This window comes from Tachypleus tridentatus, chromosome 3, assembly GCF_004210375.1.
Source record: "Tachypleus tridentatus isolate NWPU-2018 chromosome 3, ASM421037v1, whole genome shotgun sequence".
Lineage (NCBI taxonomy): Eukaryota > Metazoa > Arthropoda > Merostomata > Xiphosura > Limulidae > Tachypleus > Tachypleus tridentatus.
Genome location: NC_134827.1, coordinates 85,713,318 through 85,857,496, shown reverse-complemented (window position 1 = coordinate 85,857,496; position 144,179 = coordinate 85,713,318). Strand labels below are relative to the sequence as shown.

The 144,179-nt window shown below is 34.9% G+C and overlaps 1 protein-coding gene and 1 long non-coding RNA gene across 5 annotated transcripts; one reads left to right on the top strand and one right to left on the bottom strand.

The window, feature by feature from the left end:
* The first annotated feature begins 5,704 nt into the window (after positions 1 to 5,704).
* Positions 5,705 to 7,758, top strand: LOC143246127 (uncharacterized). Its single transcript, XR_013025807.1, has 2 exons — positions 5,705 to 5,945; positions 7,199 to 7,758. It is a non-coding gene; the product is annotated as an uncharacterized LOC143246127 (long non-coding RNA).
* A 65,904-nt stretch (positions 7,759 to 73,662) lies between these two features.
* LOC143247395 (uncharacterized) lies at positions 73,663 to 119,813 on the bottom strand. Of its 4 annotated transcripts, none has more exons than XM_076495397.1 (8): positions 119,566 to 119,813; positions 97,511 to 97,673; positions 85,252 to 85,429; positions 80,532 to 80,616; positions 79,116 to 79,209; positions 78,508 to 78,640; positions 77,090 to 77,205; positions 73,663 to 75,083 (listed from the first exon to the last, which is right to left on the bottom strand). In XM_076495397.1, the coding sequence occupies exons 2-8, from the start codon at positions 97,574 to 97,576 to the stop codon at positions 74,943 to 74,945; spliced, it is 813 nt and encodes a 270-aa protein (XP_076351512.1). In that variant the 5' UTR covers positions 97,577 to 97,673; positions 119,566 to 119,813; the 3' UTR covers positions 73,663 to 74,942. The 4 variants fall into 4 exon arrangements, with proteins under 4 accessions (XP_076351512.1, XP_076351513.1, XP_076351511.1 ...); XM_076495398.1 differs by lacking the exon at positions 119,566 to 119,813 and adding an exon at positions 98,085 to 98,189; XM_076495396.1 differs by lacking the exon at positions 119,566 to 119,813 and adding an exon at positions 97,882 to 97,920.
* Positions 119,814 to 144,179: the final 24,366 nt, after the last annotated feature.

Below are 144,179 nucleotides of genomic sequence, written 5' to 3'. Positions count from 1 at the left end.
ATTTATTTTGCAGAGTGATACACAAACTGTTCTCTACTTTGAAACGTTTTTCTTTCATTTGGTCCTCTTACCCATAAAATAAAACCCACAACAATTGGATAATATTTTTTGTTTTAGATTTTCGCGTAAAGCTACACAAGGGCTAACTTATTTGTGTTAGCCATCCCTAATTTAACAGTGTGAGACTAGAGAGAAGGCAGCTAGTCAATACCACAGAACGCCAACTGTTGGGCTACTCTTTTACTAATGAATAGTAGGATTGACTGTAACATTATAACGGCCTCATGGCTGGAAGGGCGAGCATGTTCGGCGTGATAGGGATTCGAACTTGCGACCCTCAGATGACAAGTGGAGTGTCCTAACCACCTGGCCATGCCTGTCAGGGTAATATTGAATCGTCATATAAACATATTTGTCATACCGATATTCTTAAGCATATTCCCATATTATGTATTATTCAGTGTTAAGAAATCTACTTTACTTGTTAAATTCACCATCTTTTTTTTATCACTGCTTTTATTTAAATTTTGAAAATGAATTATTTGAACTTGAAAATAATAATGTTTGTGATGGCTTTCAATTTTGCTATATCGTGATGTAGTATTTTTACTATTTACTATTTTACACCTTGACAGTGACGTAAAAAGAGTCCACCAGTGGCATAGCGGCATGTCTGCGAACTCACACCGCTAGAATCTGGGTTTTGATGTCCGTGGTGGGCAGAACACAGACACCCGATTGTGTAGCTTTGTACTTAATTACAAACAAACAAAAATGTGAAATTAAGTGAATCAAAAATGGATGTGTATGTTGACGTATATTTTTATCCGTGATTATTTGTAGCATCACATGCTGAAATCTGGTAAAACATCTGTACAGATACATATGGTCCGGCATGGCCAGGTGGATTAAGGCTTTCGACTCGTAATCCGAGCGTCGCGGGTTCAAATCCCTGTCGCACCAAACATGCTCGTCCTTTCAGCCGTGGGGGAGTTATAAAGTACACTCAATCCCACTATTCGTTTGCAAAAGAGTAGCCCAAGAGTTGGCGGTGGGTGGTGATGACTAGCTAACTTCTCTCTAGTCTTACACTGCAAAATTAGGGACGGCTAGCGCAGATTACCTTTGCATAGCTTTACGCAAAATTCAGAAACAAAACAGACAATACATACGTATCGTATCGGGCCAGTAGAATATACAAGAAAAAGCTGTACAGTGAAAATATGTTTTTACTGATAAAACAACCTTATCTATTTAATTTATATTTATCTTATTTATAAACAGTTATTATTCTCAATTATTTGGAAAGCTTTAAAAAAATTTTCACTTCATTTGTTTTTGAATTTCGCGCAAAATTACCCGTACGCAATTGATAGCCTTCCTTAATTTTGAAGTCAAAAACTAATGGTAAGACAGCTAGTCAACAACAGTATTGACTGTAAAATATAACGCACTCATGACGAAAAAGGCAAGAATATACGGTGATAGAATTCAACCCACCAACCTGTGGATTGCGAGATGAGTGTGCTAACCACCATGTAGCACTTTATCAGACTATATTGTTACTGAAAATATAATTTTATTTTCACAAACAAGGGCTTCTGTTTTGAAAAATAAATTTCCTATGTAAAAGTGTGCTTAGTCATTAAGGTTTAATCAGAATTTTCAAGTAGTTTCAAATTATTTTATTTTTTTCTATTATTGTGTAGTTTTACTACGTTAATAATTTTGTTTCATTTTTAGCTCTACAAAAATTTATTTTCATTTAAATTTTTCGCTGATATTTCTGCTTATTAAAGTTGTCCTATAAATAACTGTTTGTCTCAGTTAGTTTCTAGATATTGTAATTCATATATTTGAACAACATTATAGAATTAGTATATAAAAAATAAAATTAGTAAATTCAAACACCATTGGCGTAGCGCCATATGTTTGACAACTACACTTAAAACAAAATATTAGTTAAATTAAATGAAAATTATTTGTTTAATTTCATTTTCATCACAAAACGAGAAAATATTGGACGGAAAATATCGTGTCGTCTGGTTTCTTTGAATACTTGCTTTTAACCTTAAACGTTAATAGCCAAATGTGTGAGTTCTTTGTGTTTATATTATAGATAACAACACTTTTTTTTTTACATTTTACTAATTTTATATGGCTAAAAACTGTTGCCTCTGTAATATTTATTTTAGCTCAAAAGTTAATTGTACACAATCTAACGATATAAACTTTTAAGTGTTGTATTATTGTTAAGTTAATTTAGTAAAACTTAAGCCTAACTAACATTATAAGGTTATCGATTTTAGATCACGCAAGTCAAATGGAAGCAATTCCATATATGTGTAATGCTTAAGATTTGGGGAAATAAGTAGTTTGTACAATAACTTAGCTTCAATATTTGGTTATAATTATTCTTATCTTGATGATAAATGAATTAAATAAATTGACCTCCCTTTGCCGTACGTGATCTAACATCAACCGGTGGAGTTGTACCGTGAGTTCACTGATGACAGAAATATTAAACCTAAGTTATCGCTAACAAGAAGATAAGTAAGGTTAACTTTAGCTTAATCACGAAATTAACCTTGGCAAAAGGAGAAAAAAAAACTTTTATTTATTTACATAAATATATGTTTATATATAAACAGAGCATTACTATTTTGAGATCTTGGAAGTAACTGGAGAGTTTGGCTTGTTTTTTAACTGTATGAGTAATACTGTTAATAGGCCTCATTGGACTTCCTGTTATTGATAGTTTATCAATATTCACGTTAGATACGCAAATAGTATTTATGGAAAGGTAGCTTAGTGATAAAATAAAAACAAACTGACAGTTTTAAAATGTCCTTATATGTTTATAGTAGGTTAAATTAATTTAATATTGCAATAATTGCACATATTTATTAAGTATCTGTCTACTAGTACAATTTTTAAACATAGGCCTAATCATGAACATACATACATACAGATTAGTTATGCCAAAAATGATTACTACTTTGTTTTTGGGTTAGATTTCAAGAAATTAATGACACAATTTTAATTAAATAAATATATAAGATTTACTATATTTTATTTTACGTCCTTTATTTTTTTGCCTAATGTATGTTGTAGTTTGTGAAGACCAAGGTTTACTATTAGGCCAACTTATTGTAAAATATTACAAGCCTTATATGAGGTCCTCCGCTGGTACAGCGGTAACTCTACGGATTTAGAACGCACAATAACTTGACTTATACTGCATAATAATAGTTGATAAATTGTATTCAGCTCTTGAAAATAGTTGTATCAAAGATTGTCTGTGTAGTATAGGCATGAATTGTCACACACAAAGGTTTATTAAATACATTTTGTTCATTTAACTGTTTATCATTTTACACTTGTAAAACAACACTTTGCAAACCTATTCATTCGTAATAACGTTGATAATATTATCTTTTATTTGCATCATACAAATAATAATTTTATGTGTTTAAGAAACTTAATAGTTAACAATTGCAGAAATAATGTTTTATATGTTTTCTTTCTATGGGTTTTCTTCTTTTTCTATAAAACCTAACTAAATAAGCAATATGTTGACGAGTGTTATCAAATATATAAACATAAATTATAAGTGTTTCGACTCACACTTTGTGTGCTGTGTTTCCACCCGATCTTATGACATGAGAGCTGATATTCGGACTAAGTTCATTTGTTGTGAATGAGAACATAAGACGTTTTATAGGGCCAGTAAATAAATTGTATTAGTGTTATTATAGTGAACTATTACAAAAACTAACGATCAATGTTGTTTAGGTTTATGCATATATTCATGTGGAAACTAGCAAGTCACATGATAACAATAGCCAGTATAAAGTCGAGATGGAATGGCATGCATCAGAATTACATTTTTACATAGGTGTGTGATGCCTAAAACATTTACCGTAAAATATTCATACATTCATATCTTAAAGATTTGTTCTCATTAGGAATTTATAATTTACAATAAGAAAATATATCTTGTACTTAATAACGTTTTAGAACAAAAGTATATAAATCAACTTGAGGTACCAGGGCCGTCCTGAAAGAGACCTACAAAAAGTTGCACCCCAGCCACGGTAAGGGAAGTGCAACATATTGTAACAGTTAATGCTTCAGAACACAAAGGTTAGTGGCGATAGTCTTTCAAGTGCCCTCACACAAAATAATCATAAATGATCTCAGTCTGGAAAAGTGACACAAATCACGCACAGAAAAGTTGCTTCCACGACCGTCGTTCAATCACGCATATTTTAAGAAGCTTGATAATGAAACACGTATGCATGCTATAGCATAAGAAAACATACCGGTCAAATCGCTAGATTACTGAGCTCTGTACTGCTAAAATGGGCGCAGAGAAGCTGTCTCTTTCTTCTTTGTACACTAGGTGGCGAATGGAAAGCTTGCAGGGAGTAGTGCTGTATATTTGCTGTGGAATCTTTTGCAACGGAAACAATGCTGCATGGCTGCGGTCCATAAGATAGAGCATGACCATGTTTGGTACATGATCCATAATAACGTATCATCTTTTTAATATAACTTTACTAACCTTTGTATCATAACAGTATCTATAATAATTTTAAAGGATGTATATGATTTTCTGTATTTCTAATATTATTGGCGTGTTTTTGTCTAACATTTTATGCACACTTTCGTATTTTGTCAGATTGGTGAGTTTTTATTTCTCATACACTTAAAATCGATAAGAATGTGAATCTAAGTAGGAACTTGTTTGTTTTAAGTTAACCACAAAGTTACACAATGAACTATCCATACTCTGCCCACCATGTGTATCAAAACCCGGTTTCTAGCGTTATAAGTGTACAGTTATACTGCTGTGCCAGTGGGGCACTTGTAAGAGAATTTTAATTTATATATTCCTACTTCGCTTCATTGCCGCTTCTCTATTTGTGAATACCACTTCTTTAAAGCCTAACCCTATAATTACCGAACTAATCAGCTTTTTATCACATTTTTCTAAAGAATATACGCACCAAATTGTTTGCGAGTTCACGCCTTTGTCAGTTACTGAGTTATAATAATACTCGAGTTACATGGAAAGAATTAAACAAAACTATTACCATTAATGCACTCAAGCCCACTTGTAACAGCTAGACAATCCTATGTATTTTACATATAAAATAAACACTATTAGCCGTGACATAACAGCTCATAGAATGGTTCTGAGTTTTTCAAGTACAAACCTTTAGCTCTTAGCTCTATCATCTCTTTATCGATTTGGACTCAGAAGGTCAAACCCTTTCAACTGATATATTTGACCACACCATAGGTCTCATAGATTAATTAACCCCAATCGTGCCTAAAATAATTTAAATTTGAGGGTAGGGTGGTAAAGATCCTGATGAGTAATAAAAGCGGGTATTGCTGGTGTACAAAAATAGAGCTAATAAAAAAAATGTCGTAGATTAATTTACTCTAATCCTGCATAAACGAATTTCAAGTGCTGAGGCTATTGAGGATTCTCATTTGTTTTTGTTTAGAAGGTTCTCTGTACTCGTTGTATTTGATAGTTAAATAATTTTAATAAAATATTGACTAATAATACATCACCACGATTTAACCAACCTAGCTTATCGCACTTACGTTTGTGGTTAATAAAATAGCAGCTTAAACGTGTAACCTCCACTCGTCGTTACAAAATACGTTGTTAATGCTCGTCACGAAACTGAAATTTAGTTATACACGACGTAAAATAATGTGTACCAGACCTGTACGTTAAGAAATAATAGAAGTTGGTCGAATTACTCCCAAAGTTCTTTGTTATAGATAAAAAAATTCAAATATTATTTTTACTATTTATTTGTAGAATATTTTAATGTATTGAAGAATTAATTATGAACTGGGTTGGAGGAGCCAGACAACGTATAAGAATGCAAAGAAAAAATAATGACCGCAAACAACAAGAAGTAAGTTTTTTATAACTTTAAACTAACATATAATTACCACCTGGTTACAAACAAAGAAAACAAACTTTTGTGGTTATTTGAAAGAATGCTTCATTTCTAATTTCAGAAACAGTGAAATAAGTTTTCGTTTAAATGACGTAGCTAAGTATCTTTCACTGTTCATCGGTAGGCTTGTTATGAAGACGTTTCCCCAATTAAGTTAACTTTTCATTATATGTGTACTCATCTAATGAAACGATGCATACTGATATTCATAAAGTAAGGACGTAATAATAGCATATTTGACTAACTATACTAATTACTTATTTTAGTATAATTACATTTTCTAAAACGTGGACTTCTAAGCCCGAGGGAAAAGCGTTCAAATAACACGATACGTTGTGCAAAACAATTTGATTAGAACTTCATGTTTAGGTATTTTAGTTCCAGTAAGTTGGTCGTAGTACGTAAAAACAGACAAAAGACTGACAGGTATTTCGGTGTGAATATCTCTCTCCCTATAGCTTGGAAACAGTGTTAACCGGGGGTGCTCAGAAAATTACTTTCTCTTCACCCTTGTGCGAACAATCTGAGACAGCCTTATTTCATATAGAACAATACGTTGTCTTGGTTCAGTAGTTCTTAATGATAGGACAAACATGCATTATTTAAGTAGTGTAGTTATAACATGACGGTTAGTCTTAATTAGTTGACAATGTAAATTACTTTCGGACATGATTTGATTTGAAAGATTTTGTAAGTTTTAAAATATTCATTCTTAAGGAAAAAAACTTGTTTCTTACATTGTTATAAATGTAATAATAGTATGGTAAAAGAGAAACTGTGTTCAAATGAACAATATTCTTAAATCAAGAAACACAATTTGTATGAGTTGTAATGTAGTAAAAAATGAAAAGATTTTACTCTTAATACTAAAGAATTAATTTATGAAAACATTTTTCTTTCTACGGATGTTTTAAAAGATGAAAAGTATAATTTAGATCACAATAGATTACGTCTAATCATATAGTTAATTTTGTTTCTGCTCAAAACTGTATTGTGTCAATGAGGGGCTCGTACCTCGAATTATAGCTTTATAAGTCTTGAAACTTAGTGCTGAGCCACCTGTGGACACTTGTTATATGAAGTAAGAATTACACTCGTTTTATTGCCAATACTTGTAAAGATGATCAAAAAAAGGAGAATTGATATATTTATGTGTGTGTGTGTATATATATTTTTCAGTTGTTGTTGTTTTTTCATCTTATTTTCAGGAATTTTTTGAAAAGAAACGATTTGCAAATGTAATAGCCAAGCTGAAAACACATAAACCGCTTCCATCAAACAATGGAATAAGTCAAGATCTACTGTTTTTGCAGACAGCTGACAGATGCTCAAGAACTAACACTTCTCTAGGTAAAAGTGGAAATCGTATTCACAGTAACATATCAACTTCAACATACTTCACACATTAGTCTGCACAAGTTAAGTGGATTGACTTCTCTTTTTTGAGCTTGTTAACTGACGAACGTTCATTTTAACTTTTTGTTTTACGTTAACGAAAAGCCAAGCTACCTTGTTACAGAGGTGTGGGAGTATTATTGGAAAAAGATATGAATCCTATGATTCCTTTGTTTCTGTGCATTTCATTTCCCGAATGAAACAGAAAATAATTTGAAAGCTTTCCTTGTTTCTGTGAAGTTTTAAGTACAAAGCAACATAATGGGCTATCTGTGCTCTGCACATCACTTGCATCGAAATCGAGATTCTAGCGTTGTAAGTCCACAGATAGAGAGAGACTTGAAAACGTTTATCAATTTAGTGTATGACAAGCTTTTGGAAATACGCTGCAAATTATTGAAGAATAATGTATGTAATATCCGAGATCATTGATTTTGAAAGGAATTAAATAAACTAGCCATATATAATTCACGAGTAGCTTTAGTTCGGCATCAGGTACAATACTCATACTATCCGGACATGCACGCATACAAATCCAAAAATATTCATTCCTGCCATCTGGCGGTATGAATAGATAATATTTTGGTTAATAGCTTGAGGTGAAATTTGGGTATCTATAGAAACGGAGGACGGGGAAGATTGGTTTGGTTTGAATTTCGCGCAAAACTACACGAGGGCTATCAGCGCTAGCCGTCCCTAATTTTGCAGTGTAAGACTAGAGGGAAGGCATCTAGTTATCACCACCCACCGCCAACTCTTGGGCTACTGTTATACCAACGAAGGTAATATAAATATTTATTTTTTTTTATTATACTAGACCACCCCTGGGTTATTAAACGTAAATATCTTGCACGATCGGATTGGATTATTATATGTATGTGGTTATCATCGATTTGATCTGGTAATACAAATTTCAAATAAATATTTGAAAGTAGATAATGGTTATTATTGTATCTTAGCATGGCTGGTGTGGGTATTAACACTTTTACTAACAAAGCAAAGTACTCTGTTTTATTAGTAAAAGTGTGAATATCCATACCAGTCGTCCTGAGATACATTTTCACTTCAGGTGAGTTTCTTGTTATCACGAATGGCTATTATTTCCTATTGAATAACGCCCTTTTTTATGTCTAGAGGAACAATGGAAAGAAAATATTTAACAGTTGAAATCTCATATAACTTAATGTTGTTTTGTTAAGAAGCCCATCTCATTGGTTCATTTGTTTGAGGCTGTTCAGTCAAATTATCTTCATACCAGGGAATCACTGTATTATGCGTCAACTTTTCTTTCTGTTAATGTTGGCCCCGTTAAGGTATTCGACTTGTAATTCGAGGGTCACGGGTTTGAATTCCCGTCGCACCAAACATCCTTGCTCTTTCAACCGTGTAGGCGTTATAATGTGACGGTCAATCTTACTATTCGTTGGTAAAAGAGTAGCCCAAGAGTTGGCGATTGGTGGTGATGACTAGCCGCCTTCCTTTTAGTCTTACACTGCTAAATTAGGGGTTGCTAGCGCAGACAGCCCTCGTGTAGCTTTGCGCGAAATTCAAAAAACAATCGAACCATCTTATCAGCTCGGAAATCCAAAGGGCCAACTCTCTCTCGTTTTAATATATATTTATGTCCACTGAATTTTTTCTAAACTTTATACTGACATTTCTTTTAACAGTTAAATTTGTTATAAACCAGATACAGTCTCAAGACTGAAGAAAGTAGATTTCGGAAATCGTTTGAATGGACTACAACAAGTGGGCTTGGAACTTCCGATGTCACCTATTACTGTACCTTCATTCCTTACACTTTCCGAAGGATATAACAAAGTGTATGGTTTTTTTTCCATGTTATTTAGTTTTAGGTTATTAATATGAAATATCAAATCAAATTGAAAGTTATTTCAATAGTTGATGTTAACGGAAAAAAAAATCGCGTGATACAGGAAAGTCTAGTTTTTTTGTGTTTGTTTGTTGTTGGGCACGAGAATATACATTGGACTATCTATGTTCTGCTCGCTACGGGTATCGAAACACAATATTTACGGTTATAAACTCTAAATCTTACAACTGAGTCATGGAGGGTCATATCTACGGAGTTCTCATTCGAATGAAACTAAAGTTTATGAAATATACCGTATTTTCCGGTTAATAAGCCGAATCGCCGAATAAGCCGAGGCCAATTTTCAGCTCTGAAAATGAGGGTTTTTGCTTATTACCGCCCAATAAGCCGAAGCCATTTTTAAGAAGTGACAAGTTTCTTCAAAATGATTTCTTAGTCTCGTTTCAGCGTCAGCATGGATGTTGTGTGTGATCATTGGCGTTCTGTAGTAAAGCAGAACGTGTCGTATTGAGAATAGAGATGGAATCAATATGTCATTCGTTATTGGCTCCACTCACTGTACATACTCACTGTACACTCACTACACTCACATTTCACAATGAAATTCCAGAAACAACGTTTCACTGTAGTCTTAACGTGCTTTGCTGATGGCACAAAATTACCGCCTATGGTAATTTTCAAAAGAAAAACATTTCCTAAGAAGAAATTTCCGAAAGGAGTGATCGGCCAATAAGCCGACCCCCAAAAATCAGGTCCAAAATTTAGGGCCAGAAATTCGGCTTATTAGGCGGAAAATACAGTAACTGTTTTATGTATTTAATAGCTTTTTGGTAAGTGTTTTGTAAATCATTGTTGTCTCAAGTAATAGCTTTTTAAATTCTCAAGGAAGAATTTGACTATGAAATGAATTCGCGAATATTTTAATTGTTAAAAGAAACTGGATAATTTGTTCTCTCATTGTTTTTGCTTGATAAATTGGGATTTTTAAATAAAAAAATTGCCCAAAACAGATTATTCAAACGAACTTACCTCTTTAGTTATCTAGTAGCTGGAGTACCCGTCCTCATGAAAAGTTTCTTCCCTTATGTTTAATTGCAAAAAACGCAAAAATACCCATAAAACCTGCAAAACATAAAATATGAAACCGCAAGTTTTCTTGCAAATTCGCATGAACCAAACAAATCTGCTTACCAAATTTGGTCAAGAACCATCTAAAGAAGACGAAGTAGTGGTAAAAAATGCCCAGAAAAACCGTAAAACTCAAAGTAAAAAACTGAAACTTTGTGCGTATCTCCCCGCGGACCCATTTAAACTTCATACCACATTTGGTGAAGGTCCATCTAGAGCGGTAAGTCTAAGGATTTACAACGCTGAAAGAAGGGGTTCGATTCTCGTAGGCTGATTCAGCAAATAGTCCGATGTGGTTTTGCTATAAGGAAAACACTAACACTATCTAGACGGGGGTGAAATAGTGATAGAAAAACGCTCATAAATTATCAAAACGAAAACTAAAAGCTGAAAATGTACATATGTCCTTAAGACAAAGACAAACTTTTCGTTCATTTAACTTTTCCTGCTACCAGTTTTATAGAATTATGATATAATTAAACGGTAAGTGCTTTTCAATCAGGTTATTTTACGATAATGAAAATCAAAATGGAATAAGTATACAATTTGACTTATAACTTGTTTGGTAGCACCATTTCAGTGCATACGTAATACACACTCCATTTTTTCTAACTCTAAAAAACAAACCAATTTTTCTAATGTTATTCAGTATACGATAAAACTCTTGGCAGCAACATTTACAAATTTTAATTAATTGCGAATTAGAAATTTAAAAAATATCGTAATTGTTTTAAAATAACATTACTTTTATTCAGAATATACCTATTTCATTATTGTCAACGTTTTCGTTTTCTCTCATCGCTAAAAAACGGTGGTTCGATTCCCTAAGGTGGACGTAGAAGATAGCCCAATGTACTCTAAAAATAAACCTCTGACTGGTGAATTTTGTTTGTAATATTCGCATGTATTGTGACAAATCTGGGTCAAAGGTTAGAAACGTTGTTATTGGCAGTTGATGTAATGTTCGACTTCTAAGACGTTATATTTATTTTTAAGTTTCAGTTTTAAGGTTTACTGTATGCAGTTCTATTAAGAACACAATGATGAAAATTAATAAACGTCCATACCGGGCCAGGTGGGTTAAGGCGTTCGACTCGTAATCTGAGGGTCTCGAGTTTGAATCCCCGTCGCACCAAACATGCTCGTCCTTTCAGCCGTGGAGGCGTTATAAGGTCACGGTCAATCCCACTATTCGTTTGTAAAAGGGTAGCCCAAGAGTTGACGGTGGGTGGTTATCACTAGTTGCCATCCCTCTATTCTTACACTACTAAATTAGGGACGGCTAGTGCAGATAGCCCTCGTGTAGCTTTGCGCAAAATTCAAAACAAACAAACCAAGCCTTTACCAAGTTTCTAATATGTTTGAAAACAGGTCTTTTACGTATAGCTTAACATACATATGCTTGTAGTTAGAAGATACCAAATATTCATTATTCACGCATGAAAACATTAGAAAATGAAATGTGTAGTAGAAAGTCAAAAACACGTAATCTGTAATCTGCGGTACAATAAATTTTAAATAATTCGATCAATGAAATAGAAATAACATAAGTAATGTGTATCAAATCCTTACTTCATTAGTTAACGTGCGGCCCCATATGGCCAGGTGGTTAAAGTACATGACTCGTATTCTGAGGGTCGCGGGTTCGAAACCCACTCACACCAAACATCCTCAATCTTTCGGCTGCGAGTGCGTGATAACATGACGGTCAATCCTACTATTCGTTTTTAAAAACGTTGGCGGAGGATAGTAATGAATAGCTGCCTTCCCTCCGTCTTACACTGCTAAATTAGGGACGGCTATGGCAGATAGTCCTCGAGTAGCTTTGTGCAAAATTCATAACAAACAAACAAACCTTTAACTTCACCAGAGATTGGGTTCGTTCCATAAAATAATAACACACATTTATCTTCTTATGATATTACTACAGTAAAATTTAACATAGTTATATTATATACACACATATTTTAAATTAATGCGAGATGTATGTTTATTTACCGTATCTATTTTCGAAATCGATGTGTTTAATAGAAAATGATAGAGCTATAAATATAAATGTTTAATTACTAATTCCTTGCACAACCTCGACAACAAATTATTAGGCACTTCTGTGTGGGAATTATGGCGTCATCGTTTATCATCTGCTTGTATAGATAATCGTAGACTCGACAACTTTATTATTATTACTTTGATTACTACTTATTATATTCAGGTAATATATGCCAATCCGCCCTCTACCTTGTGGATTTGGATTCTCATTTTCACATCCTATACATTTACGCTTTCAAAAGATAATAATTAATTGTAAGGTCTTAAACTACAGCGCATTGCAAAATTATTTTTATTTAATTGAATTATTTGACACAATTAATATAACATTACTGAAACTTATTTTTACTGGCTTGAAGAACGATCGATGCATCTAGTTTGGTACAAAACAAAACATTCACAACACACGTAGGGTACAACAAAAATATCTTAAAACGGCTTCTTTTATACAAGTTATCTTTGATTGGAGTATCATAACTACGTTTTTTGTTGGGTTTTTTTTACAAGGTAAAGAGGGTGTCCAAAAATCGAATATATAATTGTTATGTTTGCAATGTTTAAGGATAGATGACTCTCTAAACCATTTTTACGTTTGAGTGATTTGCATTGTTCTGAATAAATATGGGTTGATTTGTACAATTTAGGCAAAGATCACAAATCAGTCTAACAAATTCACGTATTCCTACGGAAAACAGGAAATGTTTCCAATATCATGATAGATCCTGGAAAGTAAGTTATTTTGTTTAATTGTGTAACTTTTATAAAGAATAATTTTTACCTATGAGTCATTTTATTTATTTGTGTTGTTATAAGGAAGAAAAACGAAAAATTATGGAATGTTTCTATAAACAAAAAATGTTTATAGCTGAGTTCGAATCCCCGTCTAACCAAACATGTTCGTCTTTTCAGCCGTGGGGGCGTTATAAATCACGGTCAGACAGTAGCCCAAGAATTGGCGGTGAGTGTTTATGACTAGCTGAATTCTCTCTAGTCTTACACTGCTAAATTAGAAACTGCTAGCGCAGATAGCCATCATGTAGGTTCACGTGAAATTCAAAAAACAAACAAATGTAGAAACAAGAAAACTCTGATGTTGACATGTACTGCTGAGATGTTGGAACGGAGTGACATTGACAGAACTACTTTGCAAATTTAATGTTTGAAGTAAAATCCTATTTTCTATTTAAAAAGTATCACGCCCTCTACATTAGGCTCCCTGTGGATCAACTGTATCCTTTAAAGATTTAAATTGCTGAAACCTGAAGCTCTAGTCTTTCGTTGAATAACAAAATATATTTTAAGTAGGGGTTGATTGTTGGTAATACAATGGACAGTAAGGGTTTTCTTGCTTAGGAGTAATTACAAAGTCTTGCCAACTTAAGCTTCATATTTTTTTTTCGTTTTAATAAGAGGTTTTCCATATTTCAGCTACAAGTATTTCGAAAATAATATTCCTATCCATTTTTCTATCACGTAAGGATTTTGTTTACAAATCCTGAAGTTAAAAATACTTACTTGTGTGAAATATACGTCAGTGGCAAATTTAAGATTGTGTAAACCCAAGGACTAATAATTTTTGTGGACCCTATATCCCATGTAACTTTACATAAAATAAAAATATCAATGGGCCCCTATTAAGACCATGAACTTTGGAGCTGGACCCCCTTTAGCCCGTTCCCAAATACTCCACTGATCTACATTTTTAGTCACAAAACTAAATATTGTGGTCTTTTTTTTAAGTATTCCGTAAGGAGCATCTCCTTTCAATGACTATGAACAATCAGCCATCACGTCGATGTTCCCTTTTCCATAATACTTCCTCTATTTCTGTGTTGTGTCAATGGAACACTTCCCCTTCTTACTTCCTGACGACACCGAGATTTTAAAGGAATCAGTTCAGTATGTTAATGTAAGCATTGAACTTTCAAAGTCATATTACAGCCCAGCTATTTAAAGTTATTGAGCATGTTATTGACAGTGTTTTCGTAAGTTGTGTCCATGTTGTTTTCTAAACATTTGGTAGTAACATCGTAAAACACAATCCACACCCATTTTTCAAATTTCCTCGTTATCCTTTCGAACTGTTCATCGGAAGTCAGTTTTATAATCTGAGGCACAACAAATATTTTCCACAAATATAAAAATGTATATCTGAAACACGTTGCATAAAACTCTTTTTGCCATAGCAACGACTAAATATTATTGCAAAGAAGAATTAATGTTAAAGTGCACGCGCAAAAGTATACTATTGAGAAATGACTCGTCATGTGGCCTGTTAACCGCTTATATACTAGCGGTGTGTTTCTCGTGAGTTCTAGAACAACTGATAAGACTCACACGTCGCGATTGGTCTAGAGAAATCTACAGCCATTGGTTGTCAACAGTTTAAACGTGACAAAAGTGTGACCTGATTTTAATGAAAATGATTCACTTTTGTAGAAGTATATATGACGTTTTGTGAAAACTTTATACGTGAGGGATAGAAATGGATATCATTTTCGGATTCAGTGTACAGGAATTACTGTGGAACATGTAAGGGTTTTCAAGACAATAAAAACGTTGCAGGCTCGTGTTATTTCTCCCTCCCGTGGCTTAACAGTAACTCTGAAGTCTTATAATACTAAAATCTGGGCTTTGATATCAATAGTGGGCATAGAACAGATAACTCTTTGTTATATATTAGCGCTCCACAAAAAATAGAAAGTTTACAGCAGACAGTAACTGGTAGCTGAACTAAGGCCTTTAGAGACTAAAACATCTAATATCTTATCTGTTTATAAAACATCTAATATCTTATCTGTTTATAAAACATCTAATATCTTATCTGTTTATAAAACATCTAATATCTTACCTCTTTATAAAACATCTAATATCTTACCTCTTTATAAAACATCTATATCTTACCTCTTTATAAAACATCTAATATCTTACCTCTTTATAAAACATCTAATATCTTACCTCTTTATAAAACATCTATATCTTACCTCTTTATAAAACATCTAATATCTTACCTCTTTATAAAACATCTAATATCTTACCTCTTTATAAAACATCTAATATCTTACCTCTTTATAAAACATCTATATCTTACCTCTTTATAAAACATCTAATATCTTTATAGTTTCTATATTTTTTCTGCTGACTAGTTGTTTTGTTTTTCAATTGCGATTCTTAGGTTTTGTTGAGAGACGCCTGTAGGTGATATCTTTTCAAATGTATTCTTTTCTTCTCCTAATGTTACACATTTTGCATTTTTTTTCACATTTTAGAATTTTCGCGCGAAGCCACACGAGGGCTATCTGCGCTAGCAGTCCCTCTTTTAGCAGTATAGGACTAGATGGAAGATTGATAGTCATCACCACCCACTATATAACGCTCCCACTGCGAGTATGCTTGGTGTAACGGGGATTCGAACCCGCGACCCTCAGATTACGAGTCGAGAACCCCAACCACTAATGGTATAACTTATCAATTTATTATTATTTTTATATGCTCAACTACATTTTCATCAATAGTAATTTATAATCTAAAATAACTGAGCATAAAATAATTTCATATTTTCATATGTGACTTTCAACTGTTTGGATTTAGTTTGTTGCTACTAGCTACAGTTTTATGTTGAAATTAACAAAACACATACATATATATTTTTAGTTTAAAAGTTAGGTTCTCTTCTGTCATTTTTTTATTTCTGTTATATTAGTCAGAAACACCGAAGAAGTCTTCTGAAAGATTCTTGTGTCCACAGTTCAACTCAACTGGTAGGACTTTGAATTAGACCATTTTTGTTGATAGAAGATTGTGCTATGCAATGAAAGTATATTCTGTATTATTTTCAATTACTTTTAATTAACTATTTATTAAATGTCTGAGAAATACATTTAGGCCTAGAAACAGGCCCGGCATGGCCAAGCGTGTTAAGGCGTGCGACTCGTAATCTGAGGGTCGCGGGTTCGCATCCCCGTCGCGCCAAACATGCTTGCCCTTTCAGCCCTATGGGCGTTCATTATGTGACGGTCAAACCTACTATTCGTTGGTAAAAGAGTAGCCCAAGAGTTGGCGGTGGTGGTGATGACTAGCTGCCTTACCTCTAGTCTTACACTGCTAAATTAGGTACGGCTAGCACACACAGCCCTCGAGTAGCTTTGTGCGAAATTGAAAACAAACAAACAAGGCCTAAAAAGTCTTTGTAGATTTCTATTTAATTAGTGTCAAAGCAATGAAAAAAAAATCAAAGTACTCTGTTTATATATAGACACACAAATATATTGTTTCTCTCCATCAATAACATATTAGAAACTTTTGAATTCTTAAAATAATGCATACAGTTTCTAAAACAACTAATCCAGGAAAACATTTTTTATTGATAAAGTACGACTTAAACAGTTTTCTGGGAAGGTATTTTTTGTCAGTTAAAAAGCATGATTACGTTTTCGATATTTTATCTCATGTATAAATATTAATATTTATTTCTTGTTTACCAGGACGGTTGGTTCCATATCTTTCTGAATCATCTTTTGTTTGTGAAGATTTTCAACAGTTTGAAAATGAGTAAGATAAACATACAGAAAATTTCATGACAACAAGTTTCGTTATTGTTAATTTTTTGTTTTGTTTTTATTGACATATTATTATAATTCCATTTTATTAAAAAAAAGTACATTTTATTTCACAAATTATCAAAATATTTAGCACGCCTTTCTAATTAAAAAAAAAACAAAGGGCTAAAAATGTCTCATTTGATCATGACTTTAAAACATGAAGGTATATAATTATTTATTAGAATTTGTATCAGTAAGTAAACTCTGTAAGTATATCCGTCATTCTTTTAGGAAAAGAAAATGTTTGATTTCAAATTATTTTATGTTTTAAACGTAATTTTTAAGAAACTACAGGTGATTGACTGATTAGAATTGAGATTAGAATGTTCTATCTGTGTTTTGCCCACTACGGGTATCGAAACCCAAACTTAAGCGGTGAAAGTCCGCTGACATACCACTTTGCCACTAGGTGGAACAACGAATTGATATTTACCATTTTTTGCTAGTGCTAAATTTCTAGGAAAATTGAGTAGGAGTAATATAGTGGCTAAAGTAAAAGACAATATATTACTTAATATTTAATACCAGTGAACTAGAATGTTTATTGAGAACTACATTTAATTATAATTTTTCCCGCAGAATGTCTCCTTCAGAAACATCTGACTCACTGTTTTCCAAATATACAAAACCTCAGTTTCGTAATTGTTCTTCAGACAAACGAAACAAAAATTCTCCTGTGGAGACAAAGAAACTTTCTTCAATGTCGTCATTTTTTCCCGAGAACTCCGGATTTTATCCTCTGTCATCTAAACTCGGGGATCGTCCAGTTGGCAAAAGATATCGCAGAGCGAACCTTCCTTTGGTTAGGGAACAAAGACCACACTTCAAGAAACATGTGCTATGGAGTTCTGAGTCAGATGGAGAAGACGATGAGAAGAAGGTCGAACGTATTCGTCAGAGGAACATGGTTCTACTCGAACCTTCTCTGAAATATCCAACCACGTGCCTACTGAAAATGGCGTTGATACTGCGAATGGAAGAAAAGAACAGATTCTAGCAAAATCCAATTCGTCTGTGTTTATTAATTCGTGGGAAGACAACTTTAAGAGAAAGTAATTCATTATTAAAATAATATTTATAATTTGGATTTCTCTCATTCGTATGCAGTTAAACAGAATGATTTATTTGAGTTGAAAACTGTATACAAGTACGTAAGATTGTTTGTTTTGAATTTCACGCAAAGCTACACAAGATCTATCTGCTTTAGTCGTCCTTAGTTTAGCAGCATAAGACTAGAGGGAAGGCAACTAGTCATCACCAACCACCGCCAAATCTTAGGCTATTCTTTTACCAACGAATAATGGGATTCACCGTAACATTATAACGCCCCTACGGCTGAAAGGCCAAGCATGTTTTGTGTAATGGGGATTTGATCCCGCGACCCTCAGATTACGAGTCGAGCGCCCTAACTACCTGGGCATGCCGAGCCTCAAGTTCGTAAGATGAATATTTTTATATGCTTATTAGTAGAGCAGAAACTAAAAATGGGTAGTGAGGTGCTGCCATTAATTAAATAGTTAAATAACGCACGAGTTTTGGGTTTATATTTCAACGAATAAGTAACTTATTACGCGTTGATTTATTCTATTGTTTCCATACAAGTTGTTGTTGAAATATATTTATCTTGTTTTGAATATATTGTTTTTTTGTATATCTAGTTCGTGTTTTAAAATTATTTTAACTTCAAATATGTATCGGAGTTTCTAATTAATTTTGATTAGTTTTGTTGCTTTTGTTTCTCTTCTTTCTCTCTCAAGATTTGGATGATATTTTAATTTTTTAAGTGGCAAACTAATAAACAACTGTAAATGAATCATGTAAATATTACAGGAATCACGAGTCTCCTGATATGAGGTCTAGCGTTTTATCACAGTGCAAAATACGTTCATCGAAGAGCAAACATTTATCAGTAAGTTGGTATTATGTAAAAAATGTGTGTTGTAAGACACAGTATCAATAGCTATACCGATTACTGGAGGACCAATCCGCGATTAAAATTGCCTTATAGTTGTTAGCAACATTTTCTTTAAATTATTTTATATACATTTCTCCAACACCTATCAAATATTAATTTACAATCAATTGTACCATTATGCTAGTACCTAGTAAGACATATTCCAAATACACATAGAAATAAAAAAAAAAAAAGAGTTGAAACTGTATTATTGTATTTTGGTAATACAACAAAAACTGTTAAAACTATATTATTATATTTTCATAATACAACAAAAAACTGTTAAAACTGTATTATTATATTTTCATGATACAACAAAAAAACTTAAAACTGCATTATTATATTTTTATGATACAACAAGAAAGAGAGTTGAAACTGTGTTATTATATTAACATTAAAATTTTAAGATGTTAGTTCGTTTTCTATTCACAAGGGTGATTCTTGGAGCTGTGGTACATCCGATATGTCTTTAGCCTCTCCTGATGTCTACCAGAGGAGAAAAGAAGATTTACTTCAAGTTGTACCGGCTTTTAACAGCAAACATCAAAATTGGACAGGTTTGACTCACACAAAAACAAATATTTATATAAACTATTATTATTTTATCATTTACAAAATCAAATTCAGCTTAACTGCGGAAGCTATGGTTTGTTTGTTTTTTGAATTTACTTCAAAGCTACACGAGGGCTATCTGCGTTAGTCGTCCTTAATTTAACAGTGTAAGACTAGAGGGAAGGCAGCTAGTCATTACCACCCATCGCAAACTCCTGGGCGAAACGTTATTACCTGTTTTGAGTCGTGGGTTTGAATCCCCGTCACACCAAATATGCTCGCTCTTTCAGCTGTGGGTCCGTTATAAAGTTACGGTGAATTCCACTATTCGTTAGTAAAAGAGTAGCCCAAGAGCTAGGGGTGGGTGGTGATCACTAGCTGCCTTCCCTCCAGTCTTACACTTAAAAACAAACCAATTACCTGTTTTGTAATTTTTATCACTCATATCAGCCGTCCCTACTTTATGATCTGTCTGGTTCCAGTAGGTTCCTCATCATTATGAATAATTGTTTTTATGCTTATCCGTTGGAGTTTATTTTTTATCGAGTATTTTTTGGGAATATCCATTGTTGAAGGGATTCAACCGGGTTTCGATACTCGTAGAGCATAACACAGAAAGCCCATTGTGTAGCGTTGTGCTCAATTCCACACAAGCAAAAAATTTCCTTCTAGGGACGAGGCAATCTGTGATGCGTGTCTTTACACCAGACTGGTTTGATTTATACTTGAGTCATTTACGTGTGTCCATTGACACTCGATGCATATGAGTTATGTGAGTTGGTAAAAATCGTGTGAGTTTATTAATTTTTTCCAATTCTACTGTGAAATGCATAGCAGAATGTTAGCCATCAAGAAACATCGGTAAGAACATTAAACGTAAACGATTTAACAAGTAACATGACGCCAAAGGTCTATCTCGCACATTTGCTTGTTTGTTTTTTGAATTTCGCGCAAAGCTGTACGATGGCTATCTACGCTAGTCGTCACTAATTTAGCAGTATAATACTAGAGGTAAGGCAGCTAGTCATCACCACCCACTGCCAACTCATGGGCTACTCTTTTACAAACGAATAATGGGATTGATCGTAACATTATAACGTCCTCACAGCTGAAAGGGCAAGTAGCGTGTTTGGTGTTTCTGGGATTCGAATCCCCGACCGTCATATTACGAGTCGAGTGCCTCAACCACCTGGCCATGTCGGGCTTATCTGGTTTGTAAGTAAGGGTTTTGGTTAAGACTGTGAGTCCTATTTATACTGATTTTATTCAAACTTCGAGTCAATAATACACAATAAAATTTTATTATCTGCCTTTAAAGTTGTATGACACTATTGATATTATAAGAGACAGGAGAAAATTGAAAGATAGAATGCGTCTATTCCTAAAATTCTATGTCGATTTGTTGTTTTCGCTTTGTGATTGGCGCGTTCCCACCTCTTATCTATTTTTTTTTTTTCTTTCACTACTACACGTGAGCTGCGCGTGGGAAAAATGTTCGACTGTATTTAAATATTGTTGGAAGGAAATATATTTTTTACGTTTTATTTTTCAATTTTTATAGAAATGGAAAACGGAGTGGAGAGACTTAGAAATAACAAGTCTTCTTCTCTGACTGGATTCGATACATTAGATGAAGTATGTATTTAATTAAATGTTAACACTAAAATACGTTTCATACCGTAGACCAACAATAATTGTAAAGTTGTTCATTTATTGAATTACTTGTTGTTACTGAAACACAAAAGGACGTATAACATTCCTTTTAGTTTCTTTTTTCCAGTGTCCCACGATTTTCGAGGCACTCATGTCATGATATATATGTAAAATGGCTCGTTTGGGTTGAGACATTTTTTTTACGTAGAGGAGCGAACAACGTTTCGACCTTCTTCGGTCATCGTTAGGTTCACAAAGAAAGGAAGAGATAACTGACCGGAAACTGATCACATGTTTGAAAGGGGTTGTGTAACTGAGTGTCGGAATGTAGAGGGCGTGCTTGGATGTTTGAATATATAATTTTATATTATTTATTTTATTATTATTATTTATTATATTATTTTTAATATAGGTATAAAGGTGTTCCTTTCTTTGTGAACCTGACGATGACCGAAGAAGGTCGAAACGTTGTTCGCTCCTCTACGTAAAACAAATTTCTCAACCCAAACGAGCCGTTTTTACATATATATTTTTCTCTGCAAGTGGGTTTTCTCGACATCACTGATATGTCATGATATTTAATCTTTCAATACGTGTGAACTCAATTAAATTGTCCGTTATCTTTTTGCTCCAAAACCGTTTAAAGTCAAAATATATGGATTTCCAGAAAAATATCGAGAAAAGTGTTTGTGAATATTGTTGAAACAATTATTAGAAGTGTTATGTATGTATAGATATTGGTTTGTTTTGAATTTCGCTCAAAGCTACACGAGGGCTATCTGCGCTAACCGTTCCTAATTTGGCAGTATAAGTCTAGAAGGAAGGCAGTTAGTCATCACCACCCACTGCCAACTTTTGGGTTACTCTTTAACCAACGAATAGTGGGAATGATCATCACATTATAACGCCCTCACGGCTGAAAGGGTAGGCATGCTGAGTGTGACAGGGATTCGAACCCGCCACCCTCAGATTACGAGTTGATTGTCTTAACCACCTGGCCATGCTGGGCCATATATATATATAAATGCATAATTGTGGTTTATTATATTTGTGGTTCTATTATCAAGAGTTATGTTCTTACTTTAGTTATTTCATTGCCTCATGGGACACATTAGCATTACCTTTCTTTAAAGAACTCTACATTTGTAAGATTTACCGTTTTAAAGTGTGACCCTTTTAAATAGTTTTCAGATAGATATATTATTTGGCTCTTAGTTTGCTGGATATCAAAAAATTACTATTTCAAACTATTTTTTTATTAAGGTCTCTCATTCCATCTGTCTCTCTCTCTCTCTCTCTCTATATATATATATATATTATAACTACAAATTTTTGAGACGAAACAAAACACATTAAAATTAATACTGCATTTTTTGAGAAAAAAAAAGATCCCAGGGTACAAGCTATAACGTGGGATTATAAAATATATCCTAGGCTTTGGAGGTGACTGAAAAGTACGACCCACATTGATGTGGGGATACACCATCTATCATTTTACTTATTTAATTTCATTTAAATAAATTTTTAAATTTCCCTATGCAATATATATATATATATGTACATGTATTATAAAGTGGTCTCTCAAAGGTTAGCATTTTTAAGTTTTCACAATATCCATCTCATAATTTTCCAGTAATCACTGGAGCTTATTGTTCTAATAAATTTGAGGTGTAGGTAAAAATTTCAATTATTAGGAAAATGTTTTTTTCATCTGATATAGATAATGTCTCTGTTGAAATCTGTAATAATTCCATAAAATAAGCAGAAGACATTTTCAGTTATATATATCAATATAATATCTATATATCATATAAAATTATATGAATAAAAAAATGTTTCCACGTTTTTATTCATATAATTTTAAACTTTTAACATCTTTGTCAAGAATACCAAGTGTTATTTTAAAACCTAAAAAGAGATCTACCCAACGTAACTATACATTACAAACACATCTAAAACGTATATCGTTCTTGGAGCGTTAAAACCAGGTACTCTAGTAATTATCATATTTTTTTTATATTAAAACCTGTAAAATATGTATTCATATCATTATCTAGCAATGCTTAATACGTTTTATGGCATTCTTAGTTTTTATTGGTTGATATTTAAAGGTCATGAGGTTGAACAAAGACGACGCCCGATGTGGAGAAAGCACGAAAAGTAAGTTTGTTGTTAAATTTGGTTCATTTATTAAACAAACAGTCTTGAAGAGAAATTAACAGGGTATATGTTGATTTATACAAATATATGTTGGTTAGTCTTTAACTTACTGCTAAAATACAGAGCATGCTAATATTACCTATGTGTTGAGAACAAGTTATAAATAAAAGGTATTGATTTATGACACAGTAAAGCAAAATAGTGAATTTTACCTTCATTTGTTCCCAAAAATATAATATCTGAGGAATTTTAAGTTTTACGCTGTTATGGTATTAGGTTATAAATATGTGAAAAGTTCTTTTTTGTTGTCGTTCTGTAGATGCAGTTTATTGTGAAGTATTGAACAATAATCGATTTAAGCAAGGAAGTTCAGGGTCAAACTCGATAGAATTATTACGGACATGCGGGAATACCAGCAGTGGTCACTTAAACAGTCAACACTGGGACTCAAACATGAGTTGTCACTTAAACAGTCAACACTGTGACTCAAACATGAGTTGTCACTTAAACAGTCAACACTGTGACTCAAACATGAGTTGTCACTTAAACAGTCAACACTGTGACTCAAACATGAGTTGTCACTTAAACAGTCAACAGTGTGTAGTTAATGGTACGCAGGGATGTTCCGTCATGCCACGAGAATGGGATTCCAAAATGTTTGAGGAACTTATTATAGAAATAAAAGACCAGCTGCTTTACTGTCCTGGTAATTCTAACAGTTCTACAGGCAACAAAATAAAGCTTACCCAATGTGAAAATGAAGAGTCAGCAGTTTCTATCTGTCCAAAAGGTAATGAAACAGATGGTGCGCAGAGAAACAATGTCAAATCTGAGAACGAACAACACATTAACGTTAATTTCCACGGTTTAGAATCATCTTGTGAATCAAACTATGATCTCTCCGGCATAGTTTCGGATGAAGAGAAACAGGTTCGAAGGCGTAAAACAGATTGTATCCGATTTTCTTCCCAACGGTCTCAACACAGAAATGGCGAAACTGTAGAAGACAATGGTCCACAGAAAATATACTCTGTGGTCGATAAAAATCCTAACTTGTTTACTGTCGAAACCCCCATAAGGGACCCCTGCGAATCTTTTGAAGACCCTGATATTGTCCTACATCACTCGCCAGTAGAGAACTACTGTATTATATTAGATAAAGAGACAAGAGAGGGTGAACATTTCAAGGCCTCGAATTCTGATGTAAAGACTTGCACTTTTAAAGATTACATGAACATTAAACGTCACACGATGTCCAGTACCACAATGAATAACAAAGAGTCAGATGTTCATGGCTGTGACGCTGAAACTCAGCACGCGACGCCAAAGAGGTCTTGTGTCATTGCGAACGACGACAAGTCGCCATGGTGTTCTTGTACTTCAATTACTTTAAGTGATACAGACTTACACCTTTTCAGAAAAACAACAAGTAGAAAGACACCCACCACAAATCTTGGCGAAGCTACAGAATATCCTCAAACTCTTGTTACAAGAAACACGACCGATATTTGTAGTAAAGAAATACAAACAACGCCATCCCTTCGATCAAAGTTTTTTGAAGTATCTATTCAGACAGACTAAAAATATCCCCATTATTGCTGTGTTCAAACGCAAACCAATAACAAAGTTTCGTTTTGCAATGCAGAAAATCAGACAGAAAAATAACCTTTATTCAACCAGTCTATAATGATTCCAAAGTCGATATAGTGATACAGCGAAGGTACTTTCAAATAATGTGGCGAGAGATGTTGGATATGTTCAGAGTTGTTCTGTAGTTTATTTAAAACAAAACAACAACACTGATATGTGGTCTTAAGCATAGCTTTTGTGGAGTTGTAAGCTCTTACAGTTGAAATATTTGTACTTTGTCAATGGTGATCGTCCATTTGGGCTCTTATAAACTACATTGTTAACTTAGTAAATATCTCGTAAGACCTTAAATTAGTGCTTATTGGTTTATTTAGTATCTTACTTGAATGTAATAAACATGTTTATATTACCTAACACTTTCATTGATGTACTCTCTATGTTTTTTTACGAAATAAAACTACAAAATCCGGTATTTGTTTTTAATCAGAGGGCGTCATAATGTAACGGTCAATTCCACTGTTCGTTGGTACAACACTTGTCGATGTTCATAAGCTATCTTCCGTGTAGCCTGTCTTTGCTAAATTAATACAGATAACGCGAGTAGCTCTCGTCCAGTTTTGCGCGAAATTCAAAACCAAATTCACACGCCCCAAAAAGCCCCGTCTTATTCGTCACAAATGCTTTTTTTTTCGATACCTTATATTTAAGAAAAAAAAAACCATTGTATCCTTAACAAAAGTTCAACATAACATTACCATTATTTTCTAAATTTTAATCTTTTTCCAGTTGACTCCCATTAAAAATCACACCCAAAAACTGTTCTGTATGTTTGTTTGTTTTTGAATTTCACAGAAAGCTACACGAGGGCTAACTGCGCTAACCGTCCCTAATTTAGCAATGAAGGACTAAAGGGAAGGCAGCTAGTCATCACCACCCACTGCCAACTCTTGGGCTACTCTCTTTTACCAACGAATAGTGGGATTGATGTAACACTATAACATTCCCATGGCTGATAGGGCGAGCATGTTTGGTGTATGGATTATCTCAGTTTCATTGTTTGGTTCTCCAGTGTAACAAAGATGCGTAAAAAACACTTTCAAGTAATCCATAAATGCGTTTAGAATCACACCTAACAACAAAGATATCCAGCAAACAAAACAATTAATACAACGTAATCGCTGGCAGTTTTAATAGGCCTAACTAGTTTATAATGTAAGTTGTACTGCAATAATAATTTACTGGTAATTCTAACCACTGATTTATTTTGGGTTTCAAATTGTAGCGTAACATAAAGTTTCGTGTATTTACTGTAAAAGTTGACTACTGCTATTGTTTTGTTTTCATTAAAGAACATGTGATTTTAAATTGTTAAACTTTTATCCTTAGTATTTTTTTTACTTCTGTGAGTTGTAATGGTGTTCTTAATTAATATTCCATAGTATCAAATCACATACTTTAATGTTAAACTAATTTATCATTATATAATCTCTTATCGACATCTGGCTCGTTATGACATTTCTATTAAAAAGTCAGTATATTATTAAAAAGAAAAACATGGATTGTTTTGAATTTCGCGCAAAGCTACACGAGGGCTATCTGCGCTAGCCGTCCCTAATTTAGCAGTGTAAGTTGTTTGTTTGTTTTTGAATTTCGCACAAAGCTACTCAAGGGCTATCTGTGCTAGCCGCCCCTAATTTAGTAGTGTAAGACTAGAGGGAAGGGGCAGCTAGTCATCACCACCCACTACTAACTCTTGGGCTACTCTCTTTTACCAACGAATAGTGGAATTGACCGTAACCTTATAATTCCCCCACGCCTGAAAAGGCATGTTTGGTATGACAGGGATTCGAAGCCTCGACCCTCCGATTGTGAGACAAGTGCCTTAACCACCTGGCCATGCCGGATTTGAAAGATGGAACTGATCAGATTATGATAATTTTAGAAATGTGAACCTTAAAGTAAAAATTGAAATAATATATATGTAAAAACGAGCAGTTTTTACATATATATTTTATCTACAAGTGGGTTTTCTCGACATCACAAAAAATGAGACAATTTATTAACTCAATCATTGGATATTTATAAGATGCCCTTTATTTCACAATACATAAGCGTCTAAGTGCGTCTTTACGTATTACTTTCATTCACGTAAATATTTCTTTAAATACTAATTACAAATAGCAGATTTAGCATGAAACAACTTGCAGAATACTGTGTATCATTAATAAAACACAAAACAGTTTTTTTAAGTTCGAAATGAATCTTGTAAATAGAAACAACACATTCCAGAATGAAGGTTAACATTTAAAGCAAGGTTTTACTAATATTATAACAAAATAATTTACTTTATTGTGTGTAATATGATATTTCATTTTCGACATAATGGATTCTACAGCGAATAAATTTTTAAATTTATTGTAAGTGCCTTTCGTTTGGAGGTGTATTTTTCATTCTAAAACAATGTATTATATACCACATTATCGTAATTTATTGCATGTATATTATTTTCAACTACGTATACGTAATGCATCTATAAACTGCACTTATGAATAATATAAGTTGTCGAGGTTAAAGTATATACCATCAGTGTTAGGGATATATTAAAAAAACATTAGAACGGATAGCTTACAATATACAATGTAGATACAATAATACTTTAAAAGGTTGGAAATCATTAGCCGTTCTTTCTTGTGTCCACCGTGTCTCAAACCCAGAATTTTAGTACTTTGGTCAGTAAACTTACCGTTGTCTAACTGGGGGGGGACAAGAAGTGGAGAGTAGCAAGTACTACATAATCGAAATTACATAAAAATATTTAATCTATGCCGTGCCTTTATAAATGTAGACTTCACCAAGCGCGCATTACTTTAAAACAAAGAAAAAAACTGTTTCTACAATTTGGTAGAATAAAACGTTATCCCTAAATTATATTTCAAAACTATTTCAGTTCATTCGGTAAAATACCGTTATTTACTTCAAATCTATTAATCTGAATAAATGGATTGTTTTCATTTATTAAGTATCTTGACAAATTATATTAAATGAAAAGGCGAAACGAATTAATGTATGTTCTGATTACAATATAATATAATACTAATACTATGGTTATAATTTAAATTAATATTTGAAGACATATTGTTGGACATTTATAACAGTAGATGGCGCTAACCATTTCTGAATAACAAAACATCGTTACTTATACTTTGAAAAGTTGAATTACAGTTTTGTTCAAGAATGTACTTTAATTATTAAACACCTATCATACAGACTCAGAAATTTCCACTGCTTATTAAACACTAAATAATCTAGTAGTGTTTGTTAATAATTGTACTGTTGGCAGAACTATGCATGGCCTTTTATTTTATATACATAGCAATTTTTACCACATTCAGAGTCTTAAACTAAAATGGTATATTTGTTTTACATTTGCTCAACAATATTTAAGATTCTCAGATTGTTATTTTTAATATATTTAAACTACAAAAGGAACAGCATTGTTATATCAGATTTCATTCTGGCCAATAAAATTGGACGTAACCCTTGATCTGCAAAGCTATTATTTTTTTGTGTATAATATTATAAAATTTCTTTGCTAAACAGTCATAATAAGAACTTCTATGTCATAACAAAATTGCCAAAGTCGCTTATAAATACTATCAAATTACATTACAAATAATGTCTTTTTTCATTTCTTGGCAGTTTTTATAATATATTTTAATAGCTATTTGTCTATGTCTATCGTTTTACTCGACTTGTTTAGTTTTTATCATTCCAACCCTTATACTAATACATAAACAGCACAGTCGGTAAAGACATCCAGTGATTCAGACTACTTGCTGATTCAGTCTATTTAAAACATAATATCCAATAAATCATATTGTTTTACTTGTTTTTAACAGTTTAAAAAAATCCGTAAATGATATTTTCACCAAAATATTCTTTTTTTTTTATTTATACAAATACGTTATTCTCAATATCCAACCTCATAAAAATATGCTGAGAATTAAAATACATTATAAGAAGCATTCAACCATCAGACAGAGAAACACAGAAAATAAGAAAATGGTTCTTAAACAATAAGATGTTTTATTTTTAACAAAAGATTATTTTGACAACTCGAATTTATCTATTTTTTTGATTTAAACGAAAAGAATGTACCAACATTAGGTAATCAAGGTATTAAACAAATAATGATATGACACCTTTTTTAACCCTAATTAGGCATGAAAGTCATGTTTGATAGTTTTCATATCATGTTACATGCGTGTGGTTTTTTTTCTTATAGCAAAGCCACATCGGGCTATTTGCTGAGTCCACTAAGGAGAATCGAACTCTTAATTTTAGCAGTGTAAATCTGTAGGCTTCATGTTACGCAATGTTCCGAAACGTATGACATGTTTACACGTTTGATGTAAAAACACATTTAGAGTATTAATTCCATTAGAAATAATGTACTTATAAACAAGGTATATATTTATCAATATTGAGAAAAATCTAATCAATGATTTTTCTCCTTATTCGTTTTAGCAAATTAATTTCGTTAATATACAATAACAGCATAAAGAGCATTTTTATAAAAGCAGCTCTTATGAAGACATAGCTTTAGAAAACTTACTAGCCTTAACATAGATCTTTTATATTTTTCTTTTAATTCAATAAAGGGTTGGATTATTTGAAGATTTTGGAAAGACTTATATGACATATTGTAGTAATAATGACAACCCCAAAAATATTTTATCCAATGCAAAAAGTAATCTTCAAAGCTACAAAGAAGTTGAGTTATTATTTTTCTTATGTGAAAATCTACTCACTAGTATTATTAGGAAAAGAATAAGGCACTTTACAAAAAAGCGAAAACTATTTTTCGTTGGTGTAGCAACACGTCAGTGAGATACCTCTAATAACATTTTAAATCCAACGCGTGTATACCTGGAGAAGATAGTAAAACCATCTTGTGTTTCAAATGTATCCGTCAAATCATCTTATTCCTGGCAGTAAAGTAACAACTTATTTATAAATGGGGAATATATCTAGAAAAGACAGTATGTTGGCACAGTTGTTACAGTCTCTGAAAAACTCTAAATTTAATATTATTGACAAACGAGTAGAAAAGTGTTTACTCCGTATCCATTCAATATACAACCTACCATATCTAGTCAGAGCTTCGACGAGCCACTGAAATGTTATAGCAACAAGAAGGTTGGTAAGCCAATTTACTGATGTTGCCGTTGCGTAGCACGTGCTCCTGGACAACAGAGGATTAATCTCAGAGTTTACTGTCCAAGACATACCTGAATAACAGAACAGCGAATTCGTAAGTATTCCAAGCGACATATCAAAAGCTGTTTTTGTAAACAGAAGAAAAGTTATTTATGAAAAAATGAAACTGTCTATTTCAATAAGTATATTAGAAGGAACATAGAAAAATGTTATCGTTTTAAAATGTATACAGTCAGGATTAGTTTGGTTTTGAGAAAAGACACATGTGATAGATTATATGAATTGACACTTAGAATTTTTGTGTTGTGAGCCCTGAACGGATTCACAGAGTAATGATGGATGTACGAGACTTTATCGAGAACTAAGTTTTATTTAATGACTTAATGAGAATGATTATGTAATTTTGTTAACAAAACTTAAAGTTAATTATTTTAAAAGCTACAGTTATGAGAAATTTCGTTCCGTGATTGTACTAGTCGTAAGTTGTGGGTGTAGTTTAATTGTTGCACTGGGCTTCCGTAATATCGTTGACGTCATCTTTCAGCTTTTAAGTCTTTTCTCGTTGTGTTTAATACTGTTGTTAATAGGGGGCTAGACATTTCTCGAAGTCTCTGTCGCGTGTTATAAATACGTGCAGACATAGAGAACAACTAAGTTAAGAAGTTAGTGAAAGTGAACTTAGACTGTCTGATTGTCAATTTAACTGTAACAGGCGATATTGGAAGTTTCACAGTTTGTATTGTAAGAACAGGTAGAGAATAATAATTCGTTTTTTAAAATGGGTTATAAAGTAACTGAACCAACCTGTGTGGACCTTTGACGTAAAAGAGAATTTTTAAAGCTCTGGATACAACTGTGGTAATTCAAGAGATAATATTAGTGAATTTACCACTGACTGTATTGTGATAAAAGGAGAGAAAAATATAATTTGTCTTGTCAGTTCGGTTCTAAAGTAATTAAGCCTACCTACTTGGATTTTTTGAAGAAAAAGATAATTATTCATAAAGCTCTAGGTTCGACTGTGGTAAAAAAAACAAGCTGTTAACTAATTTTTGACTTGTTTAGAACACATTCTTTTAAAACAAGTGTGTTGTGAGCTGTTCGTTTGTTATTGGGATTTATCGCCAACAAATTACAGACACGTGCTGTAAAGTATACTGCCTCCATAAAACTGACATGAATAAAGGATAATGAAAATATGGTATTTTTCGAACAAATACGTAACTAAAGTCAAATTAATCAATAACAATATATTCATGGCTAAATTGTTATCACATTAAAAAAAATTATAAAGCGAGATAGTACAAAAAGTTGGGCCTATTTTTTGTCTTTTAAAACTTCCAAACAATTATTTTTCATTAACTCCTACGCTGTGTTTATGTGTATTACTTTCTCAAACAAAGAATGGAAAAATAACAAACTTTTATAAAGATAAAACAAACAGAGACAGTATAATTACTAGATTCGTCTTTGCAATTAAAAGTCGCATAAAGATTTGTTTGGTTTGTTTTAAATTTCGCGCGAAGCTACACGAGGGCTATTTGCGCTAGCCATCTCTAATTTAGCGGTATAAAACTAGACGGAAGGCAGCTAATCAACAATCACCACCTACCGCTAACTATTCGGCTACTCTTTTACCAACGAATAGTGGGTTTGACCGTCATATTATAACGCCCCCACAGCTGAACGTGTGGGCATGTTTGGTGTGACGGGGATTCGAACCCACGTTACATCAGGAATAACACAAAATCCTTTAATGATTAGCTTAAATAACATAATTTCTTTCCAGGCAGATTGTGTTACTATCTACCTGGAAAACAATAAAAACGGGTTTTAAAAGATACAATATTTATTAGCTATTTCAACCAACTAGCACAATTACCATCATCAGGGCAAGTGAATCTGCTTATATTCTAACACCGTAGTCATTTCCCTAGTAATGTTAACTGTATTATCTACACTACTCAGTTGGAAGCACTAATAACAAATGTTATATATCATTATGCCAAAAAACGTCAATTTTTATGCAGTTCCTACTGCTTTCTTGCTCATATTATTTTAAATAACATCTGTGATTTTATTCCTTTATCTCGTGTTGTGTCGATTAAATAAAATTAATTCAAATGGCCAGGTGGTTAAGGCACTCGAATCGTAATCCGAGGGTCGCAGGTTCGAATCCCCCTCATATCATATATGCTCGCCCTTTCAGCCGTGGGGGCGTTATAATGTGACGGTCAATCCCACTATTCATTGGTAATAAGAGTAGCCCAAGAGTTGATGGTGGGTGGTGATACTACCTGCCTTCCTTCTAGTGTTACAGTGCTAAATTAGGGACGACTAGTGCAGATAGCCCTCGTGTAACTTTGCGCGAAATTAAAACAAACAAACAAATCGTTACGTTGATCTTGAAATTAGCTTCTTGTTTATTTTTCAAATTTTATTAACCAACTATTTTCATCTAAATTACTGCAACTTACTCGAGAAGTGTCTGAGTTATAGAAATATATGATCGATTAGAAACTGGTATAGTAATAAGCTTTGATTTGTTACCAAGCACAGACACACAGAAACTCGATGGAGCTGATGCTAAATAATAGATGAGTTACTCAGGCTGTGATGGATGAAAAACAAAACGCAAATGGAAAGAGGAAATATATCAAACAATCTACACAGCAATCATGAAAGAAAAATATGACGTACTTTACGCCGTACAAAACATTCAGCAGTAAACCCACGTACATACACACGTGTGTTAGCTAGACTAAATAATATATATATGTATTAGGTTATTATATCGAAACCTATTTGTTAAACTAAAATTAAAAGATGGATAAATTAAAATTTTTGGGGTTCCGGTTAAATTATGAGGTTCGTTGATTACTGAAGCCTGTTAGAAACGTCATTAATGTTCGTGTTTTTGCTCTCGGCCTATTATTTTTACGCAAAGCCACTATAGGGCTGTGTGTGTGTTTTCTTACTGCAAAGCCACATCAGGCTACCTGCTGAGCCCACCGAGGGAAATCGAACCCCTGGTTTTAACGTTGTGAATCTGTAGACTTACCGCTAGCCGTCCCTAATTTAGCAGTGAAGGGCGCACAACAAAAATAATATTACGTAAATTATGTATTTTATATTTTGGATCCACGGCGTTCATCATGTAGAAGGCTATGCATAAGTATGAGGTCATTATTAAATGTATTTATTTATTCATATTTTGCTGTTATTTAAGTCTAAAAACTAAATATCTCAAAAGTAAACCAAGTTTTAAATATAAGTCGTTAGAGCATTAATTATGCTGAAAGTTTCAAAGCCATAAAGCTAGAAAGTAGGATCTAGGTGTCCACGAGGCTTACCAGGAGCGAAACACAGAAGATGCAGTGGAAATCCTAGAAAAACCAACCAGTAGTAATCTGAATGACACCGCTTGTTGGCTCATGTCAAAGGATATTCTAGCATATTAGACTTTTAAGGATCTAATGAAGTGCAAGTTTCATTTTATGGTCCAGATGAGAGATTCAAAAAGCAGTATCTAAAGTAGAAATTGTTCACGAACTGAGAACAAGAACTGAACAATGCACTAAAATATGTATAGTTATTGCTTCGCTATATATTAAACTTCTTAATGAAAAAGGGTCTCCAAACTGGTAGACGCTTCCTATCAGTATGAAGAACAGACAGTTTCAGGTCCTTTAGTGTAGTTAACCTTTATATAAAGGGAGTGGTGATGGACCAGTTGAAGTCCAATAGACAAAATTACTAGGCTTAATGAAACACCTTCAAAAAGTAAATAAATGTATGTATAATTAAGCAAGTTTTGGATCTGATATGTTCCTCTTAGAAATACAAGAAAAAAACCTGTTAGATCGAGCATTTAGAGCAGTGAAAATGAAGCTAGATGTTTAAAGTTGAAAACCAACAAGTCTTAAGCATCTTACGTTCTATAAAAATCTTTTAACAAAACCAGCTAAAACCACGATACACTCTAAAGATATTGACGCTTTTATTTAAATAAAACAGTATATTATTGTTGGCAGAACAACGATACAGAAATCATTTGGCAACTGACTGATCTTCAGATAAAACAGATTACAAAAGAGAAAAATCTAAAGTACTAACGATACATTGAATTAAATAGATCAGTCGACTGTTTTTTCTTGTATTTTGCGAGTAAAAAAAAGGTAACAAATTACCTGAATCTCTATGACATCAACGTTTGCTAGGAAGAGAGGAATCGCAATTGCTTGAAATTGCGAGTCTTTCTCCTGGTTATGATTTATATGCTTACAACACGGTTGATGGCATTAAGGCCAGAGTTATATTTTTTTTACAATAGTAGCGCATACGTATATTATAATTTTTAAAAATCAAAAATATATTTCTGTCGTATTAAATATTCAACTATCATTGGCGCAAGTGTTTCAAACTTCGCTTATGTAAAAAGACATTAATATATGGATATACACAGTATTTATTATAGTATTAGGGTTGATGTGGAGCCTTAATGCTAACTTTACAATATAAATGACAAGTGAGAAACCATTGAGGTAAAGAGCCAGCTCCTCAGGTCACTCGTGATGGGAAAAGGTTAATATTTGTTAATTATTTCAATCTTCCCTACACGAATTGTCCACGTTTTATCACACGTAATTTAGAAGATGCACCATTTAAAAGCTAGAAGTACTACATTTACAGAAGATCGTGCCCCTTGATCTCCCATAGAATTATTAGTTTCGCATGTACCCTTGGGTATAAGTTATTGTGTTTTGACAAATTGCAGCTAAGCGATTTTACGTATTTAAATATTCAAAATTCCCTTTTCAGGACAACCGAAAATCTACTCACCTCTATCTGGTATTATGTAAAATTATACTGACCAATAACAGGATCCACACCTAACCTTACTGAAGTTAAAACAATCATTTTGGTTATTACTTTCATTTTATTACTTATAGTTTCTACTATATTTTCCTTATTGTGAGCTGATAGACTAGAAGGAAGGCACGTATTCACAAACACCCACTGTCAACGCTTGGGCCAGTCTTGTCTGATCTAATAGTAATGTTTGTCCATCATTCTTACAGCACCTCTCTCCCCAGTGGCTCAGCGGCATGTCAGCAGACGTACAACGCTAGAAACCGATACCCGTGGTGGACAGAGCATGTCCGGTCCTGTTTGCCTTTTATGGACAGCATCGGAAAGTTTAATATTAGGGTATAAGATAAAGCAACATACATTCGGTTTTCATCACATTTATAGCCCAAAAGCTGAGGTACCCGTCCTGTGTTTGCGTTATGAATTTGAAAAATGTGTGGGTGGAAGCAATGATAAATAACATGGCCCGGCATGGACATGTAGTTAAATCGCTCGAATCGAAATCTGAGGGTGGCGAATTCAAATCCCGTCACACCAGATATACTCGCAATTTAAGCCGTGAAAGCGTCATAATGTTACGGTCAATCACGCTATTCGTTGGTAAAAGAGTAGCCCAAGAGTTGGCGGTGGGTGGTGATAACTAGGTTACACTGCTAAATTAGCGACGGCTAGCGCAGAAGCTCTCCTGTAGCTTTGCTCGAAATTCAAAACAAACCAAACCCCATTAAGTGAGTGAGCCATCAGTTGAAAAAAGGTCACGATTCTCTTTCTGTTTGGAAAAAAATTCTTTTAATCAACATTTAACCACGATTAGTAGATTAGATAATAATCCAGGAAAATTCGACATAGGTTTAAACATACTCTCTATATTACTGTTTCTACGATTTGTTTGTTTGGCTGTTTTGTAATTTCGCGCAAAGCTTTACGATGGCTATCTCCGCTATCCATCCCTAATTTAGGAGTGTAAGACTAGATGGAAAGCAACTAGTCATCACCACCTACTTTGGGCTACGCTTTTACCAACGAATAGTGGAATTGATCGTCACATTATAACAGCCACTACTGAAAGGGTGAACATGCTTTGTGGAATAGGGATTCGAAACCGCCACCCTCAGATTGCGACTCGACCTTCCTCTAACCACCTGGCCATACAGACCCCACGCGGTTTGTACGAAAAATGTAAATGTTTGTAACTTATTTTCCCAATATTTTGCAACTGTTCCACGTTGTCGTGGGGAATATGTAGTAAATAAAAGAGGGATAATTTAAGAATTAATTACAAGTTATTAAGAATTTATGATCAATAAAAGAAACTTACTTTAGTAAATCAGAAGTCAAACAAGCTGACTGGAAGTAGGTAATCACCACCCAGGTGAACAAAATTCTTTATACTGATTAGATTGCTTTGTTTGCTTCTTTGAAGTTTAACCATAAAGCTATGTGACGGGTTATCTGTGCTCTTCTCACCACGGGTGTCAAAACCCGATATCTGACGTTGTAAGTCAGCGGACGTATCATTCTACTACTAGAGGCAGATTGCTTTTTATAATCCATTGAATGCTCAGTCCGTTGAGGATATTTTTTGTCATAATCCCATAATATCTCATAAAATTTGGCCAGTTTAGCTGAGAAGACTTCGGTTAGTCTTAAATCACCTGTGTTAATAATTTATAATAATCTCCATTACTATACCTCAGACCGGCTCGTATGGGTATTAACACTTATTGACAAGCAGAAAAAAACGTTTAGACCTTCCTTTTTAACTTTTGTCAATCCAAAGATGACCTAGGAAGGTTCAAACTTTGTTCTTTGCTTATCAATAAATGTGTTAATACTCATACCAGCTGTTCTGAGATACATTTTTATTTCAAGTTGGTTTCTCGTCATCAATAATTTCCGTTACTGTTATTATAATTTACTACATAATTTACATTATAGCCAATAGAAAATGAAATTATTATTATGTATAAATCACACAAAATAACACAACGTAACACAAATTTTGTTTCTGGATAGTATGTGTTATTTCTTAATTGCTTATGTTGTAAAAGTACAGAAAATGACCATTATTCCCTTCAAACTTTGCTTTTGTGACCTGGATAATGAAATTTAACAATTTACCTATTTTTTATGTAAAAACGGGCAAATTTGCACATTTTCATTTACATAAGATCTGAGTAAAACAACATATGGATCAAGATTTATATGTATTTATACTAAAATTATACAAAAATGTTTAGAAGTGAGTAGTTTTTTGAGACTTGCGACTGTAATGTAAATCATTTTCACGTATCAACCCCCAAATATAGTCTTCCATCATGTTTATGTTATACGCTCCCAGGTCACAAAAGCAGATTTTGAAGAGAAAAATAGGTCTTTCTCCATTTACTTTAGGCATAAGCAATTGGGAAATAACACTTTCTGTCCAGGAACAAGAAAAAATAAAAATTTTGTTACATAGCGTAATTAGTCGTTCATTGCTTGCGCGAAATTCAAAAACAAACAAACCATCCAACATGTTATTCCTCTGATGAACCTTCTACATTATAAACTGTTTCTCCATGTCCATCCCATATGTTATTTCTTATATCAACCTTCCCTGTCCATTTTCTTATGAGGAACCGCATTCCTTGAAAAATTATATTAACCACACATTGTCGATCTGAGTAATTCCTTGTACAATAATATAACACGTTTTCTTGCACTCTTCTATAAAATGAAACAACCATCTGCGAATACCTTTAATTTAATAAACAGTACATAACGTTCAAGACACACAAATACAGTGGATAAAAGTTGTGGTATAACACCAACCAATAATACCCGTATTACCTTCACACAATACGGTTGTTAGTATAAATCACTTCAAACTGAGTTTATTAGATTTAAGCTCAATTACTCCTTTTCGCAATTATTTAAGTGTTGAAACCACACCAAATGATATACGACATTTATAATTCTACTACAAATTAATAATCAGACATTCTGAATTAGCACTAACCTCCAGCCGTTCGTTTTGTCCGTGGAAAAAGCCCCGTGAATTATGCTTGCCATAAGCTGTCCACCAGCATTGAAACAGATGTTCAGTATTACCAGCTGCCCAAGGAGTATAAAGAGCGATATTTCTGATATACAAATTGGTACTGTCGTAGATGTTAATCCTGTAGATAAAAAATACATTCTTTCTTTTTAACCACTTAAGAAAATCCCATTTATTTTTGTAACAAATTGTTGTCATTTGTAGTTACTAACAACTGCAATAAATGATGTTTTTTCGTGCAATAGTAAGTGTAATTAATTAATATAATTTACAGTCAACTAGCTTCTGTAAACGTGTTACCATCTTCAGGACAAATTATATTAACTAATTGTTTTTTTTTCTAAATTTCGCGCAAAGCCACTCAAGGGCTATCTGCGCTAGCCGTCCCTAATTTAGCAATGTAACGACTATAGATAAGTCAGCTGGTCGTCATCACCCACCGTTAATTCTTATGCTACTCTTTTACCAACGAATAGCGGAATTGACCGTAACATTATAACGCCCCCACGGCTGAAAGGGCGAGCATATTTGGTGTGACCGGGATTCGAACTCGCAACCCTCAGATTACGATTCGAGTGCCTTAACCACCTGGCTACGCCAGACAATGAGCTTAGGGTGTGCGAGTTAAACAGTAAAATCGTCAGAGTTATGCTTTAAAATATTCTATAAGAAAAGAAAGTAAATCAACTTCTAGATTGCTTTGGTTAGCCAGTTTAGATGAACTTCGCGCAAGGTTACTCCAACGCTATCAGCGCTAACAATCACTAATTTTGCAAGCGATAAATTAGAGGTTAGGAAACCAACTACAGCCGACTCTTGAGCTACTTTTCCTTGACGAATTATAGGATTATCCATCACATAATAATATCCCTATGGTTGAGAGCGTGTTTGGTGACGGAACTCGAACCAGCGGCCTGTATATTGCGCTTCAAGTACCTTAAACCGCCAGACCGTTAAAACCTTTTAACGCGTAAATGTTTTTGTAGTCTTTCACAACACTATATGGAAATCCAATTTGTATAACCTATATGTAGTTTTAAATATTGTTTTTCAAAGCCATAGGTCGAAGACGTTTTGTACATCATTGCAGATAAGGCTTCTCAGTTTTTGCTTAAAAGAACAAAATAAAAAAAAAATAATACGTCGTAAGGAAATGGACAGAAATGTTTGAACATTGCACCGCAGAACGAAAATAAAATAAAATAAACATTTGATGATTTGAATACATGTTATTGTTATTGTTTAAAAATACGTTATTGTTATTGTTGAAAAAGGAAGAGAAATGTATGACTAGATAATTAGAGTTTACTTTCAATGTATCCTATAAGAGTTTACTCAAACAAAAGTTATTTCTTTCATGAACTGGCCCGACATGGCCAGATGGTTAAGACCCTCGACTCGTAATCCGAGGGTCGCGGTTTCGAATCCCCGTCGCACCAAATATGTCTGCCTCTTTTAGCCGTGGGGGCGTTATAATGTGACAGTAAATCCCACTATTCGTTGGTAAAAAGAGTACCCCAAGAGTTTCATCTCTCCAACAGTTAACCATGTACAAAGCTGTCAGTAGTGGTGTTCAGTCCTACCACCAGTGGCTCAGCGATAAGGATGTGGACATGCAACACTAGAGTTTCGATACCGCTGGTGGGAAGAGCACAGACAGCCCATTGTTTAGCTTTGTGTTTAATTACAAACAAAGCAAAAATAAATCTTCCATAGTGGAGCACCCTTGGATGGGCATAATTACATTTATCGTGTCTTTCTGTTTGTATGTTTAGGAAATACAATGGGCTGTCTGTTCTTTTGGCGGCAGATTGTCCATCCGTTTACATTTATTTGTTCCTTTTAAGTTAGGCGTAAAGTTGCAGAGTGAACTATCCGTGCTCTAGCCACACTGGTTTTGTCTTCTGTCGTTGTAAGTCGGTAGACATTCCGCTGTGCCACTGAAGGGGGGTGTATTTAGCAAAGGAAAGCAGCTAGTGAACACCATTTACCACCAATTATTTTACCAACCAATGGTGATATTGACTGTCACATTATAAATACTCATGGCTGAAAGGAGGAACATGTTCGGTAACGATGATTCGAACCCAGGACTTACAGATTAGGAGTCAAGTGCTATAACAACCGAGCTAGGTTTCTAGCGTTGTAAGTCGGCAGACCTTCCGCTGTCCAACTGGAAGGGAGTGGGCTTTATCGTGTCGACACTTCAAAAGTGGTTCAACTTTGTCTTTTCTAATATTTTATCAGAATCTAAACAAGAACGAGTAATACAATTCTTTGGACGAATATATTAGTTACAATCCTACGAGAAAGAACTATCGGCGACGCTTGAAAAATTGAACCCATCCATCTGAAATCGATAAGGAAAAAAAACCCTGCAAAAAACAGCTGTCTCAAAGGGTATGCATGAACTATTCCTGTGTGAAGATATTCGGGTTTGGTTTGTTTTGAATTTCGCGCAAAGTTACACGAGCGTTATCTGCGCTAGCCTTTCATAATTTAGCAATGTAAGACTAGAGAGAAAGCAGCTAGTCATCACCACCTACCATCAATTCTTGGGCTACTCTTTTACCAACGAATAGCGGAATTGACCGTAACATTATAACGCCCCCGGCTGAAAAGGCGAGCATGTTTTGGTATGACAAGGATTCGAACCTGCGACCCTCAGATTACGAGCCGAGTGCCTTAACCATCTGGCCAAGCCAGGCCTAATGGAGATTATGAATATTATTTTGCACTACGTCTAAATAAACGTATTTAGTTACATATAGCCTGACTAGCTCTGTAGAATATTATTGAGGTTGCTATTGAAGTAGCGAAGTAATCTAACTGATGTGATTCAACGCATTCCAGTCATTTTAGGGTTAGGTTTTCCTTCGAAACGGTTTAGAACATTTTGGACTTTTTGTTAGTTTGTTTTGTCGAATTACCTTCTTAGTTTAAAAGTTATTTTAAGTTATGCTGTATCTATGTAGCTTCATTCTCATATGAAATTATTAAAATTAATTATTAGTATCATTCATGGCTATTGTTTCTAAGATCACACTAATATTAAAGTCGGGTAATTCTACACGCAACGGGTAAAGTTGGCAAATAATATTTTAAGGGAGTTAAGAAAGGAAATAGGACTAACAGCTTGTAAAATAATGTACTTAGGGGCAAGGAGGACCTTGAGTTTAGGTTAAGCAATCAGCTTTAAGCACTTGCTAGTGAAGAGGGGGGACAGATAAGGAAAATAGGCGGGACCACAAGAGGTAAGAATACAAAATATAGGGAAGTTATAGTGTTAGGTGACGCTCTACCAAGGCATGTAAATAGAGTAATATGTGGTGTAAGTTGCAATAAAAGAGTACGTTTATGTTATCCAGTTATTGGGGTACGAGATATAACAAATAGAACCAGTTAAAGATGTTAGTAGCGATGTAATTATCGTGTGACATGTTGAGACTAACGATGTAAGGAAAGATAAATCTGAATAGCTTATTAATACGTATCAAATATCAACAAAGACATATAAAGAAAGGGATCGTAGCTGGATTTTTGTCAGTATTATTACCAGTAACAAATTATGGGGATGAGATACCTAGTAGGTTACTATGATTGAATGTCAGGCTTAGATTCAAATTGTAGGGATGAGCAAACAGGTTGGTTAGATTTGGGGGATAATTTGAATGGGATGGCTTACACTTAAACAAGCATGTTAGCAAGAGCTATTAACTCAACTGTAGTGGTAGATTTAAACTAGGGCTAGTGTTACATATTATAATTTATCTCGGCGAATCTCCTATTTATTATGTTATGCATTACGATTTCAAATAGACAGAAATCTCAATTTTAACTTACATGTTAATTGAAGGTCAATATGTATTTAATTTATGATATTTGGCAACGACATTAAATGTACACAGTTTTCTTTCTTAATAAAATATATTTCAGTATACAGACAACAATGCAGCTTATGATAATGATTATTACCAATAGTCATTTATATACAACAGTTTTACACATTTACAAACAATATTGAGTCTTCTATCTGATCTGGAACTGAATATTTCATCCACGGTTTAGGATAAGCGAATTAATTTTGAGTTGAAAGATAGGAAATATGACTATCAGGCAAGCAAGTGCAACAGGCAAAAAACAAGAATGTGTTTTAAAATATATGACTGATTGTTGCTATCGTAATGCTAGAAGTATTATAAATAAAATTGATAATTTCAAATCAGTTGTGGAAAGTAAGGATTTTGATATTATGGGTACCATTTAGACTTAGTTGGATTTGAGCAATAATTTTGATGAAATAATTTTTGGAAACACCAAACTACAGAGTATTTCCTACAGGTAAAATAATGAAAAAAGAGGAAGTAATAACTTTATATTTGAGGAGTGACCTGCCTCCTGTTGAGTTAGAGCATATTAAAAAAGTAACACAGATGTTGAGTCATTTTAGATTAGTGCTAGTAAATATAAAGGGAAAAGTATTGTAATTGGGATTTATTATAGACTACCAAGTCAGTATGTAGAAGTTAATGCAAAACTGTATAATGAGATCAGAATAGTAGCTGAAAAAGATGTTATTATAAGATACTGTAATTTCCGTAGTATTGATTGGGAAAATTTCGAGTCTGACAATGAGGGAGATAGGGTTTTGGAAATTGTTCAAGATACATTTATATATCCAACTGGTGGTGGAACCTACAAGAGAAGAAGCTTATATTAGATATAATATTAGCATATGATGTGAATGTGATAGACAGAGTTGTGATTGGTGAGTATTTAAGTAAAATCAACCAGTCCATTCTAATAATACGATTAGGACTTTAGTACGTGTAGAGTTGGGAATGAATTTATTCTGATCCCATGTTTCGGGAAAGCCAATTTTGATGGAATGATACATGATTTGGTTTGTATAAAATGAACTATGTGGCAAGCATTTAGGAAAAAAAATATGCATACAGAACACACTTATTCCCTACACAAAAGAGGCCAATGGAGTAGAATAAGCCAGTAAGGTATAGTAAAGGTCCAAGAGATCATATTAGGTATAAACATAATACATTTAATAAATCAAAAGTTAATGGAAATAATAAGGACTTGGAGGACTATAGGCGAGCTTAAAAGGAAACTTAAAAAGAAAAAGCTACAAATGAAAAATGGTTTTCTGAAAGAGTTAAATTAAACAATAATAAATTATTTTTGTATATAACGGACGAAGAAAATGTCAGGATAGGAATTGGGCCTTTTCAAAATGGTAGAGGGGAGCTCATCTCGGAAAATTATAATATGGTACACTAATTAAATTATATATTTTCTTCAGATTTTACAAAGGAAGATACGAATGTTATGCCTCAAATAGTCCAGGTAATGTGTAGGGAAATATTGATTTAAAATATATATCACTTTAAGTTCTGAAATTGTAAGAAAAAAATTGAAAAACGTTGTAATACCTTTGGATCAGACAAGTTTTATCTAAGAGTTCTGAAGGAACTTAAGTTTTATTTGTGAATTACTAACTAATATATTTTTAGTAATGGAACAGTATTAGAAGATTGGAAGTTGGCTAATGTTAGTCCGATATTATATTTAAAGGTGATATACATTGTCCAGGAAATTATAGGCCAATTAATCTTACATCAGTAGTTGGACAGTTTTGGAAGTGTGTGATTAAAGGTGTATTTTAGAGTCACTTAAAGCTGCCTGATATAGTGCAGAGAGCCAAATTATTTGACAAATCTCCTGATATTCTTTGGAAATGTTACTGCAAGAGTTGATGAAAGAAACACTGTGGATTTCATTTACCTTGATTTCCAAGAAGCATTTGATAAGTGTCTCACAAAAGACTTGTTACAAAAATTAAACATGTGGGTATGGGGGAAATGTTATTAAATTCGATAACAAAATTGGCTGGAGATTAGAGAGCAGAGAGTAGTAATAAATAGAGTTAGATCAGCTACAAGCAGTATGTCTCATGACTCTGTGCTGGGTTTTGTACTGTTTGTGATTTATATTAATGATATTGACTTTGGAATGACTAATAAAACATTGAAGTATGCAGATGACATTAATGTTTATGAGGTGGCTAACTGTATTAAAGATTCTACAGATTTACAGGGTAATTTAGATCATTTAATGTCAGTTGATGTTTAACTATCTAAAATATAAAGTAATGCATGTACATTTTCATAATTCAAAGTACTTTTATGATTTAAATGGGATGCATTAAATTTTGTGATTGAAGAAAAAGGTCTTATGTATGATAAAATATTCACATAATTCATCTAAACAATGCATTGTAGCTAGTAATAGAACTAATAGGATTATGGGTATTATCTACAGAAATATTTATATGAGACAATGAATATTATTATTTCACTGTGTGGATTACTTGTAAGGCCTTATTTAGAGTACTGTGTATAGTTTTGGGTTTTTTCCTCAAAACGACGTTGAATTGTTTGAGAAGATTCAGAGAAGAGCCATTAGAAAGATATCTTAAATAGTGAGGTCGTCTGTAAAAAGAGGCTAAAATATTTAAACTTATTTTTCTGGAGATGAGAAGGGTTTGAGAGAAATTGGTTGAGATGTTTAAGATTGTTAAGTATATTATAATATAGATCTATCAAATTATTTTTGTATTTAAAAAGAGGTCATATGCTAAAATGTTGGCAAAATAGGCGTCGTCTGCAGTTTAGACAGCATTACTTTTCAAAGTGATGGTTGGATTTTAAAGTGAACTGCTTTCAATGTTCGTGGAGAAAGAAATTTTAATTGAGTTCAAGAAACGATTGGATGAATAAATAAGCAGTAAGGGGTGGTTATCGGAAAGTACGGTTAGCTGAGACATTTCATTAACTATTTAGCCTTACAGCCACGTTTCTATAAAATGTCATACATCAAATCAGTATAGTTCTAGGAAATGTTATTTGAACAATTTAGGTCTTCAAAGATATTTAAATTCTTGCTAATTATCCTTTGAAAAATATCCTCTTATCATTGCTGAATAACATATACGATGATGTTTTCGATACTATATTTAACATTATTATTGTGAATATGTAGAAAAATTGTATAATAAAGTAGCTGTGCCAGTTACCAAAATTACAATATTAAAACAAAGATGGATAAATAATATAAAAATTATTATATACATTCAGTAATTAACATTGGTATTATATTTCTCTTGAATTAATAAGAAATAATACAATGGACAAAAAATGAAATGTAAGATTGGAATGAGGGAGTTCCTCTTTTGATGTATCTATGTTTTAATATTCTTCTATAGTTGTTATAAATGGAATATATTGACCAATAACGGATTTCCTAAAATTCGAATTGCCCTCAGTGGCTCAGCGGTATGTCTGCAGACTTACAACACTAAAAACCGAGTTTCGATACCCGTGGTGGGCAGAGCACAGATAGACCATTGTGTAGCTTTGTGCTTAATTCAAAAGAACAACAAAATTCGAGTTTTAACCAAATAAATCTCAATGTTTTTGTATGTGCAACAAATCCTTCTAATCACTTGAAACGAATATTTCAATCACAATATTGGACTGAAAAGGAAACACGAGAAGAGTGAATGGTTCCTCCTGGACGATACAAGTAACCAAGAATATTGGACCAACATTAAGGGTACATTTACAGAACTCCGGTTTTCGAACTTCAACCTGGGTTACTATATGTGCTTAAAATTGATGCCCACTTGCAGGGTCAGAGCAAATAATAGGGAGGGCACATACTTAATAAATACAAAATAAATAATTATAAAAAATACAAAGTTGACATGGAATAACGAAATATCTACAATTATAATTCCACGCATACGAATACACCTCTACTCAAGATTTAAAATACAAAAGACTACTATATAATGCATTGGTTTCATAACAGGAAGTATTAAACTCTGAGATCCTTAACATGTACACAGATCTGTCAGTTGCCTAAAGACTTCAACTGCCTCCTTGATATCTTTAATATTAATTTGTATAATTCTTAGATATTTATTTATATTTAGGGAAACTGTTTTGTCAGATATCATGTTTGTCCAGTGAAATGTCCAAAAATGTCATTATACATAAACATTTTGTCCTCCCATCTAGCGACCGAAAATAAAACTATTATGAAGTATAAAATAATGTATGTTTAAACTGAACTCACTGCTGAGTGGCAGTTTTTATTTATATTATTTCCCCACAAAAATACGTGTGTTAGAAAAACATGATAATATTGCTGCTATTAAACTGGTATATCTTCTTTGAGAAAAAATATTTTTGATTACTACATAAAATTATATGTTCTAATCATACAGGAAAACACAATTTCAGACATTGTGAATACCAATGTTTGTTTTAGATAACATAAAAAGTGACCATTTAAGTAAGCTTGAATTTTATAACTATTCTATTTGTCTTGAAAATACGAAGTTAATAAAACATGAGCTGATATAATTTATAAGATGGAATATATATGTGTCTAGTATTAATGACTGTTAACAAACCTTGGAGATTATATAAATGTTCTGACACTGGGTATTCTTCATTGTGCGTGGCACAGAGTTTTTAGTGTTTTACATTCAAAATTTTATGTTATGCAAATTGGTATAGCATAAAATCTTAAGTAATAATCCATAATTTAATAGTATATCAGATATTTTTTTTAAATTCTGAATTTCCCATACTGTGATACACGTGATATTTTCTCAAGGCATCTCTTGAAAGAGTACGAAATTAAAGGTAAATTGCTCACCATTAATTCGTCATGGCTCAGGCAAACCATAATTCTTACAGACTTCACTTTTGTTTGATGACGGAACTATCAAATAAAAAAGTTAACCCCTTCCTGCCACACCCATTTTAGAATTTGTAAATATTTTTCTCATACATATCTATTACCTATAACAAAGATGGTAAGAATGTTTAGTTTAACGGGATTCGAACCTACAACCCTCATATTAGGAGTGCAGCATTATAACTACCTAGTCGAACAAATCCTTACACCATGAAATAGAACCATACACCTTCTGAAATAAGTCAAGTTGTTTTGTGTCTTTGAAGTTTTCCCCTACAAATAAAATGGAACCGCACTGCCTATTGTACAAGTTCTAATTATTTGGTTTATAACATGGACAATTACTATGTGTTTTATGATTAATGAATTAACACTGGGCAATATGTGTAGTTACACAATATGGGTTATTGCCTTCAACATTTAGCATCGCTTATTATTTATTATATAACGTTTTAAATTAGCAAAATGTATCCGTTTTGCTTTAACTACCAAAATAGACTTGAAATATAATCATTAATTTGTATGCGTTTTGATTTCTTAGCAAAAATTTGAATACATTGTATAAATAGATGGATTAAATTGACACATATTGTCGTGTCGCTCTTTATTTTTTCTGAATTTGTGCGTTGTTGTTCAGTTTAAAAGAAACAAAAACTTTTGTGATTCCATCTAGAAAACAAAAATACACGTTATTGTGTTATTTTATAAAAACGTGAGTAATGATTTAGAAGGTTCTTCTAAGTAATATATGATAGTCTGAGATACAACACAATCCTATGAATTTTCCTAATTACATTCTTTCGCATTAATAAAAAATTAACAAACATTGTCTTTGTATATTTGTACAGTAAGCTACACGAATTTTAAAACTATATCTTGATATATATATATATATAAAGAATTAAAACTTAAGTTCATCAAAATAAATGATACTAAATGTATACAAATTGTGTCAAACTACAGGAGAATAGATAACTCACTTCAACATCAAACTAAAGACATTCCTTCCTATCGGTTATTCACCGTAATGAGAAATTAAACGTAAGTGGTTAAAATACTGGTTTTAGTTAAAACGTTTGATTGTTGATACAGTAACATAATTAAATGTGTTTTACTGGGAATACCAACGAAATAGTCAGGTTAGGACCTCGAATTTAAACATTTTAATAAATAAATATAAGTTTAAGTTGTGTTAAATATGGAATTTGACATCTATGTGGAAAATGTTTACCTGGTTAAAGGAATTTTGAGTATCTCAAATACACTCTGTTCTAGTTTCTATTATTATAACATTTTTCTCGTTTAATTAAGTCATTCACTATAGTTTCTCTTATTATTATAGAAAAGCAGTTTGTTCTCATTATCTTTAAAAGCATATTATAAAATATATTAATATAATATATAAGTTTTAATGTTCTTTTTTTATGATTCCTGGTAGTTGCTTTCGCCGTTGCACAATTGCAAGTAACTTCGCTTACACAATGATACTTCTATATTTTTACCTATACCTGTTTAACGTGACGCCAAAAAATAATAAACTATTTCTATATTTTATGTTACATTCTCAAAAAAATGGGGGTGGATGAAAATGTGATTATTTCATAATTTTAAGTTGTGCTCTAAGTAAATAAATAAAAACATTTGCTGACATATACTGGGCTTTTTGTTTTTTTGCCGAAAGTCCAAATTCCAGTTAGTGTACGGCCATTCGTAATCTTGAATTGCCTGTTTCACCAACATTGAGATTCACCATAATTTATACATTCTGAGAGGAATGTGTGCCTGCTTCGGTTATATATATATAGATATTACTGTGGGGGTGCGTAGTAATATATGTACGCATTTCGAGTGAATTTTTGAACAGTTAAAAGTAGCACACAGAAATTATTGATAGTTTATAGCTAAATAAAATAAAATACACAACATTTTTTTTTTCCTTTTAATATACATAAAGTGTCTTGTTTTTATTTTTTGTTTAGAGCAAAACAAAGAGACAGATCGCAGATATAATATGATAATCGAGGTAAATTAGTTAGCGTGGAAGACATATGACTATCTTATAATTTTGTCATCTCTATATCAATTCTCCCTGTTACACCAAACATGCTTGTCCTTTCAGCCGTGAGGGCAGGGCGTTATAATGTTAGGTCAATCCCACTATTCCTTAATAAAAGTGTAGTCCAAGAGTTGGTGGTGGGTGGTGATGACTAGCTGCTTTCCGTCTAGTCTTACACTCCTAAATTAAGAGCAACTAACACAGATAGCCGTCGTGTAGTTTTTTTACTTAGCTACAAACTCTGTGTAGATATTTTCTATCTTGTTAAAGTAATTTCGTGTACATCAAATATACATTATCTTATTTTATATTATTTTATGGTTGTAAATTTAAAAAAAAACTCTACAAAAACTTACTGTTAAGTGCAAAGCCACACAATGCATTATTTGTGTTCTGCCAACCGCAGGTATCTAACCCCAAATACTAACGTTGTAAGCCTGAGCACGTTACACTGTGTCAGTGGGGAGGTTCGTTCCTTTCACCCACTTTAACGTTTGGAATCCATAAAGCCTTTTTAAGACTTACGTATTTTAGCCCTATTTAGACACCTTGTTATACACCTGTATAAAGTGTTTTATAATTTTAATTAGTAAAAAACTTACGTCACAGTATTGGACAGCTCAGTAAATGTTGAACAATCATGATGAAAGTGTCTGGTTACTGTTAGAATGAAACTTTCTTTCGAAAAAAACTTGATAATAACAAAATGCCACTTAGTCCTTCAGACAGGTACTAATGGATGTCTCGGCTACAAGTGACTTAATCGTTTCTTAAGTAAATGAAAAAGAAAAAACTGGACATGCAAGTATTTCTATCATATGAAGGATTTTTGTGTAATATTTCAGAAGGTTTGCGTAGTTACTAAAAAAACACATACATTGATTGTAAAGAGTAAACAGCTGCGTGAAAAGCATAAGAAGACATTTTTCCTATTGATGTGTCCCCCATTGGGACTGCAGAAAGTTTGTAGGCTTACAACGCTAAAAACTGGGTTTTTATACCCGTAATGGGAAAAGCACAGATACCTCATTGTGTAGATTTGAGCTTAAAAACATTCAAAACAAAACAAAAAAATTAACAAATAACTTTATTTATTCAACGATTTTCATTTTCTGATCATAGTTCAACCCTTTAAAAATTTAGATAGAAGACAGCTAGTCATCACCACCCACCGCAAACTCTTGGGCTACTCATTTACCAAAGAATAGTGGGATTGATCGTCACTTTATAACGCCCCCACGGCACAAAATATCAATTGTAGAAATGTAAACTAATGTGTTATCAATAAGTGCTATACCTATAAAACGTTACAAATGCAAAACTATGTAATGTAAATTAAATGTAGAACTGTTTGTTTATTTTTGTTTAAAGTTAACTACACAAATACACAATGGGCTATCTGTGGCTGCCCATCACGCTCATCTAAACTTATTTTCTAGCATTAAATTTATCAGTCGAAATTGAAAAAGGTTAACGTCTCTATGTAACCGTATGGAAGTATATAACAACGCTGTTTTCCTTTAGATATACCATCCAACTTTGTAAGACGTAAGTTGTCCCTAATTGTTTCAGTCTCATACACAAATACACAATGGGCTATCTGTGGCTGCCCATCACGCCTATCTAAACTTATTTTCTAGCATTTTTAGTCCACAGATATATAGAAGTGAAAGCCATTGAGTCATTGTTTAGGTAACACATATTAACCTATACCTGCATGAAACATAGTGGAGTTTTATATAAATAAAAAAATAATCTATTTAAAAATGTAAAATTTGCCATATATCTGAATTCTTATTTTACAATACAGTAAAACTGCACTTACTAAAATCATAATGTGTTGTTGTTTTCAGTCAGAAGATCCTTTTAATATGACTGGAAAAGCAAGTGTGTGTTTTTTTCTTGCAAAGCTACTTCGGGCTATCTGCTGAGCTCACCGAGGGGAATCGAACCCCTAAATGTAGCGTTGTAAATCTATAAATATACCGCTGTACTAGCGGGTGTGAGCTCTCAAAAAGCGAAAACTATAAATCTAGTGTTATAATATGAAAAGATCAATATTGACACTTCGTCTTGTGGTGATGGCATCACTTCTAGCAGCTCGCCCTCTGACATTAGTGACATGATCATGTCATGCTGCCTGATGACATCCTCGTTTCTGGAAGAAACATGGGTTTTCATATTAAGTATTTGAGAAAATTTTCATATTAAATTTGGTTATTATTCCAACATATATATTAATTAATTTAATTTTGCATATCACGTATATGTTCATCACCTAATTAATTTAATAATATTTAATTAAATAAAGTATTACTTAGCTATTGATTAAAAATTTGCACTTCACCATATATTAATCACATTATTAATTAATCTTTAATTAATAAATCTCCCCCAGTAACACCTCAAACACCCTCTCTCCTGGTATCGTCCTTTGGCAGATAGTATGAGGCCAGCAAAATGTGCTCACATCTCTAATGATTCCTGGCCAATGGACATAACTAGTGGATCTATCTGCTATCTTCTTTGCTCTTAGGTGTCCTTGCACAGTCAACTAGTGAATTAGTTTCATCAGTTGAGTCCTGTATTCTGTTGTTATGATTTGCTACACTTCCCCAGTATAATTTCTCTGTTTGATTTGGCACAGCAATTCCTTCTTATACTCTGCTCTATAAGTGCTTTGTCTTCTGCTCGATTTTCTCCTATATATTATCACAAGGATTGTGCAGTGAAAAGTGTTTCTTTTAAGCTTCATTCAATTCCTGCAAACCTACATTCGTGATATCACCTTTTGGCCTTTGTAAGATCTTCGTGTTATGTTTGCTCTTATTTTCTTGAGTTCTATTGGTGACTGCCAACGCTTCTTTGTTTATATATACACATATATTTTACCATATACGTAAATTATTTGTATTGTTAATTTCACTTTTGACTGTTGGTAAAAATGTTCTATTGTTAAATTTCAAAATTATGAGGAGTATTTTAAAAGGATGAGCTACCAGTTGTTAGTAACCATTCCTTCAATTGAAATCAGTTATGCTTGTTGTCAGTAACCATTCCTTCAGTTGAAAACAGTCATATTTGTTGCAAGTAGCCATTCTTTCAGTTAACATCAGTCATATTTGTTGTCAATAACCTTTTTTCCACTTAACATCGGTCATATTTGTTGTCAGTAACCATTCCTTCAGTTGAAGCCAGTTGTGCTTGTTGTCAGTAACCATTCCTTCAGTAAATATCACTCACACTTATTGTCAGTAACCATTCCTTCAGTTAACGTTAGTCATATTTATTGTCAGTAACTGTTCGTTAAGTTGGCACCAGTCACATCGTAACTCATTCTTTCCAGATCCAGAGAAAATCTGAAGTTAGGCCTAAATAATGATTAATTTCTGTTAGGTGTGTCAGCAAAAATACATACTTTTGTATGAAAGTCTTAGTAGCACTGAGTTTCACATTTGTATAGCATAGAATCCTTATTATATCACTGCAGAGGAAAAGGTTTTGTATGTCTGGTTAGATTTATGAAACATCAATTAAAAATTAGCTATCATCAAATAATGTTAATGGTTAGGTACGAGGTTTAAAGGCAAATGCAAAAGGAAAAAAAATTGATATTGAGATGGCTTTTGTCATGGCTGTGTTTGTGGAGTGGTTCTACAATATCTTTGTGGGTTTTTTTAATAGAATTAGAGAAAGGCTTTGCAAAGCAGATGAAACAGGCTTCAGAGAGCCATGAGAAAGTTGTAAAGATCTTAAAGCAGCAGCTACAAGTGAGTAGTTTTTGAGATTTGCGACTGTAATGTAAATCATTTTCACGTATCAACCCCCAAATATAGTCTTCCATCATGTTTATGTTATACGCTCCCAGGTCACAAAAGCAGATTTTGAAGAGAAAAATAGGTCTTTTTCCATTTATTTTAGGCATAAGCAATTGGGAAATAACACTTTCTGTCCAGGAACAAGAAAAAATAAAAATTTTGTTACATAGCGTAATTAGTCGTTCATTGCTTGCGCGAAACCTTGCACGAAATTCAAAAACAAACAAACCATCCAACATGTTATTCCTCTGATGAACCTTCTACATTATAAACTGTTTCTCCATGTCCATCCCATATGTTATTTCTTATATCAACCTTCCCTGTCCATTTTCTTATGAGGAACCGCATTCCTTGAAAAACTATATTAACCACACTTGTCGATCTGAGTAATTTCTTGTGCAATAATATAACACGTTTTCTTGCACTCTTCTATAAAATGAAACAACCATCTGCGAATACCTTTAATTTAATAAACAGTACATAACGTTCAAGACACACAAATACAGTGGATAAAAGTAGTGGTATAACACCAACCAATAATACCCGTATTACCTTCACACAATACGGTTGTTAGTATAAATCACTTCAAACTGAGTTTATTAGATTTAAGCTCAATTACTCCTTTTCGCAATTATTTAAGTGTTGAAACCACACCAAATGATATACGACATTTATAATTTTACTACAAATTAATAATCAGACATTCTGAATTAGCACTAACCTCCAGCCGTTCGTTTTGTCCGTGGAAAAAGCCCCGTGAATTATGCTTGCCATAAGCTTTCCACCAGCACTGAAACAGATGTTCAGTATTACCAGCTGCCCAAGGAGTATAAAGGGTGATATTTCTGATATACAAATTGGTACTGTCGTAGATGTTAATCCTGTAGATTTTGGAATCTATAAAGCCTTTTTAATACTTACGTATTTTAGCCCTATTTAGACACCTTGTTATACACCTGTATAAAGTGTTTTATAATTTTAATTAGTAAAAAACTTACGTCACAGTATTGGACAGCTCAGTAAATGTTGAACAATCATGATGAAAGTGTCTGGTTCCTGTTAGAATGAAACTTTCTTTCGAAAAAAACTTGATAACAAAATGCCACTTAGTCCTTCAGACAGGTACTAATGGATGTCTCGGCTACAAGTGACTTAATCGTTTCTTAAGTTAATGAAAAGGAAAAAACTGGACATGCAAGTATTTCTATCATATGAAGGATTTTTGTGTAATATTTCAGAAGATTTGCGTAGTTACTAAAAAAACACATACATTGCTTGTAAAGAGTAAACAGCTGCGTGAAAAGCATAAGAAGACATTTTTCCTATTGATGTGTCCCCCATTGGGACTGCAGAAAGTTTGTAGGCTTACAACGCTAAAAACTGGGTTTTTATACCCGTACTGGGAAAAGCACAGATACCCCATTGTGTAGATTTGAGCTTAAAAACATTCAAAACAAAAAAAAAAAAATTAACAAATAACTTTATTTATTCAACGATTTTCATTTTCTGATCATAGTTCAACCCTTTAAAAATTTAGATAGAAGACAGCTAGTCATCACCACCCACCGCAAACTCTTGGGCTACTCATTTACCAAAGAATAGTGGGATTGATCGTCACTTTATAACGCCCCCACGGCTGAAAGGGCGAACATATTTGGTGGGACAGGGATTTGAACCCGACCCTCAGAACATAAATCGAGCATAAAAAATACCTCTAATCTAAATAAAAATCAATCATACCAAAATTTTATTCTATAGCAACTAAGTCTATTATAAATTCGTAAATCTATTTAAAGTTGTTGTTTTCTTTTCTAAGATATTGTATAGGGTCCTTCCGGTACTCCCAAATAATTGAATATAATCACTACTATGGTGAAATTAAATAAATTACTTCGTGTGTTAAATAGTATGAACAAGCCATATTTCCAAGTGTCTGGATATACGCCAAAAAACATTCGCTGTTCTGTGATTCAGAACACCAACTAAAACGGTTGTTTCTCATTGGGCAATGCTAGTTTCAGCACGTGACGTTTACGTAACCGTTGTGCGGCTGGTGGCTAGAGGATTGTAATAAATATGACCTACAAAAGTGATAGGACTTAGATAATCTGTTTCCTCTCGTTGGTATAAAGAAAAACCATGGTTCATAAACTGCTTTTAGTAATTCTGATTTTCAGTCTTACCTTTTTCCAATCACGACAAAAGCAGGTCCTTGAAGCCAGACAGATGTGGATACAGGCTAAAGTAACAGTGTACAACGAGAGTATAGTGTCTGTGGACAACGAAATCGTAAAGTCTCTCAAGAACAAAGTCGCAGGTGATGATGATAAAACAACTACTGAACCAGCATTAGTAGAGGGAAAAAATAAAGTATCGATAAATAGTGGAGTTAATGCGTCTGAAAACAATGGATGTAGCCTATCCGACTTTCAAGACACTTCCCATCACACATGTGAACCTATTACAGTTCCAATGTGTAGTGATTTTACTTACAATTACACCCTGTTACCTAATTACTTTGGGCACCAAAACCAAGAAGAAGCTGCAATGGAGATTCATCAGTTTTTCCCTCTGGTGAAGGTGCAATGCAGCCCCGATTTGCAACTATTTCTTTGCACCCTGTACGTACCCATGTGTACCGGATTGAAGAAATGTATACCTCCTTGTAAATCTATGTGCGAGTCGGCACGAAACGGATGTGAACCCCTGATGACCAAATATGGATTCAGCTGGCCAAAGAGGTTAGACTGTGAAAAGTTCACTGATGCTGAATTGTGCGTGGCAAATTCTGCTGGCAGGTTAAAGGTCGGTCCTGTCCCATTGTCATGACAACTGCAAGACAAAACATTTTCTCACGGATAGCTTTTAGTATCACTTAAAGTGCCTGTATGTTTATCATAGAAACGTTTGTACCTGTAACATTTCTTTACTTGTTCAATATTAATTACCTTTGTAGAAAGTTGTTATTATAGTATGACTCGTTAAATAAAGTCTATATAACATAAGGAAGATGTTTATTCGTTAATTGTTTCTTCGATATCACGTTCATTGTAATGGTAATTTTCAACAAGCAGAGAATAAATGAAATGTTATTAGCTAACGAATTTAAATTCTTTATACATTGCTATGAATAAACGTGTGTTTAATTATTTAAATCCATAATTTGAGTAAGAAGATAATTCAAAACAAAGATTAGAATTACCGTTACAGTACAACTATAAATTTATATTAATAAAAGTTTCAAGTCCAAATTTTCTTTTTCTGAACAAAACAGGATTTAAGAAGATCTCAAACTTTATTTAGATTGACTTACATTTTGTTGCGTTTTAATTTAATATTAAAGTGGAAAACTGTTTTTTACATATATATACATACTGAATCCAGTATGCTACATGATATTCAATATTGTTTTAAATTGTGGTAGGTTTCTGGAATTGTTATGTATAGGTACGCCACCTAATATTTTGCATCCTGTTCTTATTTCTAGAAATATTTATTATGATGTAAAATTGTGGCATCCAATAATACATTAGTTTCTACATTACTTTAATTAACGTAATTTGTTATTGTTATTGATTGTTTGTTTGTTTTTGAATTTCGCGTAAAGCTACACGAGTTCTATCTGCACTAGCCGTCCCAAATTAAGTAGTGAAAAACTAAGAGTGAAGGCAACTAGTCATCACTAGCCACCGTAATAACGGTCAATCCCACTATTGGCTGATAAAGGAGAAACCCATGAGATGGCCAAACATGTTCGCTCTTTCAGATTGCGAGTCAAACGCCTTAACCACCTGGCCATGCCGGACCTATTATTGTTAAACTCTCATTGTTATATCACGTGATATTACAGGATAGATATTACTTGGAATACCATTTAATCGTAACAACAATAAAAACTGAATGAGTTGCTCAACTTTTTATTGCTCAAACAATAAGAAAAAATAGAACAATAAAGAAGATATTGTATCTTTGTATATTCTACGTAAGGTTAGTAATTGACGTGAAAACCTTCAGGCATAAAATACCATAATGCAACTTTCACAAAACAATGTTAAAGGGCGTGTAATATAGTACTGCATATTAATTTACGCAATTTTTTAGTACTTTATAAAACAAAAACTTAAAAAATAATGTTCATAGATCATTCAAGCTTTCGGCCAGTTCACAAGGTCATCTTCACGCGCACGAGTTCAAATATCAAATGAAAGTGTGAGAAACCGAAACGTTTGAATACCCTAAATAGTTAACAAAAGTTCTATGGCGTTTTCCTTGTTGCTGAAAGCTGATTTCTTGTGTCGATTCAAAAGAATCTCCATTATTATAAGCAGTGTCTCTCTGCGTTTACAACGATCTTGAACGAGCTTTGAGACACAACAACCAACACGTTTTACCTCGGATTACCCTTTATATTTAACGTTTCCCTAGCCTTACTCACTCTCACACGATGGAGCACGAAATTTGTAAGTCACATAGGATCGTTGAGGAGGCCATATCTTATCCTTTATAAAGCAAAAAAAAAAGTTGAATCCAAAAGAAAGGTTCAAACACACATCTTCATTCAATTTCTATATATATAAACTTTTGAATTTCTTTTTTTCATTTGACAGAGATGAACAGCGATGGTAAGAATTGTAAAAACTGGTACTTTTGGAACATCAAAATTTAATGGTTGAAAAATTGTTTTAGCAGTTTCTAAACATTAAGCTTAACAAAATGTTTTCGAAAACAAATTGTTTTCAAAACTGATGCTAAGTTCTTCTTGGAAAACTCAAAATGTCAACAAGACAGTTTTTAAGATTTCCTTTATGATAACCTATGTACATAAAGTACAAAAAGCTGTGTGCATGTGTGTTTGTCTGTCTGTTATCGAACTTCTTCTAGGTCGCTAAGCCAATCTCTCCCAAATTTTGTAGGATGATTGTTTGAAACAAGGGACGCGTTATTACTGTTATTAATCATTTGTTATACTTGATGTAAATTAACTACAGTCATAGATGGCGTCACTTTCTTTGACAAAAAACTATATTAAATTTCCTATAATATGGTGTAGAAGAATGTAATAATGACCACCACTACTGCAATAATCAATAAATTCAGGTGAAGTTTCTTTCCAAAGTCCACCATATACCAACTGTTAAGTTATACCAACTCCGTACTTTTACCCGTAACTTTAGAACTTCGACGTGTAAGACATTTCTGCGGCCAATTAATTAATAATGCGAAGCACTGCGGATTTTCATTAAGAACTGAGTATTTAAAGCGAATAATACAAAGCACCCTTACAGTCACTACCTTGGCCACTACTTCTTTCTATAAAGTTTCCTTGACACAGTGTGTACCATGTTTAAAGTATATACATACTGAATTTTTAAAGCTTACAAAATTTGTCGAGTTAATACTGAATTCTCTTTGATAGATTGTTTAGGCTGAGTATTCATGATGAAACTTTGTAGAATGGACAGTAACTGCCTGTCGTGGAGACACAAGTGTAGAGGACGACGTTTCGAAAGTCTTCCGCCTTTCGTCGTCAAGTACTGAATGCTGTAATAATGTGTTATAAATAAATTGTGTGAAAGTTCGGATTTTTATGTTACTTATCATTGTCTGTTGGTTTGCTTTTGCATTTCGCACAAAGCTGCACAAGGGCTATCTGCGCTAGCCGTCCCTAAGTTAGCAGTGTAAGACTAGAAAAAAGGCAGCGAGTCATCATCACCCGTCGACAACTCTAGGGCTACTCTTTTACCAACGAATAGTGTGATTGACCGTCACATTATAACGCCACAACAGTTGTAAGGGCAAGCATGTTTGTTGTGACGCGGATTCGAATCCGCAACACTCAAATTGCAAATCGAGTGCCTTAACCACCTAGCCATGCTGGGCCACGTTATTTATCATAGCTTCCACTCACATATTTTTTTACGTTCGTAACGCAAACACAGGACGGGTGCTTCAGCTTTTGGACTATAAATGTAATAAAAATCGAATTATGTTGGTTTATGTTATACCCTACTGTTAAACGTTCTGAGCTCGTTGTCCATAAGAGGCAAACATGTCTGTATTACTGATTGGGACGTAGGGTAGCAGCGTAAAGTACGTGGAGACCCCTACAATTTTTATATCCCTTTTTTTATATTAATTGCAAGAACGAAGTTTCCTGAAACTACAATACAATGAAATGAAACGACTGGTCCGATCGCCCCCTTGAGAGGAGTGTGCTCAGTCAATAACTCATCCGTGCTTTGTTAGTTTACAGTTATTATTTTTATTGTAATTTTGTGAGCTTTGTTTAGAAGCATGCTTTCACGTTTCCTGATGGTAACAGAGTCATGTCATGTCTAGTGTACTCGTTGTTTATTGTTACTGTTTGTAGCTTGCAAGTAATTATTAAGTGTCGTTTTATAAACCTTATGATGAATAATAGCGAGCCTTAACGATGACAAAATATAAATAACGAACAACTAACTAGAGAGGAAAAACTTCTAGAAAAGTGGCAAAATGTATTTCAGTAGTAAGAGTTCAGTGGCTAAATTTGATTGAAAGCTCAGTCAACATAACTCATTGTTAATTCATTTACAGGGTGTTCGGAAAGTCACTGTGCACTTATATATTTATTAACAGACATGTTTCAATATAGAATACAGAAGATATATATGAATGAAAATTATAGACAATGTTGAAAGTGACCCCCGTTAGCATCAATACAGGCCTGGATCCTTCTTATTTTGTTCCTAAACACTGCTATCAGTTGCTGGCTTGAAATAGACTGAATAAAATATGATTACAAAACTGCACAGTGACTTTCCGAACACCCTGTAATATTAACAGAAGAAAGTGTGAATAATACAGGTAGAAGTATTTTTGAGTGAAAAGAATTAGCTTGTTTCTTTCTTTTTGGTTTACGAGTCGACCGTCCTAACCACCTGGCCATGCCGGACCCAATTTTTAAGTACAGCACTCTATATGTTATACAGGGAGGAAAATAGGCTTGCTTAGGTTTGATAAAATAGACAACTTTCAATAGGTCAGGCATGGCCAGGTGGTTAATGCAATCTACTCTTAATTAGGGGGTTGCGGGTTCGAATTCCCGTCACACCAAACATGCTTGCTCTTTCAACCGTGGGGGCTTTATATGCGATGGTCAATCCCACTATTCGTTAGTAAAAGAGTAGCCCAAGAGTTGTTGCTGGGCGATAATGACTAGCTGCCTTCCCTCTCGTCTTACACCGCTAAATTAGGGACGGCTAGCGCAGATAATACAAAGGTTTATTTCTTGTTTATTAGTCTGAACAACACTGTATGCACACAATGAACTGAAATGCCGGGAGATAACTTCTGTGGCTCAGCCGTGGTTGTCCCTAACCTAAACCGTAGACGAGTCAACAACAACTACCACCTGAAGCAGCTTCTCATAATTAAACAGGGTAACTATTCTTCACTTGTATATATTATAAATCACTCACAGTTGACACTTTGAAGTGTTTTTCATAACACCACGTTTATAACCAGAGGCTACCAAACTAGAAACCACGTAAGCAATAGTAAGTGGTAAAGAAAAGAGAGGGTATGGACGAGGAATGAAATTTATACAAACGTTAGGCCTAGGAAATTATTTCTACTGTGAAAACAAACATTTTGTAAACTTTGACCAGTAACTTCCATGTCAGTTACTTCTTTTAATATTTTTATTTCATCACATGAAGGACAAATTAGACCGAAAATGTTTTTACAAATCCGTATTATCCAAAGTGTTGAAAGGAAATAAGTAAAAACTTTGATATCTTAAGTTTTCTCATCTCCTGATGTGGGAATTTTTTATCTACATTCATTTTTACAAACAGAGCAGGTCCAGCTTATTAGCAGACGACAGTCGAAAGTTCTGCCTCTACATTCGAAGAAGATTTCTATTCTCAAAATAAACGTGAAAACTAATTGATTTTACATTGTGTCAACATACCAATAATAAACTCTCAGCGGTTTTCTTAACCGCAAGTCGTTAACATGATGTTATTGTTTAGGAAAGTTATGTCATTTGTTTGTTTTTTGATTGGTTACTTTATCCTAAAATTCCTTTACAAGGTATTTCACAAAATTCATTAGTAAAATTTGTAATAATAATAATAACTGGCGTGAATATGTTAATGACATATTTGCGTTTGTTTGTTTCTTTTTTTAATTTCGCGCAAAGCTACTCGAGGGCTATCTGTGCTAGCCGTCCCTAATTTAGCAGTGTAAGATTAGAGGGAAGGCAGTTAGTCATCACCACCCACCGCCAAATCTTGGGCTTCTCTTTTACCAACGAATAGGGGATTGACCGTAACGTTATAACGCCCCCACGGCTGAAAGGGTGAACATGTTTGGTGTGACGGGGATGTGTACCCGCAACCCTCAGATTACGAGTCGCACGCCTTAACATGCTTAGCCATGCCAGGCTATCAAAGTATTAATAATAAACATTAATTGAAAGAAATATATAATGTAATACTTAAAAAGGGCCCGGCATAGCCAAGCGTGTTATGGCGTTCGACTCGTAATCCAAAGATCGCGGGTTCGAATCCCCGCACACCAAACATGCTCGCCCTTTCAGCCGTGAGGGCGTTATTATGTGACGGTCAATTGCACTATTCGTTGGTAAAAGAGTAGCCCAAGAGTTGGTGGTGGGTGGTGATAACTGGCTGCCTTCCCTCTAGTCTTACACTGCTAAATTAGGGACGGTTAGCGCAGATAGCCCTCGAGTAGCTTTGCGCGAAATTCAAAACAAACAAACAAACTACTTAAAAAAGGTTTGAATCAAACTTACTATATAGTTAAGAAAATTTTAGGACAAATGGATAAAATGGCATTAACATTTATAAAGTCTCTTTTAGAATTATTTTTCATTACAAAACAGCGTCCCTAAAGTTGTCGCATTGAACTTTAAATTCTAATCAAACTGTATAAAATGCTATTTCAGCATTAGCACCTACTTTTTCATATAAATTTGTTTTCGTTTCTCATAATTATTGAACAATATTTTACCCAAAGCTGCCATAAAAGGAATAAATATTCATTTTTTAAACATTGAGAAAATGTTAAATTTAAAAGAGTATATAATTTGAAGTTGTCTTGCTACATTGTTAAGAAGATGTGTTATGTTTTTCTGTCAACGTGTAACATTGTTGTTTATGTCCCTGCTATAGAAATCAAAGTTTCTATGGTTAATGAACTCCCTGAAAGCTTCTTCTGCAGCTGCCTGGTTTTGAAAGCGTTCAGTGTTCAAAGAGTTATCAAAGTGCTTGAAAGTTTAAAATCTGTAGGGGAAAGTTCTGGGAAATAAGGTGGATGAGGCAGAGCCTCGATTCTCAATTTGTTCAATTTTTGGAGCGTCATCCTTGACAGGTCTTATAACGTTGACTTTGTTGATCTTCAGTCAGCTCATGTGAAACCCACTTATCCAACCTTTTTGTCTTTCCAATAGCACTCAGGTGGTTAAGAATGCTTGATTTGCTGGTGTCTAGCTTTTCTGCAAGCTCACATGCGAGGGTTTGTCTCAACTGCTTCCCTTAATGTGTTTTCATCTAAAAATGGCTTCCTTCCACGACATTTGTGGTCTTCAAGACTTTCATTTTCCTGTCGAAACCTCTGGAACCAATGCTAAACTGTACAGTAACAGATCCATGGCCGAATGCCTGGTTGATAATCCGTGTAAGATCTGTAGCTTTTCGTCCAAGTTTGAAGTCGTAGAGAAAAATCAGACGAAAGTCCTTCTTTTCCATGCTGCCTTGGTGATTGCGAAACTTATTCTTAGAAGAGCTGAAACAGCAGACAATTAAGACACCGAGTAAGCAACAAACGTTGGATTAAACCAACCATCCAACGATATGTTACTCAATATTTAGTTCCTAAATATTATCGTGAGAAATCCGAAATTCATTTGTGGACAACCTGACAGATCAAAAGAGAATACATACATATAAATATCCACAAAAACAAAATAAAACTGCTTTATAGCTGTACAATTAAACAAACATTTCAACCGTTTCAACAACTAAGCATGAAAAAAACATTAGGGTATTTAATTGTATAAAGTGTTAAAGTAGAGTTGCTGTTCTGTAGTTGTTGTTTTTTCTAAGATGTTCAAAAGAAGACTGTAGTTGACTCTGTTTCTAGAGAAAATGGAAGAACGTAACTTGTTGACAGTTATTAAAAATTAATTTAATTAACTGGTAAGACAGGTTTATCATTTATATTTGTTTTATAACCAAATACTTTTAGAAGGTGCTTTATTCATCCTCATGAATGTTACGCTTCATGATGTCCAAACAAGGGCCTAACAAACGTTCAGAGCCCATTAAAAAAAATTTTTAAATTATCTACTCCAGGGCTCAGGTAAATAAATACTTAAAATATTTATCTTTATCTAAGTTCGTATACTTTGTAATATAATATTATTTTATTTGTTTATTTAAAGCTAGAGGAGTTTGGTAATTTGTCAAAGCACAACTTTTCCTTCTTCTAATTATGTTATTCTGTTGTAGTACACTTGTTGGTGTAAAATACAGATAATGCTGTGCCATCCCTAGCTGTGAACAACAGGCCTGCAACAACCATTTTAACTTTACACCATATGTTTATAAATTATTGTGTACCTCTTTCCTTTTGTTGTAATTATTTTATTGCTGACACCACAATTTACCTGATGCATATTATTAACACCACCAAATACCCTATGTAGATTACTTCTTTTACCATTTTGAGCTTGGGAAGTTTGGCACTAGCCTCAGCAATGATTTCAAGGTTGTTATAGTAATAATGCCCAATTCAATTTCATTTAAGATACATCTGTCTTTTCCGCACACTTTCATGATCGCTCCACTTCCGTACTCTTCTGTTTAGACTTCTAGTTGATCAATAGAACCTCCATATCATCTTTTCTACTTGCCTCAGTATACATATCATTTTAATGAGAACATCATTCAGAGGCTATACCTTGATGTCCAAAGGCTGATCGACACAAGTTAGATGATCTGTTTTCACACTGAATATTACGCCACCGTGGCCTGGAATACAAATCATTATCAGATGAGCCTTCAAGTCTATCACTGTTTTTATTTATGTCAGAATGAATGTCTTCTAGAATTGTGAGCTTGGAGACCATCAGAATCATTCTTTTGACATGTCAAAATGGATGTCTTCTTGAATCCTTAGCTCGGCATACATAAACATAATTTTTTTAACATATCAGAATAAATGTCTTTTAGAATTTTAAACTCAGCATCTATCAACATCCTTCTTTTAACATGTCAGAAGGAATGTTTTCTAGAATCTTAAGCATATAACAACATCATTTTTCTAACATGTCAGAATGAATGTCTTCTAGAATCTTAAGCTCGGCATCTATCAACATCATTCTTCTAACATATCAGAATAAACATCTAGAATCTTTAGCTCAGCGTCTATTACTATAATTCTGTTAACTTGTAAGAATGAATTTTTTTACAGTCTTAAGTCTAGGATCTTTCACCATCATTCAATGGAACATGAGTAAAGATTATGAATTTTCATCATGTGTTTAAGTCACAATCTGTATCTCGAGTGGATGTCTCTGGTTAACAGAACCTAACTGATAGAAACAAATGAATAAAGTTTATAAACAAATATCTTCTCTCTGTACCCATTAAGACTGTAGCCACCTACAAGGTAAGTTCCAATAGGTCTTAATTTTAAAAGTTTAGTATTTTAAAATTAAATGTGTTTAAGAATGGTAGTGTAGCAAATAAATACCTAACATACAAATGGGAGCTAACAGTTTAAGCAGACACAATGATAGCAACACAATGAATACTTACATGTTAATTTCATACCACCTTCTGAAAATGTCAAAGTCGCTCAAGGTTTGTGAGTAGCAAGGGTAAATTCTATGAATAATAAAGTCACAGATATTGGTATTTTGATATTTGGGATATGAGAAATAACTATAACAATGAGTTATCCCCAACAAAGTAAAATTTGGACAGTTAGTTATAACTATACTTAATAGCTTTGCAATACTTGTTTGTTTGTAATTTAAGCACAAAGCTACACAATGGACTATCTGTGCTCTGACCTTCACGGGTATCGAAATCCGGTTTCCAGCGTTGTAAGTCCTCAGACATACCGCTGTGCATCTGGGGAGATGGTAATTAAACAAATTTTGTAAATTTAGAATATCACATTTAAAGTATTTGTTACTAAATAAGCCTAATAATTGTTTCGCAACATGATAGCTTAAACTGATAATATACTGCATTAAGTAACAAGTATTTCTTTGAATTCGGCAAGATCAGAAGTTCAAGGGAGGGCTATAAACATGTTAACAAAAACAGAGAACTTCAGTACATTAATGTGGTCATGACACTAATATTTCGTCTTACGTACTCAATACTAATTAATTAGTTTAAAGACTGTATATTATCACCTAATCCCTACTTACGTAAAGATTTATAAAAATAAAAGTTGAGAAATCTCTTAACATCTTTTTTTTTTTTTTTTACTTTATGTCGCTTTTATTTAGTTACACACTGGAGCTCTGTTTGTTTTTTGAATTTCACGCAAAGCTACACGAGGACTATGTGCGCTAGCCGTCCCTAATTTAACAGTGTAAGACTAGGGGGAAGGCAGCTAGTCATCACCACCTACTCTTGGGCTACTCTTTTATTAACGAATAGTTGGATTGACTGTCACATTATAAAGCTATCCTAACTGAAAGGAGGAGCATGTTTGGTGTGACGGGGATTCAAACCTGCGAGCCTCAGATTACGGGTCGAGGGCCATAACCATCTGGCCATGCCGAGCCTGGCTAAAACTCTCTTTTCCAATCAGTTTTGTAGCACTATCGTATCATGTTTGTCAGCTCATAATTCATACATTGTTATGACATCACTGTTACCAAGTCACCTTTCGCGTAGAAAAACCTGGAAGGCAGCAACGTCTTATACCTTGCTATTATATTTAATATATAATGTCATATAATATATATTGTCATATTTAATATGACATAGTGACATAGCGCTATCTGCGGACTTACAACGCTAAAAACTAGTTTTCAATACCTGTGGTGGGCAGAGCAAATGTAGCCCATTGAGTAGCATTGTGCTTAACTTCAAACCCATCCCAGCATCTATCACTCAATTAAAATACAATTACGCTAATATTACTTATATTACTATCTCATTCTTAAGAAGTTTGGCTTTTTCGCTTCTCTTCTCTCACAGATTTCTCCTGGTTACAATACCACATAATTTAAGCAACATCTGTTCTTCGCACGTACCTTTCAGCACTCACTATATCATAAACCAAAATATGAAAACTTTCCTTTACTTTTCTACCGAAACGGACAGGAATAAAGTGACTTGAAAATATACATATTATATCTTCGTACGTCTGTGTTCAAGTACGCCAGTGAAAGACAAATATTTTGTCCTGTTACTAAGATCAGTTTCTATCATTTAAAAAAACATACACCCGAAAATTAAACTTATCTTAGTACTTAAAAACCCAAAATGTTTACAAAAACCAGCTCTGATCTGAGCACAGTAAACCATTAACCGCTTTTTCACAGGTACCAACTAAATGATTAAATACGTATAACATTTTTCAGTCACCAATTACCGACACCTATCAGCACCCGTCATCATCACTGGTTGTAATATCTGCATGTGTTATGGGTTTACATACCTTCCAATGTTTAATTACTGTACTTAGCAAATCGTTTATCTATTTCTTTTTTAATACAAAAAAGGTAAGACACGATTACATGTTGTATAAATCATGAAAAATACAAAAAGAATTATTTCAGATACTCAATTATCTTAATGTGAAACTGGGTAAGGAACCATATGTTTACGGATTCAATGTACATATAGCATAGCGCTAAGTGCTATGAATCAAAATACGAGTTAGCATGTGTTAAAAAAATGATAATGAATTTAATCCGTACGCCCTTTTCTACAGAGTATATTATATTTTAGATTATCCCCACTTTTTGCAGTAGCTACTCGTGATGGAATAATGAAAGTGACACCGAAAGTGATATCCATTTTTCTCCATCACGTACAGATTTTTCACATAATCTCACACCTACTTATACATAAGGGGATTATTGTTATTGAATTAGGGTCACATTTTGTTATGCTTAAAATCTTGACAACCACTGGCTATAGATTTCTCTAGACCAATCACGAAGTGAGAGTCTTATCGATCATTCTAGAACTCACAAGGAACTCACCGCTTGTACATAAACGGTTAACAGACCACATGACATGTCATTTCTGGATAGTATTTTCTTGTGCGTGTACACTGACACTATTTTTTGTCAATGCTATTTGTTCGTTGTTATATAAACAAGAGATTACGTAGATGACCCAAACATATTATTTTATATTTGTGGTATTTTTTTGTAAATTTGTTCTATTTAAAAAAGAGTTTTTATTTTATAAAATATATTTATGTGATATAAAAGATAAATTTTTTTCGAAATCTGGAAAATCCGTTATTAAAATAAAATTAATTTTTGTGAAGTTTAAATTCGCAGGAATGTGTTATTTATTTATTATATTCATTGTAATACTTTTACAGTTTAATAAAAATTTTTATTAAAATCGTATTACATAATTTAAGTTATGTTATATAATGACTACAAAATACGTGTATACAGTCATCTATTCTATAAATACTCTGGACAAAATTTGTTAAGGATAGTGTATTTTCTTATATCTTAAAATCAAAAGTGAACTATTTTATTTTTCTTTAGTCTAATACGTATTTATTTCTTAACCAAATACTCTTTTTAGAACTAATTTTATTTCGTTCTAAATCTATTGTACATTAATTACAGATTAATCTGAGTACAGAACATTTGATTACTCCGTAGGGGAATTGTGAAAAAGAAGATAAGAAATATCTGTATTTCCTCTTACTACTAAATTGATTCAAAACTATCTGTAGAGTTTTAATCGGGAACAGAGTCTACTAAAATGCGTCTACACTACCTGTATAATTTCAGGAAACAACAGATTCCACTAAAGTCCTTCAAGACCATCTTTATAGTTTCAGCAAACAACAGGTGTAGATGATTTCATTCAAATTATAGAGATGAGATTTCATAAATTTGTCTATAATGCCAGAAGACCAGCTGCGTGCCCAGTATTGACCAGTTAAGTTTGTAGGAGAGAAATTTTGTTCAATCATGCATCCAGATTTCTGTCTTTGTCTGAATGATGATAGAAAGAGGGAATTTTGCAACACAGAACATGATGGTCACAGAAGAATGAGGTTTATTGTGTAAATTATCAGTTGTTTGGAAAGTCTCAAAGACTTGAACATTACCTAAGGTAGCAGAATAAATAAGGTACTTTTATTTTTACAAGGGTGAGTCATGTTCATAATTCACATCAATAACTATAAGCCCTTTGTCTTTTTGTAGTTAAGGACAAACGTATTCATTGAGCTATCTGTGCTGTGATGACCACAGGTATCGAAGCCTGATTTCTTTATGTATAGTTCTATAGACAGACTTGCCAATGTCCCACCTTGAGGCGCTAGAAACACTTCATCAGAATCTATATGATCCGTTCAACATGATGTTATCAAATTCTTCATTATGATGTCTCGAAATAAAGTTTAATCTTTCAATGCTTCCAGGTGAGCTCTCTTGTAGGTATGTTAATTACAACTAAATTAATGTAAGATCCATAGCAATCTTGTTCTGGCGTTTTTATTTAATTGAATTTTCGTTTGTTTTTAAATTAATCTAACTCTGAATCTAATGCAGGAATATAAATGCATATATATGTGGTTTAAATGAATAAACTTAAACGATTAGTTTTTATACAATCTTATGGAGATGTAAAGTTATGTTCCTTCATCGCGAGAACAAAAACAATTATTGGAAAATAATTTAATTCAGGTGAAGATACGGTTAAGTAATTTAATTTATATTAATAATATTTCTAGTTAATATATTATTGTTATTAGTTAACCCATATATGGAACATAATTAATAAAGTTCATATTATACGAGGGCTGTTCAAAAAATACGCGAACTGATGTCATAAAACAATATGTACTTTATTTAGAAGTTACAGGTCTGGGACCCCTTCAGAGTACTCTCCTCCCCAACGCACACACTTATCCCAACGGTGTTTCCACTTGTTGAAACAGTCCTGGTACGCTTCTTTTGTAATGTCCTCCAGCTCCTTCGTGGCATTTGCCTTAATCTCGGGAATCGTCTCAAATCTTCTTCCTTTCAAAGGTCTTTTGAGTTTGAGGAACAAGAAAAAATCGCAAGGAGCAAGGTCAGGTGAGTAGGGGGGTGGGGAAGAACAGTGATCGAGTGTTTCGCCAAAAACTCACGAGTTCTGAGGCACAAATTTCGCAGCAACGCGATACATCTTCAATTTTTCGGTCAAAATCTCGTAACAAGATCCAACTGATATCCCACACTCTTCAGCAAGCTCTCTGACAGTCAGACGTCGACTTGCCCGCACCAGGGTGTTGATTTTGTCGACGTGTGGGTCGTCAGTTGACGTGGAAGGACGTCCAGGACGCTCATCATCTTCAATGGACTGTCGACCATCCTTAAAACGTTCATGCCACTTGAAATATGCTGTACGCTTCATAGCAACATCACCGTAAGCCGTGTTAAGCGTAGCAAAAGTTTCAGTCGCAGAGTTTCCAAGTTTAACACAAAATTTCACAGTGAGTCGTTGCTCCTTCAGGTCATTCATTCTGAAATCCGCCAAACGAAAAAATCGCACTTCACTTAAAACGGCGTAGCTAATACACAAATGAAAGAAATCGGGAAATGGCGTCGTAATCAGCTGATCTTTGCAAACCTAGCGACACCAAACGGATTTCCCTGAAACCAACTGGAGCCGCACAATTCAAACAGTCCGCGTATTTTTTGAACAGCCCTCGTACATTAATTTACGTAGGTATAGTGTTTTGTTACCATACTTACGATATTAGCGTATTAGTGTGGTCCGAGCACTATACAATAGTTAGTGTGCCGCACTATGGATCCGAAGATCCATGTTTGAGTCCCTCCGTATCACAAAGGTAAATTTACGAATTTACAATGCTGATATTCGAGGCTCGATTCACCACAGTAGACAGTCCAATGTAGCTTTTCTCTCAAGAACTCGTTTGAGTCCCGTTGCCACAAGTAAAAAGTTGCGCTCAGCTTTAAAAGGCCCCGTGTGTGTTTTAAGAGTGACGGTAAAATTTCTCTATTCAAATTAATCCAGAAGCTGGCGTTAAGTGCATTCCTTTTATTCTAGCTGTTCGCGATTAGAGAGAGCTAACGCGTACAGCTCTTGTTTATGTTTTTGCCCAGGCTTTCAAACAAATATTAACGACTGAAATGTTTGATATCTTATAAAAATATATCATCCACAAAATAAACAGTTAAATAGAAAATCATTCTTGTTCTTGTCTTTTTATAATAAAAGTGAAACAGTTGAAGCGAATATGTTTAGCTATATTAACAAAGCAGCTGTCGCCATCTGTTGATTAACAGTTGCAGAATGTAGTTGTACTTTTATACAAATAGTTTGGTACGAAATACAGAAAGTATCATTTTGCCACATTCCTTGTAAACGTACACAATTTTGTTTCTCAAGAAAAGGACAAAACATTTTATATCAAAGTTCTATTATATAACAGACGTCAAATTATTCATTCAAGATTCCAAGGGAATTATACGAGTTTGTTTTCCATGTCATTTATTTCCTAAATAATTGTCCACGCTTTAATATATTGTTTGTTTGTTTGTTTTGAATTTCGTGCAAAGCTACACGTGGGCTATCTGCACTAGCCGTCCCTAAGTTAGCAGTAAAAGGCAGCTAGTCATCACTACCCACCGCCAACTCTTGGGCTACTCTTTTACCAACGAATAGTGGGATTGATTGTCACATTATAACGCCCCCACGGCTGAAAGGGCGACCATGTTTGGTGTGACGGGGATTTCATCCAGCGACCCTCAGATTATGACTCGAACGCCTTAATCTACCTGGCCATGCCGGGCCCCACGCTTTAATAATAAAGATATATTATATTATAATATTATCAGAAATTGTTTTTATCCCATTCTTCTAATATTTATAATAAACTTGTGAAAGATAAGAGAATCGAGCAGTGACTTAGTATATATATTTTTTCTTTTAATCTAGTGCAAAGCTATACAAGGGCTATTTTAGCTAACCATCCCTAATTTAGCAAGAGTAAGACTAGAAAGAAAGCAGCTGTCATCACCCTCCCCCCCTTCCAACTCTTGGGCTACTCTTTTACCCACGAATATTGTCACATCATAACACCTACACAACTAAAGGACGGGCATGTTTGGTGTGCAGAGATGCCAACTATTTCAAATGACTGAGCGTAATGATTGTAGACAGAACCCGTACAGATATCGTACAACCACTGGATACAGTTTTGAGTCATCCACGTCTGTGGATCCATTTGTGGCTAAACTGTAAACACTGTTAGTAAGTATGCTTGAAATCATTTTGTCATCTTCACAACTCAACATCTGTACAATGGCTGTAGTTTTATTTCTAGCACAGCCATATTTTTTCGCTATATCAGAGTCTGGGAACATTTTTCTGAATAAATGTCCTGCATGATCGGCTACAGCTAGGGGTAAATTATGAGTAATAACGAATTGTGTGAATATTACATCTGCATTTATGGTTTCATATTCTGAATTATTACTCATAAATGTCGTTATCTGCATCGTTTTTGTCTTCGCCTCAGACTTTTGTTGGTGAGATGCCGATTTTGTATGTCTGGAACAATCGTTTATCCAGCCATGCGCCACAGAAAAATCGATGTGACAAACTGTACAAAACGCATGACTGTCACTGACTTTTGATGCAATGACTGGAAATTTTGCACTATACCCTTTCCTAAATTTTTGATTCACAGTTGTAGTCCTTTCAGATTTGCCAGAAACAAGACAATCTGGTAAACGAGGCCTCTTTTTTGCCATCTTGTGAACAATTGCATTGGTGTTTCTATGCCGCTTAGAAAACGAAAAATAGCCATCTTTGTGAGCTCTGATTGGCTGACAAGCACTGATGACGTAACTGTGGATTCCCCCACGTACACAGTATGGAGAAGCACCGTACTCAAACTATTGGTAGACGTCGGAGATTCAAATATTTTTTATTATTTCAAGCACAAACATGATTATCGCAAGTAGCCATTTGGACTATGTCTTTTATTTATTATCAAAATTTATATGTACCTCACTAGTAATTTTCTTTTCACCTCTTTCAAGCCCTGGGGGAACAATTTATTACTTTATTATATACGCCTATATAACATATAATAATTTGGGAGTTGCAACAAGTCGTAATATTTGTCTGTATGAGCGTATAGTCGTAATGTATACACCAAAAATCGTAATAATTACGCTCAAATCGTAATGGTTGGCATCTCTGGGCGTGACAGAGATTTGAACCCGCGACCCAAGGATTAGTAGTCGAGCACCTTAACTACCTGGCTACGCTGTTTAAAATATTCGAGAAGAAATATTAAAAACTTCAGGAACCACACAAGATCTCTAAATATATTTATTAATGTGTAATTTTATGTTTTATATTTTTATTTAAATAGATTTTTCTATATCGCTAATTTTTAGTTTCTGCTAATAAACATTTAATATATCATTAAAAAGTTAAATTTCTTTCTGTCTGTTTTTTCTTTAAATCATAAATGGTGTATTTAGTGAACGCACAAAGTAAATAGATCCTAAGGTCAACCCCCCGTATGATACTTGCCCTATGGGCACATGCCAGGTTTGACGAAAATCAGCTATGAGCAGGCTTTCGTCAAATGATCAAAACTGTGGACCATATTTTGTCCAACTTACTTCTAAAAGTGTAGAAAACATGTTCATAACTTGCTACGTTATTATCGTGTTTGGGATTCTTATCATAGAACAAGATGTATAAACTTTTACTGTTCATGAGTTAAGGTGTTTCTCAGATCACTCTTCACAGCTTTACAAATACATTCAATCTGTTTACACCGAATGCAAGAATCCAGTATGGAACATGGGTGTTTCTTTGAGAAACTAAACATATCACAGGTGGCCAGGTGGTTAACGCACTCGATTCGTAACCTGAGGTCGCGAGTTCAAATCTCCCATCACACTAATCATATGCGCCGTTATAATGTCTCGATAAATTCCCACTATTAGGTGGTAAAATAATCCAAGAGGTAACGGTGGGTGGTGATAACTAGATGCTTTTCCTCTAGTCTTACACTGCTAAATTAGGGACGGCTAGGGCAGATATTCCTCGTGTAGCTTCGCGTGAAATAAAAAAAACAACAACAAAGAAACAAATATTACTCGATTGTACACTGAGCTACAATGTCTTGTTAAAACTGAATATAACTGTCTAGATCTCACAAGGTTAGTTGAAAAAATATTATCAAAGGGCTTATTTTACCAAAAATATTGCACTTTATAAATTAGATTAAAATATCACATTAAGTTTTAAAGATCAAAATGTTTTTTATCTCCATTCTTTATCTCAAATGTGTCGTTTTTTATTTAAGGTAGGTTTGTAGGTGTTTACATATCATTGCTGGCAACCACAGAAAAATTAAGTATCATCTTTAACGAACCAAATATAAAATATTTCAGAATTAGCTAACCATATATGAGCTTAGGTTGTATAAAAACGTTGTATTCAAATGTGGTGAATAAGTCAGTATACATCAGCAGGAAATGAATAGTTATTCTCTTGTTTTTGGTTATATAAACAATGACAAATAAGAGAAGAAAGTTTTGCTTTCTTTAATGGTAGATTTAGATAAATCCTTTACCGAATTTTGTTTTTCTAATGATAGGTTTAAATGATTTCTTGGACTTAACTCCCATGTTCATAGTAAAGCAGTAGAAGCTATGAGATCAGGTTTTGATATATTATGAAAAACATTAATGAATATAGATATTTTTTTTATTTTCTTATATCAGTATCAGCACAACAGTTGGACTATACAAAAGGTTTCACAAATTTTACTGTCGTTATAAAGAAACAATCAACTCATATAAGTTATCTAATAATAGTGCACACTGGGTATAATATAACTATATACAGTGAGAACTGCCAATGTACAAGTGTGCTATTTATAAATATTACTTTATTATTTCTAAATCTACTTAATTGCTTTGGTTTACAGCTGCTGAACATCCAAATCGAACTAATCATATCTAATGTAACAGCTATCAAAATTATATAACAAAATTACAAAGTGAATAATAAACCTTCTATATAAAATTTGTTCATAGACGTTAATTCTTTATTAAACTACCTTCATTTTCAGTGGTGAATTATTTGGTTTTAATTCTTTCAGGACAAATAAAAAAATTACTAATATCTTTCTAGTATTTATAGATTCAAATTAATTAATATAATTACATTTCAGGCATAAAAAGTGCTAAGTTGGAACACCTAAGAAAACCGTCTGAATATCAGTAACAAAATTACTTAAGAATTAATACTTATCCTTGTAATTACTGTTTCCTATGACAAAAATAAGATAAAATGATCCTAAATATAAACAGTATGATGGTTAATATGATCTTTGATGCTTATGTTTACATTTTCTTTGTTAAGTACAGTAGGTCAGAAAATAACAAAAGTTTGTTACTTTAAAACAAACATTTGAAAATGGAAAAATAGAAATTCCTTAAATAATATCATAAATGGTTTTGCAGTTGAGAAGGTCATATAAATATATTAGAAATATGCACATTTTAAAACATTTAAAACTTGATTCCTAAAAATTATTTTTAATGGAGAAATTATGAGTGGCCAGCTTATAGGATAGTTCACTGTTAGGAACAACTGAAGTCACAAGAAACATTAATATAATTACTTTAATTGAATGCATAGAAGACAACTGAAGACAACATTAATATAACTACTGTGACTGGAGACATAGAACACAACTGAAATAAAAAGAAACATGAACATTATTACTTTAGTTAGATACATAGGAGACAACTGAAGTCATAAGAAACATGAACATTATTACTTTAATTGGATACATATAATAAAAACAAAACAAAGTGTACATTAATAAAAAAGATGCAGTTTCTGTTTGCTTTCATATTTAGTAAAATAACTTTAAAATAAATGTTAACTGATTGTGAGAAATATAAACAATCGTGACTAGCTTGCACCAAACTTTACAGGTTGAACTTTAAACTTCTCGATCAGATATAAAAGAAATTATCGTAGTTGTCGAAAGAAGGTTTTAATGTTGGTGAGTGAATAGCAGAGGGGCAAACTTCATCTTTAACACTAAGCCTAAAACTGTGTTGTCCAGAAACATTGGTACATCTCATCCAGAGAAGCTGTAATATTACAAAAACATTATTATAAATTTACCTTCTACTATTACAAAGCTTAAACATAACGCATATAAATATAGAAAACTATAATATATGCTCTTCAGCTGGTTACAATTTACAATGTCAATGGAATTAGTGTCCTTCATCTTAAATGAAACTATTTATCAAAAATGTGTTAAAGATACGTATTTTTTATTTGAAAATTAAACTTTCTTAGACGGATAAAACAAGTAGGTATCGTTCAGCTTTGTACGAAATTCAAAACAAATTCTTCACTCGCACTGAAAAGTCCCGTCCTATTCGTCATAACTCCTTCTTTTAAGTGACGTAATTTTAGGTAGAAAAATCAATTTTATCTTTAAGAAATATTGAATATCACACTATCATTACTTTCTAAATTTTTACTTTTTTGCAGTTCAGTACCAATAAAAATCAAGCCCAAAAACTGTATTTTATAAATGCTTGTGCGTTTGGTCCTTGTGCTGTTTTGTTTGTTACGGTTTTGAAAATACATATCTTGCTATGAATACCTTGAAACAAACAAAGATTTGTTTCGTGTGTTTTTTTTTTATTTCGCGCAAAGCTACACGAGAGCTATCTGCGTTAGCCGTCACTAATTTAGCCGAGTAAGACTAGAGAGAAGGCAGCTAGTCATCACCACTCACTGCCAGCTATTGAGCTATCATTTAAATAAAGAATAGTGGGGTTGGCCGTCACATTATAACGTCTCCATGGCTGAAATGACGAGCATGTTTGGTGCAACGGGGATTCGAAATCGCAACTCTCAGATTGAGTGTCGAGCGCTCCCTAACCATGAACTCTTGGGCTACTCTTTTACCAACGAATAGTGGGATTCATCGTACATTATAACGTCCTCACGTCTGAAAAGGCGAGGATGATTGGTGTGACGGGCCACTAATAATTTACAATGCACGTGCTTGCTTTTATAAATGTGAACTATAGAACTGTTACGATTATTTTATTAGAATAGTTTTTGACTTCAACGTAGCTCTATTACAATACGCCTATTTTATATCATTGTTTCGTGCATGCCGTAAGAATAATAAATACACCCTTGTGCAAATTAATTGAAACAAATGGTCATTTTCCTTCTTGTTTCAATTAATTTGCACAAGGGTGTAGTGTAGTTCACATTACCATAAGTTACACGACAACTATTCAGAAATATACAAGTATTTGAAAATCTGTCACAAATTGCAGCATTAATTTGTCATATGGACAATGCCAGATAGTGCTCAGATTTTAACGTTGCTTATATAGCAAATTAACAACGTTTACCGGACATTAACCATTATCCCAGACTAAAAATGGACACAAATAAATAACCAAAAGTTATTCCAATAAAAATATTATGGCATAAATCAATCTTCTTGTTTTTACGTAAGAACCGGCCCGGCAGGGCCAGGTGGTTAGGACGTTCAACTCGTAATCTGAAAGTGAAGGGTTCGAATTCCCATCGCACCAAATATATTCGCCCTTTCAGCCGTGGGGGCGTTATAATGTGACAATCAATCCCACTACTCGTTGGTAAAAGAGTAGCCCAAGAGTTGGCGGTGGGTGGAGATGACTGGCTGTCTTCCCTCTAGTCTTACACTGCTAAATAAGGGACAGTTAGCGTAGATAGCCCTCGTGTAGCTTTGGGCGAAGTTCAAAACAAACAAACAAATCGTAAGAGCTATACCATTCCAAAAGGGTGTATTGCTTTCCCATATTCCCCAACCCTGTGTATTAAGTGTATCTAACGTACAATTAAGTACAGTGGTATAGCTGTATGTTTGCGGATTCGCACCACTATAAACATGCTTTCGATAGTCGTGGTGGACAGATCGCAAATAACCCATCGTGTAGCTTTGTGCTTAATTCCAAACAAACAAACAAACAATTAATATTATACATTGGTTCTTATACGTAAAATGTTTTTCATGGCATAAAATACAATATAGATTATATATAATATATAATGGTAAACGATTGTTCATGTCACTTACTTTCCGTTTCTGGAAAGACTCCGAGTTTCTACGCAAATGAAAAGCAAAACATTCTTGATTAGGCCACGCTTGTTGAATTAATAACGGGCAGTCCTGTTGGTGAAGTTTTCTTTCATCTAACAGGAAAAAACAAAACAATAAAACAACAACGAAGAATAAGAGAATTATCTTCTGTTTCTTGCAGAAAATATTGCTCAGATATTATTTGTATTATATACTTATAGGCTATGATATAGCAAAGCTGCCGGTTCTAAATTTAAGCTGCTTACCAGAAGGAAAATAATTAGCCCAACAGTATCCACACTAAGAGATTGATTGCCACTCTTATAACGCACCCACATCTTAAAGTAGGTGGAGATATGTTTGGTATCGCACAGATTCGAACCAGATACCAGTTCGTAAATCCTACGACCCGCTACCCACACTAAGGAATTGACTGCCACTCTTATAACACATTCACAGATTAAAATAGGTGGAGATGCTTTTGTTATCGCACGGACTCGATGAAGATTATAAATTCGTAAATCCAGAATTATACCATAAAATCGTGCCCCAATGTTCTTAGATATAAAGAAAATACAAAACACGTAATACTTGTTACTGGGCTTCCCTCGGATAGTGCACACACAAAAACAACATTTTAAATTGGTTTTAAAACACTCATAGAATCAGCGGTTGAGCTGAAATTTCGAGAAAGGTGAAACTCCCTTTTGTGTCCCCCTCTGGTCTAATCAGAAGATCAGAATAGCTAATATCTGTTAAGGGCTGTTCCTTCACAATTTAACCCCTTCTCACAACGTTGGATGAAAAATTAAAGAATGTTTAACATTCAATTGAGATATATTCTTTTTTCTTCAATTCGTTTACAAAATTATATATGTAAGTTGAAATATTTCAATTTTATTTACTAATAAACATGACTAAATATTATTGAATATATATAGATACATGTGTGCGCAGATGTAAATATCAATATCCCTTTATATACGTTCTGATTTTTGTTTTATGTCAGCCCAACTGAGTTAACTTGTAAATCCTTTGATAGAAATGTATCTGCACGATAGATGTCGCTAAACATTAAAAAACAAATGCTAACTGTAAGCTTGTTGCAAACAGAATATCGAGATATTCCAAACATGAATATCGAATTTTATTTTAATTAACCTCTTGTTTTAGGCCATATTTAAGATTGAATTGTGATTAGAAGAATGATAATTCATTTCATGTTATTTGAGCTGCCCTTTAACGTTGAAGACGTTAAAGTTCAGGGTTTGACAACTGAGATGAGCAAAGGACAAAATCCATAGTGTTGGTTTGCACCGCCACACAAACAAGATATTAAACTACCTCACTGAATCTTGAATGGTTATCAATAATATTCCTTTTATTATATAAGAACTCAAAGTAATCACACTTACAATTCTGAGCTGTTGATATTTCAAACAAGGAGAACTTATTTGGTCTTTCTTGAGAATTGCAACAATGTAGAAGAAGTTTTATTAGGTCTCCTGTTGTTGTTCGATCAGACACCAAAAGGCTTTTGTACAGTGACTACATATAAAAAAAATCACATGAATAACATATAGTTACTAAACAAGGGATTATGTAACATTCTACGTTTCTCTTATAAAACGTAAAACAGAATATTTCGGAATTATCTGTAATGAGATACAAATTACTTATATCACTACAAAACTTCCATTGTTTTTTTCTTTCGTGTATACAGTAATTTTTGAAGTTTTTTCACTTTGTAGAAACTGTTTTATAACAGTTAATACGGTTTAAAAAAAAACTGACAAAAATGCGGAAGATTACAAATAATTTGCGCCCTTTCGAAAAGTCCCCCAGTAGAACAGCAATATATCTACGGACTTACAACGCTAGAAACTGGGTTTCGATACCAATGGTGAGCAGAGAATAGATGGCCCTTAGTGTAGCTTTGTGTTTAATAACAAAAAACAGCAATAATAAATGTCAAACTACAACAAAGCTGAAGGAAAGACAAAGGTTTTTCTGGAATACTTACTCCGGTCATTAGACAACCATCGTACACTTTGACCAAGCCACCCATTCTCATCTGGAGCACGAATCTACAAACTGGCGGAGCAGACTTGATAAATCTACGAAACAGAGCAACAAAATAACTAAATATAACAATAAAGTCGTTTTTTAACCAGATGAAATGTTTTGTGAAGTATTTTAGTTAGAACAACGACGTCGACCAAAAAGCGGAAGATTAGTGATCTGCACGTACAACAAAGTTTAACATTATATTTTTTTCAAAATGAAAGTAACGTTTGGTCAGTTTAGTTTCATAGCTGGCTGCAATTTACCAGCAAGTGTTGTCATTATACACAAGTACTATTAAACAAAATAACTGGTCATAGATATGCGCTTTAATTTGTATAAATTCCACAATCAGAAGCAAATAATGGGCAATCCTTTGTTGTCATTAAAAACGAATAGAAAACACGCAAGCAAATGAAGTCCTAAATCTAGCTGTTTTTCACTGTGGGAGCAGTGAGACAGATAATGGAGCCAGATTTAAAATAAACCAAAAATTACATTGATAGGCAGCTTTGGCGAACTTTGTGTGTGGTAACCAGTGTGGTTTCTCTTTAGAGGTGTGAAGAGTGAGCTACATTTAGGTGTTCTTGTGTGCGGAACCTCAGAAAACGTTTTGCTCATAACACTGGAACGTCAAATAGCATTTCACGTAGCTTAGCACGAACAGTTTCAGTTTATAAGCACCAAATCCAACCATTTCCTTAATTTGGGGGCTAAAGACCCTGACCGCCATAAGGAACAATAGTTAAATTGTGGCGAGTAAAGAGGGTTTGTAACTCCACTAGTAATCTTGCCAACTGATCTGTTCACGTATGAAAAGAGGAGTTATTCTATTACAAAATATTAGGGTTAATGTCTCCCTGTGTGTTGGGGTTGTTTGACTCTTGAAAACATCAACTAAGCACGTGACAGTTTTTATCAATGAATACTGTTTAAAAACTGACAAAATAAGGTGGAAGTTGACAAACAATTTGCGCCCTATTCAAAGGTCTCCCCCACCAGTGGCACAGCGGGATATCTAAAGACTTACAATGCTAGGAACTGGGTTTCGATGCAGATCATAAATTGCCCTTTGTGATAAGTAGAGTTTTAGTTATCTTATCAACTAGCCCCCGCTAGTACGGCGGTAAGTGTACAGATTTACAACGCTAAAATCAGCGATTCGATACCCATCGGTGGGCTCAGCAAATAGCCCGATGTGGCTTTGTTATATGAAAACAAACACTTGTCAACTAACTTGTTTGCGTACGAAGAAAGATACCTTTTTTTTTTTTAATACTAAGGTTAACATCTCCTCGTGTGTTGTGGTTGTTCTTCTCTTGAATACGTCAACAAAGCGACTGGACATTATATAAATTTCTGCTCTTCCACTAACCTACATTCTCCAGGTGGGTGACAGGCTTGAAGCTCCCCTGGTCTAGCTTCCTCGTCTAGCACCATTACCGTCCTGATTGGGAGACCTACGGTAGAGGAACAGAGATCGGCTCAGAAGAAAATCAAACAGCAACTGAGCAGTCACCGAAATACCAAAACCACTCAATATAGCTTTAATTCCATATCCAAACATTTACTAAGATCGCTGTTTGTATTACAAACATACGCATAAAATATATACATTAGAAACCCTGGATTCTACGTGTAAACATTCATATTGTATACATTAGAAACCCTGGATTCTACGTCTAAACACTCATATTATATACATTAGAAACCCTGGATTCTACGACTAAACATTCATATTATATACATTAGAAACCCTGGATTCTACGTCTAAACATTCATATTATATACATTAGAAACCCTGGATTCTACGACTAAACATTCATATTATATACATTAGAAACCCTGGATTCTACGTCTAAACATTCATATTATATACATTAGAAACCCTGGATTCTACGACTAAACATTCATATTATATACATTAGAAACCCTGGATTCTACGTCTAAACATTCATATTATATACATCAGAAACCCTGGATTCTACGTCTAAACATTCATATTGTTCGATGTTTCAACTTTTTTATGTTTTCCAACGGAAACTCTAACATCGCTTGCGTTATTAAATAATTTTGTCAAGCAGAACTATATACTTTACGCGAACCTTATTTGTTTAACTTTCAAAAAGATACAAAACAATATAATGCGTTTCGTAAAAATAAAGAGAAAAGACGAAAAGTGTCAATAATTTATCACAACGCGAAGGTGGAGTTACTTTTGTTTTGAGTTTTATTCTATAGGCCCTCTCAATTCCCCAATGTCACAGTTCTAAGTCTGATGTCTTGCAACGCTAAAAGACCCAGTATGACTAGGTGGTTAAGGCACTCAACTTGTAATATGAGGGTGGAGGGTTTGAATCCCCGTCGAACCAAACCTGCTCGTCCTTTCAGCTATGGGTGTGTTATAATGTGACGGTCAATCCCACTATTCGTTGGTTAAAGAGTAGCCCAAGAGTTGGCGGTAGGTGGTGATGACTCTTCCCTCTAATCTTATACTGCGCTAGCCGTCTTAATTTAGCAGTATAAGATTAGAGGGAAGGCGAAATTCAAAAACAAATTAACAAAAATAATTAATGTTAAAAACTTGGTTTTTATATTCGTGGTAGGCACAACACAGATAGCCAATCGTGTAGCTTTGTGTCTTTCTGCCTATTTTTATATCTCTCCTATTGGTAATGATTACTAGGGTACTTACTGATTTATTAAAACAATTCCAAAATATCTTAGAGACAGAATTACAAAGGATATAATAAACAGATCCAAACTTTTACTCCTTTTCTTGTTTTAATTTTGTAATATGAAATGGACCAAAGGAACCTTTGGTTTTAACCATTTTAAATGACAGAAATAAGTCTGAAAGTTTTTTTTTTTTAGATTTAAGTTTTTAAATATTATTATAATAATTTAGCTAATAGCGATCAGTACATTAATAACAAATTCTGACTAATTACAAGTTACTTGTATTATAATAAGAATAATTAAAAATAGGTATATAAAAAAGAGTTTCCAACTGCCTGAAGGAACGACCAATAACCTGTCCCTGGATCCCCCTGTTCACCGTAAGAAGAAAAGAAATTAGGATACTGTGTGCATGTACTGGTTATTACAAGCATCGCTCTAAGCTCTGAAAGATTCATGTTATGCCACATAGTGTAATTATTCATAATTACGAGAGAATGAAAACAACTTTAGATCACGCAATGTTACGTCTAGTCACACCAAACCCTCGAGACAAACGCAGAAAAAAACCTATTGTCTCATGGCTACAACTGCCAAGAGTCGAGAAAATATCTCAAAAGTAAACAAATACGGGTGTGTTGCGTAACACACTAGTTAACTGTACTAAGAACAAAGACAACTGAAAAAAAGCGAGCAGTACGAACATTATTCTTTTCTGTCTTTGATAACCTTGCAACATTTACTGGGGCTTTCTGCCAGTTTTTGTGTGAAAATGTGTAAAATAATTTAATGGTCATCTGAACTTTCCCAATTTTTCTTGGCAGCTCTATACAGACAGTTTAAAACGTTATATTAGAACGAATTACTAGGCGCACCACGTTACTGGAGTTCATTCTGACGTGTCCAGTCACGCTCTATCTCATGACCTATCATCTTGGCAATAGCCTTGCAGTGTACATTTTATTGCAAACGACTCAGCCTTAAAGATATCACTTCCAAAGCACAACATTACTTTGTATGATATAACAAGGATATCCGTTTCGTTCTCTAGGTCATTGAGATGTCATTGTAAGCCATAATTGGGTGAATCCAAACCATTCCAGAAGAAGATCCTTCTTCATTATGTTGTGTACTGTCGCCTGAAACACGTGGAAAGCTTTTGCCACTGATCAATTTGTTCGTGGCTTCCCACTTATTATAAGACGTCGCATCTTGCTTACCGTTACAGGTACGTAATTTGTTGTAGGTTTTTTCTGGATGGTCATGGCGTCCCAAGATGATTCATATTTCATTAAGTACAATGGATATCCATTCTTAGGAATTCTAAGTCCCCGATCCAAACACACCTTATCTCAGTGTATTAATATCTTGCGCCGAAAATGACAGTTGCATATCCTTACCAAAAACAATAAACATAACAACAGTGTGAACGAAACACAAATAATCTAAATACGAAAACAATGTTTACCAAACAAAAACTTTAATATGCAAACACTTCCAATATCAATATAAATTTACAGTATCTTACATACGAGTATATTACGACTAGATCACGAGAGTGCAGCATTGAAATATGATTAATAATTAACTCATTTAAATACCTTTTAATGACTTAACGTTTAGTCTTACGATAATCAATTATATCATTCTTAACGATCGATATTTATAATGTGTAAATGGTTAAAACTAAACCTCACTATTTTGACAGATACACAGTGAGTTTGAAACTTCTTGTTCACAGGCTATTATTTCTAATATGTACAATTTACTGTTTAAGAATTGAATATATTTTTAAAAATATGCATAATGTTTTTTTTGTTCGGTTTAAGTTAGGCTGATGAAAGACATTGATATCATTGGATTTGTGGAACATCTGTAAGGAACACATTGATTAACTTTTTAACTCTCTTGTAATTAGCACATAGTTATGTTTATTACTTACTCTAGACATTGTTAAAAGGATTTACGAACGCTATTATATAATGCTGATGAAAGTGGTTCGTCATATTGTTGAATTTGTTTATTCGTTTTGAATTTCGCGCAAAGCTACACGAGGATTATCTCCGCCAGCGATTATATGGCCATGCCGGGCATATTTGTTTTGTATTTCATGCAAAGTTAGACGAGGGCTACCTGCACTAGCTGTCCCTAGTTTAGCAGTGATAGACTAGAGGGAAGGTAATTAGTCGACACCACCCACCGCCAACTGTTGGGTTAGTACTTTACCAACGAATACTGGAATTGACCAAGACATTATATCGCCTCACGGTTGAAAGCGCGAGCATATACGATGACAAGGATTCGAATCCGCGACTCGCAAATCATGTGTCGAGCACCTTAACCACCAGGCCATGCCGGACCGTTTATTCTTTTGATAGTTGGTTCACTTTAGTTCACCACAACGACCTTTAAATTTCGAGGTCACGCCTGAGAAGCGAAGTTTTCTTACTTAAATTGCGGAAAATTACAGTAGTCGTGAGCACGTGCGTTCGTAAATCAGATTTTAAATAATTCAGTCGGCTAGAAGATTAAAGTATCTCTTTATAAACATGTTAATTATTCAACAAATGCATTTTTAACATTCAGAAAGCCTAATAACGAATCATTAAAACTAATTGTAAACAGAATTATGGATTGTTTTAAATAGTTTAACTCTTATAAATGTAATACAGCGCTCGCAACATAAGTTTCTCATTGACGAGAATATTCAAAATGCATACATGGAAACATAGCTTGAATAATATTTTTATGTCGTGATATTAGTTTTATTGTTTTCCAGGAATATCAAAGAACATTATATCTGCAGAAAATACAAAGACAAGTGTTAAATGTCAAAGGATGGAAAAAAGCCTTGTTCGCGTGAGCGTTTCTTCATTAGTATAATTTTCTGCCGTATGGGAACCGACACGGATGCTGACGCCTACACCCCTACCTCCTCCCCTGAGAACATTCCTCTGCCTAGTCAATTACCTAGTTAAAGGTTAGTGACCTGTACGTGCAAAAACAAGATCATGGTCAATCAACAAAGTGAAAACAATTTTTAACTTTCCGTAAACAATTCAAGATGTTGCAAGTGAGAACCAAGCGCCCTCTCTTGGTCTTAATATACACTAAGAATACAGCTGTCAACGTAAATAATTATAGTAGCGATCATACAAATAATCTAACACATTCTTGTGGGAACGTAAAATAGGGTTAGAACTTATTACGAAACGAATTTTAATAAACAAACCATATCTGAAGAAAGATGTAAAAATGATTACATAAGGCTTTTAAAAGAAACACGTGGTTATATATAACATTATAAAATAATAATAATCTGAACTTATTCTAGATAAAATACAGTTCTATGAGAAAACGATACACAGATATTAATTAATTCCTAATTAATTCACAGATATTAATTAGCTTCTTACCCGTTTTTCTGATCCACACCTCCATTGCCAAATAATATAGATTTGGGTCACGATGTTTCATTCGTAATTTGTTCAGTAAGATGCGAACGACCTCCTTACTTGTAGTGTATGGCCCAATAGAAAGTGTCTTATACTCAACATCAGCAGACAACACTCGGGCATAAACTTTCACTATAATCTACAGACAATCAAAACACGCGAACTGTTATAATCAATGCAAAGAAAAAAGAGCGAATTTTTGTGTATTTTCAGGTAATAATTTACATTAATTTCACCACTACGATACATTAACTAATAAACAAATTTCTTTGAGTTATTTATCAACTATAACCAAACTATTTGCACTAACGATTATAACGCTTAAATATATTGTACATTTAAATAAAGTTTAGTTTTCATTGCGTCTTCAAATTCTTCTTAATGGTTAATGTCGATTTATTAGCTATTTTTACGAGCTCTCTTTCAGGATTGCGTTACATTTTGTATATAATATTATTGTTCCTTATACATTGCATGTATTAAAGATACATAAATATATTAAATGTTTCTATTTTATTAGTATATCAAATTCGACATCCTCAGTCCATCTTCAATGTTTCGTATCTTCCTCAAAATACGATAGCAATTCTTACTTAAAATGATAATTTATTTGAAAATCTAATTATAAACCAAATATAGTCAAAACAGAATACATCCACTATACAGAACCCTATGGAGCTTGAACCTGGACGTTCAGTCTCGTAAGGTCTCATTCTGCCAAAATAAACTAATTGTACAAAAAAACACATAATATACAGAAAACTGCACTCTGTAAACTGGTTTGGTAAGTCGCATTCCTATCCTTACAACCCGAAATAAAGATATTATAAATACATTACATTTATAAATATAATTTTAGATAAGTTCAATTTATGTAAAATTACACTACGTAACACAAATTTTGTTCCTGGATAGTATGTGTTATTTCTTAATTGCTTATGTTGTAAAAGTACAGAAAATGGCCATTATTCCCTTCAAACTTTGCTTTTGTGACCTGGATAATGAAATTTAGAAATTAACCTATTTTCTATGTTAAAACGGGCAAATTTGCACATTTTCATTTACATAAAGTCTTAATAAAACAACATCAAGATATACATGTATTTAAACTAAAGTTATACAAAAATGAACAAAAATGTTTAGAACTGAATAATTTTTTCGAGATTTGCAACTGTAATGTAAATCACTTTCACGTATCAACCCCGAAATATAGTCTCCCATCATGTTTTCGTTTTATGTTCCCACGTCACAAAAGCAAAGTTTGAAGAGGAAAACAGGTCTTTTTCCATTTACTTTTGGAATAAGCAACTAGGAAATAACACTTTCTGTCCAGGAACAAGAAAAAGTAAAACTTTTGTTACATATTGTTATATTCCTATATGTCATTGACTGGGTTATTCTAGGTTTAGGTAGTTAGCTTACAAAGACTGCTGTTGTCATCAAGGCATTTGATTCCACAACCGGATAAGTGCTTTGAGATAAAAATAAAAATTATACAGACAAAAATAACTCAGCTTTCCTTCTATTACGAAAACGTCTGAAAAAACATTTTACTGGATTATATACGTTTGACGAGCCAAAAATGCTTCGAATAACAATTTGTTTTTATCTCTATCATCTACAATTAAATCAATTTAGAAAACAACAAACACTAGTGGTTATACCGTCATTACCAATTTTCTTAACAAAGAATAGTACCAACCAATCGCACTCTTCTTTTAACTTATTCCATGAGAAAGAAACAAATGATGGGGGAATTAAAAGAGATCTAAGTATATTGAACTGTACGTTTCAATTGAAGATGAAATGAATTTTATTTCCCAGAAGAATTCTAAGTCGGGTAATGCCTCGAAAAGTGTTTCATTAGAAACATATCAAAGAAATTGCGTACGAGGTTACCCATTCAGGGAAGCTCATATGTACTTCAATACAGCATTGTACTACTGTAGGGCTCATAATTGGCTTCCTTGGCAAAATTATGTATGGGGCTGAAACATGGCGTAATTAGAGTAGCAGTTTACCTTTATATTGGAAAACTGGTCTCATACAATTCGTGACACAAGAGAAACTACGACAGAAGTAGCATTATGGTTTGGTTTGAATTTCGCGCAAAACTACATGAGTGCTATCTGCGCTAGCTGTCCCTAATTTAGCATTGTAAGACTAGAGGAAAGGCAGATAGTCATCATCACCTACCGCAAACTCTTGGGCTACTCTTTTACCAACGAATAGTGGGACTGACCGTCACTTTATCACGTCCCCACGGCTGAAAGAGCGAGCATGTTTGGTGTGAGGAAGATTCGAACCAGCAACCCTTGGATTACGAGTCGAGTGCCTTAACCACCTGGCCATGTATAGTTTGGTTGTCGTGAATACGAGGCTACACAATAAGATACATGTTATCTGCCCTTTACGTTCTCCACTTGTTTCATTTCAATTGTTTTTTCAGAGCATTAGTTTTCGTTTTGTAATCGAATTTTATCCTAGAAATATGGGATAAAACAAGCATTATGTACATAAATAAATCATTATCTAACGATCCAGGTCTGGTATATCCAGGTGGTTAAGGCAATCGACTCGTAATCTGAGGGTCGCGGGTTTGAATCCCAGTCGCACCAAACGTGTTCGCCCTTTTATCCATGAGGACGTTATAATGTGACGGTCAGTCCCACTATTCATTGATAAAAAAGTAGCCCAAGAGTTGGTGATTGGTGGTGATGACTAGCTACATTCTCTCTAGCCTTACACTGCTAAATTTGGGTCGGCTAACGCAGATAACCCTCGTGTAGCTTTGCGCGAAATTCCAAAACAAACAACCTAACGATCCTGTATGCGTTTTATACAAACGTAATCGCTTAAATGTCATGTGTTAATTCACAGAAAAAAATCGTTCGATTCACATACATACATAAACAAGTTATTATGTGTAAGTCAGATAATTCCTTAAACCCAATGTGATATTAATAATCATAATATCAACTTCCCTTTTTGTTGGTAGTGTTACATCTTATAAAAGGAAGAAGGGTTTTTGAACTGTACCAGAGGGGAAGGAAATCCGAATACAACTACCGTATTACCACACTGTGTCTAGTCTACATTCCAATCAGATTCCATCTATTGGCAATGTCTACTTCCTCCATTGTACGTGTGAATAAAACATGTCTGTATTCATGTTTAATTAGCTAGTAGTCTCGAGGTGCAGCATTGCAAACAACGGTTAGACTTTTAATACAATAAATAAAACAAATAATATGACCAAACTAATGTCTATGAAAATAAGCAACGACATGCAAGAAGAACAAAACAATAACCATGCATTAAAATATCTTAGACATGCAAGAAGAACAAAACAATAACCATGCATTAAAATATCTTAGACATGCAAGAAGAACAAAACAATAACCATGCATTAAAATATCTTAGACATGCAAGAAGAACAAAACAATAACCATGCATTAAAATATCTTAGACATGCAAGAAGAACAAAACAATAACCATGCATTAAAATATCTTAGACATGCAAGAAGAACAAAACAATAACCATGCATTAAAATATCTTAGACATGCAAGAAGAACAAAACAATAACCATGCATTAAAATATCTTAGACATGCAAGAAGAACAAAACAATAACCATGCATTAAAATATCTTAGACATGCAAGAAGAACAAAACAATAACCATGCATTAAAATATCTTAGACATGCAAGAAGAACAAAACAATAATCATGCATTAAAATATCTTAGACATGCAAGAAGAACAAAACAATAACCATGCATTAAAATATCTTAGACATGCAAGAAGAACAAAACAATAACCATGCATTAAAATATCTTAGACATGCAAGAAGAACAAAACAATAACCATGCATTAAAATATCTTAGACATGCAAGAAGAACAAAACAATAACCATGCATTAAAATATCTTAGACATGCAAGAAGAACAAAACAATAACCATGCATTAAAATATCTTAGACATGCAAGAAGAACAAAACAATAACCATGCATTAAAATATCTTAGACATGCAAGAAGAACAAAACAATAACCATGCATTAAAATATCTTAGACGGGTTATAAGTATCTATATTTAGAGGAGCAAAAGTTAAATGTGTTTTTTATGGCTATGTTACAGCAAAGATTGTATTTCCGCGAGATAGGTATTTTATTTTGTGATGAATGTAATCTAGGTGTTTCTTCCTAGTAGAAATGACTTGCAGTGAAACAGTGTCATGTTGAAGATAAATGTTAATACGGGTTTTAGCAGTAGCTATCTCCTCGTTGATAAAACTGGGACGTAATAGAACTAAATCTCATTTACCGTTTGGATACCTGGTTCATTTTGGTGCAAAACTAGAATAAAACGTTTATGTGCCTATGTTAACAGCAAAAGAAAACGTGGAAATAAATATCAAGTCTTTGATAGTCGCTTGAGAAAACAGTGCATTACGGGTAAAGTTTTTAATAAAAGCTGTTGTTAAAATATGGCAGTGTCCTTTTGGAGACTGGTGTGTTAAAATAGTACAGTGTTTAGAAACAACGAGATACCTGTTTGTCCATCTCGGCTGCCCCATCCTCTAGGGCCCGGCATGGCCAGGTGAGTTAAGGCGTTCGACTCGTAATCTGAGAGTCGCGGGTTCAAATCCCAGTAGAAACAAACATGTTCGCCCTTTTAGCCGTGGGAACGTTATAATGACAATCCCACTATTCGTTGGTAAAAGAGTAACCCAAGAGTTGGCGGTGAGTGGTGATGACTAACTGCCTCCCCTCTAGTCTTAGACTGCTAAATTATGGACGGCTAGTGCAGATAGCCTTCAAGTAGCATGGCACGAAATTCAAAACAAACAAACCCATCCTCTGAGTCAAAATGAAACTATTAAGTTGAAAAAAAGGCCAGCCTTTATGATTCGTACATCTATTAAGTTCCTTTTTAAACTCATTCACGTTTACTGTCTTCGTAACATCAGAAGGTAACTCATTCCATAGGCTAACCACACTATTTAAAAATTAAAATTGTCTTAAGCCCCATACCAGCCGTTCTGAGATATAAAATTGTCTTTGTTGAAGACGGCTTCTACCTTGCCTAAATCTATGTATGTGTTTATTATTTCTATAATTCTCGCTGTTAAAAAAAAAAAGAGAACGTCTTGAAACTTTGTAGAATGGACAGCAACTGCCTGTTGTGGAGACACGAGTGTAGAGGTCGATGCACCAAGTCTTGACTTGAAGACGAAAGGCGAAGACTTTCGCAACGTCGTCCTCTACACTTGTGTCTCCCCATCAGGCAGTTGTCGTACAAAGTTTCATCATGAATACTCTGCCTAAACAAACTATCAAAGAAGAAAAACGTCGATGCACTAACGTTATCTTGTACAATCTTAAGTACTTCAATCAGATCCCATGTAATTCTGTTTTCATTGAAGAAGTGGGATCATTCTTGATAGTATTTTACGGATCACCTATCAAAGAGAATCATTGCAGAATATATTTTAAAAAAATGCTCTGGTTAAAAAACAAAGTGCGATTGGTCTTTAAGCAATAATTTTGTGGAGCTTTAAATCGGATCTGCTCCAATCTCATTTCTTATTTTAGTATTTGTTTTAGGTTTCATCTTTAGGACAACTACAGTTTTCGCATCTTCTGTGATAAGTAATTAATTGTCTTAAGCCACAGTAAAATGATAAGACGATCCCTGGGGCACAGGAGAAAATGACTACGAGGGTGCTCACGTGCTTCATGACTATAAAATCCGTGAAGCGTAACGTGCAAATATCTCCCTTTTTTCCCCTTAAGGGTCCATATACGTGTACAACACATACTGTGTAAATTATTGCTTATAGTTTTGTATATTTTCTAAACAATAACAGTGATGACATTGTGCACCATGAATAAAGCAGTGTTCGTTTCAGAGAAATAAGGACATACTCAAATGTCATTTCTTTTCTTATGCTAAAGCATATTTAATCCTATTTATCACAAAGCTATAAAATAGTTTATGTGCTCTGTTCAATGTCTGGAATAAAATCCCGGATTTTACTCTTATCAGTAAGTAAGGTCATCGCTGACCTACTGGTTTACTATATTTAAGTCTCACCGTGAGCCCTAAAGGTATTTGGATTATACTAATGTTTCATTCTGTTTTAGGAATATTACAGCTCATTCAACTTTGTTATTTCACGTTCCTTTTTTGTTGTTGTTATTCAAATATCACTTCCTATTCTAATTTCCCCAAAAGAGGACCGTAGACGAAATGGAGACCACTTGCACCTCTAAACAGTAGTGCGTTGTCTGTCGGTCAGTTAATTGATACTAACATAACGATACATATATAACGCTTAACGTTGCACGTTGTACTGCCGTGATGTCAGTAAAATATGCGCATGCCAAGAATCACGAGAAGTATTACGTAGTATGTAGGCTATAATACAACATGACATATGAGTTTCGAAAGTTAATATATATATATATATGTTACTCTAAATTTGGGTTCAATTTACTCTTGAAACAGAACACTTTTGGGGACCCTATGAACGTACATCCAGCATACTCAAGTGTAAAGAAAAAAACATGGCCCCGTAATCGCTGATGTTCTTTCTGGTTACATGATCACAGAAGATCCCAACCAAAATCTTCGCCATTTCCTATCACACTAAAAATGAGTTCTAACAGTTATTCAGAAAATTATGTTTATTGATTTCTTTTACATTTCTATCCACTTCAATCAAATTCGCCCTCACTGCCACAATAGTATGTCTGCGGATTTCTACTAGAAACCAGGTTTTGATATCTGTGGTGGGCAGAGCACAAACAGTCCTTTGTATAGTTTTTCGAATAATAACAAACAAACAAACAAATCAATTGAATTCGTTTAAGAAAACCTTTGTGCTTTAGCAACTCTTTTTCATAAATCGTTCATTTTAATCTTTATGATTAAATACAATATATTCGCGTATTTTCCATGACAATATTACCTACTGATTATAAGTTACAATGACGGCAACTATAAGGAAAACAGAGACGATTCACTGAAATAAAATACGTGCGTTTCCTTTCAGCAAAGCCACATTGGGCTATCTGTTGTATCTATTGAAATAAATCGAATCCCTGATTTTGCCACTGTCCCTTTATCAATCAGGTTAAAATAATTAACATTTATGTAAAAAAAAAATCGTGTTTTATGAAACTGGATAACCGTTGTATGTTTTAATATAACTTTTAATTGTTGTATTTCATTCAGCCATTTTGAAAAATTCTAGTTCGTTGTACAACAACTGTGAGAGTAGATCATGCTTAGTCAACGGGGCGAAAACACCATGGGGTGAAGACGTTACGCAGGTGCACTGCTTACATTTTCAACCGAACTGCAGGGTTTTTTCACCGGAAATATTAAGTCCTTAATTTTATATGTATATGCAGGGATAACCACTAGAGGGACGTTTAGAAGGTCATGTATCAGTAAATATATGGTGGTTTTTTCAAATTTAGTATTTCAAACATTTTCCGCCCATTTTGAGGTATTTCTTAGAGGGCGTTCAAAAGTATTGAAAAAATTAAAATCATGATAGCAAAGTAATTTTTTTGTAGCGTAAAACTACATGAAGGCCATCTGCGTTAGTCATCCTTAATTTGGCAGCGAAAGACTAGAGGGAAGGCAGCTAGTCATCACCGCCCACCGCCAACTCTTGGGCTACTCTTTTACCAACGAATAATGGGGATTAACTGTCACTTTGTAACAATACGAGCATGTTTGGTGTGACCCTCAGATTACGAGTCGAGCGCCCTAATCACGTGGTCAAAATGTCAGAGAACGATTTATAAGCACAGTGCATTGTTTTCAATTTTGAGGAACACACTATATATTTCTTCAGAACACTGGTTATCCGAAGAAGCGAAATTAAGATGTTATCAAGCATACAGTACATTATCTAAAAATAAAACCTCTTCCTGGTGCTTATGAAGCATTCTCTGTTAACGGAAGGGTACGGGGGGATTTTTTCAGAGTGGCGGGGGCTGTACGATTTTTGCTCGAATGAAATTATTAGGATATATTTTCTTCTTTTAATTTTGGCCGAATGAAAAGTGAAAATCTTCCCTAACTGTATAGTGTAAGTTTGAGGAACTTCAGTTCTTCCAACCCCCTCATGCCCCGTAAGCCTACGTTTGTTAATTTATTATTGAATTAGCACAAGATTCTTTCATACACATGTAAATTTAAACCATATTTTTTATAGTGCTGTGCAATATGTTTTAGTAATATCTACGCAAACTTTCTTTTATAAATACAATGAATTAGGCCGAAAAAGTCGCTTAGCGAAAAATTAACCACATATTTCTTTTTTCTATTACAGACTTTTTAACACATTTATATTTATTCTGATGTTAATCTGATCCGTGTTAAATTAACGCTCGCGTTTTACGTTATCAACACTCAAGTAAAATGTATGTTTTTTAAAGTGTTTCATGTATGAAAATTAAATATGTACCAAACGACTTCAGTATTGTTGAAGTAACGTACAAGAAGTAATAAATGGCCTGAAATAAACAGATAAACTCACAAACATGTGCATATTTGACAGCTGAGACGAGTACAGTGGCACAGCGGAATGTCTTCGGACTCACAATGCTATAAACCGGATTTCGATACTCGTGGTGACTAGAGAACAGACAAACCATTATGTGAAGCTTTGTTCTTAATACCAAGCAAATAAACAAAAGCTGAGACGAGGGATAAGAAAACAAAAAATGACTGAGGTGAAAAAATTTAAAATGGTGACCAGTATTCTCGCTAGAGCGAAGGGATGCATTTTCTCCTCAGAGTCTCCGAAGAAAAACAACAACAAAAAACTACAGAATTAAATTAATGTTTTAACGTTAAGCGTACAAAGAGATCCCGACTTGTGTAATTATCGAACATAGGTGTCGCTCTCTGGAGGTGAACGGTATCATTACTAGAATTTTCGAAAGCCGAGTTATATGAATAAATTTGTATTTCAATTAAATAATGAAACGAAATAATTATACACCAAAGAAGAAAGTCAGCCATTAGTATGTACCCGTGATAACATAAGTGTTTTAAAATGAGTCAACGAAATAAATCTTTTATGAAAGTTGGTTTTATTGAAGGAATTGTCCGTTTGCACAGAGCACTTCAACCAGAACTCATAGCATGTGGTGTTACAATGTAATGGTTTATTGCAAAAATAAGATAAAAATATAAACAATGCAGTCAGTGAAGAGAGTTTATCAGCCATTAGTGACCTATGTTTTTAAATGATGTCAAAATATTTTTCATTGTTTACGTAACTGGAATTCTAGACAATCCACAACCGGGAAGGAGGGGATATGATTCTACAGTAGCTCTTGTAATGAACAACGTGTTTCGGGTTGCTTGTCCACTGAAAAACGCTGCGAAATAGAAAATGTCACAGATATACTACTACAGAAGGTACGGTATTGTGATTTCGATTATTAACCCTAAAACGTCTGATTTCCAACAGACGTTTCCAAACTATTTCTGCAGCAAAACCCCAAAGGGTAGATGAGTTTCTTGATTACACGGATTTTAATAAAATAAATGTCACACACACAAATACTAAGTACGAATACCATTTATATTTGTCTTAGTGCTTAGGTACCAACCAAACAGTTCTTGATCAAATCCGTCACACTAAGTGTTGCAACAGCCCAAACCATAAAATTACCCAGTATGTAATGAATGATTCATATTGGTAATTAATTAAATAACAGTAAAAACATCTCACAGTTCTCACAGGCATTTCTTGTAAAATATTGTGTAACTGATAACCAGCTATATAAATGAATGCAATTATTTGAAGTTTTAGCAGTTGAGTCAGAATTGACGATGCATTATTAAAAAGAAACAACTCAGAAATTAAAATATTAAAACGCAACGACCACGCGTTTCGAATGCCAATGAGAGTCATCATAAAAAATACGATTCTCCAAGGTACGTACTGGTAGTCAATTATCAAGTATTAAATACTAGTGTTTTAATTATCAAGTACTAAATACCAGTGCTTAATTATGAAGTATCAAATATCAGTGTTTAATTATCAAGTATTAAATACCAGTGTTTTAATTATCAAGTACTAAATACCAGTGCTTAATTATGAAGTATCAAATATCAGTGTTTAATTATCAAGTATTAAATACCAGTGTTTTAATTATCAAGTACTAAATACCAGTGCTTAATTATGAAGTATCAAATATCAGTGTTTAATTATCAAGTATTAAATACTAGTGTTTTAATTATCAAGTACTAAATACCAGTGCTTAATTATGAAGTATCAAATATCAGTGTTTAATTATCAAGTATTAAATACCAGTGTTTTAATTATCAAGTACTAAATACCAGTGCTTAATTATGAAGTATCAAATATCAGTGTTTAATTATCAAGTATTAAATACCAGTGTTTTAATTATCAAGTACTAAATACCAGTGTTTGCTTATTAAGTATTAAGTATCAGTGTTTACTTATTAAGTATTAAATATCAATGGTTAATTATTAAGTATTAAATATCAGTGGTTAATTACTAAGTATTAAATACCAGTGTTTACTTATTAATTATTACGTATCAGCGTTTAATAACTGTGTATTTCAATACTTTATAATTTTTTTCAGTTTCAAAACTTTGAGTATTTATGGGCAAAATATTCATATCCTGATCCAAGTTTGATGGACGACAATCAAATTTGTTTGTTTGTTTGTTTTGAATTACGCCCAAAGATACACGAGGGCTATCTGTGCTAGCCGTCCCTAATTTAGCAATGCAAGACTAGAGGGAAGGTAGCTAGTCATCACCACCCACCGCCTCTTTTACCAACGAATAGTGCAATTTTGTGTAGAAACAAAAACAACTTTATTGTGATGTTATTTAAGAATAAATCGAAAGTAGTGGTGAGGGTACTCGCTTTAAAATCTGTGGGTCGCAGGTTCTCAACTCACTCAACATGCTCGTTCAATCAGTCGTAAGAGTATTATAGCCCCACTATTGCGTTAGAGTAGTCCTAAAGTTGGCGGTAATTGGTGTTTTTATATGTACCTTTCTTCACATCTATCATTTCTAAATTAGGAACCCTTAGTGCAAAAACAAAAACAATAGGAATAAACCTCACAGAAGACCGGTGGTCTTCATCACTGTTTAAGACCATCAGCAATGTGTGCTTCATTCACTTGTTACACTTGGGACACATCTAGCGTATTTTGCTAAAGAGATTATTTTTAAGGACATACAAGGATTATAGACGAACAGGTAGACGCCGGATGTGTTTGCAGAGAGACGGGTAGAGAAAAAGACTTAGCCTTAAAAACGTACTTTCATACTTATACTTTATATTGCAACTGTAATATACAAAGTATTACAGATCTACAATGAGTCTGGCCTAAAAACGGAAATTAATTTCATGGAAGAATTCGATACGTTCTTTTCCTTTTACTGCACAGCATAAACGTTTATTATGTAACATTACGCAAGCATAAATATTTGTTAAATCTGCCAATAACGTCACGCGCTGATTATCTGCCTTCATTGCATTATTTTAAATATAATTCTCCTCCGATGGGTGAACAGCAATTTTATGGCCTTACAACGTTAAAATCCGTGTTTCGTATGCCACAGTGGACAGATAACAGTTTGTTTTTGAATTTCACGCAAAGCTACACGAGAGATTTCAGCGCTAGCCATCCGTAATTTAGCAGTTTAAGGAAAGAGGGAAGGCATCTGGTCAACACCACCCACCGCCAACTCTTGGGCTACTCTTTTACCAAAGAACAGTGAGGTTGAGCATCACATTATAACGCTCCAACGGCTGAAAGGGCAAACATGTATGGTGAAATGGGGATTCGAATCCGCGACCCTCGGATTACAAGTCGAGTGCCTCAACCACATATATATGCCGGGCCGACAGATAACAGATAGCTCATTTTGTGTGTAACGTTTGGTGTGACAGGGATTCGAACCAGCGGCCCTTAGATCCTGAATTAATATCAATAAAGATATAAAAAAAATGTTTTGGGGTTATTTGCTAGTACCTACGTATTTAACCACTAATGAAATGGAATCCATATTCCAAATATAAGTTGAAAACGAAGCAATACGACGGAGTATTTGACATTTTGAGTTTTAAAGAAAACTCAAATTTGAAAGTCCACATTTTGTGCGTTAAGCTTGCTGCCATAAAACAAGTTAATTTCCTCTTACCTTTGGGGATTTTGGTGCAAGACTGACCTCATGGAGGCTAGAGGTACTGGACGACCGTGACGACATTTGGTCATGTCCACTGCTACTGCCGTAACTTAAAGTTGAGCTCAGGCTAACTGTGTCTCGTGCGGGCGTTCGGCATCGATAAGGTGATAGGTTTGAACTAGAGAAATGCACGTGTTTTAACATTTTATGAGTATAGCTCAGAAAACATAAACTAAAAAACAATGTTTTACTGGAGTTATTTAATCTTTTTAGGCACACAGTATTCGTTACTGTCCGTGAAAAAAAAAATGAAATAAGCAACTATAAACAGACGTTTTCGTCTCTCAGCACAATACGAGTTAATCTATCAGAACTTCAGAACACACCAATCTCTCCTTTAAAGTGTCTCTCGGCGTCTGTGTCTGCACAGTTTGTCGCCCTCATTTACTCTCAGTCGCACCCGGATGTCGCCGGCAGCTGATTGGTCATGAGGGTGTTGCCGTGGTAACTAGTTCCTTTATTTGCGCGCATGTCTGTAAAGGCCGGTAAAAAATAAATAAATAAAGAAGTTAAGATCCAAGGTCCTTACCATGGTATTGATTTTTCTCAAACCTCACCCCCACCCAAATACATGGATTATAGGCAAGAAGAACTGCTTTGAAGAGACCTTGCCGCCAGACAAGCACGCGACTTCTGCCAGAGTGAACCTTCAACAAAATATGTAAAAATAGCTTAAGAGTCTCGAAATGCGAGATCACCTCGTCTTTTTAACTGATAGCAAATTCAGGTGGAAATTTATGGTGTTCGAACACCACCTCTGCAAAATATTTCACTGTTTAACTTTATTTTTCCCCTATCGGGTGACAGGTTTTTCTCATGTTTCTCATGCATATTCGTTCTTTATTAACATGAGCACAGGCCCAACATGGTCAGGTAGTTAAAGCGCTCGGCTCCTAATTTGAGGATCGCGGGTTCACATCCCCGTCACACCAAATATTTTCAGCCTTAGGGGCATTATATAGGTCAATCCCACTATTCGCTGGTAAAAGAGTAGCCCAAGAGTTGGCGGTGAGTGGTGATGACTAGCTCCCTTCCCTCTACTCTTACATTGATAAATTAGAGACGGCTAGCGTAGACAGCCCTCATATAGCTTTGCTCGAAATTCAAAAAACAAACAAACGATTATAAGTAATTTCGTTCAAGCTCAAAGAAATTAGTACTTGTGATATTCGGTTGTTTCAGAACAAAACTGCGACGGGCCATCTGCTATGTTCACAACAGGTAATCAAACCTTCAGTTTTTGTACCGTAAGTTCTTAGACTTACCCTTGTCTTTATGTGCGAGTAATTAGGTCGTACTTTCATAAAATGTTTTTATCAAATGTCGGAATGAAATGTTAATAAATTTATTTTTCCGAAATTATATATTTTTTCAACGTAATTTCGAGCCCTCTATAGGAAACCAGATGCAGAAAAATATGAAATAATGACGAAAAAATACAATTAAATAAATATTAAACAAATGCAACTAAGCGTAGCCTTGATATAACTAAAGAAACGACATTTTTTTTATCTTAATCTCATAACGAAGATTACCGGGTTTATCCAACATCAGTTAGTTAATTCTTCCAGTAGTTATATGCATCATCTTTGTAGACTTAGTTTTCACACGGACTTAGCAATTAATCAATTCGAACTTAAGTTATTGCGTTTTCGAAATCTTCTCAAAGTTCGTTTCGTTGAACAGAAATATATTGTACTTGACCAACATCAACACGGATATATTTTTTGTTAATATTGGTTTTGTTTTCTATATTTCTGAACCCTTAAATTATTCCATGATACACATTTGTAAAGTGTTTGGGTTGTTTTGAGTTTTGCGCAAAGCTACACGAGGGCTATCTGCGCAAGCCGTCCCCAATTTAGCAGTGTAAAACTAGAGAGGAGGCAGCTAGTCATCACCACCCACCGTCAACTCTTGGGCTACGCTTTTACCAACGAATAATGGAATTGAGCGTGACATTATAACCCTCCACGGCTGAAAGGGCATGTTTGGTGTGAAGCGAATTCGAACTCGCGACCTTCGGATTACGAGTCGAGTGCCTTGACCACCGGGCCATGCCAGGCCCTTTGTGAAGCGAATAGCAACGTGAACAAAAATGAAACGATTTCTAATTCGAAGGCATGTCAGATCTTAAATACCCTTGTTTTGAAACACCCCAGCTAATGAACGGAATTTCTTAAGAGCTATCTAGAAATAAATAATTTGCAATATATTATAAAATAATACTAAAGCGATACTACGTAGTGTACTATATATCGAAGTTGTCAGAGGTCGTTGATTTCTTTTTTTTTCCATACCGGAAGTTCGATGTTATGTGTGTGAGAGGGTGTAACACTAATAGAAGCCACACATTGACTCACTTCACATCAAATGAACATAAATGACAAAAAATAAATACAATTCATGCCATAGTATGCGATTGCTTTAAACATGAAAGAAAGAAAAACAACTGATGTAACCATAACAGAGAATTAAGTAAACTTAGGGATTCAACACGTTAGATATGTGTATAAAATATTTTAACGTGTCTCGCTTCGTAATCTTTGTTACGGTCAAATTCCACGCCTGAAGTTAGCACAGCACGGACAGCTTTGTGCTTAACGAAAAACGAAAATATTTCTCGAGTCTATCACTTAAAAAACGAGGGACGATTATCGCAGATAGCCCGTTGTATTGCTTTACATTAATATCCGAAACAAACCGCAAAATTTTACCTAATGGTAAAAGCTACGATACGTTAATCTCTCAGAGATAAACATGATTCATTGGTTTACGTGATAGGATACTCACCTGAGTTTCGCATCGCGATGTTGCTTCGCACTTTTCAGCTGGGTGCGTTATAAGTGTGACAACCAGTCCCGTTATTCGGAGAAAGATCGAAAAAACTTTCGTGCATGCTAGCGCAGATGAACTTTGACCTTTAGCTCAAAATTAGAAACGGCTATAGTTAAATCATAATGCCTCTTTAACCTGGTAACCTGAAGGTGACCTAAAAAGGCCGAGACATTTCTCTGTATTTATTTTAATTAAAGTTTTAATACCCCTACAAGCCGTCTTTAGCATACAATATAAGGTCTTTTCAATCTCTGTCTCGACAAGATGGTCACTATGTAACTCAAACTCTCCATTATAATTCAGAATAAGATATTCTCGTAAAATATAAAATAAAGATGTAAGTTTGTATCTTACTAATATGCGTGGTCTGGTATCTTTGAAACAGCGACAAGTCTGCATCTTTACAACGCTAAAATCAAGAGTTCGATTTCCCTCGCTGGACACAGCAAATAGTCCGATTTGGCTTAGCTATAAGAAAACACATACACACAAATCCCGCAATTTTAGCCCACCAGTGGCACAGCGGTATGCCTGCGGACTTACAACACTAGAAACTGGATTTCGATACCCTTGGTAGAGCATAACACGGATAGCCCATTGTGTAGCTTTGTGCTTAGTTTCAAACAAACAAATTAAAAATGTAATATTAAATGTATAGACAACGAAACTGGAAGGAAACTGCTCCCCAGTGGCACAGCAGTATGTCTGCGGACTCTCACCACTTGAAACCAGATGTCGATACCCGTGGTAGGCAAAGTACAGATAGCCTATTGTGTAGTTTTGTGCTCAATTTCAAACGATCATTCAAGCAAACCCATATTTTTAATAATGTCCTTCCGTAGCTCATTGGCAAAGTTATTATGGGTTGGATCCTCGAGGCAAACAGAGCGCTGAAGTAACAACCACGTGATATTTTTTAATAACTTGTGGTCGTCATTTATTTGTATTTACACAATACTGTTTGGACTGATTCACAATCAATTGACACTGATAATAAATATAGGGAAACGTTATAACCATCGAATAGCTTGTTATAGCCCTGTTGAATACTAATTTAATTACGTCATTACATGTGCGTCATATTCAAAGGTTCCAGCGTCATCTTTAACAGAAAAGAACGAAAAACCACTTGATTATTTGCTTATTTTAATAGCCCGGCATGGCCAAGCGTGTTAAGGCGTGCGACTCGTAATCTGAGGGTCGCGGGTTCGCATCCACGTCGCGCCAAACATGCTCGCCCTTCCAGCCGTGGGGGCGTTCATTATGTGACGGTCAGTCCCACTATTCGTTGGTAAAAGAGTAGCCCAAGAGTTGGCGGTGGGTGGTGATGACTAGCTGCCTTCCCTCGAGTTTTACACTGCTAAATTAAGGACGGATAGCCCTCGAGCAGCTTCGTGCGAAAATTCAAAACAAACAAAACTTATTTTAATTTTTTGTTTGCGAATTATGCGCAAAGCTACACCGCCAACTCTTGGGCCACTCTTTTATCAACGACTAGTGGGATTAACTGTAACATACTCCTCTTACGGCTGAAAGGATGAGCATGTTTGGTGCGACGGTCATTGGAACTCGCTACTCTCAGATTGATGTCGAGTGCCCTAACCACCTGACCATGCCGGATCGTGTTAATTTTAATTATGTAAATAAAAAAAAGGTCATGAAAGATGTTGATAAGGGCCTAGACCCATGACTGCCTGAGAAGCCACAAAGTACCAAACAAAACGTTGATAGTTTCAAGATTACTTATTTAATAAGAGTTAACCTGGAAATATGAGTATGAAAGTGGAAAGTTCAATAAGAAGAAATAATCTATTAACAACATGGCGTCTCCCGGGGGGTTCCGATAAGTCTTTGAAATTACAATGCATAAATCAGGGATTCGATTCATCTCGGTAGACAGGTTGCACTAAGAAAACAAAGACACGCGGCTTCAACGTACAGAAGAAGGTTAAAAACAAACTGAAGGTATGAGTGAAAACTCTAGCAAATTTAAAAATAGATACACAAGAAATTTACACTTTGAGTGAGAGACTCAGTGGTAGGAAAGTTTCGAACGAGGATATAATCAGTTTGGTTTGAAACTTCAAGAGTAAATGAGAGGAATGGGTAACAAGACCATCTTCACGTTCTGGTATAGAAATCTTTGTTTTACATCACTGCAATGAACTATATGGTGTGGCCTGTATAGTTTTTATAATAATGAATATTCACCAGCACGTGTTCAGATAATAAAAATATAAATCTTTTTTGGATAACACTCTATATCGTAAACCTACTTTGGGCTGATGTACGCTCATGTGATTCGAACTATAGATCTCTGTTAGCCCTGATGCTGGATCTGTTATCCTATGAAAACAAATATGTTTGATTATTTTAGTCTCTATACACATCTTGTAAATATCTAGAATTTGGTCTAAGATATTTCCATAAGAAGATAAGAAAAGAAGAAATTCCCTAAAAAAAAAGGCTATTCATGCTGAGAAGTGAAAAACGGAAGAGATATAACAACAGCTGCGTTTATTTGCAAACCACGTGTTTGGGATCATAATCTTCAAAAAATACTTAAAGCAGTGTTGTGACCAAACTGAATGGAATGGAGACATTGTGACGAATGACCGACCAGCTGTTGTTGGCCAACGAAATGGGGTAGGATGGGGGAGTTGGGAGGGCTACATGAATGTGTGAAACTAGGGGCTTCTTGTCCTTTCACGTAGTCCTGGCGGTATATGAGTGTGTTTTAAATACCCTTAACTCAGGTGATACATTTGATACAGCACACATTTGGAAGGAAGGAAACCTTTGGACAATAATCAGATGCTAATGACGTTTTATACATCATACATGTAATCAGTGCACGTTCCATTGAATATGATGCTTCTAGCGTTTATTACCTGAACTTGTAAATTTCATAGGTTTCAAAGAATAAATTTGTTACACAACCAAGAATTACATTTTATGGCTTCAGAGTCAGGGTTTCAAAGGTATCATATGTAGATCTATATGTCCACATTTAATTGATATGATCCCGTAAGTTGAAAACAAGTAATATATTGAAGACGTTCTCAGCTTAAATAGTCCTACCCACTCAATATTTGTATTGAACGAGTGTATAGTTTAAAACGGTTAACGTTCACTTCCGATCAGCGCGAGTAACGCCCTTAAATCCAAACTAAACAAGAGCACGCGGTTATACTGAATAACGTCAAATTTCACTTTCGAAAACTCGGAAAATTCTTCTCAGATCCACAACGATCGATGACCCAGGTCATTTTTCGTAGTCTGATGAGTAAGTTTAACGTAAGACCCGGCATGGCCAGGTGTTTAAGGCGCTCGACTCGTAATCCGAAGGTCGCGGGTTCGATCCCCGTCACACCAAACATGTTCACCCTTTCAGCCACAGGGGCGTTATGAGTGACGGTCACTCACACTATTCGTTGGTAAAAGAGTGGCCTAAATGTCGGCTATGGGTGGTAATGACTAGCTGCCTTTCCTCTTGTCACCAGCACGTGTTCAGATAATAAAAATATAAATCTTTTTTGGATAACACACTATATCGTAAACCTACTTTGGGCTGATGTACGCTCATGTGATTCGAACTATAGGTCTCTGTTAGCCCTGATACAAAATTAGCCCTGATTCGCTGCTAAATTAGGAATGGCTAGCGCAGACAGCCCTTGTGTAGCTTTGCGCGAAAATCAAAAACAAATAAGTTCATTCTAAATATTTCCAAGAAGATTGATGTAAATTATATCATACATTACAGAGTTATTAACCAAAAAACAAGAAAACGCGAAAAAGCCACATCTCCCAATTATAAAAAATACTTTAAAGTAATGCAGAATCTGGATCTGTATTTCGATTTGAACGAAATGTGGAGAGGACAAACTTCCCATCTTACGTGAACATTTTTCTCATACATTGGCTGTTAGTTTTCGAGATACGCGCGCAGAAATACAGACAGACACACACACGGACACGACTGAAACAGTTTCTCCTGCCCCCTCCCCATCCAGGGTAGACGGTAAACATTCAACCTGGTAATACATAACTTGTTATCCAAGCATATTTTCTTATATACACATCTTTGAAAACCTCGTGGTGTTTAAAGTAAGAGAATTTTTTTTGGTTGGGTTCAGTGCAATGTACGACGACATAAGTTTATTTATTGCACTAAGAGTTACTGTTTTTACCTAATATACATATTTGACAGAAACTGGTAAAATCAATCCAGTTTAAATACCAAACACAAATACTTGAGGATATTTTGGTATATATCATCTGATACTTGAGAATGTTTTAATAATTCCCATTTGATACTAAGGATATTTTGATATATATCATCTGATACTCAAAAATATTTTGGTATATGTGATCTGGTAGATATTTTATGATGATTTAGTTTGTGTCATCTGGAAGATACTTGAGGATATTTTGACACATGTCATCTGATGGATACTTGAGGATGTTTTGGTATTTGTCATCTGGTAAACATTTGAGGATATTTTGATATATGTCATCTGGTAGATACTTGAGGATGTTTTGGTATTTGTCATCTGGTAGACACTTGAGGATACTTTGATATATGTCATCTGGTGGATACTTGAGGATGTTTTGGTTTATGCCATTTGGCAGGTGCTTGAGTATGTCACGACTCGTAATCCGAGGGTCGTGGGTTCAAATCCCCATCACACTAAACATGCTCGCCCTCCCAGCCGTGGGGGCATTATAATGTGACGGTCAATCCCACTATTCGTTGGTAAAAGAGTGGCCCAAGAGTTGGCAGTGAGTGGTGATGACTAGCTGCCCTCCCTCTAGTCTTACACTGATAAACTAGGGACGGCTAGCGTAAATAGCCCTCGTGTAGCTTTTCGCGAAATTAAAAAACAAATAAAAGAAAACAAATTTGATAATGTTTTGGTGTATGTCATCTGGTAAATACTTGAGAGTATTTTGGTATATGTCATCTTGTAGATACTTGATCAAGGATGTTTTAATATACAACATTGCAATATATAACCAAAATAGCTTTCTAGATACCAATACTTAGGGTAAATTTGTTAAATCGAAATATGCTATCAGGGGCTCTGGTCATACTTTAAGTAACGCAAGTTTCTGCCATCTTTAACAGGATTACCTTGCCATAATATGTAACGATCTTTTGTCGGCGTAAGTCATGAACCATATCTTAATTATTTTACCTGTAGATAAAATAAGCCAGAGATAAAAACAATAACAATACATTCTAGTCTGTCCATTGTAAATGGAATTACCTAATACAGTGATTTATGAAACTTCAATTTCTCCCAAAAATACATTATTCTGTGAGACAACAATAAATTTCGTACAGAAGTACAATAAGATAAAATAATGTTTTCAGTCACTTTAAAGTATTTTCGTTTGAAAAGATATTTGTTGGAACTGCGTTTTGTGTTTGTAACTAAAAGAAAACTTAAAAACATAAGGCAAAATAACACGTGTACAATCATCATAGAGAATAAAACACTGAAACCGTCCCTCGTTTAGCAGTGTAAGACTAGAGGGAAGGCAGTTAGTCATCATCGCCCACCGCCAACTCTTGGGCTACTCTTTTACTAACGAATAGTGGTATTAACCGTCACATTACGACGCCTTCAAAGCTGAAAGGACAAGCATATTTGGTGTGACAGGGATTCGAACCCGCGACCCTCAGATTGCAAGTCTCTGTGAGCCATTTTGCCGCAGCTAAAAAAAAACCTGGTACTAACGATTTCATAAAAGTTATTTGCTGTCGCACATCGTATCCTTTAGCATAAATACCACAGGTAACTTACAAGCTCTTCGAAACAGAAATATTGTACAAACTCGTAAAAGTCCTTTCATTAAAATAGTAAAGACACGTATCTTTAATTTATCGATCAGTCAAGTCAGTCAGTTCGTAGCACGTACTCAAAGTGTTGCCGATGGTCAGCGCAAAAAAAAATCTCTAAAAATATCAATTATTCGAGAAAGGGGTATGGTAACTGTGCCCATATGAGGTCACTCGTATTGTCTTGGGACTAATTCCATAGGAGCCAGCTGTTCGTTATAGTTTAAAATAAACGAAACATTCCAAAACGTCAAGAACACGAACCATGTCAAACTAAGTGAATCTAATGTAAAGGGGAAAACGATGATGACAAAAAAAAAAAAAAAGAACTGGAGTGGGGTGACTAACAGGGGACGTGCAGAGACTCGAGCAGCTGGCCCTAACCATAAAAAAAAAAAGCCGCTGTCTTAAAGGACGGAATAGAAAACGCGCGATGTTTACAGATAAATGTCATTTGAAAAGCTGTATAATTTTATATTTGTTTTTATTTACTCTGTATACAGCCTTAAAATAACAGTTGCTCACAGAATAAAACAGAAAACACGTGGCACGTGGGTTGAAATGTTGCCCAAGAGGCAATTTCTTCACTTGCTATTTTAAAATCCTTTTGGTTAAACGAGTTAAGACCAAAATGTTACATAAACCAAATGTTTACACGATGACCTAATCCTAGTAATTTCCCTCGTTTATTTTTTAATGCAGAACAAATGAATAAAAAGGCACTATTTGTTTTTACGTTAGTCAGTGGGAGTTTACATGTGTTATTTTTTATTAACTAAATAAAAATATTGGTATAATATTCAACACGTTCAGAACAAACGATTTGTATTACATTGTGTTGAACGAGCATCGGGAATATTGTACTGTCTAACAAGCATCGCAAATGTTGTTTTCTAGCAAAAGCCAAATATAATATGACCTTTCACGTGATGATCAAGTAGTTTGGGCGTCTCACAATCTGAGGGTTGTGGGTTCAAAACCGCGTCCCACCAAACATGCTCGCCCTTTCAGTTATAATGTGACGGTCAATCTCACTGTTAGTTGGTAAAATAGTCCAAGAGTTGGCGGTGGGTGGTGATGACTACTTGCCTTCTCTATAGTCTTACACTACTAAATTACAGACGGCTAGAACAGACAGTTCTATAACAGGCTTGCATGATAATTCAAAACAAACAAATCTACAAATAACGACATGGCAATTTTTAGAACAAAATGAGGCCCGACATGGCCAGGTGATTAAGGCACTCGACTCGTAATCCAAAGGTCGTGGATTCGAATCCCTGTGACACCAAACATAATCGCCCTTTCAGCCGTTATTATGAGACGGTCAATTGCACTATTCGTTGGTAAAAGAGTAAACCAAGAGTTGGCGGTGGGTGGTAATGACTAGCTGCCTTTCCTCTAGTCTTACACTGCAAAATTAGGTACGGCTAGCGCAGATAGCCTCCGTGTAGCTTCGCGCAAAATTCAAAACAAACCAAACCAAATGATACTATCGTTAGCAAGAAAAGGAAGAAGATCTTTATAGTACCTCCCTCCAATCCTACCGGCGGTCCATTTGTTGCCTGAGTTAATAAGAAATGCGCGAGCTTAGATAATTGCCCGGACACGCAAAGACGTCATCAAAGATAGAGGGAAACACTCAGTTGTCAACATATGTCACTAATTAATATAAACCTTTTTGGAAAAGACTTTTTCTGTCATCCCTAATCACAGGGTATGGGTTTACTTAACACAGAATAAAGTCGTGTATGGATTAACTTAACACAGAATATATTCGTCTATACCTCAAATACCACTCGAATTCATGAACATTACAGCATGTTTTTGCGTACATGTTTCAGTCACGTTAATTAAAAAAAAAAAATGGGCATAAAATATGAAACTGAAATAAATGTATACACGATGTCTACAAGGTGTAAGGACCAAAATTAACTTCCTATATTTCAAACAATTTTATATCAAGTATTCTAGATTCTTAAGTCACATTTACGAACGAGGTTCGAACAGTTTCGTGAGAATATTCCACACACAAAATATTAGAATTACATTAATCACCTTCAAAAATCTTCTGCATGTACGTGGAATAGGACGTCTCATACTTTTCAGTAACCTTTTCTTAAAAGCCATTATGCATTTTCTTAAGCCTAATTTAATGAATACAACTTGGCATTTCAATTACTGGAAAATGGCATTAGGGCATTATAAAGACGTATAATTATGAAATAACAACTCATCGAAATAAGGAAAGGAAAAGGTGCTTATTTATATATACAATACGTATAATAAAATTATTGCTTATTGTTACTTTCCTAGACCCTTTGCCATCCTTTCGTCTTAAGATATAGAACATTAGACTGTAATAAAACTTTTAAGATTATTTAAAAAAACTTAATGTCAGAAAACGTAAAATGAGAAAAGCTAGTTTAATGCTATAATACAAACCTATCTAATCTATATAAAAGCCAGGAGTCATAAAATTCAAAAACGCATTTATCCAGATAAAATAGTTTGATCAATTTATCTCCTTTCGTAAGGAAGAAGTGCCTTGAAACCTTACAAGTGTAATGAGTGTTGGTGTAATAAACCTACAGTAAATACGAGTGTGGGATCACCTTACCTAGAGCCAAGTGCATAAAATTTATCATAAAAGTAAAAAAATAACTAATCCGACTCAATTATAAACTTAAATAGTTTCTGAATTAAACTATCTTTTCTTATATCACAATGTTTTTTAATAAAAACCAACCTCTTTGATCAATACAGATTCTAAATTAAGAAATCAATAAATATTTCTCTATTTTTGTTGCTCATAAAATTCATTTGATGCTTTTAATATATTTGTTTGTTTGTGGAACTAGGCCATGCCAGGCCTTTACGCGTTAAGGCGTGCGACTCGTAATCTGAGGGTCGCGGGTTCGCGCCCGACTCGCGCCAAACATGCTCGCCCTCCCAGCCGTGGGGGCGTTATAATGTGACGCTCAATCCCACTATTCGTTGGTAAAAGAGTAGCCCAAGAGTTGGCGGTGGGTGGTGATGACTAGCTGCCTTCCCTCTAGTCTTACACTGCTAAATTAGGGACGGCTAGCACAGATAGCCCTCGAGTAGCTTTGTGCGAAATTCCAAAAACAAACAAACAAACCTTAACGCGCTTGGCCATGCCGGACCTGTTTTTAATATATAGGCTAGCAGCAATATCAGGTTATGCTTTTGTTACTAAGTAACATTACATGAAAGCCATTGTTAAAACGTTAAGTGTTGAAAACGCACTGACTTTTCTATATATTACAGACTGTTAATCTGACATGATCAAGTGGTTAAAGCGCTCGACTCGTAAGTTGAGGGTCACGGATTCGAATTCTCGTAATATCAAACATACTTATCCTTTCAGCTGTGGAAACTTTATAATATTACAGTCAATCCCACTATTTGTTGATAAATGAGTAGCCCAAGAGTTGGCGGTGGGTAATGAGGAGTAGCTACCTTCCCTCTAATCTTACACTGCTAAATTAGAGATGAAATATAAAAAAACAAAGTTTTACGAAATACATTCCCTTAGAGACAACGTAACAGGTTTAAAATCGCATGTCATAAGACAAGATACTGTCTATTCATTTTGCACGAAACTAGACCATCGAACTCTCACCTACGAAACACGATTCGTTGGTGCCCTGTTGTTTCCACTCTGAACAATGATAAGGAAGGGAGGGGAGGGACAAGGCGTAGCTGAGCACCCACAGCGCAGTTCCAGGGCATTCATGCGTATCTTCGAAGGTTATCTAACAAATATGAGATAATCTCCAAACGGTAAGAAGTTAAGGTCGGTAACGAGTTCAATTCTATAGTTACAATCACTTGTTAGACAATGGCGTTTCCAGTCTAGAATGGTAATTACACATACAGAACAAGTTTCTTACGTTGGCATGCTGTAGACGTTTTAAAGTTTGTTTCAGTCTGTGTAATGTTTTTGTTTATTTTATGAGAACAAACGCACACATACCACGCTATAAAGTATATATTTGCCACGGTGCAACAAAAGTAAGTAAATAGAAATGCGTGTAACGAGTTGTTTCACGCAAGTGATTACACGTCACGTAAAACTTCACGTATCTGTTATGAAACAAGTTTCATCATTAAATAAATACCATCGTCGGATTTAGTTTGCTTTGAATTTCGCGCAAACCTACTCGAGGGCTATCTGCGCTAGCCGTCCCTAATTTAGCAGTGTAAGACTAGAGGGAAGGCAGCTAGTTATCGCCTATCGCCAACTCTTTTACCAACGAACTGTGGGAGTGACCGTGACATAACAACGCCCCCACGATTGAAAGGGCGAGCATGTTCGGTTTGTCGGGGATTCGGACCCGCGACCTGGGATAACGAGTTGAGTGCCTTAACCACCTGGTTATGCCGGGTTTTAAACATTTATTTATTTGCTTACATAAAAGGCTTGAACAGTATACTGTTTTAGTAAGGAAAAAAGTTCAAATATATATGCAAAAATGGCTCGTTTGGGTTGAGAAAATATTTTACATAGAAGAGCGAACAACGTTTCGACCTTATTCGGTCATCGTCAGGTTCACGAAGAAAGAAAGAGGTAACTGACCGGAAGCTGACCACATGTTTGGAAGGGGTTGTAGAACTGAGTGTCGGAATGTAGAGGGCGGTGTTAGATGTTTGAATATATAATTTTATTTTATTACATTAATATAGTTCAAATATGTATTGTAGTTTTATACGGTAGTTTAGTAATTAGTGAACTAGGCGTAGCGTAGTGATGGCGTGTCCGGACTGTGAATCCGAGGGTTAACGGTTTACGTCCTATCGTTATTAAACTGCGCTCTTCACTTTAGGACCGTGGATCCGTTTTAAGAATTGTGTTCCATCAGACGAGAGTTGGTGGCGGATACTGTTCTAGCAGCTTTTCGGGTCACCGAGCATGCTTGCTCATTTTGCTGTGTAGATGTTATAATGGGACAGTTAATCCCATTTTTCGTTGGTAAAGTGGATCCCAAGAGTTGGAGGTGGGTGATGTTAACTAGAGGATTTTTCTGTAGTCTAGTAGTTTAAAGTTGGGAAGGTTATACCAGATAACATTTAAGTATCCGTGCGCGAATTTTTTAAACAAACAAACGTTATTTAGGTTCTGACAAAGTGGGATAAATTGGGAGTTTCTGTAATATTTCAGGAGGAGGTTGTTTAGCTATGTGTTCTTCTGCAAAACACGACTTGAAAAACTTGTAACAACATTCAGTTCTTTCAGCCCAGCATGGTCAGGTGGTTAAGTCTCTCAACTCGTAATCTGAGGGTTCTGGTTCGAATCCCCGTCACAACAAAATAACTCGCCCTTTCAGCCGTGGGTGCCTTATAGTGTGACAGTCAATCCCACTATTCGATGGTAAAAAAATTTCACTATTTCTGCTATTAATGTAGTAGCCCAAGAGTTGGCGGTGGATAGTAATGACTAGCTGCCTCCCCTTTAGTCTTACACTGCAAAATTAGGGACGACTAGCGCAGATAGCCCTAGTGTATCTCTGTGTGAAATTCAAAACCAAACAAAAAAAAACAAAAACATTCGGTTCTTTCCATTTATAACCAATTAATTACCTAAGTAAAATGGGTCATGATAAAGAGAAAACAGTTAAGTAGTTACATGCAAAATTAACTTCAAACGTGGAAGCAAGTTATTCAAGCAAACAAAATCATTTTATTCATTTGATGTACGAAACAATTAACTTGGTATACCCTGTTTTGGGAGGTCGAACAACGACAAAACGAACTATCTATCACACCTTATATTGTCTCCTAGCGGATGTGAGTGTGTGTATGTGTTCTTCTTATAGCAAAGCCACATCGGGCTATCTGCTGAGCCCACCGAGGAGATTCAAACCCCTGATTTTAGCGTTGTAAATCCGTAGATTTACCGCTGTACTAGCGGGGAGCACCTAGTTGGGTTGTGGTAAGTTTACGGAATTACAGTGATAAAATTCGAGGTTCGATTATTTCCCACAGCAAATTACCCAGTGCGGCTTCGCTTTGAAACAAACAAACAAACACTATATGTTTAGATGCAAATTCACTCCAGTGTAAAGAATATAAGAATATAAACACTTATGCTTGTAGGGTTCTTATTCTAAAAAAAGAAAAAAAAAGAAACTGAGTACGTTTTAAAGTAACCTAATGAGAATGATATATTATAATAAAGATATATCTCTACAACTATGATATTCTTTATCAAGATATCAGTAGCCATAGCAAGTCAGTACATGTCATTAATTAAAAGAAAGAGAGAAATAAACCGGGCATGTGTAAAGCTGTAGTATTTTTAGAGCTGTCTTCTACAATTTACATTTTCCACTTTATGTGCCCGCTGGGAACGAGCCCCGATTTTTAATTTTGTTGGTCCGTAAGATGACCACTGGCTTAATTGTTTGTTTGTTTGTTTTGGAATTTCGCACAAAGCTACTCGAGGGCTATCTATGCTAGCCGTCCCTAATTTAGCAGTGTAAGACTAGAGGGAAGGCAGCTAGTCATCACCACCCACCGCCAACTCTTGGGCTACTCTTTTACCAACGAATAGTGGGATTGACACTCACATTATAACGCCCCCACGGCTGAAAGAGCGAGCATGTTTGGCGCGACCGGGATGCGAACCCGCGACCCTCAGATTACGAGTCGCACGCCTTAACATGCTTGGCCATGCCGGGCCCCATTGGCTTAAAGGGAGATACTATAAGCGTACAGACGCAGGTCATCTATTGGTAAAATAAAACTAAGAGACGCAAGCACGCTGAGCCTTCGGTTTTTTGTTTTTGTTTCTTTTTAGAGTAAAGCCATGTCTGACTATCTGTTTTGTCTACGGAATCATATGCCAGATTTTAGTGTTCTAAGTCCGTATACTTGCTGTTATCACATCAAATGTCTGTTGATCATTGAAGCAAAAAACTATAATAATACTGCGCTGAATATTAATATTAACAGAACTTGTCAAAAGAGTGCAATAACTGGACACTGAGCACTGATTTATTTTAAAAAACAACAACAACAGTTGTCGGTAATACACTGAAATAAATAAAATGGCAGCGAAGAACTGAAGCGAGCACCATTGAACAAATAAGCAATATATTTATTCATCCACACTGATAAATAAAAACCAAACTGCACGACCAGCTTCAAAGCTCGTTCTGCACAACTTTGGGCTTTTCTTTGTTTTTGAATTTCGCGCAAAGCTACACGAGTGCTATCTACACTAGCCGTTCCTTATTTAACAGTGTAAGACTAGAGGGAAGGCAGTTAGTCATCACCACCCACCGCCAACTTTTGGGCTACTCTTTTACCAACAAATAGTGGGATTGCCGTCACGTTATAACGCCCACACGGTTGAAAGGGTGAGCACGTTTGGTGTGATAGGGAGTCGAATCCGCGATCCTCAGATTACCAATCGATCGTCCTAGCCACCTGACCATGCCAGGCCACTGGTTAGAGAAATGACATAAATAAGAATCATAACATTGGTATTAAGTATTGGGAGCAGACACAAGAAACTTATACTAACTTGTAAAGCTAGTATTTCAAGCCACCCCTTGAAATGAATACGAGCGATCTCATTCTAGATAGAGCAGACAAACAAGGTCACCTACAATTTAATTAATAATTGAGCTCAACGTTTTGTATTTGCAGATTTTTTAATATTTTGTTTTATTTAAGTTGTCAGAGGCTTCCACTTTAAGAGCACACTTCACACGTCTCGATGTCTTCTACGTCGTCTTCAGGAGTTATTTCAATCCAACTATGGTAAGTAGTTGGGTTTAATAACCCAGAAGTGGTTTCGGTTTAGTTCGAATGTCGCGCAAAACTACACGAGGGCTATCTGCGCTAGCCGTTCCTTATTTAACAGTGTAAAACTAGAGAGAAGACAGCTAGTCATCACCACCCACCGCCAACTCTTGGACTACTCTTTTACCAACAAATAGTGGGGTTGATCGTAACATTATAACGATCCCTACGACTAAGAGAGTGAGCATGTTTGGTGAGACGGGGATTCAAACCTGCGACCCTCGGATTACAAAGACAAAACATAAATCCAAAGTATAAATGTATTTATTTATTGTATACATAACGCGTATTTAGTTATTTTTTCTTTCCTTTACTAGATTTTTACGCAATTAATAATTACTTTAAATTTGTTTGACGCACCTAACGGCGATGTAAACTGAAATGTAAGTGCTAAGAGTTTTGATCATCAACATTTTTATTAAGTAAAATACTCAGTTGTCTAAAATTACTGAAACATAATATTGCACGAAATTGATCTAGTTCGAGTTTGTTTCTTAATAAATTTCGTGCAAAGCTACACAAGAGCTATCTGCGCTAGCCGTCCCTATTGTTGCATTGTAAGACTAGAGGAAAGACAGCTAGTTATCTCCACCCACTGCCAACTCTTGGACTACTCTTTTACCAACGAATAGTGAGGTTGACCGTCACATTATATCGCCCCCACGGCTGAAAGAGTGAGAATGTTAGGCGTGACGAAGATTCGAATCCGCGACCCTCAGATTACAAGTCGAATGCCTTAATCACCTGGCCATGCCGGCCCTGCTTTGTTTAGAGTGTAGCCACAGTAGGATACTTATTGTGTCTAACGCAGGAAATCGAGCCCATAATTTTAGTCTTGTAAGTAGCCGGGGGACTATTTATTAGAATATGGTAAAGCTACACAAGTGAGATCACGACGTCATTTATCATAAATATATTTCCATCATATGTGAGAATATTTGTAAATTTTTCACATTTTAATTTGCTGAATTATTTTTTTGGGGGGTGAGCACTTAACCTGTAATTTCATATTTAGATAAACTGAAGGGAAGAGGCAGTTGTTTGCCATTATTGATTTTATTTTGGCTATTTACTTACAGGGGTGTAAACGACTTTTCTTGAATCTACTCCCATGCAAGATGGTGAAAATTATTCGAATCTATTGTATCACATTTCTACTTGAGTCACGATATGGGTTTTCTTTTTCAAGTAATTAGAATTAGTATTTTCTTCAACCAAAATGTATATATATATGTATTGTATAAACGACCAAGTCAAAAAGTTCAATGATTCACGTACAGCCATCCTTTCCAACTATCGATCAGAAGAAAGCTTTATTCACCACCACAAGGGTTTGATCCAGTTCTTTGAACCAAGTGATTGACTTTCACGTTTGTAAGACCAGGGCATGTTCGGCTACGTGATATTTTGATCATCGGGCCTTCAACCTATAACTCTGCATATTAAGCAGTACCCAGCCTAATGTTAAGAAAGACAGATTTTACTCACAAAGATCAAAGGTCATGCTTGAGAAAGTTTTTATTGAGTAAACTTTGTACAATCATTTCCTTAATTTTTGCTACATGTTGTCAAATAGTTAAACAGGTATTTTGATTTTGCATGCTTGAATAAATTACTCTTATCCCTGGTAACAGTCTATATTGATACACCATACCAAGTTCATTATCAAAATTCCTGGTAACTGTACACGTTGACACACCATACCAAGTTGACTACGAACACCACTGATATCAGTCCATGTTGATACAAGTTCATTATGAACATTCCTGGTAACAGTTTATTTTGATACACCATTCCAAGTTGACCATGAACACCCCTGGTAACAATCCATGTTGATACACCATACCAAGTTGACTATAAACACCCTTGGTAACAGTCCATGTTGATACACCATACCAAGTTGACTATAAACACCCTTGGTAACAGTCCATGTTGATACACCACACCAACTTGACTATGAACGTTCCTAGTAACAGCCTATATTGATACACCATACCAAGTTAAATATGAACATTTCTGGTAACAGTCTATATTGATACACCATACCAAGTTCATTATGAACATTCCTGGTAACAGTTTATATTGATACACCATTCCAACTTGACTATGAACACCCCTGGTAACAATCCATGTTGATACACCATACCAAGTTCATTATGAACATTCCTGGTAACAGTTTATATTGATACACCATTCCAAGTTGACTATGAACACCCCTGGTAACAATTCATGTTGATACACCATACCAAGTTGACTATAAACACCCCTGGTAACAGTCCATGTTGATACACCACACCAACTTGACTATGAACGTTCCTAGTAACAGCCTATATTGATACACCATACCAAGTTAAATATGAACATTTCTGGTAACAGTCTATATTGATACACCATACCAACTTGACTAAGAACATTCCTAGTAACAGTCTATATTGATACTCCATACCAAGTTGACTACGAACATTCCTGGTAACTCTACACGTTGACACACCATACCAAGTTGACTACGAACACCCCTGGTAACAGTCCATGTTGACACACCATATCAAGTTGACTACGAACACCCCTGGTAACAGTCCATGTTGACACGCCATACCAAGTTGACTACGAACACCCCTGGTAACAGTCCATGTTTACACGCCATACCAAGTTGACTACGAACATTCCTGGTAACAGTCCATGTTGACACGCCATACCAAGTTGACTACGAACATTCCTGGTAACAGTCCATGTTGACACGTCATATCAAGTTGACTACGAACACCCCTGGCAACAGTCCATGTTGACACGTCATATCAAGTTGACTACGAACATTCCTGGTAACAGTCCATGTTGACACGCCATACCAAGTTGACTACGAACACCCCTGGTAACAGTCCATGTTGACACACCATATCAAGTTGACTACGAACATTCCTGGTAACTGTACACGTTGACACACCATACCAAGTTGAATACGAACACCCCTGGTAACAGTCCATGTTGACACGCCATACCAAGTTGACTACGAACACCCCTGGTAACAGTCCATGTTGACACGTCATACCAAGTTGACTACGAACACCACTGATATCAGTCCATGTTGACACACCATACCAAGTTGACTACGAACACCCCTGGTAACTGTCCATGTTGACATGCCATACCAAGTTGACTACGAACACCCCTGGTAACAGTCCATGTTGACACACCATATCAAGTTGACTACGAACACCCCTGGTAACAGTCCATGTTGACACGCCATACCAAGTTGACTACGAACACCCCTGGTAACAGTCCATGTTTACACGCCATACCAAGTTGACTACGAACATTCCTGGTAACAGTCCATGTTGACACGCCATACCAAGTTGACTACGAACATTCCTGGTAACAGTCCATGTTGACACGTCATACCAAGTTGAATACGAACACCCCTGGTAACAGTCCATGTTGACACACCATACCAAGTTGACTACGAATATTGCTGCACCATCAGGATCATTGAACTTGTTTAATCAAACACTAACATGAAAGTCACTAATGTAAAAGAATGTTCTCTGCCACTAATTGTACAAACCTTACTGAATTTATGATACATAGAATTCTTGAATTTTCGGCTGTACAAAGATAATATTTAGTTATTTAAATATAAGAATGGTACACCTCAGGTACACACTATATTTTTACACTAAACCAAAACTTTGGAGTTGGAAAATAAAGTTTATAGTTTTGACATCGAGAGATTACAGTCGAATTAATTTTCGAAATGATTTTCATGTTCCATTTATACGTAGTTTAAAAGATAAACCTAGGCAGGTTGTTATACTCTCTTTTACTGACACGATATGTTATATGATTTTAAGACTACAACTCAAATAAACAGCTGTTATGTCTTTTCACAGTTTTCAGCTACTTTTCAGTTTCTAAAACAGAAAATATTAAAACAATCTACTGATAAGTGAAGAAGCAATATAGATGTTTGTAAAAATACATTGGCTGCAACAATACAATTTAAAAGACAGTTTTAAGTGCATTCCTATCTTTCGAGCCTGAGGGATCATTCTTAAGTGTTCATACTTCAGGGACGAATATTTATATCCTACCTGTTATATTCAACCATGGCAAGCCATCAGTCTAATCATGAACTCAGTTGATGCTCTCATGTATCAGCTCTTTCATTCAACTCTTTTTGAGAGTTAACCGCTGAAGATTAGTTATGGAGAATTCCCATTTCGGCAACGTGAGATCTTCCCCTTTCTTTAAATCAAACAAACACAATTTTCTCTGACTCTTGAATGAAAACTTCGTTGCGTCACAGTAACACTATTGTTTAATATCTAACTATGGATATTAATAGCAAACGCTACTGGTTTAGAATGGAACCGTCACTCCTTTGTGGAATCATATTTTCTCTTTGCCTTTATTCATTATACCTTATTTCTCAGAACTCGCATCTATAACCTACATAAATAACGTAATGAGACTTAGAATCTTCTAACACTCGAACTTTATCTGATCCTAGCCAGTTCTTTGCCAAGCCTGTATATATTTATATACAAGCTCGTAATGTAATTGAACACATGAATAGATCCAGAAAGAAATTTGGATTTTCAAACAATGCATACTTATAAAATGAGCAAAATAAAATAATAAATAATCCTAAAAGAGTGAGCAGAGAGTAAAACATTATTCTTTACGTAATTAGAAATTAATAAACCACCCAATTGATTGCTTTAATACTCAGTGAAAATCATAAAACAAAACATTTTTGTTGCTAAATAATTCAAAAAATGGTGTCGATTATTTAGCGTAAAGCTACACAATGAGCTATATTTGATTTGCCCACGGTGAGGAATAGAATTCTGGATTCTAGCATTATACGTTCGGAAACTTGCCATTGAACCCCCAGCTTAAGAACTAATTACTAAGTTGTAGCAAACAGTTATCTCCAAAACTCAGGCAAACTATATTAATACAATCAGTGATGTCGAGAAAACCCACTTGTAGAAAAAATATATATGTAAAAACGGCTCGTTTGGGTTGAGAAAATTTTTTACGTAGAAGAGCGAACAACGTTTCGATCTTCTTCGTTCATAGTCAGGTTCACGTTGTTCGCTCCTCTACGTAAAAGTTTCTCAACCCAAACGAGCCGTTTTTACATATATATATATATATATATAAAATAATACAACTTATTATTCTGTTCGGTATTTATTAATAAACTTTTATATATGATCTCTGTTTTGTATAGCGCCTATCTCTCCCAGTGGCACAACGGCATGTCTGCGGCCTCAACTACTAAAATTAGGGTTTCGATACCTGTGGCGGGCAGAGCACTGATGGCCCATCGTGTAGTTTTATGCTTAATTCTAAACAAACAAACGAACTGTTTTGTGAAATACAATTTATTGTAAGAACCGAAGTTGGACCAGTACATCATCGAACATCATTAAGAAGTGAAAGATTTCTGAAAAGGGTTATGGTAATAAATAGGATAACCACATATCCCTACCTTTTATTGGTAGTTTGTCTCAGTGTTCCGAGAAAACGTCTTGAGGCGCACAAAACGTCGTGGTTTTATGATAAAGATATTAAACCGTAAGTCACATCGAATCGTGAATAAACTAGGCTTCTTCTTTGTGGGTATTTGGGTATGTTGGATTTTAGATACCCAGAAGGGTAAGGTGCCAAAGACCTCTTCCTCCAACTAGGCCTACTTTACTTGCCCACCGTTTCAGAACGAACTCTCTTGCCGCCAAAAACTCGGATATTCCGTTTGTGCTTTGTGAGAAACACAGGTCTGCGCAGGTCTGAATAGCAGAGCTTGCGGTCAAAACACCCTTTACACAGTCATGTACTAAATTTTATTTTTACTTTATGAGAAAAAAGAAAAAAAAAAACAAGGCTCCATTTATTCTTCACAAAAATATGCCTAAAATATTTCAAGTTAACCTTAAGACCTAAGAATCGTAAGTTTGAAAATGTTACGGATACTTAAATAAGTCTAGGTATGAAACAACATTTTTTTCTGTTGGAAAACTGAATAATTACAGATTTCTTGGATGTATAATTTGACTGTTTTAGCTCGGTTATTTCGTGTCTTCCAAGGGTTACTTGAAATACTTTAAAAACAACGCCAATTTTAATATATTTGGAAATATTATGAAACACTTCAATAAATTTAAAGGAAATTAGGTAAAATTATGAGGGCGGTTTGATTGGGTAATGACCAAAACGTTTAAACAATATTACATCAAATGTAAATTTAAAATAAATTAAATAAAATATAAGTTATTTCGAATTTGTAATAATAATTTTAAAATTAGGATCAAGGGCTGAACTGTCCAGGTTTTCCGGTTTGAAAATCTGACCACCCTAGAATTAGTGAGTTAGTAACATTAATCTGTTATAGAACTTGCTGTTAAACTGTGTATAAAGTGATTAATTCTTGTTAGGCTTAAGTAAGAACTATATGTTTAATTCTTACAATAAAATGTTCAGAGTGTTTGGGTCTTTTCCAAAAATAGCTAATGCTGTTGTGTTTTTTTTTAATCTAATAGTAAGTATATGATGTGAGGTATTGAAATGGTATAATGGTCGTAAAATGTCTTAAAACTTCCAATAATTGATTACACCTCTAAACAACACCAAAAATATTTTAAGCCGATTGACATTCTTAATGTGAAATAATTTAGCGACAAATGCTTAGGCAATTGCACTTTAATGATAACTATCGAACAATTATTATAGTCCCATCTAATTTAGTTAAATCATTTTGTTGTTTCGAAAGTAGTTAGATTAAAGTGTTTATTAATAACTTCAAGTCGTGATTCATTTGTTCTAAGATGATCAGACTGTTCCACTATGGTCTGGCATGGGCAGGTGGTTAAGGCACTCGACTCGTAATCCGTGGGTCGCGGGTCCGAATCTCCGACACACCGAACATGCTCGCCCTTTCAACCGTGGGGGCGTTATAATGCGCGGTCAATCTCACTATTCTTTGGTAAAACAGTAGCCCAAGAGTTGGCAGTAGGTGGTGATGACTAGCTGCCTTCCCTCTAGTCTTACACTGCTAAATTAGGGACGGCTAGTACAGATAGCCCTCGAGTAGGTTTGCGCGAAATTCAAAACAAACTTAAATAAACTTATTCCACTATTTTTCTCAAGTTTACTAAAGGTTTGTTTGTTAATAAGAAAATTTTAATTCTCTTTGTGTTTTTTCCTAAGCCTAATTCTGAAAAAGTCGACCTTTATCAAACAAAACAAACATATTTTAAGACGAGCGTTAAAAAAAAAATAACCAAACGATAACTGTTTGGTAAACGATATGAATTTCGCGCAAAGTTACACGTGGGCTATCTACGCTAGTCGTCCCTAATTTAAGAGTGTAAGACTAGCTGGAAGACAGCTAGTCATCGCCACCCACCGCAAACTCTTGGGATACTCTTTTACCAAAGAATAGTGTGATTGATCGTAACATTATAACGCCTCCATGGTTAAAAGAGGAGAGTATGTTTGGTTTGACCAGAATTCGAACCCGTGCCTCCCAGATTACGAGGCGAGTGCCTTAACCACTTGGCCTTAAAGTTATTGAACTTTAAGTCATTGAGACTTATTTTGTATATGTGTTGTTATACAGGTTTTAATGTAATCTTTTGATAGTATTCATTACTGTACTAAGAAGCGTACTTATGTCCCTTTCATACCTCAGATTAAAACTGAGGAGGATGGAAAAAAGATTTTATTTAATCTTTTGATAATTTTGATTTACCTCATAAAATATACATGAAAATTTCAAAAGACTGTTTGTACAATGTATTCATAAAACAAGCGTACTTTTGTCTTTTTTCAAATCTTTATCAAATAACCATTATTATCAGAATGCCGACTTCCTCAAACTGTCATTTTACCTACGCTTTTTACCATGCATGTCAATTAAGAAACGTCCCATTAGCTGCAAACCGCTGCAATTAGTTGCACATTCAATAATTTCATGCTTCAGTAATTTCCCACTAGAGGACGCGGTTGACTTGCGAACTTGAGTGCTGTCAGAAGCCAGCTGACAGCAATCTTGCGTTATTTAGTTTGACCGGAATTTTCAAATTAGAATTTCGTTATAAGCAATACATTGTACAATGATAAAGATACGCACTTCAGTTTGAAAGAAAACAAACTTAATGTTTATAAGATGTTGCTTTTGTTGTAGGCACTTCTCACTAACAATGTTTGTTTATTTGTTTTGTTTTTTGAATTTCGCACAAAGTTACTCGAGGGCTATCTGTGCTAGCCGTCCCTAATTTAGTAGTGTAAGACTAGAGGGAAGGCAGCTAGTCATCACCACCCACCGCCAACTCTTGGGCTACTCTTTTACCAACGAATAGTGGGATTGACCGCACATTATAATGCCCCCACGGCTGAAAGGGTGAGCATGTTTGACACGACGAAGATGCGAACCCGCAACCCTCAGATTACGAGTCGCGCGCCTTAACATGCTTGGCCATGCTTGGCCCTCATTAACAATAACCAAATAATCGTTCCTTACAGACGTTCCTCGGTGGCTCGGAGGAAATTGTGAGGACTTATTTCTAATGATGAAATACGGACTTCTTTCGAGTCCTCATTATTAAAAATGCAAATAGAAAACTGTGTACCATCACAAACCAGCTTTTAGTTTATGATACCTTAACCACATTGTCTTTGAATACAACTTAATATAAGTAAAGCATACCTTACATAACAGAATGATCTGGTCTTTTAATAATTTTTGGAGTTAAGTGCATAGAATTGCATTAAAAATAAAATATTAAGTCATTCTATAAATAAATCAAAGTAGTAAGGTTCCATTAACCTTTGTTTGTTTATGAATTTTGCGCAAAGCTACACGAGTGCTATCTGCGCTAACCATCCCTAATTAAGCATTGTAAGACTAGAGAGACGACAGCTAGCCATCACCACTCACCGCCAATTCTTGAGCTGCACTTTTACCAACCAATAGTGGGATTGACCGTCACATTATAACACCTCCGCGACTGAAAGGGCGAGTATGTTTGGTGTGACAGGGATTCGAGCACTCAACCCACAGATTGCTAGTCGAGCGTCCCCTAACCACCTGGCCAAGCCGGGCCTTCAGTAGTTTATGGACATTTTGTTTATAGCGTGTTGTGAATGTAAAGTATTATAAAACATCTTAGAACTTCCAGTTATCAAACAAAATGTTTTTAAAAGTATAAAGTTTTCGATTTTCGCTTTACTTATACTTAGCATATTAAAAACTAGTTTGAAGATAGTAATGTGTTATGCATCTCAGCATTTAACTAAATTTACCATTCCAAAATCCATTAATTAACCTGGGATTCCTATTTCAATAACCGTCAGCTCTGAACTTTAGTCCGAAGTCTTCATTATTAAAAACTGACTACCAAGATCCACTCTAAATTTTAGTTCGAAGTCTTTATTATTAAAATCTGACTACCAAGATCCACTCTAAACTTTAGTTCGAAGTCTTCATTATTAAAAACTGACTACTAAGATCCACTCTAAACTTTAGTCCGAAGTCTTCATTATTAAAAACTGACTACCAAGATCCACTCTAAACTTTAGTCCGAAGTCTTCATTATTAAAAACTGACTACGAAGATCCACTCTAAACTTTAGTCCGAAGTCTTCATTATTAAAAACTGACTACCAAGATCCACTCTAAACTTTAGTCCGAAGTCTTCATTATTAAAAACTGACTACGAAGATCCACTCTAAACTTTAGTCCGAAGTCTTCATTATTAAAAACTGACTATCAAGATTCACTCTAAACTTTAGTCCAAAGTCTTCATTATTAAAAACTGACTACGAAGATCTACTTTTCATGATCAGCTGTGAACTTTAATCTTGTTATTTTCCGAAATGGAAGTGAGAATGAAATTTAACATCATAAAATGAATTCTGAAATCTAACGAAGCAAACAGCCAGAAAACAACAGTTTAATATTGACAACAGCAACATCTTTTTATGTCTTCACACACACATACAGAGAAAAAATTAACTTTTTATTTTTTTCTTTTATGTGGCCGGCAACAATGAAAAGATATACATCTCACATGAGAACTAATGAAACACCAGGTGTGAAGCCTAAAGGATTGCGACTTACTACTGATTATGTAATTTACTTTTCTATTATATATAGTAGACCTGTTTGTCTAATTTAACTGATAAGTATCATTGTAACTTGTTCGTCCATTTTCGAAACCGAAAAACCTATTATAAAGTGATCATGAAATCAGAAAGACACAGAGCTGTAACTTGCAAAAGGATCTCAGAATCTAGGTCTTTCTCGTCATTAAAGTGTCATCAACTTATCTCTTGTACTCACGTAATACTTGGAACATTCTCGGGCGTCTTAACAAAGAAAAGAAAAAAACGTGCTTTGTTACCCGCCCAAGGTGTATGCGCCTCTGATACTCTTGCGTTTGGCCATAACCTTTAAACAGAAAATGTAGAGATCGAGGTCGGTCTACCTATGAGAAAAGGGTGGGTAACCTTAGGTTAGGTTCCTTAACGCCCATTTCTGATAGTGCAGAAGTTATATATATATAAACATATTCAAAACAACAATACTAAAGTATGTGAAATCATCTTCATAAAAACTAATTTTGGCTAAAGAAAAGAACATGATTATGTGAATGGTTAATAAACTAAAATTTAATTAATTACTAGATGACTATTACTGACTATAAATGTCGCAGAGGATTCCTATGATAATCCTATAGATCAGCCTATGAGATATCTTAAGAGCAAATTGTAACGCAATATTCCTATGAAGCTTAAAGTTCTATATGGTCTTCCTAATGCTGTCTTATAGTCACTTTTATGTATAAAATCCGGTAAATATTCCTTGGATACATTCTATAAGAAAAGTTAAATACAAGTGCTACATAACACAAAAGTTTATGTTTGGTTCTGTTTTATTGAAAACTTCTATACAAAAAAGAAACAAATAAAAAAAGAACAAATAATAGTTCTATAAGTTTGACGATAACGTTTCAGATTTAACGAAACGTAGTTTTGTGGCTAACAGAAAAAAAAACGAAATAAAATTAATGAACTATTTTCTTTTTGTTTAGTGTATATAAAACGTGTATGTTTGTCAGTTTTCTCCAATATTAAAATGGAGGACATTTGTTTATCCTGAACATTATGCTTCTGTGGAAAAGGTTTCCGTTCACGGGTACTCTTTGTTTTTTATTCTAGAGCCAGGTGAAGTTTCCAGAAAATAAATACATTCATAACTCCAAATTTTTGTTCAATAAAGGCCCGGCATGGCCAGATGGTTAAGGCGCTAGACTCGTAATCTGAGAGTCGCGGGATCGAATCCCCATCACACCAAACATGCTCACCCTTTCAGCCGTGGGTGGGTGTTATAATGTGACAGTCAATCCCACCATTCCTTGGAAAAAGTAGCTCGAGAGTTGGCGGTGGGTGGTGATGACTAACTGCTTTCCCTCTAGTCTTACACTGCTAAATTAGGGACGGCTAGCGCACATAGCCCAAGTGCAGCTTTGCGCGAAATTCAAAAACCAAACCAAACCTAATCCAATAAAAATGTAATAGAAAAAAAAACACGTCTTTTTCTATTCTGATGTGAAATCAAAGAGAAAAATTCAGTGAAGTTGAATAATTAATTGTTAAAATTTTAAAATCTACTTGAAACTGATTTTCAAAATAACTTTAATTTCGCCATTATTTGCTGCTAAGGTTAGAAACCGCATAAATGCAGCACACCAAGTACAATATCAACAGCTGGACTGAATACTTGCAACGCGAGCACCTAGCGACCAAGGCCGTGGATCCTTATTTGTATATTTTCCAAAAGTTACAATATATATATATTAATCACAATACTTGCAGCGTTAAGCAGTGAATTCAACCTCCATCTGCTTAACCGAGGTAGTTATCTAGTTATTTTTAGTTGCAAGTAAAGATGTATTTCTGAAAGCAGTTCATATCAACAGTGAACACAAGAAAATATAAAATCCCTCTTGTTCTTCATTTGTTGATTCTCGTTCACAGAGTTAGTTTCTCATAGATCAGTTCAGAAAGAGAACGCAACCTGGTGTTACTGCAGTTTCCAGTTTTTTCTCACACGATGTCATCTTTAAAAGTAACATATTTCCCATCAAATGTAAAGTTAGCAATAACTAAAGTTGCATATTACCCCCTTTTAAAGATTTATATGAACAATAACTATTACAATGGAAGTGACATGTCATAGGAAAATGCATGAAATCGACCCAATCACATTGAGCGAACAAATGCCAAAATTCCTATTTATTCATACTAAAGTTTAATGCTTTAGTTTTACAGCATGTAAACAGATAATGGAAGGTAAAAATTTATCTTACTGACCTTATGAAACTTCACCCGCAGTTAAAGTAGAATATATACAGTCATATGAAAAAGTTAGGACACCCTATGAAAGCCTGTGTATTTTTGTAACATTTTTGGATATATAGATATTTAATCTTAATTTTAACAATACTGAGAGATTATGGGAATATAACTAAACAATTAAAACTGAAGAAAAGACTTTTCAAGATCTTCTGTAAATGTAATTCTACAAAAATGCATATTCTAACTGAGGAAAGAGTTAGGACACCCCCACATTTATTCCCACTTAAAATGGCTCAATCACACACAGGTGTATCACACCAGGTGCACATGATTAGAAGATCGTTACTCAGCATTTTGAATGAGGCTTGCCCTATTTAAACCTCAGACATTTAGTTTGGTGTGCTGCTGCCTGTAGAAGTGAGAGTGAGCATCATGGTGAGAGCAAAAGAGCTGTCTGAGGCCTTCAGAAAGAAAATTGTAGCAGCTTATGAGTCTGGTAAGGGATTTAAAAATATCCCAAAAGATTTTGAAATCAGCCATTCCACTGTCCGGAAAATAGTCAACAAGTGGAGAGCTTTCAAAACAACTGCCAACATGCCCAGGTCTGGTCGTCCAAGCAAGTTCACCCCGAGAGCTGACCACAAGATGCTAAAAGAGGTCTCCAAGCACCCTAACATATCATCACGGGACCTACAGCAGGCTCTGGCTACTGTTGATGTGAAAGTGCATGTATCTACAATCAGAAAGAGACTGCACAAGATTAACTTGCATGGAAGGTATGCAAGGAGGAAACCTTTGCTCTCTAAGAGAAACATCAAGGCCACACTGAAGTTTGCCAGAGAGAATATAGACACAGACCAGAACTTCTGGAATAATGTTCTTTGGACAGATGAGTCCGAAATTTAATTATTTGGACACCAGAACAGAGGACATGTTTGGCGTAAACCAAATACAGCATTCCAGGAAAAGAACCTCATACCAGCTGTGAAGCATGGAGGTGGAAGTGTCATGGTTTGGGGCTGCTTTGCTGCAGCAGGACCTGGATAGCTCACAATCATAGAATCCACCATGAATTCTACTGTGTATCAGAGGGTGCCTGAGGATCATGTGAGACCATCGGTAAGAAAATTAAAGCTGAAGCAGAACTGGACCCTGCAACACGACAGTGACCCAAAATATACCAGTAAATTCACCAAGGACTGGCTGAAAACTAAGAAATGGAGAGTCCTGGAATGGCCGAGTTAAAGCCCAGATCTTAATCCCATTGAGATGCTGTAGGGTGACTTGAAATGGGCTGTACATGCAAGAAACCCCTCAAACATCTCACAGCTGAAAGAATTCTGCATTGAGGAGTGGGGCAAACTTTCTTCAGACCGATGTCAGAAACTGGTAGATGGCTACAAGAAGCGTCTCACTGCAGTTATTTCAGCCAAAGGGGGTAACACTAGCTATCAGGGGGTAGGGTGTCCTAACTTTTTCCTCAGTTCGAATATGCAATTTTGTGGAATTACATTTACAGTAAAGTATCTTGAAAAGTATTTTCTTCAGTTTCAATTGTTTAGTTATATTCCTATAATGTCTCAGTATTGTTAAAATTGTGATTAAATATATATGTAGCCAAAAATGTTACAAAAATACACAGGCTTTCATAGAGTGTTCTTACGTTTTCACATGACTGTATACTCTCTTTTTTTCGTCCAGGCGTTTTACTGCAAATATTTCTAAGCGAAAACAACAACAACATTTTATTTATTAGATGTCGTGGAGCGAATTCAAATATTAGTTTTACAAGACATTTAATTTGTATTGATCAAAGTGTAGATTGAACTGGTTATCTGTTGAATTTAAACTTCGAGTTAAACAAGTTTCGGAATAGTAAGTTTATTTATTATATTTGCTATTGTGTGGCTATATGTGTATGTGTGCTTTCTTATAGCAAAGCCACATTGGGCTATCTTCTGAGTCCACTGAGGAGAATCGAGCCCCTAATTTTAGCGTTGTTAATCCGTAGATTTACCGCTGTACAAGCGGGGCACACGTGCGGCTGTATAGTGTGAAGAAATGAATAATAGCCAACGGCACTTTTTCTTGTTTGTTTTGTTTTAGAATTAAGCGCGAAGTCACACGAGGACTATCTGCGCTAGCCATTCCTAATTTATCAGTGTAAAAGTAGAGGGAAGGCAGATAGTCATCACCACCCACCGCCAACTGTTTGGCTACTCTTTTTCCAACGAACAGTGGAATTGGTAGTCACGTTATAACCCTCCACTGCTGAAACGGTGAGCAAGTTTGGTATGCTGGTATGCCAGGGATTCGAACCTGCGATTCTCAAATTACGAGTCAAGTGCCCAAATCATTGGCCATGCCGGGCCCACTTTTTCTTAACTTCACCTATCCAGTGTATAGATTTTTCTCATAGTCACTACAAAACACGTTCCCACCAACAGCATGTTTGATAACATATAGACATCCTTAAGTTTCTAGAAACCTGTTACTAATGCTTGGATTTCTCAGCCCAAACTATCTTTATTCTATCTTGTGGGATTCTTACATGTTACAATCCGTAGGTATACTTTTTCAAGTATTACGATTTTTTCTTACAACCATAGTTTGTTCCTTGCAGTTTTGTGACATCTTATAGTATTAATAGTCTTAAAACCATAAGGATATTATAGTGTTCTTTACCCCTTTAGCATTTCACAGTTTATTTTTGGGTAAACATCAGCGTGAGTATAGAAAACTAGAGATACAAGTCTATCTTTTATCGAAACTTAGTTACAACTGCGGCCAAATTAGAGGGAATGTTTGGAGGGCCATTGTTCTTGAACCTCATTCTCAAAGAAAAGCCTCAAATTTAGACACTTCTTAATTGTTTTGGTGTCTTTAAGTTTCGCGATTTCGTGTTTTTACGTGCCTCCCTTCAAATTAGTTAGTTATTACCATTAGATTCCATCAAGGAACATAGGGCCACAATCGCTTGCGGATTCTTCAACAGGTATTTAAGTGAGTATGTTGTTGGCCCGCTGCACCGAGCCGTCCCTAATTTAGTAGTGTAAGACTAGAGGGAAGGCAGCTAGTCATCACCACCCACCGCCAACTCTTGGGCTACTCTTGTACCAACGAATAGTGGGATTGACCGTAACATTTTAACGCCCCCACGGCTGGGAGGGCAAGCATGTTTAGCGCGACGCGGGCGCGAACCCGCGACCCTCGGATTACGAGGCGCACGCCTTACGCGCTTGGCCATACCAGGCCGTCCCTTCAAATTATATTTCACTATTTCTGTTTTCATTTTTTCATTTTTATGATGGGCAGAGACCTCAAAAGCTAACTAAGAGTGGCTCGAATCATTCTGAGAGGGCCTGGATATAACTGATCGTCACCACTGTTTGTTTCTGAACTAAGACTCGCGAAAATTAATTTTGCTATATTAATCTTACCCAAATCTAAAGATAATAATAACTAAAGAAATATAAACTTTCGTTAAAACAATTCTGAGTTTATAAGAGTAAGAAAGCGGGACGTAAGCGATACCTGGAGCGGCCTTTTGAAGAAGTAGAAACTGTTGGAACTTTAGAACTTTATTTAAGTAGATTAAAGTGTTTATTAATAACTTCAACTCGCGATTCATTTGTTCATAGATTATCAGACTGTTCCACTATGGTCTATAATGGCCAGGTGGTTAAGGCACTCGACTCGTAATCCGAGGGTCGCGGGTCCGAATCCCCGACACACCGAACATGCTCGCCCTTTCAACCGTGGGAGCGTTATAAAGTGTCGGTCAATCCCACTGTTTGTTGGTAAAATAGTAGTCCAAGAGTTTGCGGTGGGTGGTGATAACTAGCTGCCTTCCCTCTAGTCTTACTCTGCTAAATTAGAAACGGCTAGTGCAGACAGTCCTTGAGTAGCTTTGCGGGAAATTAAAGAAAGAAACAAAAAAAAAAAAGCAAACGAGTCTACGTAATTTCACCATGTGTCACGTAACCTTGAAGCGACGTGTCCGCCCCTCCGTATTTAGTAAGACACGAAATATTCTCGAACTCACTCACGTGGAGAGAGCAGAAGTACCTGTTGTATTTCTCGCAACAGTGAACAATCTTAATATTAACCAAAAGGTTGTCCAGAAAGTGGTCTGGAGGTCGTAAAATAACCTTATATTTCGTCCTCCAAAGCATATTTAATTTTCCAGAGTAAAATAGACAAATGTCTTTTATTAGAAAACCAATTACGCAAACTCGCTATTTAACATCATCTGGAAAAACAATGTTAATGAATTATTTTCTTTTCAATATTGAGTATAATCAGGAGTAATAATTAATCCAATTAATTGAATGTGATGCTAATTTAAAGGAGGCTTTTACAATGTAACGTCAAATAACAAGAATCAGCTAAAACATTAAAACATTGTTTATATATTTATCTTTGCATTTTCATTGTTCTTGTTTTATACTGTAACAAAAAGAAATGACACAAGGCCCGACCCTGTCTAACACTTTTCATTACAACTTGGCTCGGCATGGCCAGGTGGTTAAGGCACTCGACTCGTAATCTGAAGGTCGCGGGTTTGAATCCCCGTCACACCAAACATGCTCGCCCTTTCAGCCGCGCGGGCATTATAATGTGACAATCAATCCCACTATTCGTTGGTAAAAGAATAGCCCAAGAGTTGGCGGTGGGTGATGAGGAGTAGCTGCCTTCCCTCTAGTCTTACACTGCTAAATTAGGGACGACTAGCGCAGATAGCCCTCGTGTCACTTTGCGCAAAATTCAAAACAAACAAATAATCTTTACTACTTCGAACTTAGATGACTAGACAACTGCTGGCACGAGCTCACACCAGCATTTTTTCAACGGTTTGTATTTTCTCATTCTAAAGACCACATTACAACATTTTTTTGTTTTATGGGTCATCTAACTCCATTAAGTTTACCTGTGAACAAGAATGGAACCAAACTTTATTTCCTTTTTTTAAGACATTCTTCTAATTCCTAATCCTTACCACTTTTCAACTTCAGTCTTCCAGAAAAGGACGATCACTTACACCTTACGGCAGTCTCATTCCCTACGACGATCATCTGAGCCCCATTTTTAGTCTTTTGGGCAAAGCCAATAAAATGGATTCTAAATATCAATCTTTGAACAGTGAAATTAACTTTTTTCAAAATAATTTGAAAAAGAATTCAATGTCTTAATAGTAAGTATTAAAAATGTTCTTTTATTCCTACTGTCCCAAAGTATCCCATTCACCTTTTTCTTCCTTTCTTAGCCAAGTGTAACAATGTTTAAAAAAGAAAAACGAATAAATAACCTGGTCAGATCTTTGTGTCCAGAACCCACTTGTCTTTCAACTTAACATTTTGTTTCACTTTAAAGATCGGATACCTAAACTACTGTATTCACGTGTTATTCATCCTTATATTTTGTGTGAGTGTTGTGTTTTCTTACAGCAAAGCCACATCTGGCTATCTGCTGAGCCCACCGAGGGGAATGGAACCCCTGATTTTAGCGTTGTAAATCCGAAGACATACCGCTGCAGTAGCTGGGGGCTATATTTTGTGTGAATAAACCTGTTCTCAGGGGTGTTTACTTTATCATCGGTGCTTCTTTTGTATGACCTGAAAAATGAAATAGTAATTTATTAATGGGCCCGGCATGACCAGATGGGTGAAGGCGTTCGACTCGTAATCCGAGGGTCGCGGGTTCGAATCCTCGTCGCACCAAACATGCTTGCCCTTTCACCCGTTGGGGTGTTATAATGTGACGATCAATTCCACTATTCGTTGGTAAAAGAGTAGCCCAAGAGTTGGCGGTGGGTGATGATGACTATCTGCCTTCCCTCTAGTCTTACACTGTTAAATAAGGAACGGCTAGCGCAGATAGCCCTCGTGTAGCTTTGCGCGAAATTTTAAACAAACAAACAAAAATTGATGAATGACCCTCAGTAGCTCATCGATAAGTCTGCTGCCCCATACCGCTAAAATCCAGGTTTCAATGTTCGTGGTGGACACGATATACATTGTAGATAACTTATTGTGTAGCTTTGCGCTTAACAACAAATAAACAAATTTACTGTTGTGTGCAAATAATCCATTAAATAACTGTTTTGTGTTCTTAGAGCAGTTAAGTTTAATAGAATGCATTGTGTGAACAATATAAGTTTGGTTAATATCTAAAGGAAACAAAATTATGTTAGTAGTCAGAACAAATAATATGTTTGGCAATTAGACCATAGAAGAAGGATCATTAGTAGTCAAAAGATGTAATAAATATGAAGAACCAGTCGTGATGCTAGGAAACGTATCTGAAGTCAAAAAGAGCTGCCTTTGTTGTGGTGTAAACTGAGAAGGTTGTCATTGTTCTGATGTAAACTAAAACAACTGTCTTTGTCGTGGTGTAAACTGAGAAGGTTGCCATTGTTGTAGCATAACTTTAAATGCCAATCGTTTGTCGTGGGGTAAATTCGAACGGATGTTATTAATGTGGTGTAGAATGGCTATCCAAACAGCTCATTGTTGTTCATTGACAACAGAGATTAATTCGTCTTTGTTGTAAATATTTTAACGTTTACCTCATGTTAAAATTATATAATAGTTGCTCACTCTTTTATTACCCTGTTTCTCTGCAGCCCTTGTTATTTTATTTGTATTTATAGGGTGTTGTATTAGCAGAGTGCTCCACATGTATTTCTTTTATTTATGTATGTTCTGTCGGAAACTCACTTTTTGCTTGTTTTTGTCTCAGAAATTTATTATTGTTAAAAAATTCACAGGCGTGAGAATACTTTAACTAAATAAGAAATCAATCAACCAACCAACCAACCAACACAAATACACATGCATTCTGTGTGAAAAAGTATACGTACACGTTCACACAACACTATTATCACCTCCAACAAGTATAATAGTGTAGCAGGATATCTACACACTAACAAAATCTTTTTATCTCGTTTCCTTTTCACTATTCGTCAGCTTTCTGTCAATCAGTCGTGACGTAACCAGTTAATTTGTCTCAACTAGGGTGTCCAATTTTGTTAACTTTCTATCTTAACTCATATTTCATTTTACAGTTATTTGAATAGTTCCCACAAACCTTTTAATTTAGAGACTGTTTGAATGGTCAGTACAAAATGGTACAAGAATATAATCTATTGAAGGAACATCTGAGATCCACAAAAAATTAGTTTCAAAGAAGACAGAAGTTTTATAAACAAGTTTAAAGAATGCCGCCCTTCAGTTGGTGAAAATAATATGTTTTCGATCGAATTAGCTTGTAAAGCTGTATACAAAATTTATTGAGAACCCGGTTCCCATTATTATATGTTATGGGTTCCGAATTTTAGAATTTTAGGCACGGTTTTACTTTTCATGATAATGCAACTTGTACGTTGCTAAAACGATGGCGTTGTCTGTTTGTTTTTTGAATTTCGCACAAAGCTACACGAGGTCTATCTGCGCTAGCTGTCCCTAATTTAGCAGTGTAAGACTAGAGGGAAGGAGGATAGTCATCATCACCCACCGCCAACTCTTGGGCTACTCTTTCACCAACGAATTGACCGTCACACTGATTGACCGTGGGATTGACAGTACCATTATAATACCCCCACGGCTGAAAGGGCGAGCATATTTGGTGCGACGGAGATTCGAACCCGCGATCCTCACATTACGATTCGAGCGCCTTAACCATCTGGCCATACCGGGCCTCCGATGGCCTCCGTTAAACATATATTTTAACTTATTGAAAATTAAGTTTAAAAAACAAAAAAAAATTATTTGGGAAGTTTTTTACAGAGCAAGTTAACATTTGGTGAAGTTAAATTCAGTAGACCTATGATTTTCGAAATTTTTTATGTGTTAGATAATGTTTTATATTTAAATCTCAGGTTCACAGAAAAAAATTCAAAAGAACCATATAAACATTTATAAAACAAAATTTGTTCTGTAATCTAAGAACGGCGAAAATATTTTTGAAAGAAACATTCATATCAATGATCCACGATGAAATGTACTCTTCCATCTCTCAGTTAGCTTCACTTAGGCCTAACTTGTCAGGAGCTGACATTATACTCTTGGATTCCACACCTTAATGACTGATCAGAGTAATATTTTCTCTGCGTTTATTTTTATAACATACCTTGTATAATTATCAACGCTCTTGTGTTTATGAAATTTCTTCACTGCCCTGATGGTTGGTATATTAAGATACAAATGCTAAAATTCGGGGTTCGAGCTGTGATGCCTCTGAACCTGTTCGAAACTTTCAGCCGTAAGCGAGTTGTAAGTGAGGCAGTCAAGCTCGCAGCTAAGTTCAAAGAGCTAGGTAAAGTCCGGAGGGTACTACTGTCTGGTTTCTTTCTTTCTAGTTTTTACTACAAAATTATGGACAGCTAGAAGTCTTTCACATGGTCGTTTAGCCCACATGTGCGTAGAGTGACGTTCAGGTTCAAAATTCCATTTCTTACCCTATTTAGGAACGCTATAAAACTATTGAAGGAAACCAAAAGAACAATAACAACAACAAATTGATAAGTTGTTACATATTAGATTGAATAACATTTAGCACAACAAGCCAAAACTGTTGATGTATTTACACTGATAAATATATTTCTTTTCTTCTTATTTCGGCATGGTTAGGTGGTTAGGGGGCGCTAGACTCGCAATTTGAGGGACGCGGGTTTGAATCCCGGTCGCACCAAACATGCTCGCCCTTTCAGCCGTGGAGGTGTTATAATATGACGATCAATCCCACTATTCGTTAGTAAAAGAGTAGCCCAAGAGTTGGAGGTGAGTGGTGAAGACTAGCTGCCTTCTCTCTAGTCTTACACTGCTAAATAAGGGACGGCTAGCGCAGATAGCTCTCGTGTACCTTTGCGTGAAACGCAAAACAAATTAATAAACATTCTCCGCACATCAAAGCTAGTTGTGTAATATTTAAACAAACACTCTACGTGATGTTTAATCCAACTACACGCTCACGTTAAGTGGTGTTTAACAATAAAATTAGGTTCATTTCTACTGCAAGAAGTATGTTACATACCTTTCTTTAAATTACAAAATTAAAATATATACAAAATCTGTAATTTCAGATTTATTTTGTTCGTTGGTGGGTCAGCGGTAAGTTCATGGACTTAAAACGCCAAAATCCAGGGTTCTTGCCTCTGGGTTGGACAATGTGCAAATGGCCATAGTGTAACTTTTCAGTTACGTTGTTTTGAATTTCGCTCAAAACTAACTAAGTACTTTCGGAGAAAGCTGTTTGTAAGTTACTGAGAGAAACGAGGTAGAGAAGATAGCTGGTCAAACTTTTAGGCTACTTCGTTACGAACGATTAGTGGAATTGGCCTTCACTCCATAATGTACTTGTCGCTGAAATGGTGACCATGTCCGGTGAGGTGAATTCGAATCTGCGACCAATAGACTGTGTATGCTTCGAGCGTGCAGAACATGCCAAATCTCTTTGCACTGAGAAAAAGAATTATTTATAACTGTTCATCGAGCGCCATCTATTGAAGAACAATATACATTTCCTTTCAGTGATTTTGGAAAATTGTGTTACAAAGTGTTCTGTGTTTGTTTTGTTTTTATTGTTAGCGTTTAGTGACTCATTATCATTTTGAACAGAGTTTTGCAACATAAAACGTTTTTTCTTTTTTTTAGAGTTGCTATTAATAATCATTGCATTTACAAAAAATTAGTCCCTCTTATTTTCAGAAACCCTAGCGGAAAGAATAATGTTTTTCTTCATTCTTTTAAAGAATCACTCTTTCAGCTGTTCAATCCCACTATTCATCGATAAAAAAGTAGCCCAATAGCTGGCGGTGGGTGGTGATGACTAGCTGCCTTACCTCGAGTCTTACACTGCTAAGTTAGGGACGGCTAGCGCAGATAACCCTCGTGTAGCTTTGCGCGAAATTAAAAAAAGTAAACTAACTCTTCGAGAAATAGTCTCATAATACTTTCCTTTGTACGTCGAATATTTCACTATTTACGTAAACAGGAACTTATCTATTACTATTTGTAGACGTTTAGTCAATCACTAAATAAGTAAATACATATCTCGCTGTGGGACAGCGATAAGTTAGAGAATTTACCATGCTAAAATCTAGGGTTCGAATCCTGCGGTGAAGCTTCACTTCAAAACTAATAATGAGCCAAATAAGTAAACATTTATATTGGGAAAATATTCAATTGCTTTGTTTCTTACGTTGTGGAAAGTAGCGATTATTTCACAAAATAAACAAAAACACAGGACCACAGAAGAGCATAACCACTGGACTTTTGAGTATGGTTTTTCTGGAATTCGGTGGTAGCCCACTACTTCAGATTGATATACTATGTACGTAGACGGATAATAACGAGAAGACACTTGATGGCCAGGTGGTTAGGGTTATTCGGCTACTAATCTGAGGGTTTCGGTTTTGAATCTCTGTCACACCAAACATGCTCGCTCTTTCAGACGTAGGGGCGTTATAATGTGACGCGTAAGTATTATTGTTGTTAAGGTGTGTTTATAAAGAGATGTGCTATGAATTGAAATTATACTTCGAATAGTTTGTAAGAAAAAAAAAGCCATCAGATCAACAACGGCTTGGGAATTAGCTATAACAATATTACTATAGATTAAGAGAATAGATTATCAGACGTATGTAAATAAACAAACAGACAGGTGGTTAGAGCACTTACCTCCCAAAATGAGAGCCGCGGGTTCGAATCCCCACCCTCCTGAACATAATCATCCTTTCAGTTCAGGTGTGTTACTAAGTTACGGTCAATCCCATGATCTCCCTTTCAGCGGTGGGTCCGTTATAATATTACGCTCAATCCCACTATTCGCTGGTAAAAAATAATCATCACATGAGTTGACGGTGGGTGGTGATGACTAACTGTCTTCCCTCTAGTTATTCACTGTAAAATTAGGGACGGCTAGTGCAGATAGCTCTCCTTCAGCTTTACGCGATGTTCAACAACAAACTAAAGGGAAATCCCTATTTTATTTCTGAAAATCAACTAGTCATTCTTTTCTGGATGACATCATAAACTATTGTTAGTTTCTTGTAAATTACGAATACAGACCTCTCTTGTTACCTGCGTTTTACTTTCTTTGATGATATTAGTCATAGCCGTTTGTGTTTGTTTTTTTCTTGTCACATTTTAGTATTTCTGTCTACAAAAACATGTTTCATTCCACTTCACTGGTTGGATCAGGTAGTCGATGTTCTCAGAATACTAATGTGTTTTTTTTATTTCCGTATTATTCAGCACGACCATTTATCGGCTGTTTGAAATTGTTGAATCAGAATGACTATTACTCAACATCTCAAATAGATAAACATTATTAACGTTTTCAGTTTGACGTGCACCACAAATATTAAACCTAAAGTAATTCTTTTGGCTATCTCTAAGTAGTTGTAAATAACATATGAAAAACCGCTTATTATATTATTAAATCAATAATAAATTTCAAGGTGTGACGCCATTTTATTTTAATGTGTACACGTTTTATTGAAATAAAATTTTTAGTAAAGTAAAATGACTTCGTAATTTTCTCGTTGCTTAAGTTTCAAATCATCAATCACATAATATTATACATCCACACCAAATTTCTTAAAGATCTACAATGAAAGAAGTAGTGATAATAAACGCATAACCTAAGACTAAAAAATTTGTATGTCTCCACGTGGACCTGATGAGCCTCCATACAAATTTTGTGAAGATCCATTCACACCCTACGAAGTAGTTACATGGGCATATACCAGACAGTTCTATCATATTTGGCCTGGCATGGCCAAGCGCGTAAGGCGTGCGACTCGTAATCCGGGTTCGCGCCCGCGTTGCGCTAAACATGCTCGCCCTCCCAGCCGTGGGGTGTATAATGTGACGGTCAATCCCACTATTCGTTGGTAAAAGAGTAGCCCAAGAGTTGGCGGTGGGTGGTGATCACTAGCTGCCTTCCCTCTAGTCTTACACTGCTAAATTAGGGACGGCTAGCGCAGATAGCCCTCGAGTAGCTTTGTGCGAAATTCCAAAACAATCTATCATATTTATATATATTTTAACGTGAAAAATTGGGTGTATAAATACATATTGAAAAAAAAGGGTAAACCAAATAAAGAACTGTAAGTTAAAATCGTAGTAATTTTTTGTGTAAATTTGGGTGTAGGTGTCGCTGACAACAATCTTTTGTGAAAAATAGGTTAGAGCTCTATGTTTTAACAAAACATACGTCAGAAAACCATCTTTTATAACAGGCTATATTTTCGACTTATTTTGAGCTGGTTTGATGTAAGATGCAGTTTTCAGCTAGTTATGACATATCCTTGGTTATGAGATATGATCAAATGTATATCTATGAAAAACGGTAAACTACTTAAGTATTTCAAAGCACCTATAAAGTTTCGTTTGTTTTTATTTTCTCACAGTTATATTCATCCCTAATCGTCTCCCGCAGTGACAACAGTAAAGCTTCGGATTTAAAACACTAAAATCAGAGGTTCAATTCACTTCGGTAGACACAGCAGATAGTTCGATATGGCTTTGATATGAAAAAAAACCCAAAACACTCTTAACCTAACCCTATCACTTGGAAGCGGTAGTGAGCATGTTACTTTTCATGTTTCACGCACGTGTTTCGGAAATGTAGTTTCCACAAAAGTGTATTACCATACTAATATTTCTCTACAGGTCGACGTCTCTCATCTGACTGAAATAGACAAGAGCACTAAACCTGATGCTTCACGAACTTTATCTTTAAGACGTTTATTTTGATAATTTACCACACATACATACCAAACTTGTTTTATAAATTAACAAAATCAAAAGGTAGAAAGAACTATTGTAACTTTTAGTGGCAACCAAATTATTTATCTTTTAAAATATTAATGAAGCAATTCGTACACGAAAGAAACAAAAAAAAACGAATATTAACTTAACTGTTTCCTTTTTAAGAAAGTTAAATTCAGAGAACTTAATTTCAATAATGTTTGAACGCTTGTTCGGACACGAATTTATTACCTTATAAACCCAGTAGACTAACTTGTTATTGTTTCGTCTGTAATTAAACACAAAACCACGTAACGTCCTAGCTGTGCTTTGCTCACCACTGGTATTCACTTTTCGTGTACGATATTTGTTGGTTATTATTGTAAAATTAGGTCACCCAGTCTTTCTTTTGCCTTTAAACATTTTAAGATTTTAGGACTAAAAAATTCGAACAGTTTTTATTCGTCAAAACTTTATATAATAGTGCTAAAATAGCTATTTGAAAAAAACAACATTAAATCGGAAGTCGTAGGAAATCGATCAGTTTGATTGTTTTTTGATTAACTACATTATTTATAGAGCTGATCACTGATTAATTACATTGTCTATATAGCTGACCACATTCTTTTAGTAGCCGAACAGTGATTAATGGCATTTTTTATATACCTGACAAATTATTAACTACATTTTCTATGTAGTTCACCAATGATTAATCATATGCTTTATAAAGTTGACCGATGATTAAACACATTCTTTATGTAGTTGACCAACGATTAAATACATTCTTTATATAGTTGACCAATGATTAACCACATTCTTTATAAAGTTGCCCAGTTATTAAATACATTTTCTCTATAGTTGACCAATGATCAAATACATTCTTGGTGAAAATGTTCTTAAATTAGTTATTAAGAAAAGTGGTTAAAGAATGGATAAAACACGAAACAGGTGCCAACTTGTGGACAGACACACATTATCAATATCATCGCTTTGAGCTAAAGTAACAGTTAACTGAGACGTAGAACCCGAAAAGAAAGTTAAGTTGTTTTTGTCGGGCCGGCATGACCAGGTGGTTAAGGCGCTCGGCTCGTAATCTGAAGGTTGTAGCTTCGAATCCATTTCGCACCATACATGCTCACCGTCTCAGCCGTAGGGGCTTTATAATGTGAAGGTCAATCCAATTATTCGTTTGTAAAATATTACCCCAAGACTTGGCGGTGGGTGGTGATAACAAGCTGCCTTCCTTCTAGTCTTACACTGCTAAATTATGGACGTCTAACACAGATAGCCCTCGTGTAACTTTGCACGAAATTTAAAACAAACAAACCAAACCAAGTTTTGTTATTACATTTGTTAAAAGGAATACTATAAGACAATGGGATATTTATTATTTTGATTCAAGAACAGCAGTATATTAGTATTTCTCAAATTGATATTATGTCAATCTAATCATAATTTTAAGAAATTACAGGCATACATTTACAATAACAGATAAAAATAAAATATTTTATCTTACATTTAATTATGATTCTATTCCAGATAAACGGAAATTCAATCCTACATTCTAACATTACGATCTGTTACCAAAGTTATGACACAGAGACTGATGGATCCACTTTTGAAAGGTGAAGGATTCCTTCATTCAAATCCAACTTTGTTCGGTTGAAATTATGGTATTTGGTATTTTGAATTACGCGCAAAGCTACACGAAAGCTATCTGCGCTAGCCGTCCATAATTTATCAGTGTAAGACTAGATGGAAGGCAGCTAGTCATCACCACCCACCACCAACTCTTGGGCTACTTTTGTACCCACGAATAGTGGGATTGCCCGTTGAATTATAACGTCCCCACGGCTGAAAGGACGAGCATGTTTGGTGTAACGGGGATTCGAACCCACGACCCTCAGATTACGAGTCGAGCGCTCTAGCCACTTGGCCATGCTGGACCCCTACTCTACTAATAATGAAAAAAAGAACTTACTTTGATAATAAAACTTCTTCATGGCTGAAAGAGCGAACACCTCAGGTGACGAGATCCGAGCCCGCGACACGTTTCACACTTTTAAATGTTTACCTTTATTTTCGGTTATTCTTCTTCTTGTTGTTTCTGGTTGGATACTTATCTACAATTTCAGTAAATTGCGACTTCCCACCAGTGAAATATGCATCTATTATCTAGCTTCCTTTGGACTACCAAATCATTAAAATATCGAAAATTTATAAAGCTTAGTCAAGTGATGCGTATCTCTGCCCTCTATTGGTAAAAACATTTACTTTTCATATACCATTTTAATTGCTTGCAATGTTTTATTGTACACTATTCAGTCACATTAATTCAGCACAGATACTCCTAACTACTAGTTAATATTACGTAGTCTAAAGAAAGACTATTTCGACCGCTTGACAAAGAAGTTAGTTCAATTTGAATCATTTTTAAAAACAGAAAAGCACAACTTATTTATGCGGCATATTACTTTCAAATCATTAATAATTGCCTTACCACCGCTACTTATATTTGAATAATTCATAGAAATGTTTTCATTTTAATATTTCCTTTTTATTGAAGGTAATAAAAATTTCATCAGAACGTGTATTTAGACACATATAAAGCATTCTATAATATTCATGATTATTGTTTTTATCATTTAATTTATCTACTATGATTAAAATTATTTTCATGTAGATATTTCTAATACAAAATTTCTTATTAAATATTGTTTGGGTAGAAGGAAAAAACAATGAAGAAAGCGTATGCAGAAAAACAAAATGATTCTCGTTAACATTGCAGTTTACTGCTACATGTTTCAAGTTGCTACTAAAAGATGGCGCTAATAAACTTTAATAGAAAATTGACAGGCAATGATTGAGGCACCAGCAGAAGACAGACCAATGTTCTGTTGAAATATGCAGTGCATTTTTTTACATAAATATTCTTTTTATTATGCACATAAATCATTCTTTGTCAAGTAACAATTATATTACCTTTCACACACGGGTAAACTCGTTTGCTTAAATAAACAAGTGTCTAAAATAACATAAATCAGATACGAATGTAATATTTTTTACTTGTGTGTTCAAATACGGAACTACTTTTAATGTGTTTTGTTCCTACCTACCATAATATTTTTTAACTTTTTTTTACTCATAGGCGGTGATGACTAGCTGCTTTCCTTTTAGTCTTACACTGCTAAATTAAGGACGGTTAGTGCAGATAGCCCTCGTGTAGCTTTGCGCGAATTTATTAAAAAAGTAAACAAACAGTCATTGCCCCCCTACCACAGTAACACAGCGGTATGTTTACGGACTTACAACGTTAGAAACCGGGTTTCAGTAATCGTGATGGATACAGCATAACTGATAGTCTGTGTTGTAGTTTTGTGCTTAACTTTAAACAAAGAAACAAAACATGAGTTAGCTCTGGGTGACATTCAACAAACAAATAAATAACCTTTCTTATTCACAATACTACACTATTTAGACTTATTATGCTCACATAAAGAGTTTCGAACATTCAGAAGTATAGATAAGGTATTATGGCGGATGATGCATAGATCTTGAATTTTACTCTTTCAATTAGTTGAGTCAATGATTTATTTATTTTCTGTAGAAAAGCAAAACATCTAGACAAAACCATAATCTCCATGAAATTATCTTATTATTAAAGTTTTCAAACATGCTGAAACACCTTTCTATAATAACATTATAAATATACTCTTCAAAAAAAGAAACGCAAAAGGCAAAATATGAGACAAATTGTTAACATGTTTATTCCGGGTAGTTCTGTATGACATGTGTGAAACTTTGCACATTCACTGCGGAACATCCAAAGTCTGCAAAGGCGAAGTCCACGCTCACTAAGTGCAGTTTAACGTCACTCAACGTCAATAACGAGTATGCCCCCCGTGAGCATCAATAACTGCTTGGCATCTCCTGCCCATGGAAGCGATGAGATGACGAATCACATCCTGTGCAATGGCTGTCCACTCAGCCTGTAAAGATGCTGCAAGCTGAGGTAGAGTCTGCGGTCGAGGTTGTCGCCGTGGCAGACGTCGGTCCAACTCGTCCCAAAGATGTTCGATGGGGTTTAAATCTGGTGATCTAGAGGGCCAGGGAAAAACGTTGATGTTGTAGTGTCTCAAGAAGACAGTGGTGAGTCGGGCTGTGTGAGGACGGGCGTTGCCATGTTGAAAAACGTTGTTGACGTTCACCATGATGGGTTGCACATGGGGCCTAAGAATCTCGTCGACGTATCGTTGAGCCGTAAGATTCCCACGAATGTGCAAAAGGTCTGTTTTGGCATTGTAGGCGATGGCAGCCCACATCATGACGCTGCCACCACCAAATCTGTCAACATCCTGCACACAGTTTGCTGCAAAACGTTCACCTCGGCGACGGTAAACACGGGTCCTTCCATCCTGCCTACGAAGCATAAAACGTGATTCATCGCTAAACCAAACATGCCTCCATCGTCGATGAGGCCATACCCGATGTGCCAGAGTCCACTGCAGCCGTGCTTGACGATGTTGCTGGGTGAGGATGACGCCTCTGACTGGACGTCGAGGTCGGATTCCTGCATCTCGTAGACGGTTGCGTACAGTCCGATCGGAAATCCTACGCAGCCCTGGTATGGTTAAGGCAGTAGACGTCGCAGTGGTGGTCCTATCCCGAAGGTGACGTAACCGGATGTAGCGATCTTGTGCGGGCGTGGTCACACGAGTTCTGCCAGATCGTGGACGGTCACGAGTTGATCCATGTTGTTGGTGACAATTCCATAGCCTTGTGATGGTGCTTGGGTGGACATTCACAGCTCTGGCAACATCTGATCGAGATTCGCCTGCTTCCAACGACCAATGGCTTTGTTGCGTTGTGCTTCAGTCAGTGTTGACGTAACTGTATTGCGTGTCGGTGGCTTAACACTGAGCTATGGAAACCGAGAACCCGTCACTTTTATAGGGATTTTGCACATGTTGCACTTGCAGAACATGCAGATC

Bases quoted from the DNA above. Each gene is read 5' to 3' on its own strand.
- LOC143247395 (XM_076495395.1), bottom strand. From the start codon at position 97,699: ATGTTAAAACACGTGCATTTCTCTAGTTCAAACCTATCACCTTATCGA. The intron at 85,430-97,510 runs GTAAGAGGAAAT...GATTGTCTGTAG, and splicing joins TTGCACCAAAATCCCCAAAG to ATTATAGTGAAAGTTTATGC. The intron at 77,206-78,507 runs GTAAGTGTGATT...TTTTCCTGTTAG, and splicing joins AATATCAACAGCTCAGAATT to ATGAAAGAAAACTTCACCAA.